Source organism: Amblyomma mixtum, chromosome 10 (assembly GCF_055824585.1).
Source record: "Amblyomma mixtum isolate Tamu chromosome 10, ASM5582458v1, whole genome shotgun sequence".
Classification (NCBI taxonomy): domain Eukaryota; kingdom Metazoa; phylum Arthropoda; class Arachnida; order Ixodida; family Ixodidae; genus Amblyomma; species Amblyomma mixtum.
The window spans coordinates 159,693,959-159,838,137 of NC_143021.1; the positions used below are offsets into that span (position 1 = coordinate 159,693,959).

Consider the following 144,179-nt stretch of genomic DNA (forward strand, 5'->3'; position numbering starts at 1 on the left):
CGCTGCTGACGACTTTGGGATTGGACTGGATTGGCTTCGGTGTGACTTTTTTTTTTTTTTGCCGCTGCTCGTGGACGGAGTTTCGGTTTCTGTTTCCTTGGGAGAGCCGGTAACTCTGTGGTGCGAAATTCATTCTGTGTGGCAGGACTCATAATTAGAAGTGCTGGCATTTCTACCAACGTGGTTCTAGACGCATCTCCCTCCCTTGAGAAGGCAACGCCTGGTTCAGCGTCCTTGAGTCGAGGATCGACTATCAGACTGCGCGGTAGGCGTCCGCATGAAGCGCGCGCACATCTGCTCGGACTAGAAAAGCCAGCATTGCACCTAACATAGAGTTAATACGCACCTAACGACTAAATACTCAAGGTGGGGCCATGCCAGCATGGTAAAGGAATTTCCATCACACAGTGAAGTTGAATTGTAGGCCTGATAGCTGGTCTGTTGCAAAATGTGGGAAGCGCTTAAAACAAACAATATTTATTAATTTGTGTCTACAGATACTAGCGAAGATAAAAAAAGCACGTTAGGAACATAATCTTGATAATGGGCCTGTTTACTGTAGTGGCTGCCCGTCTCAACTACAGGTTTACTCTTATGCAAAACTCACGAAGTCAGCCTCTCTTTACAGCGGAAGGGGTCTTTACCATTGAGGTCATTTTTTTTTTAAGAGAGAGGGGGGGGGGGTGGCAGAAATCGGGTGCAGCGCTGGAGAAATATATTGTCTGAAAAATGTCGCGCGCCTCTTGTGCACGCTTCTGCCGTGTGTTGTTTTGGCGATAAAGGAATTAGGCGCAACTCTGTCAAGCCGTCAAATGAACCGTCACCACGCTGCAGTCGCGACGGAACGGTGAAACGCAGCTTTGCCAGGCCTCAGTGCTGCACCCAACTCCCGACCCTCGCGAGCCGCAACGCCATGGTAAAAGTTGGTTTGGTTGGTTTATGGGGTTTAACGTCCCAAAGCGACTAAGGCTATGAGAGACGCCGCAGTGGAGGGCTCCGGAAATTTCGACCACCTGGGGTTCTTTAACGTGCACTGACATCGCACAGTACACGGGCCTCTAGAATTTCTCCTCCAAAGAAATTCCAGCCGCCGCGGCCGGGATCGAACCCGCGTCTTTCGGGCCAGTGTTTTGGAGAGGTTCTGCTAATACTGCACCGAATTACTGTCGCACAGTGCGTCGTGTGCTTGGTCGGCAAACATTGCTCGTGGTAGAGCACGTGCGCAGCGTTTATGCTATAGACAGGACGCTACGGGAAGAAGGCCCATTTTTTCGCCAAAAAAAAAAGGAAACAACTGGTGCAGACACAAATCAACAAGAACTCGAAAAAAGGCGAATGCAATGACAACGATGTACAAGGCTACTCCTATTCATGCTCATTAGTCAGTAGTGAGAGCTGATCATATTTTGTCTTTCAATGAGGAAAAAAATATTCGTTACAGGTATTTGTACGCTTTGTTGATCCAGTTTCTGGAGATTTGAAGTGATCGTAACGGCGGTGAGGTTGTTTTTTTACTCAAGAAAGCAAACGAATACATTGCCGCTGTGTTCTGCCAAATTTTTCTTGAGATCGGTCGTCGATTCAGAGGTGCCTTTCGAAAAATTAATGTTATATGCTTGCGTTGAATTATTTCTAGCTTGCTGATGTGCAGTTTGATTTAAAGTTTTACCGCCTTTTAGAGCGAATTGATATAGTGAAAACTGCGAACAATATCTATAAAATTTGGCTTAAGAAGTCTTACGGAGAGAATGCAACAGATTCTGTTTTGACTGCGAAAGGAACGAATTCATTTAGCGAAGGCAAGAAACAAGTTCTAAAAAATTTGACTCATTTTGAAGCGATACCGAGCCATTTCTATAGAAGTTATTTTGACTGCCAACGAAGCGAGTTCATATAGCGAAGGCACAAAACAAGCTCTGTAAAATTCGACTCATTATATAGTCTTACGGAGGAAATTCTATTTAATTTGTTTTGACTGCGAAAAGAGCGAGTTCATATAGCGAAGGCACAAAACAAGATCTATAAAATTCGACTCATTATAAAGTCTTACGGAAGAAATTCTATTGAAGTTGTTTTGAACGCGAACGGTGCGACTTCATATAGGGAAGGCACGAAAGAAGTTCTATAAAATTTGGCTCATTATGACGTCTTACTGAGGAAATTCTATTGAATTTGTTTTGACTGTGAACGGAGCGAGTTCATATAGCGAAGGCACAAAACACGATCTATAAAATTCGACTCATTATAAAGTCTTACGGAGGAAATTCTATTGAATTTGTTTTGACTGCGAACGGAGCGAATTCATATAGTGAAGGCACGAAAGAAATTCTATAAAATTTGACTCATTATAAAGTCTTACGGAGGAAATTCTATTGAATTTGTTTTGACTGCGAACGGAGCGAGTTCATATAGTGAAGGTACGAAAGAAATTCTATAAAATTTGACTCATTATGAACTCTTATAGAACCAATTCTAAAGAATCTCTGTTGACTGCGTACAGAGCAAAATTTTATAGTTAGGTCTCGTTAAAGAGTAAATAGACTACTTAATGAGCTGACTCGATGGACAGCGAGTTTCTATAGAGATCCTTTAGAATCATTAGGCTCTCCATACATGTTCAAAAGAAACTCGACATCCATTTTTGTAAGGGTAGGGCCAACCACGCGTTGTGTAAAAAACACGTTACGCGCTGTACCCAGAAAGTATGTGAGGAGTGTTCTCCCGGGATAGTCTGGGTTGCGTACAAGATCTCGTACTCCTCGCAAGGCGAGCACATTGCACATGGTGCGGATACAAGGTATACCAAACCCACCCATGTACGATGGAAGGCGCATGGACATTCGTGACACAAGTTCGGTTTTGCCCGCCCAAACGAAAGAGCCACAGGCCGAGGTTAGCCTGCGCGCAAAAGTGCGCGGTGGGTTTGCGACGCGGGCGACAAAAAAACATGCGGCTAGGATTGTGGACTTAACTATAGAGCAGCGCTCTGCCATTGAAAGGCGGAAAGTTGACGCCACCGAGAGGCGTTTTTCAGCATTCGTGCGGAGGTTAGTCCAGGTTTCGCGGGCTACTTCTCCGCTGGCGAGGAATACTACTCCCAGGACTTTCACTCCCTGCACCCACACCACCTCGCCCGCAAGGTTCGGTGTGAAGGTGCCAAACCTTAGTGCCTTGCTTTTTACCTGTTCAATAGGGCCCCAGATATCTCGCTGTACTCGAGAAACAGCCGCGAAAAAGCGGCGTAGCTATCCTCGTCCTTGAGGAAAAGCGACACGTCATCTGCGTAGGCCGATACCTTGATTTGGCCCTGGCCAGGCAGAGGGAAGCCGCGTATGGATGGGCTGTCGTTAATGCGCCGGATGAGTGGATCCAGGCATAACACGAAGAATGTTGGGGAGAGAGGGCATCCTTGCCTTATGCCCCTGGTGACTGAGAAGGGAGCGCTCTGGTGGCCGTTTACAGAGAGACGAGCATTCAGGTCTGCGTAAAGTGAGCGCAGCCTGCTGACAATTTGCAGAGGGAATCCGAAGGCTTCAAGGACTCCGAACAGATACGAGTGTTCCACCCGATCGAATGCTTTCGCCTGGTCTAGTGAAACAAAGCACCCGCTGAAGCCCGTCCTGCTGGCAAATGTGAACAGGTCTCTAGTGAGTGCCAATGCATCAAACACAGAGCGGTCAGGCACGCTGCTGGTTTGAGCCCGGTGGATTAGGTGAGGTAGGATCGTCCGCATTCTTGTGTTCAGTAAAGATGTGACTATTTTGTAGTCTGCGTTTAAGAGGCTTATGGGCCGCCATGCTTGCGGGTCGGAGGGGTCACCGCCCGCTTTCGGAATGAGTATGATGCGACATTCGCGGAACCCATCCGCGAGGAAGCCGTTGACCATCTTCAGGAGCGCTCCTTGGATCTCGTAAAAAAAGTTTGAATAAAAAAAATTACCGACGATTACGTTACTTCCTAATGCGAAATTTGAGCGCAGCAAATAAGCTGTTTCACCTTTTCGATAGATTGAGGCAAAGAAATCGAGCAACACATGTATGCGCTATCACAGATTTTTTTTTTATTTTTCACACGTATTCCTTTAACAAAGACTCCACTAACAGTTCTTGACAGTCATGAAGGAAGCTTTGTGGTCGGAGAAATAGACTGATATATGTTCGACTTGGTACACCAATGCTTGATTCTCAAAGACGAGATCTATACAAGTGCCTCGCGAGGTTGTCACAGCCGTGGGACGCGTTACGAGCGAGAGGAACGGGATGTTCTCCCGCATAAGTGTTAGGAAATTGCTGTTTGTCTTTATGTCAACATTAAAGTCCCCCACTACTAACATCGGTGTGGATCGATGGACGGCTAATGCGAGTTGCAGGAAGTGCACGACGTCTTTCGTGAGTGCGGTAGGGGCGAAGTAGGCAGCTAGTACCAGCAAGCCGTTGGGCAACTTTGCGGCGCACAGTTCGGCAACTTCATGTGACGTGCCAAACATTTCGACTGGTATTGCAGAGAGACCTGTGCGCAAGTAGATAGCGACTCCAGCCGCTCTGTTGTGGTCTCTGCGAGCACCACAGCAGTATAGGAAATCTATGATTTCGAGAGGCTCTTCGGGATCCATCCAGGTTTCAGCAAAGCAAAGTACAGAGGAATGGCGCAGAATGTGATCGTGGTGTACGTCCTTGGCATGTGCGGCAAGGGAGCGTACGTTAAGAATGTGGCTGTGGATGATGAATCAAGTGCTGCCAGCGAATGAGGCGTCCATTGGCTGTCTGCGTGTGTTACTGATGTGTGGGTAACATGTTAAGCTTCTCCTTAAGAGTGGAACGCGACAGCGTCTTGCAACGCTGCCAGGGAGTCCACAGAACGCCATCGCCAATTCGGCTGTACGCCTTGCTGGACGGCAAATTTATTTTTTGAGGAAAGGAAATGTATCTCTCTCGCATATCTGGGTGGACACCTGCACCTCGCCGTAAGGGAAAGGGGGAAGATGGGAGTGAACGAAGACGCCGTATTAGCTAGACGCGCCTTTGTTCATTCCAAACCATTCAGCTGGCATTACGGAGTGGCTAGCGTGCTCGTATCGCACTCCGGAGACCCTGGTTCGATTCCCCAACTCGACCAATTTCGTTCTCGGTTTTATTGATTTATGCGGTCTAACTAGAAAGGTTAATTAGGCTATTTCATATTTATATTCTTGAATTTCTATCCATCGTGTTCTGTCATTAACCTGTCAATTGTTGGAACTCTCTAGGATGTTCGACACAACGTATATGAAACGAGCAACGTCTTACTGAGTGGGGAAGTGCACGGTGGTGGAGGGAACGCGGCTTCGTACTTATCTGTTTTTTCAGCAGCGTCTCCTTCCGCGGACGCTGTTGTCGCTGCGGCGCGCGTCTTTCTTTTCCTTTCTTTTCTTCTGACCTCTTCATTCTCCTCTATATTAATTAGGCTAATTGATTAATTAAGTAATTAACTAAACTCAGTCCAACTTAGTTGCAGCATCACTATACGATCCCTTTGATTGGTTGCATGGTTACTAGCCAAAGTACAATTTGCCCCATTTGAAATTCGCGCACTGTGACGTCACGAGCATTTCGACCAATTGAAAAGCGTTACATTGGGGGCGGAGCTGGTTACGAGGCCGACGACGACGCGAAACCCAGGAACGGACGCCAAAGAGCTGCGCTCTAAAACTTGTTGGAATGCCGTCTGGACCCGGGGCAGAGGCTGCATTCATACTCTGCAGGATGGCGTGCAGCTCTTAGCTTGTGGCTGGTGCGCAAAGGTTTTCATGCAACTCTTCAGCTACTCGTGGCAAGTTTCCAAAAAAACTTTGTAGAAGCCCGTCATAACCATCTTGAAGATGTAGCCAACTGTCCGTAGAGAACAGGTTCGAAAAGTGGCTTGCGAAGATCGTGCAGATATCGGCCGTGGTTTTGCTTTGGGTGCCGTTTGGGAGTGTCACGAAAGGCACAGTAGCGGGAGCGAATTCCTCTGCCGTGCCTGCGCGTACGTGTCGTAGCACAGCCGGGTCTGATATCGGCCGCCCGAGCTGGTGTGCACGACTAGCTGCCCGTGATGACTGGCAGAGCAACACGTGGTAACGTGCTTTAAGTAGACTCAGGTAATCGCTCATGGCAAAGGTTAAGGGTGCTCCCCTTTGCACTATACGGATGCGCTTGAGGGTGTCATTCAGTGCATGAGTTACCCGGCGTCTGCGGTCTTGACCGGCCGCCACCAGAGTTGCCTGCCAACGAGCCTTGAGTGTGTCCCATGAATCAGTCACAACGAAGCTCTTGCACGATGCTGCCAACGCCGTACGCAGTGACGCCATTCTTTCCGGGTCCGCCAGTAGGCTCGTGTCCATGCGCCACGTAACAGTACGTGGGGTGTCCTCACCAAAGTCGAGCCTGACTGACAAGGGGTGGTGATCGGAAATCACCGGCGTGCCTGCAGGGAACGCGAGAACTTCGCAGCTAACGACAAAAGAAGCGAGCTCTGGTGGAAAATAGAATTTGTCTATCCGACTCGCTGACTGTGCTCTCTCAAACGTCGCTCCAAAGGCATCCCCGTGAAGCTGCACCCACGCGTCAGACAAGCGGAACTGAGTCACGAGATCGCGGAGCGCGGGGGCACCGCAATAACGGCGACCGTGACCCTGTACGCGGACGTCACGGTCAATGTTAAGTACACAATTGAAGTCACCCACGATGAAAGTGGGGTAGGGATCAAGGAGGAATGAGTCGAGGCGCTCAAAAAAAAATCACAACTACTAGTCTGCCGTGCTGGCGCATATACAACCAACGCACGTACCCGCCGCTGGTTTAGTGTGAAGTCGACCGCAAGAGTGCGGCCGTCCAGCCCGAAAGTGCAATGAGCACCCGCGCGCAGGCAGGGGTTTACAAAAACGACACCAACACCGCACATATGAAAATCAGTCAACGAAAAATAAGCAAGAACAGAAAACCGGGTGGTGAAATTCAGCACATCAAGTGAAGTACGGAAGTTGCATTCCTGTAAAAACAGGATGTCGACGCCCCTAGCCCTGGCCTCCCATGACGTCACGGGCGGCCGACTGGGCTGCTGCTTGAGGGTCTCGAAGTTGCCCGAGCACCGGCAAAGGCACGGCGCCTGGGCTGGGAGGCTGGTTGGTGGTGGTGGTGGTGGTGAAAACATTTATTTCGAATGAACTGGAGGTATGTTTGGATCAGCCCGTAAGGGACCGATCCTTACAAACACTAGGTGGAGGTCCCTAGTATGGGACCCCAGTGGCGGTTGCCGCCGCCCGGGCGCGCCCGACTAAGGCTTGTTGGGCCTGTAAGTCGTGGCAGCCGAGCAGGGTCGCCTCCCAGTCCTCCCGGGTTGGGTTGGGGATGGGGGGAATAGCGGGGTTGGAGGGGCAGGCCCACACCCCTGGTTGCGGAACCTCGGGGTCACAGTGGATCCGAGGCCCGCCTGCACTTGACGAAACTTCTCAGCAAGCCAGCGCCGAAAAAAACTTCGCTGGTTCTGCACGAGCTCGGGCAGCAACAAGCGTGCTCGGCGGTCGTCGAACTACGAATGTCCGCCGCTCGCGGCATCGCTCAATTTAAAGCCGGCAAGGAAACTTCCAGATAACAGGTCAAGATCATCTACGGTAATCTGGAAAAACCTAGATGCAGCCTTTCATGGCTGCGAATAGTCGAGATAAGTCCGGTCGCTTCTCGCGTCACGAACAAAAATGATAACACCCCTTTTCTGCGGCCTTGCGCGAACGAACGGACGCTACAATGATACGTGGCAATACATCCTTCTCTTTGTAATACTAGAAGTAATCTCTCGGGTTGAACGGCAGGATAGGATAGACGGTGCAGGGGAGGGCTCCAGATTAACGGAGACCCGCTGGGGATTTTCGACGTGCGGCAGAGCACGCTGGTTTTTGTATTTTTGGAATCACAGCCGAGCTCCGCAGCCATCGAGCCATTTTTTTTTCTTTATTGCCCTACAGACCTATCGTTAGGGGTTTTATTTAGAACCTGCTGTCTGAGACAATGAGCGTCTACAAAAGCAAATGTTGCACTACCACTGCGGTGGCCCAGTGGTTAGGGCTCTCGGTTACTTATTCGGTGTACCCGGGTTCGAACTCGGCCCCGGTGGCCACGTTTCGTTGGAGGCGAAACGCAAAAGGCACCATGTGATCCGCGATGTCAGCGCACGTTAAAGGGCAACTGCGCCACTTTTGAGAATTTCGCGATACTCAAGGATTGAAATCTATATAGGCTGTAGGTAAAGCATGTAAGTTTTTTGCACTACCATTCAAAATAGCGACGTAATTGACGATTAAATTTTGAACTTCTCCTCAAAGCAACGGAGGATTGCGGGGAAGTTCAGTGTGACGTCACGGAAGGTATATTTTCAAATTACTGCTGTCGTCAGCCACGCCCTGCCGTGCCTCGTTGGACGCTGCCAAACAACGTTCGGCGGGCTTTGCCTTCGGTGGCGTCGATTTCTTTCCTTGAAAGCAGGCGTTTATGCGTTGAAAATGTACCAATACCTTCAATGACGTCACAATGCGTCCCCCCACTTAGCGTTGTGCGCTGCGGAGAAGCTTGAACGCCGTCGCAATTGTAATTGGTGATTACGTCACCGTTTTAAATTCTAAGCCAAAAGGACTTCGCATACTTTGCCTGGAAATTTCACACATTCGACCGTTTTAAGTTCGTCTATTTCTGAAACTTATGCAGTTGCCCTTTAAGGATCCCCAGCTGGTAGAAATTATTCCAGAGCCTCCCCTACTGCGCCTGTTTCTCTTTTTCTTTCATTCCCACCTTCCTCCCTCTCTTAATTACGGCGCTGTTCAGGTGTCCACCTAGAATTGAGACAGTTACTGCGCATTTCCTTTCCTCAAAAACCACCACCGCAACGTTGTTGGGTCCTCGCGCTAATATTTCATACATATGTGGGAAATGACGCAAAAAAAAAAAGGAATGCATTCTCAATCGGTGCTAAAATCACTATAGACACCCAGTTTTATTGCGTGTTTTCTCCTTTCAAATGACGCCATAGATATTAGAATACATGAAACACCGTATGGTATTACTGCCACTAAATAATTTAGAAAATATTTTTTTCTCCCGTGCTGTTTCGGTTCTATCAACCGAATGATGGCTGTGACGTGAGTTCAACATAAGGTCACCTGAGGCACGGAAAAACTAATACAAACGCCGATACGTTGTTTTGACTCACTATAGCACTTAAATCAACACTTAAATAAGCTTCAAGAACTATAATTACAACAAACGACATATAAACAGTTATATTGCCGTTTTATTGCACCTCAGGCGACCTAATTTCCACTACACATCACAGCCATCGTTATGTTGGTGAAACCGGAACAGGGTCAAGAAGAAATTCAAATATAAATTATTTATTATGTTAAGGTGAATACCACGAGGTGCTCCATGTACACCAATGCCTAACGCATCGTTTGAAAGAAGAAAGCACGCAAGCAAAAATTCGGTGTCTATAGTCATTTATTGAGTTAGAGCAGTGCTAACAATTTGATTAACGATTTGCGCAAATATGTAGAAGGGGAGGAGTAATATCTCAAGATTTCACATAAACCTGACGTACAAGTCTTTAGAATTGTCCACATTTCCTGTACGGGGGGTACCCAAAAGAAACCGGACTAATATTTTGAATCGTCACAGCTTCTGTGGTACCGCGTTTTGCCGCTAGGAGCGCATAGACCGAACATTTCAGAGTCAGGAAGCCGAGTGCCGTCGCTGAAGGAGGTCAGACTAGTTTAGGCAGAGTTTTAGAGTGACGACTGTTTTGTGTGAGTGTCGTTTTTGCAATGGCTGATTTTCGTGAACAGCGTGCGCCGGTGAAATTCTGATTTTTTCTCGGAAAAAGTGGAACGGAAACTCTTGAAATATTCAGAAAGACGTTCAAGGACGATGGTATGGGGACAACTCAAGTGTTCCTGAATTAAATCCTGAATCAAAGCAACAGTCATGCCAATGGAAAACTTCACATTCACCTCGCCTCAAGAAAGTTCGTCATGTGAAACCAAACCTCAAAACAATGCTGATTTGTTTTTTCGACGTGAGAGGAGTCGTCCATTCAGAATTTGTTCCGCAGGGTCAGACACTTAGCCAGGCTTTCTGCTTGGATGTTCTGAAAAGGTTGGGCAACAGTGTTCGGTGGAAGCGGCCTGATTTGGGGCAGACGGGTGGCTGGCTTTTCCACCATGGCAATGCCCCTGCTCACGCAGACCTATCTCTACGACAAATTCGGACCAAAAATGGCATGACCTCGGTTCCCCAACCCTCACACTCACCCGACCTTGCCACGTGCTACTTTCTTTGTTTCGTAGAATGAAAAGACAGGTGAATGGAAAGCGTTTCGCTGATGTTGCTGAGGTGAAGAAAAAAACGACGGAGGGACTGTCAAGCATCACAAAAGATGAATTTAAACAATGTTTTGAAAAATGGAATGAAAGATTCGACAAACGTATCATTGTAAGTGGAGAGTACTTTTAAGGATATCGAAGGTCTGTGCTGAAAATGTGAACAAGTAAGTTCAAACAAAAATAAGTCCGGTTTCTTTTGGGTACCCCCTCGTATGTTTGCTGTCGCATATACTGGGTACCATTTTCGCACTTCCCAGCGCAGACAGCTAGTGGTGGGTAAATCTATGCGCTAGATCATCTCATTTTGTCCGAAAACAAGGAGTATGCAGGGATGAAAAAAAACCGGGCCTCGAACCGGTTCGGAACGGTTCCTTTGAATCGTTCCGGTTCGGGTTCAGTTCCAAGATGGCGAAAAAAATATGGGTTCGATTCGGTTCCGGTTCAGCGCAAAAATTCGGGTTCGGTTTCGGGTTCGGTTCCGGTTCGACACCCTGCTTAGCGCTGATCGTCACGCAAACACACGCGGAACGTGAGGCGCCGACACGCAGAGCTTTATTGTAGCGCCTTTCATTCCAGTGCCAGTTCTCTGCTATAAAGCTGTATTATTACAGATACAATACGCAGCTAAATTTATACAGTGCACCCGCTTCTCCTAGGTGGACGTTCAAATGCGCTTTTGTCGAGATTATGCGTGCATTCCTTGCCCGAAGAAAAACCCGGCGGCCGACAGACTACAGTTGAACGAAACGTATCCCGATTCTTTTCTGATTACAGTTTACAGGAAGCAGGTTACGAGAGTAGAAATCGCAACGACCACAGCAGAGTCAATCACCAAGCGGGGTCGATCGTCGGCGGTCATACCAGTCATATATACTTACTGCGTAGTAAGCAAACACGCTATAATCCGAGAGTGCGGCTTGTAGTTTGATAAACAACGCACGGGCAGTTTTTCCGTCCTATGTGGTGTCGACTGAAACACGTTAGATTGCAATTGCTCATCGCATGCTTTTGAGGATTTCTTGAAGCTTACACACTGTGGACCGAAGGCACACGCTCGCGTTGCCGGCGCCGATGTATACGAGTGCGAGCTTGATCAGCTGCTTGTTCTGCAGTCTGCGGCACGCAGCCCTCAATAACTGCAAGTCGTTGTTTCCGATACCAAGCTGCCTATTTCTACCGTACGGGCGCGTAGCAACCCGAAGCTTGAGATAGCTAAGAGAGCATCACGGAGGAAGAATCCATGGAGAGCATCTGCCCTCCGTGATCCGCGACTTGCTTGCCGCCGTGATTGCCGATGGCTGCTGGTTCCGGTGGCCGCCATACCACGTGACCATGATGCGTTTTCCTGTCAGAGACAAACTTGCGGGCCGCCAGCGGGCTGCCTGAGCGCGGTTAATCGAGGAGACCCATTCTTGAGTTCTTTGTTCAATCTTTGGTTTTCATTCTGGCATTCCAGACTCTGCCTATGGACCACTCAGAGCACTTGACGCAGAAACTTGATTTCATTTTTTTTCTCATCAAAGCTCTCGCTGAAGACTCCCATACAATATCTGATAGATATAAGTTCAGCGTTCACAGCATTGTAGGAAGAGGCAAGGCTTCGTACTTCAGCCTTAATTTCGCAGTTTATTCCACAAACATTGATATGAGTTAATTCAGGACCTTGACTACTTCCTTGATACTATTCGGGGACTTCTCCCCCAAAGCTTTGCAATCTCTCCCACAGGGCCTGGACCATCAACTTCCATTTGAGCGAATTGATCACAAGTACAAAAAGGTAACAGAATGTGTAGCACTTCATTATATCCCTGGGAGCAAAAGCATGCAAGCGGTAACTCTGAGCAATCCAGCAGCCGCAACAAATGAGGAGCGAGTAAGAATAAAATTTTGCTGCTTGCCTACCTGCAGCAGGAAGAGGCGTAGATTAGCATGCATGAAGCACGTAGCTGCATGGACCGCTCTGAAGTGCCGCCGGCCGGTTGATCCTGCGTCCGTATACCGTATTGTGCGTTTTTATCGTAAAGACTTTCAAAATGTTTCTTACCTCAACCGCTGGCTCGTTTGCGGTGAAACTGCACACATAGCTTGCGTATTATGGTAACTTTTGTCTCGTAGCAAGTTTTACAACGGTACTTACTTAGTTGAGCCGTGCATGACGCAAAAGCGTATTCGTCTGCGGCGAGATCGGAGTACTGAAACCCAAAACACAGTTTCTTTGCTGAAGGGCGGCAGTATCGCCATCTGTCTTCTGCAGTGGAAAGCGTCACAAGGTGCAAGGAGCGCGGACCCTTTGAATACGCCGTTCCGGCCTTTTCGTCTGCTTCAACTGAAGCGCTTCGAACATTTTCGGCCAACTGAGCGGAAAAAAATGCCAGAATAAACTACGTTAACGAGGCTTTCCCATTAAAAGAATATTGTTTGACGTCTTTTTTTCGTCCAATGATTTTATCCAATTCAGCTTATCGTCTGCTTTCGTGGCTCTCCTAAAGCGTCGGGCCGCACCAGAGGGGACGGAGAACAACCCGGTGCTGTGGCGCCACATGCTCTTGGTGGCTCCGCTCCCGCGTAACATGGACATGGCTTCACATGAAGGCAGACGACAAGCGCGGGTTCGCACGCTTGAGAGGCAATATGGCTATAAAGAGGGCGTCTATTACGTGGACATCACAGGGCCGTCGCCCGCGGGATTCTTCACGGCTGCCGTAGTCCACCGGGGAATGAATGTCGATGGGCTATCTTTTTGGGCCCCAAATTCAACACGAGCGGAGGAAGTCGCAATAGCTCTCGCTGCCGTCGATCCAAAATCGAAAACGGTTATCACAGACTCTCGCCGGGCCTGTGAACACTATCTTGCAGGCGAAATATCACCTCTTGCCTCGCAAATCCTAAGACGCGCTCTCGCCGATCCAACTCGCACAAAAGTGATCTGGGCTCCTGGCCACCAGGGTCTACGAGGCAATGAGGCCGCTGATGCGGCCGCCCGAGCGCTCACACACCGGGCTCCTCATCCTAGCTCTCATGGCTCAGAAGCTCATAATCCGCTTCTGCGGTTTCGCGAAATCCTAATTTATTATTGCGACAGCCACCGTCTCTACCCGGCACCTGCCAAGGGGCTGAGTAAGGCGGAGGAGCGAACTCTGCGGCGCCTGCAGACAGGAACCCTTCTCTGTCCTGCAATAGCAAAACACTTCGATCCGAACATTCCGATCCATTCTTCAAGAAGATCTCGCACGCGTCGAAGAATGGTGTAGTACTTGGCTCATGTCCCTAAATAGCAGTAAAACGTCACTTATTTCTTTCCATCGCCGGCGCAACCACCGTGAAAATACTTATACAATTCTCAACAATCCTATTTCGTCCGTTGACTCATACAAGTATCTTGGTATCCATTTAAGTAAAGATTTAACCTGGTCGCATCATATTCACCACATCACCAATTCAGCTAATCAAGTTCTAGGGTATTTGCGCCGTAACCTATCGTTAGCTCCCCCTCCCATTAAGCTTCTTGCTTACATAACTTTCATACGTCCTAAACTTGATTACGCATGTGCTGCATATGATCCCCACTATACTAACCTAATCACCACGCTCGAAGCAGTCCAAAACCACGCCGCCAGATTCATTTGCTCAGACTACTCTCATTATACTAGCGTTACAGCACTAAAATCTCAGCTTAATCTCCCAACACTGGCCTGTCGGCGTAAAATCACCCGTCTTTCGCTGTATCATAAATTTTATCACACTTCCGATCATGAAACTGCCCCGATAACACGCGCTCATCGCTTTTCTCGTCATAGTCACCCTAACGCCGTCTACCCTGAACGGGCCCGCACCGAAACATATAAAATGTCATTTTTTCTTCGAACAGCCAATGACTGGAATGACCTTCCATCCGAAGTGGCGACCATCATCAATCGTGTTCTATTCAAAACTGCCATTGAAAACCATCTGTGTTCGTATTAACTTTTTTGTTTGCCCACCCCTCATGTAATGTCCCCTGTGGACCCTTGATGAACAATAAATAAATAAATAAATAAATAAATAAATAAATAAATAAATAAATAAATAAATAAATAAATAAATAAACAGATGGGCGCTGCCCGCACTGTGGAGAGATCTGCGATATCTTTCACATGGTGTGGGCATATACTCAGAATCCTCACCTTCCCCCCTCCCCCACCCCCACCCGAGAGGCATGGGAGACTGCCCTCCTCAACTGCTCCACACTGGAGTCCCAAAGGGCTCTGGTCAAGCGGGCGCGAGACGGGGCCTCGTCGTGCGGTGTCCCGGACTAAGGATACCGACCATGCAGCAGGGTTTTTTTTTTCTTTTTACCCTCAAACTCTCTTTGATTAAAGTTTTTCACCACCACCACCGCGGTGGCTCAGTGGCTATGGTGCTCGGCTGCTGACCCAAAAGACGCGGGTTCGATCCCGGCCGCGGCGGCTAGAATTTCTTTGGAGGAGAAATTGTAGAGGCCCGTGTACTGTGTGATGTCAGTGCACGTTAAAGAACCCCAGGTGGTCGAAATTTCCGGAGCCCTTCACTACGGCGTCTCTCATAGCCTTAGTCGCTTTGGGACGTTAAACCCCACAAAACCAAAACCAAACCTAAAGCGTCGGAGGACGACGTCGCGAAGTCCAGAGCTGTGTTTTTCTTGTTTAATTTCGTTGTGGAAGACAGATGGCGCTACTGCCGCCCTTCAGCAAAAAATCGGTGTTTTGGGTATCAGTACGCCGATCTCGACGCAGACGATTACTCTTTTGCATCATGCACGGCTCAACTAAGTAAGTACCGTTGTAAAACTTGCTACGATACAAAAGTTACCATAATACGCAAGCTCTGTGTGCAGGTTCACCGCAAACGAGTCAGTGGTTGAGGTAAGAAACATTTTGAAAGTCTTTACGATAAAAAGGCACAATACGGTATATAGCTGCTAGTCAAACCGTCTATAGCAGTTCCGCAGAAACGGTAGACGCGCTTAGAGATGACGCAGATTGCAGAGTGGTCTAGCGCTTCGGCTTGACCAGTACATGAGTAGGCAGCACGGAGAGTATTATCTTGGTGACGCATGCCCGAATGCCTGCAGGAGGGAGAGGCGTAGATCAGCATGCATGAAGCACGCAACTGCATCGACCGCTCCGAAGTGGTCCCGGGCAGCGAGCTAAGACAGTGGGAGAGTGTGCGCCGCTCGCTCCACTACCGTTTTTTTTGCGCTGTATATTACTTTCCTTAACACATTTTTCCCTTTGGGAGACGCAAACAGTGCAAACTTAGTTTTATCAGCGTCGATCTGTAACATATGCCGAGAACACCACGAATATAGATAGATTGTTTAAGTCCCTATTAAGTATGGATGCAAGGGTTGTTATGCTTTTATCAGAGTTGTATATTGTGGTGTCATCAGCATATAGTATGCATTCGGAAGAGGTGAGACAGTTAGGTAAACTCTTAAGATGAAGCATTTCTGTTTAGAAAGGCATTAACAATATCAGATTTTTTTATTCGTATTACTAGGAGTACTGAAAATGCGGTGCTCAAAATATATTTTTCTGATCCTGCTTAGTTTTGCAGATAAATTATTGGAAATTTTTTTTGTATCGGTTCAATAATTTAGAGTTAAAAGTTTGTCGCTTTGTTTTCTTATAGAGGTTGTCTTTTTTCTCTCATTTCGCTAAGGAGAGAATCCATGATACACGGGTTTTGGGGCGAGGATTATTTTTTTTTTCATCTGTGATTTCGTGAATGGGAATAAATAGAAGATAAGTAGCTTTAGAAATTGCGAAAATGCCTGCTGAGGATCATGGATCGACATTACCGAGGACCAGTGAGTGTGGGCAACTGTTCTTTTCAAAGCTCTCCTTTTCAAGAACTGCTTTGGCACAAGATATTTAATTTTGCCTTTGTTTGCTGCTAAACCTGAATGAATATGGTAGTTATCGGTGATGTCAGTGTTTAGCACACCAGCATGCGGAGGAGAAAATGCATTAAAAAGAGCGTGATCGATTACATTGTTGCTGTTGTCAGCAATGCAGAAAGTTGGAATAGAGATTAAGGATTCGAAACCTACAGCATGAAAACAACTAGCGCAATTTAACATCTTGAAATTTGGCAAAAAAATGTAAATTTGTTTTTTGCGCCAAGGTGTTTTTTTGGCCAAGTTTCAAGATGCCTAGTCAAATAGCCCGGGAAGATACCTTACTGAATGGAATTTTTGATTTCCAGAAGAGCTTGAATGCAGAAGGTTTTTGTTTATATCACCAACAATGATGACGTTGCTGCTTCGACAGGACAGGGTACTCAGTTTTCGTTGAAGAACTGCGCAGAAGTCAGCTATAGACGATGATGGAGAGTGATATATGCATCCAAATATCATTTTTTGTTATCGGTACTAAGAAAATGATCATCAAATTCTATCCACACGGATCCGCAGTCTATTATCTTTAAGTTTAGGTCAAATCTTCGCTTGTACGCAGGAAGTTTTCATACATATGTAGCTGCTTCGCCATAATTTGATGTCCCCCTATGTCAATATTCCGGGGCATATGATGCAATAGAGGATAAGCCTTTGTAACAGTCATTCAACGAAGTTTCTGTGAAGGCGATAATCGAAAATGAGTTTGAAAAGGAAAAGAGTAAATTATGGATGCCATCGTAATTTTTGCGCATGCTTTTTGCATTAAGATGGATGGCCGGTCTTGAAGCGGTTACTAAAAAGTTATTTAACTCGCAAGTCGAAAATTACGCTGGCATTGTTGTTGGTTCCAAAGCATTTCATGGAATGATGGAAAGGTTGGCTTCCGCGGAAATTCTGTCGACCGTGCTGACAGTCATTTTGCGAGTTTGGTCTGGCAGTTGCCAGTGCACAAAAACTTACAGTCGTTCGCTTTTTTTTAGTTCGCATGCTTTAGAAAGCAATTATTTGTTAGCAGCTCTCAGGTGATCATTGAAATACACTGGGCTGTCAGTCGGGCTTGTTATGTGAGATAAAGTGAGTGGGGTATTGCGAGCTTTTGCTGATGAAATACGCCTTCTTTATTCTTGCATGCAACCTGGCAACGACGTTCTTTGTGTCGTTAGTCATAGTGGAAAACCGGTTCTAGACCAGCAGGTGATAGAGAGCATTCAATCTTTTCACCGACGGTTCCCAAGGCTGCCCACGCAATCTTCACCTTGTGTAACCAGGATGCCTTTTATCTCGACATTGCTTATCCGTGAGTATTGCTCCATCCCTGAAATGCTGTTCGAGAGTGCAGAATTTTGTTCTTTCGGTGCCTTGTTAGCAGCTAGAGTGGCATTTTCGCTTTTGAATTTCCCGACCATGTCTTTCGAAAATGATACTTTCTTCACTACTTGGTGAAGGTCAGTTTTGTTCGCAGCAATGTTAACACCCGAAGAGTGTATCTTTGCCATGTATTTGCCTAGAACGTTGTCGGAAACTTGGTCGGCTTGATTACTAAGCCTCGACTCAATGCTATCGATCCGTTTGGCTATTTTAGCACAAGAAGCCATGATCAGTACGAAGAAGCAGCCAGAGCAGCAACGGCGAGAGTAAAGAAAAAATGTCAAGGAAAACTGCATCGCGGTGTCAGGAGTAACCTGCACGAAAATAAGTGGCGGCTTAGATGCTGCACGCTCCGCTGTCGCTGCTGCTGTTGAGACCCAGGTTGCTATCCCCGAGCGACCTCTCGCGAATAATCGTTAATTGAACTGCCACCTGCCACGGTGGACACTTTGCCCACAATCCGGTGAGCAAGTTGTGGCGACGTCACCAGGTCACGTGACATAGGTGGTGGTGGTGAAATCTTTTTAATAAGCAAAAGGAGAGTTTGCATACCAAAAATGGCCCTTTACATAGGTAGAGTCCTTAGTCCGGGACCCCGCTGGACAAAGCCGCTACTCGTGCCCGTTGGACTAGAGCCCTTTGAGACTCCAGCCCCGAGCAGTTGAGCAGGGCTGCCTCCCATGCCTCTCGGGAAGGGGAAGGATTGGGGGGAAGGGAAGGATTCATTTGACAGGCCCAAACCATGTGGAAGGTATCGGATACTTCCCCACAGTGAGGGCAGCGCCCATCAATTTTGTGGTCGAAATGTTTCACTATTGCATAGCGGCCCATACGCCCCCTGGGCGGGTGACACCCAGCCACCCAGCTCTTAGAGGACGCTGGAGTACCAGACAAATATTGACGAAATCGGCGAGTGGAGAGCCTACTTTATTTATTTATCACAATACCCACAGAGCCCGTAGGCACTACAGCCAGCGCGGTAAAATGTGTCAATTTCTGACCTCTTTTCTAGTCCAGTTTATTTTCTAGATGATGTGTACTGGTAAACGGTCGCTATGATACATAAAAAACAACGCAACTCTGTGTTACGCAACGCTGGGTAATAAACATGTGAATAAAACTAACAGGTTCTGCTTTAATACGTATTGGCTCAGTAATGCCACTTAGAAGTCATTCGATTCAAGTAAACAAAGATATCACTATATGAACACGCCTTCGATGCAGCATATTAATGTTTATCTCCTATAAAAAGTGCAAGCTTGTTATCATTAGCGTAAATTAAAGTTTTTTTTCATGAATTGAAAAAGTCACGTTTGTTTCCATTTGGAGGACGATAGAGAATAATCAACTATTTCGACAGCTAACCGACGAGATTACATAGCTCAAATAGGAAATACTAAAAACTGGGAATATGCTGTCTCAATCGGAATCTGCAACTAGCATCGCCAGACCGCCAGTACGCATATCCTGTCTGTTTTGGAAAGAAACTGGAATACCCTGAAAGCTCAGCACATATCATCTTAGCCCCGCTGCGGTGGCTCAGTGGTTACGGCGCTCGGCTGCTGACACGACAGACGCGGGTTCGATCCCGGCCGCGGCGGCTGAATTTCGATGAAGGCGAAATTGTAGAGGCCGGTGTACTGAGCGATGTCAGTGCACGTATAAGAACCCAAGGGGGTCGAAATTTCCGGAGCCCTTCACTACGGCGTCCCTCAAAGCCTGAGTTGCTTTGGGACGTTAAACCCCAACAAATCAACCAAACATCTCATCTTACTTGGATGTGTATCATCATACCATCAACATTATGACATGGAACTTCGTGATAAAGTGGTAAAGATTACCAAAGGATTCTTAAAGCTACCCGTCACCAGTTTTACAGTGACGACTTGCCCAATATCCTAATAACCCATGAAGACTTAGAACCGTAATTAACCCGGATCCACGTCCTCATTTCTTCCCGACAAATTCTAATACTGACCAGCTGAACGATATCCATCCTTCTCAACTTTTTAACAGTTTTCTCATCTGTTTTCACTCGGGAAGTCATTACCTGTTCTACATTTATCAATTCATTTCATGACGATTCTATGTCCCGAACAGATATCAGTGATGACGGCATTCTCTCCTTGCTAACTAACTTTAAAGTTCCTACAAGCATGGATCCACTCGGCTTTAACAACAAAATACGTAGAAGCATACCTGAAAGTTTTTTTTTTCCAAGTTGTATTCGCACTTATTTCTCAGTCCTTATCATCCGGCTCTCTCCTTTACGACTGTACGAAGTTGTATTCGCACTTCTTTCTCAGTCCTTATCATCCGGCATGGATCCACTCGCCTTTAACAACAAAATACGTAGAAGCATACCTGAAAGTTTTTTTTCTTCAAGTTGTATTCGCACTTCTTTCTCAGTCCTTATTATCCGGCTCTCTCCTTTACGACTGGCGTGTGGCTAGTCTTAAACATTTTCAAATCTGGCCTCTCCGCGGTTGCTCTAAACTATAGACCCATTTCATTGACTTCCACATTCTCCGAGCTCCTTGAACACGTCATACAGACTAAAAACATCAATATCTCGAAAATCACCCCATTATATTTAAATACCAGCACGGTTCCCGCAAGGGATTGTCTTGCGACGCTCAGCTTGCTGGATTTACTGAAAACTTATTACTTTAATCTACACCGGAATTCAGGTCGACGCTTTAACGATTTTTCTAAGGCATTTGGCCGTGTCTCTACCATAGGCTACTTCTCAAGTTATCACATCTTAACATTCACCCACAGCTTTTAGCATGGATTAAAGTCTTCCTCACATGTCACGTTCAGTTCATCTGTGTGAATGGTTGTAAATCTTTAATGACTCATGTCCTATATGGTGTACCACAGAGGAATGTGCTTGGTCTCCTGCTGTTTCTAATATTTAATGACCTACCAAATTGAGTTTCGTTCCAAATTAGACTGTTTGTGGACTTCAGGATTTCAGGATTTATTTTCTTTACCATTGAGGTACGAGGAGAGGCTGGGACTAAAGGCATTTGAGTGCCTGATGGAGGTCCCAGCCCCCTCGCGTACAGAATCGATAGCAAACACAGAAAAATACAAAATGATTACAATCAAAGTTGAGCAACCAGTTGTACAAAAAAATGCACTGAGGTAGCGCTCTCACGTAATGAGTAATCATCTATACAAAGAAGAAATCTTATGCAGAATAAGGGGATACCGCTAAAATTGAAAATATGTGCTCTTGGTATATGCAAATCAGTTAGTATACCTGTGCTAAAAGAAAAACAAAGAAAATTACTGTCAGTCGGTAAAGCGGAATGAAACAAAGGAGATCAAGCACTAAGAAACAAACTTCACAAGAAGGTTGAAGGTCTAGTCGTACGAGAGCGATTGCTCCAAGTAAATGACAATTACATAGAGGTTAAAAATATATAAAATATTTAAAAAATATGTCTCTAATAATATATAACTTCTGCGTGGCGTATATTAAAACCCCCACTGACTGCCAACCTTTGCAGACTGAATTAACCCTTGGTGTTCATCCTAGCTAATGACCCTGAACCACTCCAAGACAAAGCTCGTCTGCTTTACAAAGAATTCTTGCCGCATCCAAAGCACATACACTTTTAATGACATTACTGTGGAACAGCTTACATATAAGTATTTAGGAGTTAACCTACAGACCGATATAACCTGGGGCTATCACACTGACTTGATTGTAGGAGCTGCTAACCGTTCTTTTGGGCTAAAACGTAACCTTCGACATGCTACTGCGCAACTGCGAAAACTTGCCTATACAACCTTAATTCGACCTAAAATTGAGTACGCTTCATCAATATGGAACGCGGACCAAGGCTACCTCATCCGTGCGTAACCGTGCTGTTCGTTTCATTTTTTCAGATTACTCAAGTTTTACTGATATCGCGGCGCTGAAAGCTCGTGCTGGACTTCATAACCTTTCCCATGGTCGCAGACTTGCTCGCTTAACACTTTTTCACAAAATCTACCGTCATCCGTTCACCATTAGCAATCTTCTCACGCCGTGACCATCCTTTCAAAAGCTAACGTACCACATGCCATACTTCCGGTTTTTGTAAATCTTTCATTACCAAATTACTATTGACTGGAAATGGCTGCCTTCTGCAATCGTAAGTGAAATTAATCCTACAGTGTTCCATGAACAAGTGAGAGCAATGTGTAATTGATCGAGTTCTGTTCCCTCTAAGCATTTGATTTTTTATGTTTCGCGCTATTTATTTGTCACTTTACGTTCTTTTTGCGTGTTGTTGTTCCGCCACATTTTGATACTTGTTACCTGTTCCACAATTCTGCTTTTCTAGTTTTGTTAACTGGCCAGTTTTTATATTTTTACTTTTGCCAGCCCCCTAACTAATACCTTCATAGTGAGGGCATTTATGGGTAGCTGGAAGTAAAGCTGAGAGAAAGGCTATGTTCTCGTCATGCTTGTGTAATAATCGAAAAGTCTCGAACATTGTACCTAAAATGGGTTGTGCGCAGTGATTTGTGTTCATTCGATGGGCCGGCGATCAGAGAGTCCGCTGTCACCAAAACAAGCAGTAAGAACACACTAATACATGTGGCCTTCATAAGTTTCGTAGTTTCTCATCATGGGCAGCGGAGCCATTGTTTTAAGATGTGTCATGGTTTGTTAAGACGTGACAGGTAAAAAGAAAACCGGATCATGCTGAAAATCGCACGCAGTTTGAGGAGGAGGAGATTTAACGTTCGCGCTGACTGCTTGGAAAAGTCAGCAGAAATAGTGCTGAAATTGCAGATGCAAGCCAATCGGGCATGCTAAGCCAAGCTAACAGTAACCAAATGAGAGAGGAGTATTTATAAAGAACAAATAAACATCAACATTACTAACAAAGTGGAAGCACACGTTAAAGGCATGAAGCGTGTCACACTGGGGCATTTTGCAGATGCTGAAGGTGTTCACGGTGACAGTACGTTGGACAGCATTTTTGACGCTCCTAACAATAAAGATTACAATCATATGACAGTGATAGAGCACTAAAAAAGAGGCAAATTAGTACGAGCTATCACACGCATAAAAAAGTTTCTGAACTAATTGCTGAAGTTCCTCATAATTACTAAATTTTTTAGCGTACTTAATTCTTAATAGTTTCTAAAGGGTTCCCGAAATGAGTTCGCGTGAGTGGACGCGCCGCAAGTATACAGACCAGAACCGCAGCAGCAAAAGCGTTGGGGCCGTTGCTAAACAAACTGTTCATGCGCCGTAGGTGTAAGCATGCCCACACATTGTTTTTCCGATCATTGGAGAGTCAAGCGGGCAGCTGAAGGCTTTCGCAAACGGAGGGAAGTACTTGACGACCCTGTTGCACAAGTCGGACGACTGGTTTCCTGAGGAGTAGAAATCGCAGGTGGTGTGGCAAAAGGTGATGAAAAATATTTGTTCGGCGGAGTACTTCTTCAAACGCGCTAAGGGGAGGTCATCATGCGCGTACCGGTAGCGAACGTAAGCCGCGTGAGCTATGTATAGGCCTCCCAGGAGAGGCTCGAGCTCCAGCGTTTCCAAGCAGCTCGAAAGCGCCCACAGCACTTTGCGCAGTTTCTCCGCTGTTGGGAGGCCAGAAACGACGTGACTGAGGACCTTCGTCATTGACTGCAATGCGCGTGATACTTCCGCGCCGAGGACGGTGCCCAGACCACCGTACACCATGGCGCTCGTGCCGTTTGTGTAGTACAGCGGCGGTGTCAGAGCTGCAGCCGCTACCAGCAGCGCGTTGTCGACCGGGTCGTAGGCGGTCAGTCGGTTGGAAGACAGCCGGAACACCTTGGTCGCCACGTCGCGGTCTCCGTCCCCCACGAAACGCTGCAGCTGGACCCGGACCGAGAGCCACTCCGCGAACGCAGAGAGGGGGCCGAGGTCCACTGGCCCGTAGTACTGCTCTAGACTCTTGAGCGCCGACAGTTCGCCTCCTGGCCACACGGTGGCCGCGGTTTTCTCAAGCACGGATGCCATTGCGAGAAAAGCCTGGTCGCCTGCCTGAAAAGCGGACCGCATTTGGTCCACCGCTGTTCTGAGCACACTCCACTGCAGGTTTATGACGGCCAGTCTTTGAGGAGCCGAGAAGCGCATTTTGTTTGCGGCGGCCAGAGCTGCGTGATACACTGCCTCCACGTGGAGCCCGCAGGAGATCTTGGTGAAGACGGTGCCCTTCTCTGAAATGGCCACGATGGAGTAGAGCGTCCTACTCGCCAATGGACCGACCGCCTGCAGGAACCACCAGGTCGTATGGAACTGTATGTCACGTGCGGAGAGCCCCTGCAGGATTCGCGACATCGCGGTTATGATGTGCACGTTGTTGGCCAAGAAGAAGTCGTCGACCGTAATCTGGGGCTTGGCACCATACGCCCATTGGATGACACGTGCCCAGTCCTCGGCGTGAAGCTGTGGAATATAGGCTGTTAGGCTGAGATTGCGCAGCGGTACCAGCAAGGGGTCTGGGTTAAAGGCACTGATGGCATCAGAGAGGTTTCCGAGCACGTAGCCCTCCACCTCGGAGCTGCGATTCCGTAAGAAGGCGAGAAAGGACGACGCTGCACCCCGCTTGGCGACGAGCGTAGATATGAACGTCTCCACGTACACTGGGTGCACTCCGAACTTCAAGACCTCCCGGTGAAACTCCAGCCACGGAAGGGCAGTGATGGCGGAGCTCTGTACCACGGTTCGTCCCCGTGAGAAGTTGGACGGGCGCAGGTCAACACGGAACCAGAGGTGCAGTGCCCATTTGGCACTGAGCTCCACCAGAGCCTGCGGAAAACGTCGGCCATCCCCGAACTTGTTAGTAGTACCTCCTTTTGCATCTTTATTGCTGTCGCAAAGCTAGCCCTCGATAGGATGGCTACGGCACTCCTCTCACGGTTGCCAAATTAGACTCATAGGAAAATTTAGCATGTCAGGTATTTGTGCCTGCGAATTCAGTGTGGCAGAACTAATATGTATATTAAGAACATTCATTGTGGGCACTCAACTTTACTAATACTGCAGCAGTCAATCAGAAGGGGATCTTTCAGTAGATCAATCAATCAATTATACGAGCTGATCGGGTTTCTCGTAATAGTGACCCTAATGCCGTATATCCCGTGGAAATCCGCACCGAAACATATTGTCAATCTTTTTTCCTCTAAACAGCCCGAAACTGTAAACTAGAATGACCGTCCATCCGAAGAGGCTACCATCACCAACTTGGGTCATTTCAAAACCGCCATCGAAGATCATCTGTATTCATCTCAATACTTCCTTATTAGCTCACCACTCATGTGATGTCTTGAGTGGACGTTTGAGGAGTCAATGAATAAGCAAATAAATAAACAAATCGTTCTTGCTTTGTTCACGTGGTCGTTGTTCTGCCCTTAGTAACCGTCCGGTAGTTCGCATTTGTAGCATGCTTTGGTTTGGTTTATGGGGTCTAACGTCCCAAAGCGACTCAGGCTGAGAGAAGCCGTAGTCAAAGGCTCCGGAAATTTAGACCACCTGGGGTTCTTTAACGTGCTCTGATATGGAACAGTACACGGGCCTCTAGAATTTCTCCTCCAATGAAATTCAACCGCCGCGGCCAGGATCGAACCCGCGTCTTTCGGGTCAGCAGCTGTGCACTATAACCATTGAGCCACCGCGGCGGCTTGTAGCATGCTAACTAAACAGAACAAAATCACTGTTTGCTTTGAAGGCTTTTTTTACCATTAGTAGCTTAACCCTGCTTGTTTTCCGACTTCATCTGGGGAAAGTGGCGCCAAGTGTATGATCATACCTTCGACTTAGCATTAAATTAAATTTAGACACGACGCAGTTCCGATGCAATCTTTCAGCGCGCTCTCAATGTAAGCAATGTTTGAGGAAAATTTCCCAAGGTCGAGTAGGTTTCTAATCAGGTAATCACTGTTCGTTGCCCAGGCGGAGCTATGCGGCTGCAAAGGAAAGCTATACAATTTCAAATAAATGTCGTAGTGCCGTGGACCAGGGCAATTTTCGTTAACTGCGAAGTTTGTATGGAAGCTCTATAGCTTTCTTTTGTAGCCTTCGGTAGATGCTATTGAGTAATTATTCCCTTATTATACTCTTAGTGTACGCTGTGGTGCTGAAGGCGGTAATGTGTCAGTGAACTGGGCATGGAAGGTAGGATGCACGAGCTGTGCAGTGTAATGGTTTGGAACAACAGTAATTACGCGGCAGAATGTCTACATTTACGAGCCTTTGCGCCAGCTACCGCAGCAGCGGACAGGTTTTGTATGAAACCAGCCTAGGCAACACGGCTGCGTACCTTACAGGCACTTGACAGCAAAGCGGCCAGTTTTTCATGCGCTGAAGACGAATAAAGCAGCAAAGCGTACGGAACCGAGGAATTTAAGCTCGAATTTTGGTAGTGGGGAAGTTCCAAGCAAAGCAAAGGAGCAGTAACACATGTTCGACGGAAATTTTATTTGAAGGAAGAAATTCGAGGCACGCAGGCGCCTAGGTCCCCAAACGACCCGACTGCAGTCAAGTGATTACGTTCCTAAGCTACATTACACTCGCGGCCAGGCCACTGGAGATTGTCTGCATGGCCGGGTCCTCCGAGCGCAGCAGGATCTCGCAGTCCTTCAAGACCTTTAGGTGCTCCAGGCCCCGCGGGGGAGGGGTCCGCCGGGCAGAGGGAGAAGATGTGGAAGGAAGACGCGAAGAGTTCTGGGTATAGGGCCTAGGCAGGAATGGAAAAAGATAGATGATAGTAGAATAGGGTAATAGGTGAGGGGCGAGTGTCTGTAGTCTGCACCATAGTGCTGCATGTTATTTAGGGAGGGGGGGAGGGGGGGTAGCTTTGGCGCAAGGCTATACAGGCCTGCGTCAGCTCGCTGAATGAGTGCATGCCCGATCCGAGGCCCCCTGAGCCAGGTTTATAGAACCTCGTGATGAAAGGTTAGCGGCTGCGTTTCCAGGATTCCTGGAGTGCACAGGCATCTACTTAAAATTCCCATGGGGGGAGGGGGGGTGCAACGGCAGAGCCCAGTATGCCAAAAACAGGGACAAGGACTCGGCTTTATTCAAAATTTAGAATCACAGTATTGAAGTATGCTAAAATATGTGTCCGTGCGAGTGCTGGCAGTTGCAATGGCGGATTCCTCTGCATTCTCTGGGGAGCTGTCGTGGGGGGGGGGGGGGGGGGGGTGGTAGAGGTAGTTTGATGAAGGGGAATGAGGAGGAGCTTACTACGGCTGCAGTAACTTCGCCCGTGCAAGCGGCGTGGACCCATATGGTGTCCCGCTAGGAGCCGTATTCTCGGCGGAGTGCCTTCGCACGGGCTCTGCGGCGCTGATCATGGTGGGACGGGTGCATATTTCTTGGGAGCAGCTTGATGAGCCGCTACCGGTAAAGAAGTGGAGGGAGGGTGAGGAAGGCTGGGTCGTTGGCCGGTATTCTGATTCCAAGGAAGACCAGGATATACCAGCCTGTGGAGGTTTGTGTGTCTGATGCAATGGGCCTGCCGGTCGGTCTTTATGAGCTCCCCGGTCCTGTTGTTGAGGCCTAGTAATCTGTATCTAGGAGTTTTGAGGGTAAGGGGAAGTGAGACCTTGTTTGCCTTGCGGATCAAAGCATCCAATGGGTTTATGTCGTGTTTCGAAAGTTGCAGCACAGAAAACGGTTGAGGACGAAGGCGTGCATTAGGCGATAGAGGTCACGCTCCCTCATGCCCCTATGCTGGCCCGAAACTCTGCGGTTAAGGTACGATATCGCGCCTGCAACCTGCTTGAGTTTCTTGAGGGTGGTGATGTTTTTACCATCGCTCTGGATGCGTTGACGCAATCTGCTCCGGGTTTCAAACCTACGGTACCGGGTCTCCATTCAGTTCAATGGTAATGGGGGAAGCGGTGGTTTTTGAGGCGGATGAGGAGCAGCTCGGACTTCTCTGGGGAGGAATACAGTCCGATGCGGGATTCGTAATTTTGGGTGAGGGTGGCTGCTTCGTCTAGGTGTTGTCTATGCCGCCGTCACTGCCGTGCGTGGCCCGCAGCCTGATGTCGGGATGGAGGGCGTGCTCGTGGTAGGGAATATTTGTCAGTTTTCGGGCGAGGGCGATTGGGATGATGTTAAACACGAAGGGGGAGAGGACGGACCCTTGAGGAGTGCAGACGCTCTAAAGCGTGTCGGAGAAGGAAGAGAGAGGGCCGAAGTCTATCTCAGCCGTACGGTCGGTGAGGAATGTTTTGATGTTGTTCTACGTGCGCGAACCCACACCGAGCCGCGTTCTGGAGGGAAGAAAGATGCAGTAGCGAGAATTTGTCGCCTCAGCGAAGGGTTGGGGGGGAAGTTTCAATTACGGGATGTTCTTAACCGTGCGGTCGCATCGTAAAGGACTTCAGCATTTTGGAAAATCCCTACCCCAGCGGGCCGGGTTTGGCCCAGTGACCTGGCGTTGAGCAGCTCAACTTCCCAAGAACTGAGCTATTGCGGCAGGTGCGCTGTTGAGTCAAGTTTGACAGGGATGCCCCACTGACTCGAGAAGACTGGCTGCCGGTAGTCTGCAGCCACGCTTCTGAGAAAGTTCTTTTTTTTTTTCTGAAAACAGAAGCGCGAAATGTGGAGTAACACAGGCGAGCGCAAAAAAAAAGGAGCTATAAGTTTTTGCCAGCAAGAATTACTTCCGAAACCATTATATATTCAAAATTTTAAGGCACTCACACTCAAAGAAAAACAAGGTAAAATGACACGCCTGACAACCTGCACCAAATACACGGCTACAAGGGACTTCAAACGTCCTTTCAGGAACGCTAAAATTAGTTACGGACACAGGGAGACAGACACGCACGTTTGAGCATCGACCCTCTCGACCTACCATCATTGTGGTCAAGGAGCCAACAGCAAAGCCTAAGACGCCGAAAATAAGACAGCTCCTTTTGAGGCATCCAAGCCAAAAGGTACCGCAGCACCAGTGATTCCCTTGTGTCTGCATCTAGACTGAAAACACCTTACAAGCACTGAACATATCCACGTACACGAACACGGGGCTCAGAGCGAGCCAGGAATACAAGCGTGGGCATAAGGCCAGTTGGAAGGGAGTAAAGCAGACAAGGAACACTACAGCCTCAAGAGAACCGCTGGGGCCCATCGGTGGGAATATATTTCATGCCGTAGTTGTAGCGAACGTTTCGCGTGTGTACTGACTTTTTTTTGACCACCGTGTTTTTCATGCAGTTTGTCTCTGGTGTCTTGTCCCGGGTATAGTTTTTACTCTCTTTAAATCCTACTTTACTTCCAAAGCTTGCGTGTTCTGCGCTGTTTCCCAAGCTAAAGCCATGGGGAGAAAAGCAGCAATCCTTTTGTACTCGTCTGGGTTACTGCATATTTTGCTCAACCGCTTCCTATGGTTAAGCCTAGTTGCGTCATGTGTTACGGTTGCGTTATTATTAGTGCAGTGCATTTTAAGGGAATCCTGTGTGGGGCAGCATATTTTAAACTAAGGTGTAGTTATTCTTTAGCAACCACCCAGCGAGCTATACGATGAAAAACTAGAAAGCACGCAGAGGAGCTACAGCTTTCTTTTGCAGCCGTGCGGCTGCGCTTGGGCGGATGGCAACGAATAATCACTATCTTAAAGTCGGAATACGTGGAGCGATTCTATGGCTGCAGGCAGGTGGTTTTTGGCCGACGGCGCGCAATCTACGTCTGATGAGAAAAAAAAAAAATGCGGCTGGCGCCGTTCTGGACCGGCCAGATATTTACGTGCGGCGTACGGTGATAGCGGATGCGCTATATTAAAAGCAGAGCGTCCTCGCTCAGTGGTATTTGCCACTTGTTGATGCCATTTGCTTTCGCGTCGAAAGCAAATGCATCTCCAATTGGGCGTCGCGCCGCCGCGCTTTCTGCTACCTGAATTACGTAGAATATATCGTAGCATGTATCCCAGTGTACTTCACAAATTTTCCCCCTTTCAGGATGCTGCCAAAGAACGCCTATAGAAGAAAGAAATCATTGTCACAAATTTCACTAATTTGCTGAAGGTTACCTAAGTAAGTACACGCTCTCTACAGGGGTTCAATTTCAATTACTCGTCAAAACAAAAACAAAAACTGCGGCCCTGAGCAGGATCAAAACAAGGCAATTTCAGGAAGGAAGACCGACGCGATGCCTTTTGAGCACCGCTCATGTGTTAAAAAGGACATGTATTTTTACAATCCTCCCTACCACTCTGAAGAACGGTTTTGCTTTTAAATAGGCACATACGTAAGCAGCACTCTCAGTATCGTGCTTTTATAAGTTCTTCGAAGATAGATGTCAGTCGCGTTAGACCTCGCATCTTTATTTAAACGGTGCAACAATGAGGACGACAGCTGTACAACACAGAAAAACTTCATGCGAAAGCTATTCATGGAGAATTTTGAAGATTCTTCCGTCATGAATAGAAACCTCTCGTGTCCTGTTAGACAATTCATTGTAATAAAAAGCCAACTTAGCTTCACTTACACTAACCACAGGAATTCAAATGGGAAAACTGCATCACACGAGACATCGTTGTCCGTTGCCGATTATGGACTACAAATGTTCGCTTACCAGCTACCGAAACACCTAAATACTATATACAATAAAAATATTAATTCAATTAGTACACCGATTCATGACCTTTTCAAGTATTTCCTGCATTTCAATGATTAGCCAGACTGTACATTCTTCTCCTACTATATTATTATTATTGCAACGTGTGCGTCACAATTTGCTTGAAACAGTCTTTGATGTTACTGAGATTTCGTCGCCTGAAAGGTGCCCGATTTCAGCGTGATGCCCCTGTACATGTAAGGGCCGAGGACTCGGCAAGCGAGTGAGGGAGTGATAACTTTTTTGGGTGTCGGGCAGTGTTTAGCGCGATCAGGCCTAGGCCTCCCGCGTGGGGACGTCGAGATCTTGTGTCGTGCCCTCGAAGCTCTTTTCCTAGTCCTCTTCCTCCTTGCGATGAATATATTTCTGGTATTATTACTGTAATAGCACCGCAATATGGAACATTTAAAGGGCATTTAGAGGGACAAACCATATGTATGCCTTAAGAGACAAAGAGGGCAGTGCCCTTAGCAACATGGATCAGACAGCTAAAGTAAAGTAGCCGAAGAGGTCTCCACAGGTCTATATAGCCGCCAACGTAATCAGAACGTAAATGAGAGGGACAGTAGCGCACAGAACTGGTTTCTTGGGGCTTAACGTCCCAAAGCGACTCAGGCTATGACGGACGCCGCAGTGAAGAGCTCCGGAAATTTCGACCACCTGGGGTTCTTAAACGTGCACGGACGTCGCACAGTACACGGGCCTCTAGAATTTCGCCTCCATCGAAATTCGACCGCCGCGGCCGGGATCGAACCCGCGTGTTTCGGGTCAGCAGCCGGGAGCCATAACCACTGAGCCACTGCGGTGGCCCTAAGTCTGAAGGGTAACAGGTTGGATTCCAAGGGAAGGGATGCGCAGTAGAGAGCGGCAGAAACGTAGGTGGGCGGATGAAATTAAGAAGTTTGCGATAGTGTGCCCGTAGATGGTATAGGGCAAGGTTAACTGAGAGATATGGGAGAAGCCATTGTCTTGCATTGGGCGTAGTCACGCTGATGATGATGAAAATTGAAATGAATAAGCTTTGTTATTCCGCGCGTAGCTGGTTTAATTTTCGTGTATTTTGTTAGTATATGAAGCCTGTATATTGCATTTCCTGTAAAGAAAAAAAACATTTGAAATTGAGCGATAATGTTTTATACGTTGCTTTTTTGCGATGCGTAAACAGAGATCCTTGTAATGCATTATTTTTACATAGCTTAAGTCGATCTGATTAGAAACTTCTCGTTAAAAACCTTTGTGCCTTATACTTATACAACTTATACTGCCTAGATCGGAAGCCCAAGGCGGTGCCGGTTGCAGTGACTAAAATGATCGAGTGCTCATTCCCCGCAGCAGAATCTTCGATTCGCCCGTTGTTGCCCGAGTGTGCTGCTCGCAGATTTTGTCAGCAGCAGTCGCAATCACTATATTCAGCACACGCGACGTCCCGCTGAGCACCTTGAGCGGAGCGGAATAGTCGGAGGGGTCCGGCAGGCTGTCCTCGTCTGTGGGCCAGTCGAAGCTGCGGCCCTCCATGAACCTCAGCAAGCGCTCCACGTCGCCGTCCCCTCGGCTCGAGGCGTCCAGGCAAGCGCGCATCGCCCGGTTTGGCTTGGCCAGGACGGGCACCGAGGGCGTCTCGCGGCCCAGCCTGCCAGCGTAGTCCAGGAGCAGCTGTGTGCTGAGCGCTGGCGGTGCCGTCCCCGGGTAGCGCCGGTAGGCCGCTGAGCACACGAACAGGCCGAAGTCGTGGCACGGGTCCGGGACATCCGTCTGGGCGTCGTAAGCCCCCACGCCGAGGGCCGCCGCGTGCTCGTCGCAGTCCTTGGTCGAGCAGAACCGGGGACTCTGGGCCACGATCGGCCGTCTGAGCCACACGGCCGCGGACACGAGCGCAGCCGCGACGAGGAGAGCCGCCAAGGCGATGAGTCTCCGCCACCAGGGGGAGGCGCATGCCTGCGCAGAAGACGTCAACACTGAACGGAGCCACCCCGAAGGCGGTGAGGAACCATGCTGCGCACGTAAGGTACGCGGGGCTTGCGAGCAGCAAGGATAAAATTGCCCCGACCTATACATGCGACCTTAAATGAAGATAGCGGTTTAGTTGGGAACGCGCAAGACAAAAACAGCCTACTTGGTAGGACGACAGCGCAAAAACGACAACCACAGGGGAGGACAAGACAAAAAGGTTGGTTGGTTGGTTTATGGGGTTTAACGTCCCAAAGCGACTAAGGCTATGAGAGACGCCGTAGTGGAGGGCTCCAGAAATTTCGACCACCCGCTACTATCAACTGATTTATTTTGTCATCAAGACACATTTATATAACCAGCCAGTCACATCACAGATCACACTTTGCGGCGCCAGCTATCTTAGACTAACAGATAAGAAAGGTTTGATCACCTCTCGAGCTGTAAATGTAGCTATGTCAGAGACAGATTGCAAAAAAGGAAAAAGAAAAAGACAGCCGTTCTTCAGTGACTTACGTGCCCCGTAAAATATTTGACGTTGCTGTACGTTCTACTTTTTATTTAAATAAGTCAATCCTGCTTAAGTGATAAAAAAAATTGCTGATTGAGTGAAGGGCTCGACTCAAATGATGGAGAAATTAATTAATTCTCAAATGTCGCCCGCATGAGCCGCTGCATTCTATGACGGCCTACTTCATGACAAAGATAGCGCTCGAAAGAAAAAAAAAAGGAACGTCGTTACGAGCGCTACATTAGTCGTCATGAGCTACCAGCTATACCAAACCACTGCATGTTTGTATTGAAAGCTCCTGTGGATAACAGGGATCCTTCGTGTAGCGAAGAATATGTTTTGAGGCAAGCTCACTGTTCCACTGAGGACCGTACTAATGTAAAACATGTCATACTCTGTGCCGTACGCTATTTGTCCGGCAAAAGCTATCAGGGTGAGCTCAGGGGCTAGTTGGTTATTCATAATAATTTTTTCAACAGCGCATGCTACACAAGGACACAAGACGAGGAAAGACAGTTGAGCGCTCGTGTGTGTCGTTCCTCGTCTTGTGTCCTTGTGTAGCATGCGCTGTTGAAAAAATTATTATTAAAAGCTATCATTATCAGTTAACACACTTGAGAATGAACAGGACATGGCAGCTAATTACTAATATTATCAATTAACACCCTTCAAAATGGACAGGACATAGCAGCTCATTACCAGATAACAAGTACTCATCGGAAACATCTGTCTGATCACCAACCATGTAACCACCGAGAGCTAGTGGACCATAGTGGCGTGTTTAGCAGAAATCCGTAAACTCCATTGGCTATTAGGGCAAGAGTACTGGTAGCTAGCACTAAGGCTTCCAATGTCGAAAAAATAGGTTCCCTGAGTGTCCGACACCAGCTGAATCTGCAGAAATAAAATAAATATGGCCGCACTGCAGGGTTTCGAGCCCACGACGGCGCGAACAGATTCGATTCGCTGGCACACAGCACGAGAGCACTACGCTATCGCCGCTTTTTTTTTCAGACTGGTATTTATTACAGTTATGAAATGGTTTATGTACATGATCTCTGTACAAACATTAGGCAAACAGTGGCAAATCAACACGATGCATAGCACGACACAATGAAGCCATCAACCGCGAGAAAAGAGGCAATGCAGAGCACATACCTAATCCATCATGATACGACACACCTAAGCAACAAAGCACTAGAAAAAAATGCAATGAAGGGCACAACAGTTGTAGATAGCTCCTCCGGCATCACTGCCACTCACTAGCGCTGTGCATTGCATGTCGTCGCCTTCATCAACTTCCAACCATGCGCAATAGACAGAGAACACACTGCTATCGCAGTGCCCAGTTAAGGTGCGTTAAGGGGGCCGAAAATTTTATGATGAGCGACCACTAAGGACCCATATCACCGATATGGCCTTGCATTAAAACTCTTTCCGCGAAACGAAAGAATGACTCGTGACGTAATAGCGCACATACTTTGCATTTGGCCAAGTAAGCTGAATCGGCTGTAATACTTGCACCACAGCGGGAGCCGTCGCATTCAAGTCTTTCGGCGTATAGAACAAAAATTGGCTGTGGCTTAGCTAAGGTTAAGCCTGGATATCTCGAAGCGAATAGCTCTCGCTGCGTTTCAGCCAACTCCCAAGCTGCCACTTTTGGATCGGTGTTTCTGCGCCGTTCGACTGTTACTTCTTCTACTTCCATGGCGAGTGTCTGCGTCTGTTCTATGGGCAAGCGCGCCTTATATACCCCTCCTTTCAAATGCGCACTGCGCACGGCTGCGGCGAAAGGTCAAACGGTGGCGAGGAGGAGAAGCGACTGCGCACATGCGCAGTAGCGCGCGGCGGCGGCGAGAGGTCAGGCGACGGAATCAGCGGCGGCGGCGTCCACCTGCGCCGTGCGTGACGTCGCTCGGTTTCGCGCATTCGCAGAAGCGGCAAATCTGGCCTCCGGCTCGCGCGAAGCGCGGTGTTGGCTTGCCTAGTGAAGCTTTTCGCTTCGAAATGATTGCGGTATGAATGGGCCTTTGCGGTAAAAGTGTCTCCCAGCGCAAGGAAAGGGGAAGGCAAATGTCGAACTCATGATTTTGCACGCGAACGTTTCTGAGGCCCACCGGTCGTCTTGAGCCACGATGAGCCACAGCGTGGCGTCTCGGTCCCTTGGGCAGGCACGGGAGGGACGCCGCACGCCGGGAACTGAGCGATGGTTTTGAGTGAGCCGTGTCGCGAGGCATCAGTGGTGCCTGGCCCACAGGGTCGCTGCTTCCTTCCGTGCCGGTCCAGAACTCGTCGGGAGAGGCCAGGGCAGCCAGAGGATTATCCCACTTGGCTGCGGGAAAGGGCGAGACTGGTGGATGGATTTCGCAAAGGCAATCGATCAAAATTTTGGTATGGGCTAGTCGGTCGCTCATCTTAAGGAAAGTAATATACAGCGCAAAAAACAGGGACTTCAGAGAAGACACACAACAGGACTGGCGCTGAACTGTTCAGCGCCAGTCCTGTTGTTTGTGTCTTCTCTGCTGTCCTGTTTTTTGCGCTGTATATTACTTTTCTCTAAGGTAGCCTACAACAACAAAGCCTGGAGAGGTGGACTTAAAGGGAATGGGAAGCCGACCTCAGGAGGAGTCAAAGAGGACAGAAAAGAAAGCGAGGGGAGGACGCCATGTGTACCGTCTTCCTTTCCAGCTACAGTCGTGACCAGTATGTGAGGGAACAATGCCTGAGCATTCATACGTTGATGATATCGCAGTTATGAGCGAGAAACACACTTTTGTTTACGGAGTAGTTTTCATCTTGGCGCATGATATCCAAAAGTCGTTCTCAATTTTAGTGCAGAACTAAAGAGAAAATTTGCTGTTTTTTGCAAAAAGCTTGTTACCTCTGATCTTGCTCACGACCATACCTTTGTGCACTTTCTCCAGCGTTCTCTCACTTGATGCAGGAGATGAGCATAAGGTATTAGCCAGCAGACATTCGTACAGGAGAGCCGCGTGCATGCCTGATAGGCAAGCAGTAAGTTAAAGCGCTGAGCTCGATGCACAACAACCCCTCCGCTCGACCCAACGCTGATTCGAACCAGAGAATACAATTCGTTATTAACATGGGCAAACGAGGCAAAAGGCGGTAGCCTGACTGGACCTCTTTGCCAAACGGTTTAGTTGCTCATGGAGGCTGCATTAAAATGTATTTAATGTGCGTAACATGTGGTCAATGTGACAATGTATAAAATTTACAATGTATCGGAAAAATATGAGGCAACCCAGGAAAGAACAGAGCACATGTAGTTATTGGAGGTTTAGCCGGTTCTAGTGCATTGACAGGTGTGTAGTGTTGAGTGAATTTTTTTTAGTTTTAAAGCCGGAAAGGGCATGCAAGTTTAGCGCAAATGTTTTCAGCCGTCTTAGCCTGTTGCTTCGGATCGCAGTCACACGCGGATCATATGCTTATATGTCTGGGCCACATGGGACAAATGTGGGAACCTAGAGAGAACGGTCGCTGGCATTTGCGAAGGCAAGAAAGGAAAGGGAAAAGTGCAGAGTGGAGACTAATGCTGACTGATGCGAGGGTGCGACCTGGTTTTCCAAAAAAATGACAAGACAGTTGCACTATAAGAGCCAGCAGTTACAATGGGACAATACGCCGCATTAGGGAAAACGGGCAACGCACGGCGTTGCTTAAGCGATGCCGGGCCGTCGATATGCATCCCCACGCGGGCGAATCTCGGAAATTCTCTTTTCGCTGGCCGGCTAACGACGGCATCATTAAAAGAAAACTGTGTGGAAAATTTTATTTAAAGAGCTGGGCTTTAAAACCTGCAAGGAGTAACGAGAGCGACACTTAAGAACTGCAAGTACAGCATAATATTCGTAACTGAAGCGCACACCTTCTAGCGGATACGATCGCTTCAAGCTTACATTGCCCCCGAGAAGGCTGCTCGACATCTGATTGTGGTTAATGGGTCCTATTCAAGATTTTTAACGAAATTTGGGGGCTGTGCATGCACTCTGGACCACGCATCACCTCATTTATGCAAATTCGAAGTGTTGTTAGCGGACGAATGCCATTACTGAACGAAGAATGCAAACATTATGAGGCACAACGCTTGATCCTATTGGTAATATTGATTTACTGTTCCATTTTGAGCATTAAAGCATTTAGAATAGTTAATGCTGTCTTGTAGTCATGATGAGACTGTTCAAATATCCTTTAAACCATTAATTTTGCATGACGGTTAGATTAAACGTTAAACACACACACGCGCACACACACACACACGCGCACGCACACACGCGCACGCACACACACGCACGCGCACGCACACACGCACACACACGCACGCACACACACGCATGCACACACACACGCACGCGCACACACACACACACACACATATTGTGAGACGGGAAACAGAGCGCAGAATGGAGCGAGCTTTAATGTCACCCGCAAATATGGCGACCAACCCTTCGAAGAAGAAGATGGATATGTACAGGTTTGGGACTCAGCATTGGGACTCAGTGACGCAACTTCTCAAAGTGTCCTTCTACATCACTGCCGTGGCCAAGACTTGGTTCGTGACCCACCAAGATGCCATCCCGGACTGGGCTCACTTCTCGTCATAGATTCGACAAATTTTTGGCACATTTGGTGCAAGCCCCGCCTTCTACCAAAAAAGCTAGATACGCGTGTCCAGCTACCCGGTCAGTCCTACACGTCCTACATTGAAGACGTACTTGCCCTGTGTCGACGTGTCAACAGCGCTATGTCAGAGTACGATCGGGTACGTCATCTTCTGAAAGGGCTTGGGTCATTTGCTTTTAATACGCTTGCTGCCCAGAATCGAACGTCAGTCCAAGGCATCCGAACAACTTGCCATCGTCTTGACGACCTTCAGTCACTACGCTTAAGACACCTGGTACACCCGAATTTCAACCGACGTGGACTTACGCTCCCTCATTCGCTCAATTATCCGGGAGGAACTGCACGGCTCCAATTTACCGCCAGTAGACTCCTATCCGTACCCAGCACCTCCACCACTTGTGAGACGGGAAACAGAGCGCAGGATGGAGCGAACTTTAATGGCAGCGGCAAATATGGCGACGAACCCTTCGGAGAAGATGAGCGATGATGATGGATATGTACAGATGAAGACGAAGGTCGCAAGTTGTGCTTACAATATATATATATATATATATATATATATATATATGCCCCGCCGTGGTGGCTCAGTGGTTACGGCGCTGGGCTGCTGACCCGAAAGACACGGGTTCAATCCCGGCCGCGGCGGCTGAATTTCGATGAAGGCGAAATTATAGAGGCCCGTGTACTGTGCGATGTCAGTGCACGTTAAAGAACCCAAGGAGGTTGAAATTTCCGGAGCCCTTCACTACGGCGTCCCTCATAGTCTGAGTTGCTTTGGGACGTTAAACCCCAATAAACCAAACCACATATATATATATCAAAAATTATTTCTTGGCAACTGATTGATTAATATAAGATAAAGTCACCAGAAATTGAAAAACATAAGATTTAATCCACGACGTTTCGGCTGGAGGGCCAGCCTCGGAAAAGGATGGTCCTCCAGCCGAAACGTCGTGAATTAAATCTTGTTATGTTTTTCAATTTCTGGTGACTTTATCTTTTATATATATATATATATATATATATATATATATATATATATATAAAAGATAAAGTCACATATATATATATATATATATATATATATATATATATTGTAACGGCATACGACCTACACTAACCAAGAGCGCGCTGCGGTATGCAAATAAAGAAGAGGCGCGGGGCGAGCGCGAAGGGAGAGCGCGTGGCGCTAGCGCGAGAGGTAGAGAACGAAAGAGAACCGCCGCGGCCGGTTGTGTCTGGGTCTCCTGCGCCTCTCTGTGCCCTTCCTCTGCGCGGGCCCGCCGTCCCGTAACATTTGGTGGCAGCGGTGGGATCATGCCGCTCATCCGCTCCCAGAATCAAGAACCCGACGTGCCAGTCGACAGGACTTCGCCACCAGCCGACGTCGCCGACGACGCAGCGGCCGGCACCGCTAGACCTGGGCGCTCGGAGGGGCTCGGTTCTCCGCAGCAGCTGGACGCCGGTATTGAGCGCCTCCTCGATATTGTTACTCAGCGGATGGACACATGGGAGGCCCGTCTGACTGCCCAGGCTAGGGAGATGGAGGCGATCCGGCGCGACTTCCGTCGCCTTCTGCCAGTCGAGCCGAACACGTGTCCGGTGCCTCTGGACGTCCCCGCCGCAGCTGTACCCGGCTCTGCCGTCGCTGTACCTGCGGTCGTAGCCGCCAATAGCGTGCTCGGCGCGGGCGCATCATTGGACGTCGTGGAGTTGCCCACGTTCGACGGCACCATTTCGTGGGATGCTTACCGCATCCAGCTGGACAGTATTGCGGCGACGAGAGGCTGGGACGAGCAGAGAGAGGCCGCGCGACTGAGAGGCCGCGCGACTGAGCTGCTGCAGAACGTGCCGCCCGACCAGCTGGGCTCTTATACTGTCCTGGCGGGCCTCCTCGCCGACCACTACAGTGCCTCAGGTCACCCTCGTGTGCAGTACCACCGCCTGCGAGTCCGCCGTCAAGAGCCCGGGGAGACATACCAGGACCTCGCCGCCGCCATTGAACGCCTGGCTCTGCAGTCGTTGCCGGGGGCGCCTCAGAACGCCGTGGCCCTGGTCGGCACCGAGGCATTCGTCGACGCCATCCGACTCCCTGAGGTGCAGCGCTTGGTCCGCTCTGGGCGTCCTGAGTCCGTCCGCGCCGCCATGGCGCTCGCCGTCGAGGCGGAATCGACTTTGCTGGCCACGCGGGGGTCGCCACCGTCTTCCGAGCACAGCGTCCCGGTGCAGGCTCCTCGGTTCTCAGTCCCCACAGCGGCCTCTACCCGACGCAGGCGTGATGACACCCGCACGACCTGCTTCCGCTGCGGCCTGAGGGGACACTACGCGAGGGACTGTGCTGGCCCTCCGAAGTCGGAAAACGATTCGGTGGAACGGTGCCCCCGGATAAAGTCCGTCCCCGCACTCCTTAGTTCGCCGCGTCCCCTTGTTTCGTCGGCTTCGATGACAACGGAAGCTCCCTACGTGCTCGTTGACGTCGCCCTGCTTGATCGGCACGTAGCGGCCTTGGTCGACACCGGAGCGGCTGTCAGTGTGCTCGACAAATCGCTTATTGTCAACGCGCCCCACCTGCTTCTTCCAGCCGCCAAAACCCGGCTCGTAGCTTTTAACGGCGCCCCGGTGGAGCAAGTCGGACGTGTTACCATCAACGTGACAGCACTCGGAAAGACCATCTCCACCGAGTTTGTTGTCGCGGACAGCCCTATTTGGCCAGTGGTCCTCGGGTGCGGGTGGTGCCAGCAAGCCGGAGTCGTTCTCAATTTTACCACCACAGAACCACGTACGAGCCAAACTCTGTGTGGGCCGGGTTGGCTTAGCTGGATTTCCAGCGTCGGTGTCACCCTGTGGCAGTCCCTGGTGTCGGCGACCAAGCGTGCTTCAGGATCTGTGCGCTACCTCGGAACGAAGTGGCCACGTCGAGTCAAGCCAGTCGACGTCACTACCGTGACTGTGGCGACCGCCGTGACTCTGCCACCGGGTGCGGCAACTTGGGTGCATGCCAAGTCTGACAATCCGATCACAGCGGATGTGATTTTCGAACCTACCTGGTGTTCGGCTCCAGCCCGAGAGATGACCTCCTCTCGAAGCCTTCTTTCCGTGCTCAATGGAGAGGCCCACGTGTTAATGCTTAATATCAGCCGCGCACCGCTCGTGCTGACTCCCGGCACGCAATTGGGTGTAGCGTCAGTCTTGGACTCAGAATCACCGGTTGCGTCTTTGCAGCATGAAAAACCATCTCACCACACTCCAGCGCCGGCGGTCCTATCATGGGACGCATTTAACTTTGGGCCCACCCTGACCTGCGCGGAGCTCGCCTCTCTGAAGGCCTTGCTGCTCGAGCATCGCAGTTGCCTTGCTCTAGGCGCCAGTGAACTCGGGTGCACTTCCTGGGCCCAACACCGGATCAACACCGAAAACCGGGGGCCTATTCATCACCAACCTCGCCGTGTCGCGCCAGCTGAACGGAGAGTCATCCAGCAGCACGTTTGCGACATGCTTGACCAGGGAATCATCGCCCCTTCTTGTAGTCCTTGGTCCTCCCCTGTCGTCCTTGTGCGCAAGAAGGCTGGAACACTCCGCTTCTGCGTTGATTACCGCAAGTTGATTGCTATCACTCGTCTCGACGTGTACCCGCTGCCCCGCCTCAACGATGCACTTGACCGCCTGAAGGGGGCCCGTTATTTTTCCACCCTAGATCTCCTCTCGGGCTACTGGCAGGTGCCTGTTCACCCCGATGACGTGGAAAAGACGGTATTCGTGACTCCCGACGGCCTCTACTAATTCAAACGTATGCCCTTCGGTCTCTCAAATGCTCCAGCCACCTTTCAGCGCCTCATGGACCGCGTCTTAGGCCATATGAAGTGGACTATGGCGCTGGTCTACCTGGACGACGTCATTGTCTATGCGGCCACGTTTGATGAACACCAAAGGCGACTCAAACTCGTCCTCGAAGCCCTTGCCTCTGCTGGGCTTCGCTTAAAACCAAAGAAATGTTTCTTCGGTTTCGCAGAGGTCACGTACTTGGGCCACGTTGTGAGCCGGCATGCCATCCGTCCCGACCCGGAGAAGCTAAAAGCGCTTACGGCTTACGAACTCCCACCACTGCCAAGGAGCTCAAAAGTTTCCTCGGATTTGCTTCATACTTCCGTCGTTTTATACCCAACTTTGCCAAGCGAAGCGCTCCGTTGACCGCCCTACTGAAGAAGAATGCAGCGTGGAGTTGGACACCGGCCCAACAGCTTGCGTTCCTTGACGTCAAGCACGCGCTCCTCGAGCCTCCTACGTTGGCCCATTACAACGAATCGGCCCCCATCGTCCTCCACACGGATGCCAGCCAAGATGGGCTCGGCGCTGTCGTTCTGCAGGAAGACGAGTCTGGTGACCATAAAGTCCTAGCTTATGCCAGCCGCCAGCTTTCCGACGTTGAGCGCCGCCGCCACTCTTCAGAACTCGAGTGCCTCGCCGTTGTCTGGGCTGTCGAGAAGTTCCGTCCCTACTTGTACGGCCGTCACTTTACCATCGTCACGGACAATAGCGCTCTGACTTGGCTGCAGTCTGCCAAACACTTAAATGCCAAGATTGCACGCTGGTCCCCGCAACTTCAAGAGCATGATTTCACCATAGTGCATCGGCGCGGCTCTGCACATCAGGATGCCGATTTCCTTTCTCGCCACCCTTGTTCCGTGACGGCTTTGACGGACCTCAGGACTGCGCAAGCGCAAGATCCCGACGTTGCTGCCATAATCCACTCCCTTGGCACCGGCGTCGGCGCAGGTCTCCGCAAACTGCGCCGGGTCTATCAATTGAAGGATAACCTCTTGTGTCATGTGAAGTGGTTCCGTGGTCGACCACCCGTGTGGTTGCCAGTGGTGCCGGCAACACTGCGGTCGGAAATCTTGTGCGGCCTACACGACGCTCCCACGGCTGGTCACCTTGGTCGCAGCAAAACCTACGCACGAGTGTCGGAGTGCTTTTGGTGGCCTAATAAGTCCAGAGACGTCAAGGAACACGTGGCATCCTGCCAGACGTGCCAGTTCAGGAAGTCATCCACACGAGTAACCAAGCCACCCCCGCAGGCGTTTTCGCCGCCGAGTTCACCTTTCGAACTGGTTGGACTGGATCATTTGGGCCCGTTCCCGAAGACACGCGCCGGCAACCGGTATATTCTGGTTGCGGTCGACTACTTCTCCAAGTGGGTCGAAGCACTGCCCGTTCCCGACACGTCGTCCGCTCATGCCGTCTTGTTTGTGGAACAACATCTTGTTCTTCGGCATGATGTGCCACAACGCCTCATCACGGACCGCGGGAGCTGCTTTATGTCCCAAGAATTTGAGCGTGCCCTCCGCTCCTTCGGCATTGCGCATTCCACTACATCCGTCAATCATCCCCAGTGCAATGGCCTCGTGGAGCGTGTCAACCGCACCCTTACGGATATACTCGCCTCCTACGTCGCTCCGTCCCACACAAACTCGGATCGTTTTGTTTCTACTGCAGCTTTTGCACTCAACACTGCGGCTCAAGAAACAACGCATGTCACGCCGTTCTCAGTCGTCTATGGCAGAACGCCCTCCATCCCTCTCGACGCGCAGTTGGGCCTTCGCCGTCCTACTGCGTCACCGACTGACTGCGCCCAACGACTTCGTTCCGCCCGCCTCGACGCTCAGCGCAACCTTCTCACGGCCCATGCGCGTGCGCAAGTGGCCAATGCTGCAGCACCACCACTTCCCTCCTTCCGGGCCGGTGACTTGGTCCTCATTCGCCGCACTATCCGCGCGACTGGCCGTGCCGCGAAGCTCTTGCCCCGATACCGCGGCCCTTGCCGTGTCGTTGCACGGCTCGGCCCCGTTACGTACCGCCTAGAAGACGTCCCCGAGCTTCGACCACGCGGTGTGCACCACATTTTTCCCGAACATGTCTCCAACATGAAGCGCTATGTCTCCGGCACCCACCGTGATCCCGACTTGGCTCCCACGTCCTCCCTAGTGCCGCCCTCCCGTACCAGCACCAGGCCTCCCTACCGAAATGCCGCCCCATAAGTGGAGCGCTGTGCCGTGAACGCAATCCCAAGTCCCGCGGTGTGCCCGTCCCGACTGGGCACATCGAAGCCACCCCATCGCCTACAGGACGCCTACACGAGGGCAAGCGCGGCGCTGCGCTTCCACGGGCTGACACGAAGCCGCAAACGCGAATACAAATGCCGTCGCCCGACTGTGCCGTAGGAACTAAACGTCGTACTAAGTTCGAGTTTAACGGCTTACTGGAACCACTTTCCGAAGGCGGGCAGAAACCCTCGCAGTTTTCGTACGGCGAGGAGTTGCCTACAAGCAGCCCCGGGATCTACCGGGACCGTTTGGTGTCAGACGACACTGTCATCACAACGTGACGATGCCTCCTGCGCACCAAGCTGCGCCGGTGCGAAGAACCTGAGCCCGGGCTCACCGGGACGAGTTCGATGCCGCCTGCAAAGCGAAGCACGCGCTAGGGGACACCAGCGGTGTCTTCCCCCTCTTATCCCCCCCCCCCCCCCCCCGGTGGAAAGATGTAACGGCATACGACTGCAAAGCGAAGCACGCGCTAGGGGACACCAGCGGTGTCTTCCCCCTCTTATCCCCCCCCCCCGGTGGAAAGATGTAACGGCATACGACCTACACTAACCAAGAGCGCTCTGCGGTATGCAAATAAAGAAGCGCGGGGCGAGCGCGAGGGGAGAGCGCGCGGCGCTAGCGCGAGAGGTAGAGAACGAAAGAGAACCGCCGCGGCCGGTTGTGTCTGGGTCTCCTGCGCCTCTCTGTGCCCTTCCTCTGCGCGGGCCCGCCGTCCCGTAACAATATATATATATATATATATATATATATATATGACAGAAGCCAACAGCCACAGAAACCAAGGGGCACAGGGGATTTTTTTCTTTATTTATTTTGTGGTGTTGATCAATTTAGAATATTGCTGAATATGTTGCCGCTTAAAGAAAATTGATTAGAAAAGCAGAAGAAAAAACAACCACATGCCGCCGGTGGGATCCCACCGGCGGCATGTGGTTGTTTTTTCTTCTGCTTTTCTAATCAATTTTGTTTAAGCGGCAACATATTCAGCAATATTCTAAATTGATCAACACCACAAAATAAATAAAGAAAAAAATCCCCTGTGCCCCTTGGTTTCTGTGGCTGTTGGCTTCTGTCATATTTATAACGAGCCCCTCATCCCCTTCCCTTGTTTGCTTATATATATATATATATATATATATATATATATATATATATATATATATATATATATATATATAATAGGGGTGCTCCGTTCTTGCACCCGTATTGTTTTTAATATACCGGGTGTCCCAGCTAAATGTAACCAAGCTTTTAAACAAGGCGAAGTGTCCTAGTCGAGTGAAACCAACTGAGGGTTGTGCATAGTCGCGTGGCCTAGTCTTGAGTATTTTTTTCGCTCTTCAAAGTTAATTGATTAGTTAAGTTAAATTAGCTAACTTCTTAATTATTGACTTCAGGAAGAAAGTGTCAAAGAAAAAAGTTTTTGATCGCCTCGAAAAACCGCTAGTAGTGCTGTTTACGTCAAGTTACGATTTACGTAGCTTCATTTATTGGCCTTAAAATAAAGTTATCACGTGACCAGCTGCTCGCTCACTTCTCTGCCCCAATCCGCATGCAAAGTCTCATCGAGGAGAGTACTTCAGAATAAACGGATTTTATTCTTTAGGGCGCGTCTTGGGACTTTGAAGCGGCACAGTTGTCATGTGGAAGCTTTTTCTTATTGTGCGGGTTATGGTTAAAGGCCGGTAAAAAAAACTACTTTACGTAAATATTACTTTGCTGAAAATGCCTCAGTAAGCTCTTTCTCAAAGCGATCTACAACTTTTCCATTGACACTTTGTTCCTCAAATCAAGAATTAAAAAGTTAGTTAATTAAGTTTAACTAATTAGTCAACCTTGAAGAACGAAAAAAATACTGCAGACTAAGTCACGCGACTCTAAACAACCCTCATTCTGTTTCAGACGGCTAGGACATCCCGTGTTATTTAAAAGCTTGGTTACATTTAGCTGGGACACCTGATATATATATATATATATATATATATATATATATATATATATATATATATATATATATATGCAAAACAGAGCACCATTTGCTTAACATATATAGTATAAAGTCGTAATGTAACATAACAGGTTCCAGGCACTTAAAGGGACAGTGAGGAGAGGTCTATTAATATTTTTTTAAAGCGAAATCCGATAGTTCGGCATTTCATGGCTTTGTTGCCACTTGGCCGGCAGCGAAAAATGCATTTATTTCTAAGAAGTTTGGATTCGAAGTTGAAAAAGTTTTTCCCGCCGGTCTGATACAAACTTGAGATTCTCTTATGACGACACAGGACTAAGTGACGTGAAAAATGACGTGCACATGACGTAACGCAAACTCCGTGATTTCTGATCGCCAGCAGTGTGGCCTAGCAGCAGCCGAAAAGAAAGCTACCGCCGGCCGCGCGTTGAAGGCATCTATCGGCTATTGCGGCCATCGCTACCGTCGCTTCATTTACGTTTGCACCGGCGTTTTGCCAGCGTTACGATGGATCCCGTTCTCGAAGTCGTCAACGAAGTTCTCGCAAATAGACACCTTTAGCATACCGTGTACCTTGTTACCGTTAGCGGAATACCGGGAGTCCGCCTATCGCTGGTGAGCAGACGCTGATTGGTCCCGATTCTGCAGGCGCGCGCGTAGCTGCCGGGTACGTGGCGCCATCTGGCGACGTCAAGGAGATTTGCGCATGCACTGCCTGCGCCTCAGTGATTCGTGACTTCTCGTGTCCCAGTTTTGCTAGAACCATTGGCTCGAGCAACAGTTTTGTCCTATGACGTCATCACGCTTGTACTTGCGAGTTTGGCCTGTGGCGGCGATACCTGTATTTTGGTTCTTGCTCTTTTCTACGTTACAAGAGCTTTGTTGTCAGTATGAATGGCGTTTTTGTAATCAGGAGCTGGTATTCTGTCGATACAAGCCAACTTCAATTTCGCCTCAGTGTCCCTTTAACAAGTTTATATTGCTGTTATAATGCTCTGTGCTAACTGGGAAGCAGGGGCTGATGGAAAAAAACGTTCGTTTCGCTTGCAAGCGATGGCTTGCCTGCCTTTGGTGTCGAGCGGAACAATCCTGTTCACAGTTGGGACTCTCAAAAGCTTCCAATACCTGCTGCTGTTTACAATGCCGTAGTATATTTCGCATTATTTTAATCTCACATTCAGGGTCCAAGCTCCGACTCAGGTAAAATAGTATTAAGAACAAACTTTTTGTGCTGCAAAAACTGTTGTCAAAACTGCCTGCAGTATGGCCTTCCAGCCACCTATATTCCAAATGTTGCACAATGAAAACACCCTCTTCCTACTATGTCCGTACCCTCCTGCCGCAAGGCTGTGACCGAAGGCAGAGTGCTGTATGATACCAGTGCCCTTGGGTGCCACGTGACAGCTTGCCACCCAAATGCTCAAATGCTCAACATGGCTTCAGGCCTGGACTGTCGTGCACAACTCAACTGGTAGAATTTTCCCATGATCTCTTTTATAATTTTGATCTTGGTTTTCAGGTAGACTGCATCTTTTTGGATTTTCGTAAAGCCTTTGATACAGTTCCTCATGCTTTGTTGTTATATAAATTATCTTCTCTCTGTATACACCCTGCAATAGTAGACTGGATTAGAGATTACTTATCTGGGCGAACTCAAAATGTTTTAATCAATGGCACTAATTCATCGAATGTCACCGTAACCTCCGGCGTGCCCCAAGGGTCTGTTTTGGGGCCTTTGTTATTTCTAGTGTTTATAAATGACATTGTTGAAGGGCTTGAATGTAAGGTGAGATTATATGCCGACGACTGTGCCATTTAGAGGAATATAAGAAACTACCATGATGTAAACAGTATACAGAGTGATCTGAACAAAATTCATTGTTGGTGTACTAAATGGGGCATGTCTTTAAACAGCTCTAAATGTCAGTATGTGTCATTTTCCCGTAAACGACTTCCTGTGAGATCAGTTTATAATTTGGACGGGCTACCGCTTGAAAAGGTTCAACATTACAAGTATCTAGGGGTCTATTTTTCAGAAAATTTGACATGGAACCGACACATAGAATATTTAACCTTAAAGTCATCTAGAACGCTAAACCTCATTCGACGAAATTTTCATAAAGCCCCCCCAAAAGTAAAAGAATAGCTATACGTCACTAATGTTCGTCCAATACTTGAGTATGCTTGTGCGGCATGGGACCCTCAAAGCTCTTATCTCGTGGAAAATCTTGAACGCATCCAAAACCGCGCTGCCAGGTTTGTTTCTGGCAACTATAATTTCCGTAGTTAAAGAAAACCTTAAGTGGGAAACACTGGCTCACCGGAGACTAACCGCAAAATTAGAACTTTTTTTCCAGATATACTCTGATCTCACGGGAATAAACAAGAGCTCGTACATTCTACCTCCGCATTTCATCTCTGAACGCCGCGATCATAACTTGAAAGTTCTTGTACCGCGATGTCGAACTGATGTGTTCCGTAATTCTTTTTTTCCTCATATTTCTTCACATTGGAATAGGCTTCCCAAGAGCATAGAACTTTGCAAAACAGATAAACATTTTCACTCTTTCCTGGCGGCCAATCTGTCGTAGAAGCTTTCCACCTTTTCAGAACTTGTTTTCTCAGACCGCCATTTTAGTGATGCGTTACTATTTTATTTTAGACAATTCTGCCTTATTGTTTATTTTTAATATTTGTGACATGCTCATTTTTTGTATATGTTTACTGTTATTGTCCCCCCCTGCTATAATGCCCCTGGGCGCTGCAGGTATTTGTATAAATAAATAAATAAATAAAACGAATGGTCGTACCGGTCACGGCACAAGCCCCATTCGCGTGGCCGGCTTCCCACGACGAGCCTGGTGTGGGCTGAGGCCCGGCAGTCCTTGGAGTCGCTGCCTCGGCCGTCCTCTGCACGGGCATCGCCCTCTTCACGGGAGCTGTGGGGGCAGGCGCAGGGCTGAGCGGACGCAATGACTGAGAGGCTACGGATGGCCAAGCGTCGCTCAGTGCCTGCACCGGACAGTCAACACGCCCGATATCCTCAGTGTTGTGAGCTTACTTGCAACACGTGCCTCGGCGCCTAGGAGCTAATTAACCGGCGTAGCCTCACAAAGAGAGGGTACACCAGTATTGGAAGTACCACCCCCTCCCCTTTCGTCCCCGCCCGCTGCGGTGGCTCAGTGGTTACGGCGCTCGGCTGCTAAACCGAAAGACGCGGGTTCGATCCCCACCGCGGCGGTCGAATTTTGATGGAGGAGGCGAAATTCTAGAGGCTCGTGTACTGTGCGATGTCAGTGCACGTTAAAGAACCAAAGGTGGTCGAAATTTGCGGAGCCATTCACTATGGCGTCCCTCATAGCCTGAGCCGCTTTGGGATGTTAAACCCCAGAAACCAAACCAAGCATAGACGCTAATTAACCGCCATACGCCATAGCCTCACAAAGAGCGGGTACACCAGTCTTGGAAGTACCCCCCTCCCCCTTTCCTCCCCATCTGTGGCCTGCGTCCCTTCGAGCCTGCGCATCATCTTCGTAGAACATGTTACAAGTTTGGGCCAACCAGCTACCGGGACTCTCACAAAGATAGCGTCCAATAAGACAGTCCTTCATGATTGGACGAAAAGGGCGGGAATTTGTGCTCATGACTGTATTTAAGAGCTCCCGCCTCCTTGTTCGCGGGGGGGAGCGATCGCGGCTTCGGCCGCTTATCTGTTTTATTCAGCAGCGTCCACTTCGGCGGACGCGGTTGTTGCTGCGACGCACGTCTTTTCTTCTCTTTTCTTTTTCTCTTTCCTCTGATCTTTTAATTCTTGTCCATCTGCACGTGGCAGCGGTGGTAGCTCGGCTCGAGCCAGTAGGCTGGCCCGTGCAATTTTCTTTTTCATTCTTCTCCCAGCAACAGCAACAGCAACAACAAGTTGTTCACGGCATTCGCTATTTTGATGTCTCTTGGCATGTGACGTGTATTTCGCTGCTGCACGATGTAAATATGTGAATATATTTTGTTGCGAAAGCAACACTATGCTAGTCGCCGAGCCATTTCACGGAGCTCTTGAAAGGCCAAGCTGCGCATGCGCGAGGAGCGGTTGACGTCACATGGCGCACAGCTGGCGCTCCGGGCCGCCGACGAAGCCGCCACCGCGCTCTCCATCGCCTCGCCGACAGTCTCTCTCTACCCCTCTCTGATGCGTAGTAGCGATTACGCATCGCCATCTGCGTGGTTCGTGGATATACACCAGGAACCACGCAGATGGCGTTGCGCAGTCGCTACTACGCATCAGAGCTCTGCTATGCAAGGATATACATAGCGTGAGGTGAGGGCGAGCTGTCATCTCGATGGACACCTGAACCAGAGGGAAAGTGCATAACTGCCCTCTTGGAACGGGGGAACCTCAGCCATGCTTTAAGCTGTGGCGGTAGTGATAGGTGTGCGCTGCATGCGTTGGCATTGACAATGTTGTGCCAGAAACGCGGTGCTGAAGACGCGGTGGCTCAGTGGTAAGGCGCTCGTCTACCGAGTCGGAGTACCCGGGTTCGAGAGATGGTGAAACATGCGCGCGATGTGCTACTCAGAATTGAGAGCCGTTGATGTCCACGGCTAGAATGAATTTCACATGGGAAAGAGTTGGCATTGACTTGTGCGTTATCACTAATCGACACTTTTTAGTGCTGGTCGATTATCTGTCTCGCTACCCGGAAATTGCGCTGCTGCCTTCTACCACAGCTCTAACCGTTATAGAAAGGATGAAGAGCATTTTTGCCCATCATGGCATTCCGGAAACGGTAGTGACAGATAATGGACCGCAATTTTCATGCTCTGAGTTTGAAACTTTTGCTGTTGAGTATGGTTTCAGTCACATGACTGTGAGCCTAAGGCACCCGCAAGCTAATGGGGAAGTGGAAAGAATGGCGCAAACAATCAAGCGTCTTATACTTAAAACGAAAGACCCCTACTTCGCACTTCTCGCATACAGGGCGACACCAGGAGTTCTGGGCTACAGTCCTGCAGAAATCCTAACGGGTCGACGCCTAAGGACTCGCGTTTCGATGGCACCTCTGCTGCGGGGCCCAACACAGAGTACAATGACTGATGTAACAGCTAAGGATCATTCGAATCGAAAATTGCAAGCGTGTTATTACAACAAACGTCACCGTGCTAGAGATCTCGTTCGGTTGGAGGTCGGTGATCCTGTGCGAGTTGAAGACTTGAAAACCAGGGCCACTGTAGTTTGTGCTGCAGGTACCCCGCGGTCTTTCGTTGTACGCACAGAGCAAGGTGCTCTGTTGCGCCGTAATCGACGAATGTTAAACCGCTTGCCAATTGTTGGGAAAGCAAAAGGAAGTGATGAGTTCCCCATTGAGCATGGTCAGGAGGAGCCAGGTGAGTCAGGGACGCGCCTGCCAGTGTAAACAGCTGTCCGGCCGAGGCAAAAGCCGAACGCCAGGTGCCTTCGGTTCCAGTTACGGTGACCAGGTCGGGAAGAGAAGTTCGCCCTCCCGTTCGCTGGGGATATGAGTAATCTTGTGTGTGTGCGCGTTCTCGGTCTGAGCCATGCGGAGTGTTTCTTTTTTTTTTTTTTGAACAGCACAAAGCTGTTGTTACTTGGTTGTGAAGTTCGCACATTTGCCTGTGAAGTAGTTAGGGCCTCAACTGTGATAACGGGATTTTTGATGTTGTCCAAAAAGGGGGATGTGCTGACATGCATCTGCGTTCGAGTCACGTGAGAACCGTGACGTCATTGGGCCTGTATATATTTGGCTGCAATAAACAGACGGGCGGATTTCGCTATGGGCTTGGACACGGACCTCGCTGCTTCTCGATGCGTCTCCGCTCGGTTGGAACGCTCACCCCGGTAATGACTGGACGCCGCTGCGACACTATACTCCGTCTCACAAGCTGTTTGCAGCACTACAAAAGGTACAGCTCTCTCGTCCAATCAGGATGGCGCGCACTACATTAGTGTGTTCCTACGCGCCTGTGGTTCGATCCACATGATGTCCAGGTGGCTTCTTTCTACCTATAGCAGGTGGCGCTTGATGTCTTTTTATTCTTTTTTTGGTTTGTTTTTGGACAGGCGGACGCCCGTTCCAAAGGGACTAGCCCCACTTTTTTTTTTGTCGCAACCTGTTCTCATCAGTTCCTCTGTTGTCGCGTCGCAGTAAATTTCAGTAATCGTGTCATGTGCATATAAATTTATTTACTCCAGCGTGCCGAGGCAGCCGAGTGTCGATGGTGGCGAAATGCAAAACAAGCCCATGTGCTGCGCGAGAGGCAACGCACGTTAAACGGCCCGCGTTCAACAACACTCGGCCCGCGTTCAACGTCTCCGTTGTCCACTTGTAAAGCGTTCGCTCGCTCACCTGCGTGAGTTTTGCCGTCCTCTTGATGAGCGCATTTGTACTCCAACTGCCCCCGCACTCGACGCGAAGCGCTTCAAGAACATTTAAAGCCACCTGCTTCGCCTGCTTGGGGAAACAGCGCACTGTCGGTGTAGAGCACACAGGAGACACAACAGACTCGACCGACGCCATGTTGGAAAGTGGCGAGGCAGCACTACCTCGCAGCAGGCCTCCGCAGAGCTGTGTCCGTACGGGCTTTCTCCGGTAATTTCGCCAGTGATTGAAACACTCCCTACCATTTAAATATACCTGTCCAAATCATGTTTTTAGTTGCAATGCTTATTGTTTTGATTAATAGTCATACACTCCTCAAATATTCGAGGGACTATTTTCTCCGTTTCTGCAGCCCTGATTGGACTGGAGAGCTCTACCTTCCGTAGTGCTGCAAACATCTTATGAGACGAAGTATAGCTATGGCTATGGGCCAAACAGATTCTGAGGTATGATTTATGTGTTTTGTTGAATAAATGACAGACTGATGAGTTACTAGCGTAAGCTCATGAATGTCATCAGGCATGCCAATCTGAGCCGTATTCAGTGTCTGAAAGGATTATAGTAAAGAACTGCCGTGAACAAAGCGAGAAGAAACCAAAAAAATTGGCAGAGGCTTAGCTTGGTTAAGCCTGGTAAGTTGCGAAAGCAATAGCCCGGGCTGCGCCTGGTTTGGCTAGTGATGTGTCTTGGTAGTGCTCTTAGTAAAACTTATATGTTTATCAAAGTTTTGCCCATTTGTTTTACATGGCATTATACTCACCACACGAGGGCCCCCACGTGCTGCGAGATTTATGCGTGCCTCGGTCGCCAAAACGAGCGGCTGACGCTAACGGATGATCGTCTAGAAGCTCTGAGCTACGCGGCCAAAGCCGGCGGCCGAGGTTGCGGATAAACGCTGGAGGGATGGATGGATGGATAGGAGCGCCCCCTTTGAAACGGGGTGCTGGCAATGGCCACCATGCTCAGCTTTTTTTTACTTTTTTAAAATCTTTTTTCTTCTATTCTTAAAATTCTTTTTCATTTCTTTTGTTTTACTTTTTCTATTTTTTATTTTTTTCACTTCCTTTTTTTTAATTCGCGGCACCTGCGTGCAGCTGCTGCGCGGCGCGCCGTAGATCCGCTGGGACAGCAGCGGCGAGCTGAGTTGGGCCCGAGTTTTCTCTACGTCTGGCGTGACGTCACAGCAGAGGTCAAGCTAAATGTCAAACGTGGATCCGCCGGGACGACGCTGAAGGCTCAAAACCTAGCGCAGTATTGCTTTCGCAATAAAACTCGCATAAGATGCCACCGCGGTGGCTCAGTGGGTAAGGCTCTCGTCTACCGAGCCAGAGTACCCGGGTTCGAACCCGACCACGGCGGCCGCGTTTCGATGGAGGCGAAACGCAAAAGGGGCCCGTGTGTTGTGCGATGTCAGTGCACGTTAAAGATGCCCAGGTGGTCGAAATTATTCGGATTGGATTGGATTGTAAAATATTTATTGCGTCGAGAGCAGGTTGCGGAGGCACGTACTATATGGCCGCTAGCCCATGGCTAGCGGCGACCTCGTTGGCCCGCTCGATTGCCCGCACTTGGATCTTGGGGTCCGAGCTGACCAGCACGGCCTCCCACCGCTCGGGAGAAGGGAGCTGTATCAACTCCGCCGGAGGCGGATCATCTGCGCAATTCCACAGAATGTTCGGAGACCTCCACTACGACACCTCTTTCTCTCTTTCTTCTTTCACTCCCACTTTCCTCCCTTCCCTTACGGCGCGATTAAGGTGTCCACCGAGATATGTGAGAGAGATACTGCGCCATTTTCGTTCCTGAAAAACCAATTTATGCGTTTCGTGTCATTATAGTTTCTGTTTTTCGCCCGTGGCATCAGTGGCCCTCCCCGTCAAATAGATGCGGGCCTTCGTTTCTGAATTTTTCCCCTCATCCATTCGCTTTTCTTGGGGAAGTACTTTTCCCAACCTAAAGACCACCATGCCAAAGCGTCGCCATTCTTTTGGCTCACCTGTCAGCCAGAATAGCGTATAGGCAACAAACTAACCGTGGCGGTGGTCTGGAGCATGGCTGGCGTCTCTTTTGGGCTGGGCGGGACGCTGCGGCCGTGCACCTTCTGGCGGCTTCGTTGCGCCGTGATCTCCAGTTCACGGGCGGCCTGCACCGAGCGTTCCTTGTGCCCCTGAGCGCCATCGCACCCGGCCGAAGACGTGCTCGAAGAACGGCGGCTGCCGCGGAGACGTTGCGTGGATGCCGGTGTACCCGCCACTCCGGTAGAGGCGGGGGCAAGCGCGTGAAAAGAGGGCTCCGCTGCGCCTGGGGGCTCGATCGCCTGACACACACTCAGGCGCCGAACAGGAGGTCGGAGAGGGCGCCCCTGAGAGACCGATGCGCCTGGTTCCTTCGGCGGTGGCTTCTCGGTCATGGCGTCAGCAGTATTTTGGGCAGTTAAGATTCCGTAGAACGACAAACGTCAGGGGATCTTCTTCTTCTAGCTCGTGTCCTTGCTTGGCACGTGTCATGAGCGGTAGCTGACTGCAGTTCGGTGCGCCGGCACGGGTGCAAACAGCATTCCTCGCTGTTCAGCTTGGCCGTTTGACTGGGGTGCTGTCATCAAGCACGTCTGTTGCAAAAAGAAACGTGCAGTCTATCTCATCACCGACAATAGTTGCCAGTGTGAAATGCTTTGAAGGAACTATGACGTACGCTGGGCTAGTCGGTAACTACTTATGAGGTGCAAAAAAAAAAGAACAGTGGTTACACCCGTGGGAATGCGGATGACCAGCGCTGTTTTGTTAGCATTGTGACTATGCAATTGCTGCATCTGTTTGAATGTTGCTGCAATGCATGAGTGGCAATTATTTCTTTTCTGGTTTGTGTGGAGTACAAGTGATACATGGTGTAGGATTTGTGCATTGTTTCGTGGAGGGGCTTTGTAGGCAGCATCCCGGAGTGTTCGTCCTCCGGTCGACCCACCGTGCGTTTGTGGCTCTGAACTCAAGGAGCCGCAGGTTCCTTGACGCTGCGCCTCGGCACAATCCTTGGCTTTCCCGCAAAGCGACGGATGTGACACGTCGCTGCTGCGGCGCTGCCATAACTGAGTTGGCTGCTGGTCCGCCCAGTCATTGCAGGATGTTTCGTGAGACACGTTTCAAGACAAGTCTTATTCGACCCGCCGCCCCATCTGATGACGGAGTTGTTGCGAGGCGCGAGACGTGGGCTGTTTGAAGGACTGGTCACGTGACTGCATACGCTGTAGACAAGATGCTCCCACATGACCCACTTCAGCTCACTGTCCGCGGCATTATGCGTACAATTGTAAGACGAAAGCGGAAAATTCAAATAAGGTCTAAATAATTAATGCGTGGCACAGCATGTTCATCGCGGATTTAAAGTTCTATTAGCATTTCATCTTTCTTAGCTTTATCTGTCATCCGTCATACTTTCATGCAAAAAAAGATTTCGAGAACAATCCGGTCCGAATAATACATATATTAAAATATTAATTAGTAATGTAGACTGTAAATCGGAAGGAGGGGTGTTGGGGATGTGGTCATTTGAAAGGGTTTTCACCTCAGTTATAGCTGCATGTCAGTAGTCATGAAAAGTGTTGTCTCGAAAAGTGCATAATAACGATATTCAAATATACATAGAATCATTTGATAATTTAGACTTAGTTGAAATAGAAATTTGCGGAACGGAGCAGTAATTAACGTAAATAGACTCCCTTACAAAAATTTTAGTAACATTGAATAGAAAGTCGTTTAAATGTCTTTATACTTTGTAGTAACAACCTATCAACCGTCTTACGACAATTGGCCACAGTTGCCCAAAAGGCTCAAGTGCATATTATTAATAATAATATTGTTACGTTGCCCGAAAGGCTAGTCACAAGCAAGGGCGACCGGAGCGCAGAGCGAACAACACAGGAGGCACCGAACAATAGCGCGCGCACACCAGTCAGGCACTTCCTTCTCATCGTCTTCTGTGAATATCCGTTGCATGGCCCCCCGTCCGGAAAAACACCGTCACGGTGTACAGGATGACGTCGAGCGGCAGGGCGAGAGGTAGGGTTTCAGGCGAGAGACGTGGACGATATCACGTTGAAGGTGGCGGGAGGAAGCGGGCTGGAAGGCTGGAGCGATCTCGTAAGTGACAGCAGTTACCTGGCGCAGGACACGGTACGGGCCAACATAACGGGACAGAAGTTTTTCGGACAGGCCGACGCGGCGAGATGGGGACCAAAGCAAGACGAGGGAGCCAGGAGAGAAATAGACTGTGCGGTGACGGCGGTTGTAGAACTCCTGCTGGGAGGCCTGCGAGGCGAGAAGTCGGGAGCGTGCAAGTTGACGGGCGTAGTCAGCACGGGCAATGGCGTCTTGGGCGTATTCAGAGGACGGAGCAGCAGGAGTAGGCAGCAGCGTGTCCAAAGGCAATTGGGGCTCGCGGCCGTATAAAAGGTAAAAAGGGGAGTAACCGGCTGTATCATGGCGGGAGGAGTTGTATGCGAAGGTAACATACGGGAGAGCGAGGTCCCAGTCGCGGTGGTCGGGGGAAACGTACATAGCGAGCATATCGGTCAGAGTGCGGTTGAGACGCTCAGTAAGTCCGTTTGTCTGCGGGTGATAGGCGGTGGTGAGCTTGTGCTTAGTAGAGCAGGATTGAAGAATGTCGTAGACAACCTTGGACAGAAAGCAGCGGCCGCGGTCGGTAAGAAGCTGGCGGGGAACACCATGGTGCAATATGAGGTCGTATAGCAAAAAGTCCGCAACATCTGTAGCTGTACTGGTTGGCAGTGCCCGCGTGATCGCATAACGGGTGGCGTAGTCCGTGGCAACTGCAACCCATCTGTTGCCGGAGGTGGACTCTGGAAACGGACCCAGACGATCCAAGCCGACGCGATGAAACGGTTCTGGGGGCACATCAATAGGTTGAAGTGTGCCAGCTGGGAGAGTAGCAGGGCGTTTCCGGCGCTGACACTCATCGCAGGCTGCAACATAGCGGCGTACGGAGCGGAACAGGCCGGGCCAAAAGAAGCGACGTCGCGCACGGTCGTATGTACGCGATACACCCAAGTGGCCAGCAGTGGGGAGATCATGGAGTTCATGAAGGATAGCAGGACGAAGGTGCTTGGGGACAACGAGTAGAAGGTTGGGGCCATCCGGATTGAGGCTGCGGCGATACAAGATTCCGTCAGAGAGCACAAAGCGCCGCATCGAGGGATCAGACGGGGTGGAATTGAGGCGGTCGATAATTGATCTCAAATCGTCATCGCGGCGCTGTTCTTCGCCCATGTTGGCAAGGACAGAGATAGAAAACAGGTCGGCTTCGGTGGCAGTGCCAAACAAGTCACACTGGCCAATGGGGTAACGTGAGAGGCAGTCGGCATCTTGGTGTAACCTGCCAGACTTGTAAGTCACGGTGTAATCATACTCTTGCAGACGCAATGCCCATCTCCCAAGCCGCCCTGTAGGGTCCTTCAGAGAGGAGAGCCAGCATAGCGCATGGTGGTCGGTTTTAACCGTAAAAGGGCGGCCGTATAAATAAGGACGGAATTTGCCAACTGCCCAGACAAGGGCTAAGCACTCACGTTCGGTTATGGAGTAATTGCGCTCGGGCGGAGAAAGAAGGCGGCTGGCGTAGGCGATGACACGGTCCTGACCGGATTGTCGCTGAGAGAGCACAGCGCCGATGCCGTATCCACTGGCGTCAGTACGGACTTCGGTGGGGGCCGCAACATCAAAGTGCGCCAAAATTGGTGTGGTGGTCAGCTTGGCGATCAAAGTGGAGAAGGCTCGTTCTTGGTCAGGTCCCCAGACGAAGGTGGCGTCTTTCTTCAATAGGTCGGTAAGGGGACGGGCGAGGTCGGCGAAGCCCTGAATGAATCGACGGAAGTACGAGCAGAGCCCCAAGAAGCTTCGGACGTCGTGGCAAGATCGGGGAAGGGGAAAGTCTTTCACGGCCCGGATCTTATCGGCATCAGGGTGAACCCCCTGGAAATCAACGATATGGCCCAAAATAGTGATCTGACGTCTCGCGAAACGGCACTTCGAGGAGTTAAGCTGTAGGCCGGCACGACGAAAGAGGGAAAGAATCTGGGAAAGGTCTTCTAGGTGGGATGAAAATGTAGGCGAAAATACAACGACGTCGTCCAGATAACAGAGACAAGTGGTCCACTTAAATCCCTGCAAAAGGGCGTCCATCATGCGCTCAAATGTGGCTGGCGCGTTGCATAGGCCAAAAGGCATTACTTTGAACTGATATAGCCCATCAGGGGTCACAAAAGCGGTTTTCTCACGGTCCTTCTCATCGACGGCAATTTGCCAGTAGCCGGAACGAAGATCTATGGAGGAGAAGAATTTGGCTCCGTGTAGGCAGTCAAGGGCGTCGTCAATACGCGGCAGGGGGTAGACGTCTTTTTTAGTGATCTTATTGAGATGTCGATAATCTATGCAAAACCGCCATGAGCCGTCCTTTTTCTTCACTAGTACCACTGGAGAGGCCCAGGGACTGTGGGATGGTTCGATTATGTTCTTGGAAAGCATTTTTGAGACCTCGTTGTTTATGACCTTGCGCTCGGCGTGGGAGACACGGTATGGCCTGCGGCGAATGGGAGGGGCATCGCCGGTGTCAGTGCGGTGCGTCACAGCGAGACTTTGACCCAGTGAGGTGTTGTAGACGTCAAAAATGTCGGAGAACGACTGGAGAAGGTCACGAAGCTGAGAAGTTTGGGCGGGGCGGAGATCGGTGGGCATCACGGTCGTGAATGCGTCCGAGGACAGCGGAGTGGACCGCGGTGGGTCGGGTGGGTCGCGATTAGGAGAGGCATCTAATGGAGCCACATGGCACTGGGCGAGTGGGGACAATGTAGCGACGCACATGCCGGCTGGAAGCAGCTGTGAGGAGAAGCCGAAGTTCAAGAAAGGTAGAGACAGGTTGTTGGCTGTGACGGTGGCGATGGTATGGGGCAGGACAACACTGCGGGTCAGTGCGAGGTCAAGGACTGGCGCAACGATGTAGTCACCCTCGGGAACAGGGCGAGAAGGTGTGAGGGAAACGAAAGATAAGGCTTGAGGGGGCAGGTGGGCATAGTCGGGGCAGGTCAACCGGAGCGACGAGTCGATGGGGTCAGGATTGAGTTGGGGAAGCTCGAGGTGAAGGACACCCTGCGAGCAGTCAATGAGGGCAGAATGATCCGACAAAAAGTCTAAACCGAGAATGAGGTCATGGGCGCATGTGGTAAGGACGGTGAACTGAACCGGCGTACTGTGGTCACCGATTGTCAGGCGAGCGGTGCACAGTCCCTCGACAGCAGGCATAGCACCATCCGCGACGCGCACACAGGACGTTGCAGGCGTAAGGACTTTGCGTAGGCGACGGCGGAGGGCAGCACTCATCACGGAAATATGGGCACCGGTGTCAATAAGGGCTTGCACAGGAACACCGTCAACTGTAACGTCTAGCAGATTGGGTCGAGTCGTCAGTAGAGGGTTTGAGGTCCGGGTCGTTGATGCAGCGTCACCTCCGGGAGCTGCATCACTTAGTTTTCCCGATGAGAGGGGCGGTAGGACGCAGCAGTTGAAACACGAGGCGACTGCGGTGAGCGTGAGCGGCGGGCCAGCGGCGAAGGCGAACGGGAGGACTGTCGTGGAGGTTGATCGGCGGCCTCAGACGTCTCGGATGGGCGGCGGGGTGAAAAGCGGCGTGTGTAGTTTGGACGGTAGTAGGAGGTGTCTCGCGGGGGTGACGACCAGGGGCTGCGGCAGTGGCGGGCAATGTGGCCGACCCGAGAGCATTGAAAACAGATTGGGCGGTCGTCTGGCGTGCGCCACTCATTCGGATCGCGGTAACGCCGTGGTGAATAATAGGGGGGACGGAAAGGGACTGGAGGTGGTGGCTGTGGGGACGAGTTTCCGATTGCGCACAAAGCCGGAGGCAGGTTGAGATGGGCGAGTTCTTGCCGCACGACAGCCTGAATAAGCGACACGGAAGGCAGTGTGTCATTAGGTGTGGTCGATGATGTTACCACAGGGGCTAGGGCTTCGAGTTCACGGCGAACAATTCTTGTCACAGTGTCGGTGACAGGAGGAGACTCTGAGGGCACTTGAGTTTGAAGTCGTTGGTCCTGGCAAGAAGATGTAGCGGCCGTGTTTGGAAGTCGGGAAAACTGCTGAGAAATGCGACGGCTTTTGACTTGTTCGAAGCGACGGCACTCCTTGATAATGCTGTCAACAGTTGTGCAGTCTTTGCAAACGAGCAGATGAAAGGCATCGTCAGCAATGCCTTTCAGCACGTGGCTCACCTTGTCGGACTCGCTCATGGTGGCATCGACTTTGTGGCAAAGTGCCAATACGTCCTGTATATAGGCCACGTAACTTTCCGTCGACGACTGCGCACGAGAAGCAAGCTGTTTTTTTCGCAGTGATCTGCCTATCGTCAGGTCTTCCGAAGAGTGCTCGCAATTTCTCTTTGAATATATCCCAACTGGTAAGTTCTTCTTCGTTGGTTTCAAACCACACCCTCGCCGTTCCATTCAGATAGAAAATTACGTTAGCAAGCATTAACGTTTGATCCCACCGGTTATATGCGCTTACTCTTTCGTAAAGGCTTAACCAGTCGTCGACATCGGTGCCGTCGTTTCCCGAAAATGTACCGGGGTCACGGGACGAAGCCATGACCACGAAAGGAGCAGCAGAAGTTGTCGGCGACTCGCTGGGTGGGGCCATGATGGTAGTAGCACCGGTTTGACGACCGCTTCGGAGCTCCGTGGTACTGGGAACGATACCCGGCACGCTCCACCAAAGATGTTACGTTGCCCGAAAGGCTAGTCACAAGCAAGGGCGACCGGAGCGCAGAGCGAACAACACAGGAGGCACCGAACAATAGCGCGCGCACACCAGTCAGGCACTTCCTTCTCATCGTCTTCTGTGAATATCCGTTGCAATATTAATAATAATAATAATAATAAAGAATACTTTATTGCGCAAAATATTAAAAATGGCTGAGGCTTAGCTCAGATTAAGCCTAGTCAGATGCGAAGCATATTGATGGCTAGGCTTGGTAAAGTTCCTCGCTTTGTTCTTCAGTTGTTGTAGAACGTTGTCGCCGAGTCGCATATTGAGCACGCCGCTTAGCCAGACGTTCATCCCGCTCTTCATCGGTCTCTGTGGCACGCTGAAGCTTTCGCTTCTCGTTAAAATCAGCCCTGCTTCTAAGCGGCATCCCAACACCTGGCCGCCTCGTAAGTGCCCGGAGAGCGAGGCAAGCTCAGCTTTATACCGCTGCTGTAGCGTCACGTGGTCAGCTGCAGCGCCTCTGATGTGGAGCCTCCACCGCCGTGGCCGACCGCGCGAGCCGGCAGCCCATCATCATCATCATCATCAAAACGTTTATTTCCACCGAAATGAGACTCCTTTTTGGACCCCCCGGCACGCAGGCCTAAGGGAGCCCTGCTTAGGAGCCTCGCAAACTGAGGTCTGGTGAAGACACATTGTCGCTTCACGGCCTCAGCCGCCAGGCGGATGGCTTGTTGCTGCTTAGCGGGGTCCTCGCTCCGCAGCAAGGTCTCCCAGGCTTCTCTATCTTCTATATTTTGCTCGGCGCCCGGGCTTCCAGCACATTCCCATATGACATGGTCGAGAGTGCCCCTCTCCCCGCACGTTATGCAATATTGGTCTTTCTCCTCTTTGGAGATTGTTATGTATACCCAGAAGGGGCTTATATGATTCCCCCCTTGCAATCTTCTCCACGCAATTGCCTCCTCTTTTGCGAGGGAACGGTCGGGCGGCGGATAGACCCTCCTGCTCAGCTTATAATGTTCCGTGATCTCGTGGTATGAAATTAGGCTATCTTTCATGTCTATGCGGGAGGGCTGCTCTGCGGCCGCCCGGTGATAGAGAGCTCGAGCAAGCTCGTGTGCAGCCTCATTTCCTGCAATAGACTCATGCGCTGGGATCCATATTGTCTCTATGTTACGTTCTATCGGCCTCGCCTCGGGGACGTGTTTGGCCTCTTCCGAGATTCTTCCTTTCGCGAAGTTTCTTACTGCAGTTTTGCTGTCACTTAAAATCGTCGTGGCCTTTGTACCGACGCAAGCGAGCGCTATCGCCAACTCTTCCGCCGCATTGGCATCTCTCGTGCGGCTCGAAGCCGCTACCGTTGGTACTCCTGCCCCATCGACCACAGCGGATACAGCCGCCCCGTGCTGTCCGCACGCCGCGTCTACGTACGCCACTTGGTCTGCCGGTCGCTCCTTCATCTTCCTCTCGTAGGCCTTAGCCCTATGTTCTCGCCTTTCCTTGTTATACACGGGGTGCATGTTCGGCGGCATAGGTGGGACGCATATCTTGGCCCTGATTCCTGCCGGGATGTTTACCATCTTGTGCGTGCTACTTTCTGGCCGGATTCCTACCCATTCGAGTATTGTCCTGCCCGTTTCAGACTGGCCGAGCCGTTATAATTGGGATATTCTCACCCCCTCTGCCAGCTCAACCCATTTGTTGTGTACCCCCATTTTTTCAAGCCGCTCCGTCGACGTAGATATCGGAAGTCCCAGAGCTCGCTTGGCGCATTTCCTCAATATTCTGTCTACCTTCTCTATTTTTGCCTTGTTCATGTTTAGGTACGGCGTCGCGTAGCAGATCCGACTTATTACGTACGCCTGCGACATTCTCAGGAGATTCCTTTCTTTTAGTCCTCGCCCTTTTACCGCTACCCTCCTGAATATGCCTACCACTTGGTCTGCATATGTGGCTAATTTCTTTATGGTATTGGTGTTGTTGCCTTTCTTGTTGATAAACATGTCTAGGATCCTCATTTCCTCGACCCTGGGCACCTCCAGGCCTCCCACCACCACTTTAAATTCTACGTCTCTCTTGTTCCTGCTGTCGCTATTGTACACGAAGAGCTCCGACTTCTGCGGTGAGCACGCCAGGCCTCTTTCGGCCGCGTACTTCACCACTACGTCTGCTGCCCTTTGAAGACTCCCCTTAATTCCCGCGTCGCTTCCGTTATTCATCCATATGTTTATGTCGTCCGCGTACATGCTGAATTTTAGATCAGGGCCGCATGGCCGGGAGACCTCTCATCGCTATGTTGAATAAGAAGGGGGACAGTACGGCGCCTTGCGGGGTACCTTTGCTGCCCAGCCTTATGCCGGGGGACTCTGCGTCGTGGAATTTAATCACCGTCTTCCTCCCTTGGAGAAAGTCCTTGATGTACTCGTATGTTCTCTTGCCCACGTTTACCTCCTCCAGACCTCTGAGCACCGCCTCGTGTCGGACGTTGTCGAAGGCCTTCGTGAGGTCAAGACCTAGGATCACCTTGGCATCTAATCCTTTCTTGTCTACAATGTCATGTTTGAGTCTGAGCATTACATCCTGCGTGCTGAGCTTAGGTCTAAAGCCCACCATCTCGTGCGGCCATAGGTTTCCATCTTCCATGTATCTCGTTAACCTCGTTTGCACTACGTGCTCCATGAGTTTCCCCACGCAAGACGTCAGCGAGATCGGTCTTAGGTTTTCCAATTTTGGTTCTTTTCCCGGCTTGGGGATGAGAACAACCTCTGCCTGCTTCCATTCCTCTGGCAATTTACCTTCCGTCCATACTTTGTTCATGTACAGCGCAATTGCATCTATCGAGTCGTTGTCTAGATTCCTGAGCATGACATTGGATATTTTACCGGGCCAGGGGCCGAGCGAGTTTTTAGCTCAGCGATAGCTGCTCTGATCTCCGCTACCGTAATGTCCGCGTCTAGATCTTCATTTTCCGCTCCTCCATATTCTGCCTGTCGTACTTCTGTCGCGTCCCCTATGTAAATGTCCCTGAGCCTGTCCATCAGCTGTTTGTCCGTCCCCTGGAAAGCGTGTCTCGCTTTCATTTGGTTAGCGCTCGCTGCCTGTTTAGATTTTCCCGGGTCGAGGAGATGCCGCAATATATTCCACGTCTTTGCTAGGCTCATGCCCCTTTCCATTTCGTCGCACCTGCCGTACCAATTTTGCTCGTTTAGTTTAATAGCATACGTTTCCATTTCCTTGGTGTGTCTGGCTAACGAACGACTTAAATTTCTGTTCCATTTTTGAGACTTAAGTCTCTTCTCGAGCCTTTCCTTCTCCATCCACATGCTCATTAGCTTGCTATCCATTATCTCCGGTGCATCTTCCCCTTCAGCTACTGCTTCCGCGTGCCTGGCATCTTCCCTCAGCTGTTTCGTCCAGTCTCCTATGTCTCCAATTTCCTTAGCTTTGTGGCTTCTGCGAATCTCCCTGAATTTGTCCCACTCCACTATTCTCGCCTGTTTGAGTTTATGTAGCTTGATTCCTTCTCCCAGCTTCGTAGCTACGATGAAGTGGTCACTACCCAGATTTTCTCTGGTGTTTGCCCATTCTACCCTGCCTGCATTTTTACTGAAGGTAAGGTCCGGCGCGGTGTCTCTACTTACACTGCTACCTTCTCTAGTGGGCGCACATGGGTCGGTATGCAAGGTAAGTCCGAGATTTTGGGACTCCTCAAGGAGATGTCTGCCCTTCGGATCTTGCCTCGCGTACCCCCATTCCTGGTGTGCCACGCTAAAGTCCCCCACGATCACCAACGGGCTCTGGCCGGCCAGTTTGATGGCTTTTCTAAATATCGTTCCGAATTTCATTTTATTCTGCTTCGGGTTGCTGTAGATGTTAAGCAGAAATATGCTTTTTGCTCTCTTGCGTCCCGTAATCATTTCTAGCATTACCGCTTCTAGTTCCCCCGTACTCACTTCGTGCTCTAGGGTTGCTATATTCCTTTTCACCAGCGTGGCCACTCTGCATTTTTCACCCCCATCGCTATAGAAACTTTGGTATCCGGCCAGTTTTACCTGATTTCCCCCAGTTTCCTGCAGCGCTATAGCAATTGGTTTGTCTTCTACATGTTGCACGTGGTGCTGTAATAGCGCTCGCTTCCGTCGGTACCCTCGGCAATTCTATTGCCAAATGGTGGCGTTCTCTTTCTTACTTTGATTCCTGTCCATTGTTGGAAATACTACACTCTCCATATTCGCCATCCTCTCAGTGAGGCCGTTTAATGCCGCTAGGATCTTGTCCATTGAACCCTTAATGTCCCCTAGAGCGTTTAACCTTACATTCACTTCCTGCATCTGCGTTTCCAGCCTATCAATTTTGCTTCCAGATTTACTCGTTAGCTTCCTCTCCAGCGTCACAAGGGGGTCGGTCTCGGGCGCCTTTCGCTTTATCGAAGTGGGTCTAACCACCTCCGTATCCATTTTCTCGTCTGCTTCTTCTATCTCCGGTTTCGCCTCCGGCAATTTTCGCGCTGCCGCTTGCGTGGGAGGCGCCACCGACCTCGGCTTATTGTTTACTAATTCTTCTATCATTTTCCTCAGCTCCGCAATTTCCGTTCGTTGCCTCTTTAATTCTGCCTCTTGTTTCCCAATCTTCGCTTTGAACTCTGCATTTTCCTTCTTCATCGCTACTGTTTCTGGGTTAGCCTCGGTGACCTTGCTCGCGAAGCTTACCGCTTTCTCGGGCCCCGTCTTGGGGAGTCTCGGGTCCTCCCTGGACGGCAGGCTCGGGAACTCCTTCTTGTCCGTAAGTCTCGCCCCGGACTCGGATCTCGAGGGCGTCCCGGATCTGGACCTTCCCTTGGGCCCGTCCTTGGCCTGCTCTGCTCCGTCTTTCCCATCTTCTCGTCTAGCTGCGTCTTTCGTCGCCACGAACGGCTTCCTATACATCTTCCTACACTTGCTGTCGCCCAGCATGTGGGCTCCCCCGCACAGCTGGCATACGGGGATGCACGTGTGTCCCTGCTCCGGATTCTCCTTGCCGCAGCCTCGGCACTTCAGTTTTTTCGGGTCTGGGCATACATCAGCTCTGTGTCCCAGTAGGCCGCATGTCACGCACACTTCTAGCTTCTTCTTGTACAACCAGCATTTCTTGAAAGATCCCAGACACTTCACCCGCAAAGGCACCTCGCTTCCCTCGAAGAGAATCAGCAGGGAGCCGGAGTCCCCGAGTCTCCGTACGCCCAATATCGGCGGGTTCGCGTCACAGTCCAATGTTTCCCTGATTAGCTCCATATTCATGCTCATAGGAATTCCGTGTATGAATCCCTTGCCCGCGCCGTCCGGCATCGGTGCATGGTTGTTTACTTCCACCGTCTTCCCCCTGATTGTCAGTTTCTTGGCGTCTTGGTACTTCACAGCCCTGTCCTCGCTTGCTGATGCAACGAAGATGGTTTGTTGTGTCATGTTTATTGAGACCACGTCTTCCTTCATAAGCACCTTCGGATCCACCCCTGCTTCTTGCGCTAGTGCGTTCGCAACTTCAAATTCTTCCACGTTCCCCCACTTCGCCGTTATGCCGCCGCTCGGTCTGAGGAGCAGTTTTATAGGGCCTTTTGGTAGGTCTATTATTTTCTTTTCCACCGCTTTCTCCGCCAGCGTTTTCCCTAGTTTGGGCTTGAATTTTCCTAGGCTAGGTTGCTGCTACGCATTTATGTTCCCGCCATCTTCATCCGGTATATACATTTTGCCTTCTCGTTTAAACCAGCCGGTTTGAAAACCTGACTTTTCTGCTTCATCTTCTGGCGCCGTCATCTCGACGCAATCCTCCTCTCGTTCCTTCTCATCAATTGCCACCTCGGCCAGCTCCGGTATCTTGCGTGCGTCGTGAGTTCCCGACCACGTTGCGATGGTTGGTCGAACGCTAGGCTTAGCGCTCGGCTCCTACGAGGCCGCACAGAAATGGCGATAAAATCATGAAAACGGGCCTACCATCAAAACCTTGTATCCCTTCGAAGCTCCGTTGCTCCGGCAAACGGCTCTTGAAGTCTCAGAGTCCTCCGCCTTCAATATCTTCCGTTGTCGATCAAGTTCGCGGGAGCTCATGCGGAGCACCAAAAGACATGCCGGCGCCCCGGCAGCCCATCTCTCCTCTGCTGTGACGTCATGTTGTCACGTGGTCAGCCGCCGCGCCTCTGATGTGGAACCTCCACCGCCGCGGCCGACCGCGCGAGCCGGCAGCCCATCTCTCCTCTGCTGTGACGTCATGTTGTCACGTGTTGTCACGTGGTCACGCTAAAGGTCAATGGTAGCTCCACCGCCGCGCTCGACGGGCTGTAGTGTAGTTCTAGTAATATGCTTCGCATAAAAAGAATGTACAAAAATCCGGCCAGCCAAAGCCTCATAGGGCTTGAGTGGCAGAGCACGAGAGGCAGCGGAACCGCGCAGACATATACACAGGCATAAAAGCACATTAAAAATTACGGAACATCAAATTAGTACAGTGGCGAAATAAAAATACGCAGAAGACTCATGTTACATGTAAAAAAAAACTGATGAGAAAAAATTGCGAGGAAGAAAAACCGAAATGGCATGACATTACCCCCGGTCAGTGCAAAAAATACAGCAGCAACCAATGTAATCACAGGATTTACTTGACAGGTGGTAAATCATATGTGTACGACGTCGTAAACCCACTAATTTGTGTATCGCAGCATCTTGCTTATTATATGTTTGGTGTTTGCCCGGCGAACACTTGGAGGTAGCCTGTTAATGAAACAGGGAACGTAATAATCTCTTACTCGCTTTCCACATCTTGCAGACTGTTGGGGAAAGCAAAATGGTTTCTTCGGTCGAAGAGACCGCGTGGGAACATACGGATACGTATAGTCACTAAACCAAAAATGTTTCAGGACAATCGTTTCCATCAAAAGGCGATCAAAATCAGGTAGCGAAAATACCTTAAAGACATCAGAATTGGAGTGAAGGCCTAAATCATAGCAAATATTTTTTAACAAAGATCGTAGGAGAGAGTTAATCCTGCCCTTCCAGCGAACTGCACATTGACCATAAATCGCTATACCACAATTCATGCAGTACGCTATCACCAAAAGTGTTTACAATAACTTTGCGTATTGAGAGCGGCATGTAGTACCTAATGTTGTAAAATACACAGGGGACGGTTCAGAGCTTTCTACAAATGTGGGACAAGTGATCATTCCATGAAAGAGCACTGTCAAAGTATACTCCTAGGTATTTAACTGTAGTTGTATTGCTCAGGAGTGCACATGGACATTGCGAAAAATCAGAACCGTGCAAGAAGAGCTCATGGTTTAAATCTACCTTCTTCATCGGGCTGTGAAAGCATATAAGTTGAGTCTTAAAGCTGCTAACTTTAATTAGGTTGTGTGAGAACCAGTCTATAGCAATTGTTGCTGCAGCTTAAGGAGAAGAAAGTGAGTCACAGTAGTTCGGCGACTGGGATACGAGGACAGTGTCGTCAGCGTACTGATACAGGCCTAAAGGCAGGGCGTTTGAAAGGTCATTCACGTAGAAGTTAAATAGCATGGGAGTAATTATGGAACCTTGAGAAACACCTGCTTTAATTAGCAAAGAAGCGCTCCTTGCCCGCCCAATCGAGACGTATTGCGTTCTCTGTTGTAAAAAACATTCCAAAAGCGAGAGAAACACTCCACGGAAGCCTAACCTGGACAGTTTACACAATAACACACTCTGACACACGCTGTCAAAAGCCTTGCTGACATCCAGAAACTTTGCACACACCACTTGGTTACGTTCAAAAGATCGATATAACATGTCAGAAATGTCCTCCAAAAGCATTTCCGTTCCTTTACCTTGTACGAAACCGTACTGACGCTCTTACAGGATTTTGTGATTATCTAAAGACTTCTTCTGGTAAAGAGCAGATGTTTCTCTAATATTTGCGTCAAACAGGGCAAGACCGAAATAGGACGATAATTCTCATACCTATTATGTGCAACACCTTTGTGAATAGGGGTAATTATAGCCGCTTTCATGTTCGCCGGCGTCATGCCACTTGAGATAATGCTGTTGAACTGCGACAGCAACACACCTTCAAGTATGTCGAACTATTTCGCAGATCATGAACTGAAATGCCATCTATTCCCACAGATTTATTGCGCTTAAGACAAGAAATAATGTGAAAATTAGCGGCCAAATGTGAAAATTATTTTTGTGTTCCTTGACTGATCTCTACACGAATTCAGGCTACTTCTGTTCTCAAGAGCGGCCGCACAAACACATCGCAATATATTTTGTTCGCCCCGCAGGGGCACCTTGTGTAACGAGGTGTTGGTGCTTGGCGCCACCACGGGCCCTTAGCCCCCATACCGAAGCTGTCACCCGTACCGTGGCGATAGGTTGAGAGGTGGAGGGAAGAAACCATGAACAGTGGCGGTCGAGGAAGTGGACAATCCTCGGCCGATGGGCTCCTCGTCTGTCTAGCAGGCGGGGTGTCCCGGGACCTTCCTCTGTGTATAAGGGTGAATCAGACGCGACAGAATATTTGGAACCCTTAGTTTATACATGCCGTATGGATAAATTTGCAAAAAAATCTGATCGGCCCCCGAAAAGGGGTCGCACCGATGTGAAGAAATTGAATCTACAGAAGCCAGAAACGTTTGCGAAGTTTTTTTATGGTTGACTCAAACACTGATGAACCTGTAGCCAACCTGTCTGCATTTGTCATCGCCAACACCCTAAAAAGCTGCGTAGGCAAAGAGTACAAAGCAAAAAAGTAGCGAACCGGAGATCTCCTTGTAGAAATAAACTCAAAAGAAGAAAGCAGCAAACTGATGTCATTAGAGTCTTGGAGAAATGAGTGTGCAGGTAACCGCGTACCGCACCCTGAACCACTCAAAGGGCGTCATATCTGAATATGAACTCCTACAGAGTACCGATGCTGAAATGGAAGAAGAACTAGCTGAACAAGGAGTAATAGCAGCCCGACGAATAACCATCCGGAGAAACAATGCTGAAATCAAGACAAAACATTGTCTTAACTTTCAATAGCATAACTCTGCCTGATTCCATCCACGCCGCATACCTCCATTGTAAAGTCCGCCCATACATACCGAATCCGAGACGATGTTTCAAATGCTAGCGCTTTGGACACAGCATGTTGGCTTGCCAGGGTAAACCCACTTGTGTCACATGCGCAGAAGACGCACATACCGAGGAAAGATGCGAACGCACACCGAAATGCATCAACTGGAACGGCGCACATGGCGCGTACTCCAGGTCGTGCTTAGTCTGGAAAACAGAAAAACAATATATAACTTTCAAGACCACAGAAAACCTGTACTACCTTGAGGCGAAAAAACTCGTCACTTTCCAACAGAAAGGGACATACTCTGAAGCGGTGACGCGGGGACCGCCGCCGCCTTCAGTTTCTGTCGGCACACAGGTCGATCCGGTGGACCTGGTGTCGACACCCAAGTCCCCACCGCAGAAGCCGGTGGCACAGTTAAGAGGGCTGAAAATTTCGCGAGAAGACCACGCGATCCTCGCCGGAGGCCCTCAGACCCTACTTTCAGCAACGGCATCCTCGGCGACAGACGCCCAGAACAGCTCTGCTGAACTGGACCTGTCGCCCCACCCCTCTAAGAAGGCAACTGCTGGCCCAAGAGACTCTGCCCCTGGAGCAGAGCCTGGTTCAGTGGTGGCAACAAAAAAGACGAATGCGAAGGCCACGGGCCATCGCCAACAAGAAGCATCCTCCACGTCCACCGTGGAGGATATGGATGTCAGCGAAAGTCCGCCGACATCTAAAACACACGCATTCGCGGCGTCTCCGCGGAAATCCAGCGCCACGAAAGTGGCGATGGATTCAACTCCTGGTTCGCCACCGCTGCAGCGGCGGCGAGACTCCCTAGAGAAAAAAGGGAAACCACGAATCACTGCTCCTGAGAATAAATAACTTTCCCCAATCCCCAGCTTATCACAATGGCGTATCTAATACAATGGAACTGTAGAGGTCTACACAGAAACTACACAGACATAACCGATATGCTGAAAATAATGGCACCTACAGTTGTGTGCCTGCAGGGAACAAACCTATGGCCTCAGCACACAAACATCTTAAAAAATATAATATTTTCCGGAAAGAACGAGTCCAAGCTAGCCGACTCTCTGGAGGCGTCGTTATCGTTACGCAAAGCGATGTCCCTGCAAGAGAGGTACTATTAAATACGAAGTTAGAAACGGTCACAGTTAACATCATTAGCCATAAAACGATAACAATATGCTCTGTGTACATTCAGGCCGGAATGAAACGCGAACAGAGCATGTCAAGAAAACAAAATATTTTACCTGCCTACTTGCAGCCGAAGTGTACAAATAGCCTGATTCATGTGTCTGGGTAAAGGGCCTACTGAAATGCATAATCGAAATTAGGTTGTAAAGGAATATCTCGCTGCAAAGCAAAAATGTATGACATATGCGTGTTCGCGTTTCATTCCGGCCTGACTGTACATACCACCACACAACACAATTGCCATGCATGATCTAGAAGAACTTCTAGAACAGTTGCCTGAGCCATATGTGATAATTGGGGATTTTAACGCACACTCCTCATTCTGGGGAAGTGAGCATATTGATTCCAGGGGCCAGCTCATCGAGGATTTTATTTTTTCGAATAACATACGTTTAATGAATGCGGGAAAAGCCACGTACTGCTACCCCAGCTCTGGGAAAATGACCTCCCTCGATTTAGCATTTGCATCTCCATCGGTTTTTAATGATTTTATTTGGGATGTTTTAGACGACCCTCGGGGAAGTGACCACTTACCTACGGTTTTAAAATTAACATCAGCTACATCCATCCTCCCTACGAAGCCACGGCGATGGAAAATCCACCTCGCCGATTGGACACTTTTCAGAACGAAGGTCACACTAGAAAAAGAATATGCCGAAACCCTTACCATAGAAGAAATAAATGAAAAATTTGTCACATGCTTAATATCTGCAGCAATAGAAGCAATCCCACAAACGTCTGAAATTGCACGAAAAACACAAAAAGTTTGGTGGTCAAATGAATGCTCATTGGCTAAAAAGCAGCAAAACAAGGCTTGGGGCAACCTTCGCTGATATCCCACTGCAGGAAAATTGCTCATCTTCAAAAGGGCTAGAGCCAAAGCACGATACATTAGACGCAACGCAGAAAGGGCATCATGACAACAGTACATATCCTCCATAAACAGCTCAATATCATCAAAGAAAATGTGGAAGCAGGTGCGGAAATTCACAGGAAATTTTACTCCGTTCACATTTCCAATGCTAACAGCACCCGGTATTCAAACAACATTAGAAGAGCAGGCCAACGTATTGGGTGAGCATTTTCCCGCGGTTTCAAGCTCATCCAACTACACACACATTTTAAAAGCACAAAACAATAGTAGAAAAACAAAACCTTCCCTGTGGAACATGCATACATGAAGACTACAAACAGCTTATTACAATGCAGGAACTAAAGACAGTACTAATATCCGGTAAAATGACAGCACCAGGCCCAGACAATATACATTATGCCATGCTTGCTCACGTCTCTGAGACTGCCATACAGGCTCTCCTAAAATTTTTCAATAAAATAATGATGAGTGCAGAAATCCCCCAAGCATGGAAAGAAGCAATCCTAGTAACCTTCCTAAAACCTGGGAAACCACCATCTAGTCCCACCAGTTGCAGGCTGTAGTGCCGGAGCTCCCATTTCGCTGGCTGGCCCCCTGGAAACAAGCGCTGCGCGCTCGCCGACGCTCAAAGCAGGCCCAGACTTTCTCGGACAAGTCGCGACATGCAGCGTGACTCATCCCGCCGACGCGGCGCCGACACGGACCCTTCCTCCTGTCCTCCTCTCTCCGTCGGTGCGCACTCCTCCGACGCTCGCCGGTTCTCGACCATTGGTCTAATTTGAACGGTGGCCAGTGATTGGAGGATTTGAACGGCTGGCTGCCGTAACCGTTACCAGCGGCTATAAAAACGGAGCAGCGCTGAACCCGAGCAGCAGACGGGCAGCAGAAGAGCCATCACGCCGGAGCTACGCTCGCCGCCGGGGCCGCCCTTCGTCTTTGTGCTGCCCGTGGTGCTCTTGGCCCTTGTATCATGTAAAAGCCCTTGTACATACTGTACATAAAAGTTCATTTGACTCACCGTCGCCTCGACCGTTTCCTGGCTCGGACACCCAGTCCCAACAGTGGTGGCAGCGGTGGGATGCCCGACAGTCCCAACACTGGTGGCAGCGGTGGGATGCCAAATTCCCAACAGTGGATGGCAGCTGCGGGATCGACCGGCGTCAGCTACCTCGGCGCGGTGAGTGCCTGATGTTTTCCCCTCAATTCGCCAGACTGCTCTAGCACACGTGATTGTAGTTTAGAGTAGGGCTGTGTGTGTAGCACTGTGGAGAGCTTTGCTGTTTCGAGCCAAGTCGGAGCGCTTTGAAACGAAAGCTGGTGCAGAGAGAGTAAACGAGGCGTTGTTGGAAAGAATTACTTGCGCGTGTCGTACTAGTAGCGCTATAGTAGTGAACGGCAAGGGAATTCTAAGAAAAGGGCAAACTACAAGAGGTTATTGTGCGCGATGGAGAACTTCAAAGTGAAGGAACTCATCGAAATTTGTGAAGAGTTGGGCATTGATTTGGGCCCCGCAAAACGAAAGCATGCGATTCTTGAGATCATGCGGAAAGAGGAGGTAACGGCTGAGGAAGCCAATGAGGCCTGGGAAGAGATCACAGAACGCCGTGAGCACGAAGAGGCTGAAAAACAGAAGCAGCTTGAGCGCGAAGAGGCAGAAAAACGGAGGCAGCTTGAGATAAAACGGCATGCTCGCGCTAAGAAACTGATGGACCTGGAGCTTGAAGCACACGAGATCTTTTATGAGAGAGATAGAACATTGTTCGCTCTGCGTGAGACCAACGGTCATCAGCTGAGAGACAGGCCGCAGCCCTTCGTGATCGCCGAAGATATGGCGAAATATTTTGCGGAGTTCGAGCGCGTCTGCGAGAGAAAGCGCATTGAGCGGAATGGTTGGGCACAGAAGTTGGTAGCCCTGCTTTCCAGCGAAGCGTATGACGTTGTCAAGCGCCTGTTGGACGACGGCTTGGCGGACTACGATGAGCTGAAAAGCTTCTTACTGGCGAGATATAACGTGTCACCGCTGGACCTTCGCCAAAGGTACCTGCGAGAGAATAGCACCCCATCGTTTAACGATTTTCCGTACCAGTTTAAAGCCGACATTTTAGAGTGCCTCGAAAATGCTGAAGGGTCGGAAGATCGTGACGCAGATGTAGAGTGCGTAACTGTAGAGCAGAGCTGCCAGTGGGGCACAGAGGAAGGTAGTCCGTACGTGCCAGATGTAACTGCTGCTGTAACAGTGGGAATTGCCCCGTATTCGCCAACTGAGAAAGCCTCTATACCATCGGATAAGGTAGTCACAACATCGGACGATGCACTTACAGAGGTCTCGCCCATTGAAATTGTGGCGGAGTTACCGGAAAGCGGATCTCCTAGCGTGTCGAAAGCAGGAGAAGCTGCCGAACAGGGCAGAGAGGACGTCCGTATAGACATTAATGGAAACGCTTGCGCCGACGCAAGCGAAGTAGATGAGGACGGCACACCGTGTTGTGCAGCGCGTTCGGCAGAGATGCAGAAACCCGAAACTTACGATCAACGGAAGCAGGCGCATGGAGAGTTTGCGGACGCTGAGTTGTGCGTTAGTGTCTCTGGCGAGGAATGCGAAACGAGCCCCGTGCTTTCGCACTGCTCTGAGCTTTGCGATATTCCAGAAAGCAGCTGCAGTAGCGAGAACACCGCGACTGAGAGCAGAGCCGACCCTCATCCGCAATCGGCTGAAACGCGTCATGAGCACGACGCGAGCTGCGTGTCAACACTAATGTCAGGAGTAAACACTGGTTCGTCCGCGCCTGTAGAAGCCAAGGTGCTGGACGACAGTGGAGTACAGAACCTCCCAGACGACATGGGAGCTGTAGACGTCGTTCCTTCCGAGAAAGATGAGGACGAATGCGCACTCAGAGACGCTGAGCAGGAAGAGCGCAGCTTTGAGGAACTTAGTAAAGGCGCCAAAGACAGGCCTGATCTAGGTAGCACATATGAATCAGCTGACAATCAAAGCGACGTTGTCAGAGAGCAGAAACTTAGGCGACGGAAGCAGAATGTGCTTTCACAGGCGAAAGTGAAAGGAAAGCTCACGATAAAAAGCTGCAACCGGAAGGAAAGGCACCGCCAGTTCAGGAATGTGAGCTATCGCCACAAGGTGATAGCGAAACAGGAGAAACAGTGCTGCCGTCGAAAGGAGAGGAAAGGCAAGCTCAAGAGAGAGAGCTGTCACCGAAAGACGATGGAAGGCAGGCAAAAGAAAGAGTGGTGCCGCCGAAAGATGAAAGGCAGGCATAAGAAAGACAGGCGCCGCCGAAAAGAGAGAAAGGGCAAACGCGCGAGAACGGGTTTCCACCATCGGAAGCGCCAGCGTCGCCGGCAAAATGACTTCAGTAAAGTCAGTCACGTTGTCAGCCCTGAAACTAGCGTCAGAACCAGAGCTAAAGAAATGTGCGAGGCATTACTATCGCGCAAAGCGAAGCGCGTAAGTGTGTCGCGGCACATAGGTCTGGGCAGTAGAATAAACTGCAAAAAGAAATCGTGCAAACATTCGCGCGGAAAAGTGCACCAAGGCACCAAACCGAGATTCAAGAGAGCGCTGCCCGGGAGGCGAAAAATTAAGGAGCGGGACAAGTGTGAATCTTGCCGCCAGCACAGAGAGCGAGACGCGCAAAGGCACGTGCTCTCATGCGGGCTCTCGCTTTCCGCTGCATTCACGGGAGAAACCGCGCTCCCACAAAGAGCGGCACGCGCGCGGAAGGAAAGCGCGTGTACGGCTCAAAGAGCGAAAGATTGTATGAGGCCGCAGTGACAGGGGCAAGAAAATTGCCAAGAAGAAACCGTCTAAGCGCCCGGCCAAGCACAGTTATCGCGATGAAAAGCCGCGTGTCAGGATAACGCTATTCGGTAGGCGTGAAATCAAAAGGCCGTGTAGATACGAACCTCACATTCAGCGGAGAGGCAAAACGGCGCGCGAGAAATTGAAGACTCGTGGATCTCACTTGCCACCACGAACAAAGAGAAAGAAAGAGCGGTCCCATCGGAAGCGTTGCGCACTCGCTGTGGGACGTCGCGACTGGCGCGCGAAGCGCAAAGAAAGGGATAAGTCGCAAGTGAGTGAAAGCGAATCGCTCTCGTACTGTACCTCCCCTAGAAACTGGAAAGACAAGTACAGGGAGAGAGAAAAGCGCGTATACCGCGAAAGAGGCAGAGATATTAGCTACCACGGTAGTAGAGAGAGAAAGAAAAGCGCGTCTACCGTGAAAGAGGCAGAGACGTTAGCTACCACGGTAGTAGAGAGAGAGAGAAAAGAGCAGCTACAGCGAAAGATGCAGAGTCATTAGTTTCCGCTGTAGCGGGTGTCGTTTACCGTCCGTTAGAAGCGAGGAAAACGCGAACGTAGACGCACTAAGCCGTGTGTTCTAAGCAAGGCTGGCTTCGCCTCCTCGTGACCTACATTTTGTCTCTTCGCGAACAGCTGTAAGTTCGCTCGTAGATCGGGGGAAAAATTTATGTCCTCATTTGTGGCCTCAGCTGAGAGTTTTCCTGGCCGAGTGATCTCAAGAGAGCGAATTTATTTTGCATTCATTTCATTCCGAATGTTTCATGTGTTTGACACTTTGTTGAGTTTATTACTTTAGAGTTCTCGTATCCCACATGCGTCTCTTGTAGAAGAGGGAACAAAAAGGGGACAGAAATATAGCCAGCAGAGTTTTTGTGACTTCAAGTCTGGTGTATTGACGGGTGACGGAGGGCACTTGCTCGTGTTGGGTGTTGCCTGTTGTCGGTCGGTTCTTCGCAACATGCAGAACGATCAACGACCGATGCTGAGAAGCAAGCTCTTCCGAAGGACCGAGCGAAGCTGATCCAGTCACCTGGGCGACTAAGCTGCGGAGCAGTGATCCTGTCCTGACGAGCGGGACCCGTTCTCGGAAAGGAGCCTGGAGCTACCTGCGGCTGAACACCGGACGAGAACTTGGAGGAGCCTGGCGTACGAGCGCGCCCCGCATCCGAGCCACGCGGAAGTAGCTCGTCTTCGTGGCGCATTGTCTGGCGGCGGTGGTGCTGTAGTGCCGGAGCTCCCATTTCGCTGGCTGGCCCCCTGGAAACAAGCGCTGCGCGCTCGCCGACGCTCAAAGCAGGCCCAGACTTTCTCGGACAAGTCGCGACATGCAGCGTGACTCATCCCGGCGGCGCGGCGCCGACACGGACCCTTCCTCCTGTCCTCCTCTCCGTCGGTGCGCACTCCTCCGACGCTCGCCGGTTCTCGACCATTGGTCTAATTTGAACGGTGGCCAGTGATTGGAGGATTTGAACGGCTGGCTGCCGTAACCGTTACCAGCGGCTATAAAAACGGAGCCGCGCTGAACCCGAGCAGCAGACGGGCAGCAGAAGAGCCATCACGCCGGAGCTACGCTCGCCGCCGGGGCCGCCCTTCGTCTTTGTGCTGCCCGTGGTGCTCTTGGCCCTTGTATCATGTAAAAGCCCTTGTACATACTGTACATAAAAGTTCATTTGACTCACCGTCGCCTCGACTGTTTCCTGGCTCGGACACCCAGTCCCAACAGTGGTGGCAGCGGTGGGATGCCCCAGACCCAACAAGGCCAATAGCACTCACTAACTGTATAGCAAAACCATTCGAAAGCATTCTAAACATCAGACTAACCTTCATACTTCAGTCCCGGCAACTTTTAGATATACACCAGTGCGGGTTTAAAAAGACATGTTCCACAACCGATCACCTTGTTCGCTTTGAGAACACAGTCCGGGAAGCGTTCATCCACAACCAACACTGTATCGGGGTCTTCTTCGACCTGGAGAAGGCTTGCGATACCACGTGGAGGTTCGGTATCCTCCGTTACAATAGCGGTCCTAGGTATCCGCGGCAGGATGCTGGGCTGTTTGAGCGACTTCCTAACCAACCGCACATTCAGAGCCCGCCTAGGCGCAACCTTCTCTAACACTTTTATTCAAGAAACTGGCGTACCCCAGGGGTGCATCCTCAGCACGACCTTATTCATCATCGAAATGAACTCCATAGGAAAAGTAATCCCAAGATCCATAGTGTACTCAGTTTATGTAGACGACCTCCAAATAGCATGCACATCTTCCAGCATACCTACCTGTGAGCGACATATACAAATAACAATAAATAAACTGGCTACCTGGGCAGATAGAAACGGATTTAGATTTTCCCCTCAGAAAACAGTAGCGGTTCTGTTCTCTTTGAGACGAGGCCTACAGGCCGACCCCACACTATATTTAAACCAAGCCCCATTACCTGTCAAAGAAGGGCATAAATTTCTAGGGATAACTTTCGATAAAAAACTCACTTTCTTGCCACATATAAACAGCTTAAAGAATAATGCTTCCCAGGCCCTCAGTGTGCTGAAACTACTGTCAAGAAAACGCTGGGGGTCTGATAGGGCTTCCCTGTTACATATATATCGTTCTCTGGTTCGCTCTAAGTTAGACTATGGGTGCATACTGTATGGCTCAGCACGACCGTCCTACATAAAACGACTGGATCCTGTCCACAATCTTGGTTTAATGTTGTCTTCCGGTGCCTACAGAACTTCCCCAATAGCAAGCCTGTATGTGGAAACTAATGAACCTTCCTTAGAAGACCGAAGAACTGCACTAACTTGTATATACATCCTCAAAATCTTTTCTCAGCCCAAACATCTCTGTTACCCAATTGTCGCGAAATGCCCATCCCGAATACTCTTCAACAACAAGCCTCACGTGATTAAGCCGTTGCTCTTGCGCTTCAAAGAAAAATGCCAAGCTCTGAACATACTTGAATTAAAAATATTGCCCCAAGACACGAAGCGCTACCACCGTGGTACACTCTCCCCACAGTGAGTGACGTCACACTAACGCGCCGCAGGAAAACCTGTACTCCACAAGACCATACAATACAAGAATATCTAGCACTACAAGAAAAATACATAAAGTACACTGCATTTTATACTGATGGGTCAAAAACTCATGCTCATGTAGGAAGCGCAGTAATACAAGGAAAAAATAAAAATGCAGTACGACTGCCCTCATGTGCTACAGTTTTCACCGCTGAGTGTTATGCCATCTGTGTTGCGGTACAGAAAATAACAAATGAAAACATCAAAAACTGCATCATTTATACAGATTCACTCGGCGTCCTTACAGCATTAAACTCAAAAAATGCCACCGAGCCACTGATAGGAAGCAACATACCCAATATAGTAAAGGTCACAACACAAAAACATGTTATAAAATTCTGTTGGGTTCCCAGTCACATTGGCATTAGGGACAATGAGAGAGCCGACATGTGTGCTGCTCAAGCCAGAACCATGGAAATAAAACACGGGAATTTGCCTCCTAAGGATTACATGAGGTTAGTGCGTAGCACACTAAGAGCCAAATGACAAGCTTCCTGGGAAAATAAAGGAAACAACAAGCTGCATACTGTAAAGCCCATCTTAAAAGAATGGAAATCAAGCCGCCATAAAGCGCGTTTTATCGAAGTAATGTTATGTCGTTTACGCATAGGTCACACACACTTCACCCATAGCTTCTTATTAACAAAAAAAGACAAACCTGTGTGTGAAATGTGTGGTGAGGAGCTCACAGTTAATCACATTTAATTTCATGTTCGCATCTCGAAGAACTTAGAAAAAAAAATGTTTTACTGTATTCTACAATGAAGACATCCCATTTCATCCCGCATTGCTTTTAGGCGAGGAAACACTCGTCAAGGTTTCACTTGTTTGCAAGTTCTAAAGAAAGCCAATGTTTTAAATTTAATATAAAGTAACATCTATACACTTAATATAACATCATCTAACCTTGTGTTTGGCGCATGATAGCCACAGTCACTTATGCGCCATAAAACCCCACATAACTAACTAAATATTTTGTTCGCGTTTGTTTCTCTTGCAGCAGGTAGGAGAAAGTAACAACTTTACTTGCTGTTCATTTTTGCTATCTCTTTGTAGATAATGTAGCACCATTTTTAGCTATAACAGTTGTATGGTTAAAATGTGCGAACAAATACTACAGAGGTGATCATGATTGTCAGAGTGCTCGAGTGGCCCTCTCTAAAGCAAATGAATCAAAATGTGCGTGCAAGCGGGGACACAGCAATTCAGCAAGCGGGAACACAGCAACATTCGACACCATCTTCGTGGGGTATCCTGCTGCAGATAGCCTGTTCACCTGTGCGTAGAAACTGCCTTTTGTCTGATGCAGACATGATCTTTGTAGTCTGCGCAAGATCAAGGGCACCGATGCGGGTCAGGCAGAAAGAAAAAGAACAGTGTGCATCCCGTATGTGCACGAAGTTTCGCACAATATAAAGAAGATAGTGAGCAAAGAGGCATTAGGCTGTTTTTTTCAGCCAGGAACAAACTTAGCGGATTGTGCACGCGTGTTAATGAGGATGGAAGCAAAAAAGGCTGCCAGAAGAAGCATAATCGGAAGTTTATTTAGTGTCGTGTTGGTGTCGTTTACAAGATCCCGACCTCTTGTGGCAGTTTCTACATCGGTGAGACGGGACGATGCATCAACGATAGACTGCGTGAACATGCAAAAGATACAGAGAACAAGTCTCGCAGAAACCATCTTGCTGTGCACTGTGCTGAGTGTGAAGATTGCGAAGCGCACCTCAATCGGACCACTATCATCGCCCGTTATAAAGATAAGACCAGAAGGATCATTTCGGAGGCTTGCCATATCAAAAAGCTTGGTAACACCTGTATCAGCAGCCCATCGATAAATCTACTATCAAAGGAACTTGCGTATCTTAATCAGTGAGGTGCCTTTTTTTAGTCAAGTTGTGTGGTTGTGCGGTATCTTTCTCTCATGCTTATTTTGTGTTTTTCCTCTTGCCATTTCATTTATATGCTGCCTCACCTGTAGCAATAAACCATTTGGTTGTTAGTCAGCGCTGGTGTTTTGTCCTTCTTCTGTCTCGTCTTTGATTGCGCTGTTTTTCGAATTCGTAAAACATGTACCAACCAGCCCGTATTTGCCCTCTTCTGGAAGTTACAGAGCTCTCTTCAATGACAAAGGAAAACGCGCTTTGCTTAAGAACTAAAGATATTGCTACGGACGCTGGAAGGACGACGAAGTGGTTTTGTTACGAAGACGACGCTGAGGTGCGAGCTTGTGTGCTGTGAGACTACTCCAAGCCGTCGGTCCCTTGCGTAGCAGATTACCTCTGCTGTTTCTATTGCTGCTTCTAGCCGCCACGTAACATTTGGTGTGAGGTGCGGGGTACATCGTCATCCTGGTCCCTGGAGCATCGCCACCTTCTGCTCGCCTTCGTCGTTGGCCGAGGGGACCTGGACTCCGCCGCCAGCTCAACCCGAGCCCGACCAGACCAGAACCGGCCAGCCGCTTTCCCCCGCCCCGTCCCCAGCCCCGACCACAAGACACGACGACCAGGACCAGACCCACAGTGTGACCCGACGACGACCCGAATCAAGACGGCACCCCCGCCCAAGCTGTCCGGCCAGTCCTTAATCCCTGACCTTCGGCTGTGGCGACCGACCGCTGGACCTGATGCTCCGGGGACAACCGTTCACCAGATCATCTCGTTCATCTTGGTGGCAAGCCTTTCATCTTGTTCTATCCTTTATGATCACGGTCATCGCCACCTCATCACTGAAAATTTAAGCAATCGATCGGGACGATCGCTCAGAGGACATGATACGTGGCGGCTAGAAGCAGCAATAGAAACAGCAGAGGTAATCTGCTACGCAAGGGATCGACGGCTTGGAGTAGTCTCACAGCACACAAGCTCGCACCTCAGCGTCGTCTTCGTAACAAAACCACTTCGTCGTCCTCCCAGCGTCCGTAGCATGACCCCCTCGCGGCAAAAGCACCGTCCCGGTGCGCACTACACAGGCCAGCTAGACGGCGAGTTGTAAGGTTTGAGGCGGGACACATGGACGATGTCGGTGCGGGGTGCTGCGGCCGGGGATGGCGGATGTAGCGGGGTGATCTCGTAAGTCACCGCGGTCACCGGACGTACGACCCGATAAGGGCCTGTATATCGGGGAAGCAGTTTTTCACAAAGGCCCACACGGAGGGGAAGGGACCCAGAGTAAAACAAGAGAGCCAGGAGAGTAGGTGACTTCACGACGGTGACAATCATGACGTCGTTTCTGATTGACTTGGGAGGTTGACAGCCGCTGGCGGGCGACAGGACGGGCAGCGTCGGCGCGAGCGATGGCGTCCCGAGCGTAAGGACTCGTGGGGGCGGTGGCGGGCAGCACACTGTCGAAGGGCAGCAAAGGATCGCGGCCAAAGAGAAGATAAAAAGGGGAGAAACCGGCTGTATCGTGACGCGTAGAATTGTAGGCGAATGTAACAAATGGGAGGCTAATATCCCAGTCGCGGTGATGGTCGGAGACGTACATGGAAATCATGTTGGTGAGGGTACGGTTCAGACGTTCAGTGAGCCCGTTCGTCTGCGGATGGTAGGCCGTGGCGAATTGATGACGGACGGAGCAGAAGCGGAGCAGTTCGGCGACCACTTTGGAAAGAATTCAACGGCCGCGATCGGTGAGCAGGTGACGGGGAGCACCGTGGTGGAGTATGACGTCGTGCAGGAGAAAGTCAGCGACATCAGTTGCGCAGCTGGTTGGGATCGCTCGCGTAATAGCGTAGCGCGTGGAGTAGTCCGTCGCGACCGCGATCCATTTGTTTCCCATAGCAGACACCGGAAAAGGGCCGAGCAGGTCGAGGCCGACACGGAAAAACGGGTCTTCGGGGATGGGAATCGGCTGAAGGTGTCCGGGAGGGAGAACCGAGGGCGTCTTCCGTCGTTGGCACAGCTCGCAAGCGGCCACATAACGGCGGACAGAACGGTATAGACCGGGCCAAAAGAAGCGGCGGCGCACGCTGTCGTAGGTGCGGGAGACTCCAAGATGACCGGCCGTGGGAACGTCATGAAGCTGCTCAAGGACGCTGCGGCGCAGGTGTTGCGGACCACGAGCAAGAGGTCAGCGCTGTCAGGCCGCATATTGCGCCGGTAGAGGACGTTCTCATGGAGCACAAACGGGGCGAGGGACGCATCACAGCGGTTGGCAGTGAGGCGGTCGATGAGAGAACGTAGCGAAGAATCCAAGCGCTGTTCTTGCGCAATGTTGCGGAAGGCCGAGATGGATAAGACGCAGGCGTCAGCCTCGCATTCGTTGGAGGAAGGCGCATCGACAGTGTAACGGGACAAGCAATCCGCGTCCTGGTGCAAGCGGCCGGACTTGTGGACGACACAGAATGTGTACTCTTGAAGGCGAAGAGCCCAGCGCCCCAGCCGGCCTGTAGGGTCTTTGAGCGAAGAAAGCCAGCATAAGGCGTGGTTATCCGTGATAACAGAGAAAGGGTGCCCAAACAAGTAAGGGCGGAATTTTGCAATAGCCCAAACCAGGGCGAGGCATTCCCGCTCGGTGATAGAATAGTTGCGCTCTGACACAGAAAGAAGACGGGTGGCGTACGCAATAACGCGAAGCTTGTTGCGTTGCCGCTGAGCAAGTAGGGTACCAATGCCATGGCCGCTCGCATCGGTCCGAAGTTCCGCAGGGGCTGAAGGATCAAAGTGAGCCAACACAGGTGGAGCAGTGAGGACATTGATAAGGGCTCTGAAGGCGTCAGCTTGGGGAGGTCCCCAAGAGAACGGGATATCCTTCTTGAGGAGCGTGGTAAGAGGTCGGGCTATTGGCGCAAAGTTCTGGATGAACCGGCGGAAATAGGAACATAGGCCGAGAAAGCTGCGCACATCACCGGAGGAGCGCGGAGTAGGAAATGAACGCACGGCGCGGACCTTGTCGGGGTCGGGTTGGATCCCAGCAGAATCGACCAAGTGGCCAAGGACCTTGAGCTGTCGGCGGCCGAAGGTACATTTCTCCGAGTTCAGCTGAAGACTAGCAAGGCGGAAGACGGCAAGGATGGCTGAAAGGCGATGAAGATGGCTTTGGAATGTGGACGAAAAAACAATCACGTCATCTAAGTAGCAGAGGCATGTCGTCCACTTAAAACCGCGCAGGAGGGAGTCCATCATGCGCTCGAAGGTGGCAGGGGCATTGCACAGGCCAAAAGGCATGACTTTAAACTGGTACAGGCCGTCCGGGGTGACAAAGGCGGTTTTCTCCCGATCCCGTTCATCGACAGCGATCTGCCAGTACCCTGAGCGAAGATCGATGGAGGAAAAGTAACTGGCGCCGTGCAAGCAGTCGAGAGCGTCGTCAATTCGGGGCAAAGGGTAGACGTCTTTCTTTGTGACGGCATTCAGATGGCGGTAGTCGACGCAGAATCGCCAAGTTTGATCTTTCTTTTTAACAAGCACGACAGGGGACGCCCAAGGACTACTCGAAGGCTCGATGATGTTGCGGGCCAGCATCTTGTCCACTTCTGCCTGAATAACACGGCGCTCTGCGAGGGAGACCCTATAGGGCCGTCTGTGAATAGGGCGGGCCTCGCCGGTGTCAATGTGGTGGGTGACAACAGAGGTTTGACCCAAGGGACGGTCCCCAAAGTCAAAAATATCACTGTAGGAGGACAAGAGGCTGTGAAGAGCTGTAGAATCAGCAGAGGGTAGATCGGCCGCTATCATCCGGGAAATAGAATCCTCACCGGAGGGCTGCGATGTAGGGACATTGGATACGGCAGTCGTTGGGTCAGGAGCCAGGACAGAGACTGTGCAATCGGTCAATGGGGACAGATCAGCAAGTGAAATGCCGGTGGGAAGTACCTGAGGGGACAGGCTGAAGTTGAGGACAGGGAGGCAGGTGCAGTTGTTGGTGATGTGGACAATGGTGTGGGGAAAGAGGACGTTACGATTCAGAATCACAGCGGTGATAGGGCAGGCGACGTAGTCTCCATCAGGGACGGGAGGAGAAGGCGACATAGGGATGTAGACAGCAGCTTGTGGCGGGAGACGAGCAAACTCGGTGGATTGAAGGCGAGGTGAGCTGGTGGAGTCGTCATTGCACAGGGGCAGATCCAATCGGAGAAGGCCTGAGGAACAGTCAATAAGAGCTGAATGGGCAGTTGAAAAGTCAAGGCCAAGGATTATGTCCTGAGGGCACCTGGTCAGGACGGTGAACAGAACGGGTATATGACGTCCGGCAATGCTGACTCTCGCAGTGCACATTCCAATCACGGCAGCGGGGCTGCCATCGGCGACGCGAACCGTGGACATGGCGGCAGGCGTTAAAACTTTCTTCAAACGGCGGCGCAAAGAAGAGCTCAGGACAGACACTTGGGCGCCAGTATCAATGAGGGCAAGGACCGGGACACCATCCACGAGAACATTCAAAAGATTACGTTGGGAAGCGGGGGTCAAGAGAGGATTTTCAGGCCGGGTCAATGATGCAGCGTCACCTCCGGGGGCTGCATCGGCTAGTTTTCCGAGAAGTGGCGGGAGGTCGAAGGAGAAGGGCTGCGGCGTGTGGTAGGAGAACGGGAGCGGCGGCCTAATGGGGAAGGTGAGCGGCTGGACCCACGAGCGTGCGGAGCGGGCTCGTCACGGAGCGGATCGGGACGTGGGGTGAAGCGGCGCGGGCCGTAGTCGTTGCGGCGGTCGACGAAGGAGTAGGGGCGAGGTGGCCGGGCTCAACGGCTGCGGCAGTGACGGGAGATGTGTCCGACGCGAGAGCAGGTAAAACAGATCGGCCTGTCATCAGAGGTACGCCATTCGGCAGGATTGCGATATCGGTATCGAGGCGAGAAGCTGCGACTGTAAGTGGCAGCTGCGATCACTGGAGGGTCCGGGCTGGCATGAGCGTTGTCCACGACGCGAGAAGGGACGGCCATGTTCGCAACCTCCTGTCGAACGACGGCTTGGATGAGGGCCAAGGTGTTGTCCGGCAGTGGCAAGGAAGAAACAGCGGGCGTCATCGCCTCCAGTTCGCGGCGCACGATACGGGTTAAGTTAGCCGGGTCGGAAGGCTGCCGCAATGTTGGCAGATCTTCACATGAGGAGCTTGCAGCAGTGTTCGGCAGCCGGTCAAAACGGTGAGAAATGCGCCGGTGTTTGGCTTGCTCGAAACGCCGGCACACCTCAAGAACAGACGCGACCGTGGAACAGTCTTTGCATAGAAGCAGGTTAAAGGCATCGTCGGCAATGCCTTTCAGTATGTGGCCAACTCGATCTGCCTCGGACATGTCTTTATCCACTTTACGGCACAAGGCGAGGACGTCTTGTATGTACGCTATGTATGGCTCGGAGGAAGTTTGGGCGCGTGACGCGAGGGCCTTCTTGGCGGCGAGTTGGCGGCCGATGGGTTTTCCGAAGAGGTCGCGGAGCTTCTGTTTACAGATGTCCCATGAGGTCAAGTCCTCTTCGTGGGTTTCGAACCACACTCTCGCGGTGCCGGTCAGATAAAATATGACATTAGCGAGCATCAGCGTTGGATCCCACCTGTTGTGCGTGCTGACGCGTTCGTAAAGGGCCAGCCAGTCGTCAACATCAACGTCGTCGGTACCGCAGAACGTGCCCGGTTCGCGGTGGTGGGCGACGACGACCGCTGGCGGTGTTGACGGAGAGGGAGATGGCTCAGACTCGTTAGACATGGTGGCGAGACGGCGGCCACGGCGGAGAGCCAGCTTGAGGTCGGGGATCGAATTCAGCAACCTCCACCAAATGTTACGAGGTGGCAAGCCTAGAAAAAGGACGGCATGATGACAGATGATATGATTTAATGGCTGTGGGCCTAGCACAATATCGTAACAATATCTTCGTAACAATATCTTAACAAAAACAAAAGAATTGCAGATATGCACAAAAATGTGACACATATACAGTCAGAAAATAGGCGATTAAGAAGTCTAGAACATGTTTTTTGCTCTCCTGCATGATAAACCAGCGTTCTAAATTAACAGACATCTTGCTTCTGAACTTTGCGATCAGTAAAAAATAATTGCTCTCGCCAAGTCCTTTGGGCTACTCTACAGCACAGTGCCGAATTCGGTCCCAGACTCTTTTGGCAAAGACTGGATCAGCCGCTAACCGGTTGCAAAGAACAATTCATAACATGCCAGGTACCTTAAGAGAGGCCCACAAAAAAGTGGGCTCCTGGACAACGGCGAAATCGAAAGTTGCAGACGGCCACTTGTTAATCGGGCCACTGCAGAGCACTCACCACTGTGCTAATTAATTAAACCAGACGAATCAATGTCATCTTTCGCACAAACCTCTCGCTTGCATCTATAAAGTATAGTCACAATGCTACAGAATCGGGAAGAAAACCGCCACTGCTGACCAAAAGCCGGTGCGAGCTCACTGACAACGAATTTCGGACAGCTCGCATTAACGCGGTATGCATCAAATGAACAGATGCATGCAGTTCATTTCAGAACACGGCATAATATTCAAGCGATTCTGTACAAAATGAGTTTTCTCACTCAAGTCACGCGAAATTCAAGTTGCAATGAAAAAAAAATGTGCGAAAAAAAGTTTCACCATGCGGGATTTGAACCCACGCACTCCCGTTGCCTGCCGACTCTCCGGAGCAACGCACGGTCACAGAACAGAGCGGAGAGATACACCTCTCTTTATTTTTTTTGCGGACTACTTCCGTAGCCTTCAGAGTGTGTATGAAAAGGAGTATACCTCATCGCCATTGGCAGTCAGCTGATGACGGGACCGTAGCGTTGGTAGCGTTCCCTCGCGGTACAAAGCAAAATTTAATAATGCATGAATCACTCTAAAGCGCTTTAAATCCAAATCTTGCACACTATAAAATGCTTATAAAGGTGTGCTAAGTGCATTATAAAATTCAGCAAACCTCTTTTGTCTAATTGCTCACGCAATGCACTTGGTGGAGCGACAAACAAATGAAAAGTGCACCGGCGGTTGGCTCACGTGACCCGTTCTTTGTAGACCGCCCAAGGAGCCGATGAGGTGGCGCCGAATATATCCAGATTACCCAATGAACCTGGAGGCGTGACGAGGGTGGGATTTTGTCTTGCAGTTGCTACCATTAGTTCACTCATCTGAGGGCGTCGCCAGAGCTCGGGAAGATTCCGAGTTTCAGCAAACTCGGGCCTTCCAGCATAGCGCCCCAGTGCTTAAGTTCGATACGCTGCACTTAAACGGAAAACGTTATCAGTATGATAGTGAGTCAGGGTGTGTAGTCGAGCTGTGACCACTGGGCCACTGATCTGAAAACAAGGCCGCTGAGTTGGCTGCTCAAAAACTGCCAGAGCATTAAAAATAGAATTGATGAATTCTGTCTTCTCGTTCAATCTATAAATCCATCAAAAATTCAGGGGGCACTTTGACTGTCTAAAGTGGGTAGAGGCGGAAGCGTTTTCCGCACCACTTTTGCTGTTTCTGTGGTACTGGTGGCGTCACATATATTTGAGTACTAATTACTAAGTGATGGCAAATAACTAATTATTTGCTAATTGCTGATTAATGCCTGAATACTAATTAACTGCTAATTAATGACGCTTAAGCTTCGCCTTTAGGAGTGGAACGCGACAGCGCGTTGTAGCGCTGCCAGGGAGTCCACGGAGAGAGAGAGAGAGAAAACTTTTATTGCTCTTTCAAGAGATTCGCGGAGATGAAGACTTCTTGGTCGTCCTGCTTGGGCGCTGGCGACTTGAGTCTTCGAGCAAGGGTGGGCCCTCAGTCCAGGGCTCCACTGAGTCGTGCCGCTTCAACAGCGTGCTGTACCAAGGCCCTCTGGACCTCGAGCTCGCTGCTGGAGAGACAGCTCTCCCATTGCTCCTCACTCGGTGTTTGATAATTGTGGAATGCTATGTTTCTTTCGCACTCCCAGGTAATGTGATAGAGTGTAGGTGTACCGCCGCACCAGGGACAGTCTGATCTGAATTGCGTTGGTGACATTTTGCTGTATATGTACAGGTTAGGAAAAGTGTTCGTCTGTAGCCTACGCCATCCTACAGCCTCTTCCCTAGTCAGTGCTCTGTGTGGTGGTGGATACCTCAATCTAGTTCCCCTATAAAGTTGTAGGGTCTCTGCGTAGCCTCCCTCGCACGTGAGTAGCCGTAACTCCGGGGCGTCCGATAAGCCTGCTCGGTAAGTGAGCCCTCGAGCCAGGCTGTCCGCCCTTTCGTTTCCTGCTACGCCTGCGTGAGCTGGCACCCAGATGATATGCTGTATAGGCGTTTTTCCAGCGGAAGCTGCCGCCTCGCCGATGATCCTAAGGGCGATGCCGCTAATGTTGCCCTTCGTATAACTCTTGCATGTTTCTTTCGAGTCCGTTAGAATGTTCAGGGAGCGGCCTTTCTATAGCCTTCGGCTACCGCCAGCGCGACGGCAATCTCTTCGGCCTCCGCTATCCCCGACACTCCCACTGAAGCGCAGGAGGTCATTTCCCCTGTACCATTGACTACCACTACAGCGGCTGTGCGCTTCTCTACGCTTGCGTACATAGAAGCGTCCGTATATAGTGTGTTTTCGGATCGGCCTAGCCTTTTGTCCATCTGCTCGGCCCTAGCCCTCCGCCTCTCCTCGTGTAAGTTGGGATCCATGTTTTTAGGCAATGGCCCTACATTGAAAGTCCTTCTGAGGTCGTCTGGTACTTCTGTGTATCTGTCAGCCAGACTACCAGTGTTCCGACCCAACCTCTTCAGGAGCGCCCTTCCTGTGGGGGAGCCTCTGAGTCTAACCAGTTGTGCACCCGTTTGAGCCTCTGCGAGCTCGTCGAAGGTGTTCGGCGCGATGCCTTGCCCTTTGAACGCAACGCTTTTTGAGGAAAGGAAATGGCGCAGTAATTCTCTGTCATCTCGGTGGACACCTGAACCGCACCGTAGAGGAAGGGAGGTGGGAGTGAAAGAAGATAGATAAAGAGGAGCCGTAATGAAGAAAATGAAAATTGTATTTGAGGAAAGGAAATTACGCAGTAACTGTCTCACATATCTCGGTGGACACCCGTCACAATTCAGGGGGGGGGGGGCACTTTTTTGACCTAAAGTGTGGTCACTAATGTGTGGTTAAGATGTTAAGCTTCGCCCCTAAGAGTGGAACGCGACAGCGTCTTACAACGCTGCCAAGGAGTCCATAGAACGCTATCGCCCATTCGGTTCTACGCCTCGCTCGTCGGTAAATTGGTTTTTGAGGAAAGGAAATGTATCTCGCTCTCATTTGTCGGTGGACACCTAAACCTCGCCGGAAGGGAATGGAGGAGGATGAGAGTGAGTGAAGACACCGTATTCACTAGACGCGCCTTTGTTCATTCCAAACCATCGAGCTGGCATGGCGGAGTGGATAGCGTGCTCGTCTCTCACGCCGAAGACCGGGGTTCGATTCCTGAGCTCGACCAATTTCTTAATCGCTTTTATTTATTTATATGGCCTGACTAGTAAAGCTAATTGGGTAATTAAGGAATTAACTAAGCTCAGTCCCACTTGGAGCATCACTATACGATCCCTTCAATTGGTTGTATGGTTACTAGCCAAAGTGCAATTGGCCCCGTTTGAAATTCGCGCACTGTGACGTCACAACCGTTTCCACCAATTGAAAAGCGTGACATTTTCTGTCGACAACTGCTGCTTACAATGATGAGACATTAAAGGCTTCCGCCTTAATAGTTCTTGGTACTGAGTCATGGCTGGATTCCTCTGTCCTGAATTCTGAGGTTTTCCCTTCCGGATATCAGTTTTTTTTCGTCGCGATCGTTGCACAAGAGGCGGGGGTGTGTTCATTACCGTTGCTACGGGAACACCATGTGCAATGGTGGAATATTCTGCTGTTACGGGCACTGTGTTTAGTAAATTAATAATATCAAATGGAAAACGCCTGAAAGTTGGGGCATTATACCACCCAGTAGGTTCGTCGCGAGCAAATTTCAGCACCTATCAGATATCCTCGACACTCTTGAAGATGACCCTATCTTGTTGGGCGGTGACTTCAACCTCCCTGGCATAGATTGGTCAACCAGTTCCCCGAGAGACAGTGCTCAAGGTTCCTTGTACGCGACATTTTTTTATTTAATTGATTCATTTAGGTTCCATCAGTATATTCATGACACGTCTCGCAGTGATGACTCCGGGAATATTCTTGATTTACTGCTGTGTAATACCCCAAACGTTATAAGAGATGCTAGAGTACTGCCGGGAATAAGTGATCACAATATAGAGATAGATAACATTTCTATTGGCAATGTGTCAGTCTCATGTGTCAGTCTCAAAGAAAGTCGCGCGAGCAGTCGATGTATTTAGTAGGGGAAATTATGATAGCATTAACATTGAGTTCGAATCATATTTTTCGGTTTTGATACTTTGGCTGATGAACTTTGTACTGAGCAGTTATGGACCATTCTATAAGAAAAACTCCTACAGCTGCAATACACGCTCATCCCCGCGCGAACTGTACCTCATAGAAGAGCTAAACACAAACCATGGTTCAAGAGCCAGTTACACGCTCTAACGAAAAGAATAAAGCGAGTCTATCTGAAACTTAGAAAAGGCGTTCCCCTGGGAATCTAGCTGAACTAAAAAGGTTGAAATTTGAGTTTAAATCGCTAGCAGGAACAGGGAAACTTTCTTACTTTTCTTTACTTGGAAACAGGTTGGCACAGGATTCGATGTAATTCTGGAAACATGTTCACAGTCGCGCCAAAGATGACTGCTCGGTACCAACGACAAAAAAAAAAAAAAGATGCCCAGGCTTAGCTTGGTTAAGCCAAGAATGCGTTGCATATTGCGCGGTATTTTTGCGCAAGGTATTGCTTGGCGGCACTCGATTTTCTCAGCAGCTTTTCCTGCGTGACGTATGGATGGATGGATGGATGGATAGGAGCGCCCCCTTTGAAACGGGGCGGTGGCATTCCTTTTTTTTCCCTTTTTTGTTTTTGTTTTTATTTTTTTCTTCCTGTTTACTGAGTTTGCAGTTGTCACCAAGAGTCGCCATCATCTTTACCTACGGTTTTTCCTCCGGCTGTCGTGACGTCACGTCACGTGGTTTGGTGGCTGCCCGGCCGCGCCCTAGGGCTGAACTGAGTGATTGCAATATGCGTAGCATATTGCAATCAGGTATTCGCAAGCTATTGCGCAATGTGAACTGTTATGAACTCTAATTTCGAACACCGGGACGCTCCCAAGGATGGCGTTCAGGCCTACGTCTCTCCGAGCCTGCGTCTTTCATGCTCGTGGAGCGTGTTGCGCGCTCGGGCCGCTCAGCTACCGAGACGCTCCCAGGGATGGCGTCTAGGCCTGCGTCTCTCCGAGACTGCACGTCGTCGTCGTCGTGGAGCGCGTTGTGCGTTCGAGCTGGACAGCTACCGGGACGCTACCAAGGATGGCGCTAAAGCTTGTCAGGCCAATCAGCCTCCAGGACTCTCCTGAATGGACGAAAAAGGGCGGGAGTCTGTGCCGACTCTATTTAAGGGCTCCCGTCTCCTTTGTTCGTGTCATTTCGTGTTGTGATACATCTTGGCATGTAGCGTGCTTCTCGCTGCTGCTTGTAAATATGTCAATACATTTATATTTTTCATGCTGCTGCTAATCATTTCCCCGTCTCGTCATTGCTCCCGCCGGTCGGCGACAGCGGACCCGCGTGCCGACGACAACTGAGGACACGCGTCTCAGCAGAACCCATCGGTTTCAAGTGGCCCAGATGATTTACCAGCAGAAGTGATCAAAAATTGCGCTGATACATTGTCATTGTATTTTACTCGATTATTTGAAAAGGGTTTGCAAGAAGGAACTCTGCCAAAAGTCTGGAAATTGGCTCGGGTTGTGCCCATCCATAAAAGTGGACCGAGAAATTTGGTAGAAAACTGTAGGCCAGTGTCCCTAACAATTATAGCTTGCAAGACAATGGAGCATGTAATATACAGCTCTATCATGTGGCACCTCGCTAAACATAATTTACTTAATTATGTTAAATTAACCCTGCTCAGCACGGATTTCGCTAAGGTTTGTCCTGCTCTCATCCAGCTACGGCAGGCCCGCGAAAGCCTGCAAAACCGTTGGAAAAAACAGCGCCACAATAGAACGCTTCGGCGTAGAGTAGCTCAGGTAGACAAACAGATTGAGGCGCACACTATCGCACTGACTACCCAGCAATGGGGTCAAGTTTGTGACAACCTGCGTGGACAACCCGCACCTGGCACCTTCTCCGTTACCGTTTAGACCCAGACGGTTGCAAAACATCCCAACGAGACAGCATTTCCCGCATAGTCTATCAACACACCGGCTCAGACCAGAATCTTCTCGATGAGCTTCGTGTACGCTATCTCAATACTACTTCCCCGGACCCTCTCCCCCCCCCCCCCCCCCTACATGGGCGGTGCCAACCCTGCCCTCGATCAGGAGATTTCGGAAGCTGAGGTAAGATTCGCTCTCACTCAGCTCCGTCCTAACTCTGCCCCGGGACCGGACGGCATTTCCAACAAAACTCTCCGTAATTTAGATGACCCGTCCATTGAGGCCCTCACTGCCTTTATGAATGATTGCTGGAGAGAGGGTAAAATCCCCGCAGCATGGAAACATGCACGCGTGACTTTCATACCGAAGCCAGGCAAACAACTAGCTCTCGAAAACCTCCGCCCCATCTCCCTCACTTCCTGTGCTGGGAAACTGATGGAGCACGCCATTCTCAACCGTCTCAATAATTACGTTGAAGATAACCATCTCCTACCTCGCACCATGATTGGCTTCCGCTCATATCTCTCTATGCAAGACATTATGCTCCAGCTCTCACGAGAGATACTGTGCCCCTCTACCAGAGCGGGCACAAAGGCTATTCTAGGGCTTGATTTAACTAAAGCATTTGACAGCGTCTCGCACGGAGCTATTCTCAATAACCTTTCCCAACTAAATCCTGGTCACCGTACCTACGAGTATATACGTACTTTCCTCCCTGGTCGTACAGCTGAACTTAGCTTTGGCTCTCTCCTCTCAGACCCTATAAACCTCGGTAGCAATGGCACCCCCCAGGGATCCGTTCTCTTCCCATTTCTTTTCAATGTCGCCTTGCTCACGCTACCTTCTAAATTAGACGCTATCCCCCGGCTATCCCATACCTTATACGCAGACGACATTACCCTCTGGGTTTCAACAGGCAACGATGCTGAGGTTGAATCCGCACTTCAACAAGCGGTCGATGTCATTGAGCGCCATGTAGCCGCAGCCGACCTCTCGTGCTCCCCTCAGAAGTCCGAGCTGCTGCTCATCCGAGGTCAACCCGGCCTCCACGGCCATCCTCCCATCTGCATTACTGCTAGTGGCCAGCCCATACGCGAAGTATCCACCATTAGGGTATTGTGGCTTCTCATCCAGAACAATCGAAAAAACACCGACACTCTAGCTAAACTTACAGTCTCTGTATCGCAGACCATTCGTCTAATTCGTCGCATTGCTAAAAACATAGAGGCATGCGAGAGGCTGACCTCCGACGTCTTCTTCAGGCGTTTGTTATCAGTCGCCTCACATATACCCTCCCTTACCTCTACCTTAGCTGCCAGGAACAGGACCGCGTAGACTGCCTTATTCGACAGGCATACACGGCGGCTCTTCATCTCCCCCACCGGACCCCCACGTATAAACTACTGGCATTAGGGGTCTACAACACTGTGGCGGAGCTCTCGGAAGCTCATCTCACTGCTCAGTACGAGCTTCTCACTCACACCTCCACGGGACATCACATACTCGACAAGCTTGGAATACGCTTCGAAACAACCGCACCCGACAGGGTCCAGCTTCCACACCATATCCGCAGTAACCTTATCGTTACCCCTCTTCCTAAAAATATGCACCCAGAGTATCATGTCGCTCTCCGCAAGCACAGGGCTAAGTCTCTGCACAAAAAGTATTTAACAGATCGGACAGCAGTCTATGTCGACGCCGCCGAATACCCCGACCGCGAAGCTTTTTCGCTCGCGGTTGTAAACTACTGTGGACGGCCGCTAGTTGCGTGCTCCATTCCCGTCAGATCGCTTGAAGAGGCCGAAGAGGCGGCCATAGCCTTGGCGAGGGTCTCCACCTCTGCAGAAACCATCTTCAGCGACTCTAAATCTGCGATTCGTAATTTTGCCAAAGGCCGGGTCTCTCCTGTTACCCTCTCTCTCCTCCCCTCCACCAAACTTCAACTCCGCCCGATCCAATTGATCTGGGTCCCTGCGCACTCATCGCATCCAGGGAACGAGGCGGCCCACAATTATACCCGAGGATTCGTCGACCGGGATGTTATGTCGCCCGTCCTGCGGACGGCGAGGGATCGTATGGTTACATTTCATGACATAAACATGCACTACCGCTTAGGTACACTTCTATATCCCCCCGCACATTGTTCTCTCACCAAACCCCAAGAAGTTGCGTGGAGGCAACTCCAAAGGAACACCTTCCCCACCCCCCCAATATATGCCCGCATATACCCTGGGGTCTACTCCCCTTCCTGTCAACTGTGTGGTCAACATGCCACTCTATCCCACATACTCTGGGCTTGCCCTCGGGACTCCCCCCCCCCCCCCCCCCCCCCCCTCGAGGCTTGCAGCTCTCGAATCCAGACCAGTGGGAGGCCGCATTGCTCAGTTCCGACTCGGACACACAGATCCGGGTTGTGACAAGAGCCCTAGAAGTCGCGGAACGCCACGGGCTCATGGCCACTTGATGGGGCTGTAACCCCACACCGTCAGAGACATTTGTCGACGAAAATAAAGTTTATCCTCCTGTCCTGCTCTCACAGTTGGTTGAGTTTACATGTGATATGGCAGTTGCTATTGATAAACAGAAATTTATACATTGTATCTTTTGGACTTCTAGAAGGCATTTGATGTTGTTGCACATGATCTCCTGGTTTCTAAATTGCGCAGCTACAATTTGAATTAAAGAGTCATTGCATGGATTTCTGAATACCTATCCCTACGGCAGCAGTGTGTAGTTGTTGGTGGTCGCTCCTCGGGCTATGGTTCTGTCACTTCGGGCGTCCCCCAGGGCTCTGTTCTGGGACGGCTTCTTTTTTTTTGTTATACAGGGTGTTTCACGTAACTTGAACCAAGGATTTAAAAAAAGCGGTAAACCGCAGCCCGCTGAAACCCACGATACATTGTTCGCCATCACGTGGCGCTCCTCAGAACATTTTTTTATTGAGATTAATTATTTAATTATCTAAGATGAGTGCTGCAAATTTGGAAATACTCATTTTAGTACCAAGACCGTTACGTTCGGTGGAAGAGTAGGATTATAAACAACCGATCCATTTTATTGTACCATCGTGTCTCCTACGGGGTCCTATTTTCCGGCATCTTAAGGAAGCCCACGAAAAAAAAATACCTGACTATGCTCGTGCGCTACCAAATTGTAGCGCTTTTAACGGCGCTTCGAGCAAACGGAGCGTGCCCGCTGACCGTGGTGAAGTGAACAGCCGCCGCTCTTAGCAGCTGCTTGACAGTGCGCCAGCACATTCCACAACGGCGCGGCGGCCGTTCACTTTATGCTGATAGCGAACTTTTGAGATAAAGCTTGAAAAGATACTAGAACATTCTGGCGCAAAGTAGAATCGGCTCCGCCTGGATGCGATCAATCGAGATAAATCTAAGCGCGTCTTGCGTCACAAACGAAGCGATAAAGCGGCTATAGCACCACCATTCAGGACGCGGAAGGAAAAGGAAGCGGCGAGCACGCGCTACAGAAGACTCGGGACCTCGGAACAGTCACTGAAGTAGCTGATAGCCTGGCCAAGGCATCCCTCAATGGCCCCGTGCTTTTCTCCCGGCTACAGCGTACATCACAGCAGCGAGGTTTCGGAGAAGTATTTTGTTAAGAATGGTATCTAGATAAATTTTAAGATCTGATGATTTCCTGCACCTTAAGTATTGGTGGAGCAGAAAATCGTGTCATTCAAGACAGCTTGTGGTCTCTGTAACTAGGCTGCGCTGCCGAATCCCACCCTTAAATTTTTATTTGCACAGCTCTGGTTTGGCGCTTTCTCCCGTCTGCTCATTCTGTGGTGAACAAGAATCCACAGAGCATTTCTTGTTGTTTTGTCGACGCTTCACCATGATGTGACGACGGTTTTGAGAGCAACCACTGCAACAGCTTGGCCTTAGTTTGAGCAGCCCGAACATATTGTCGTTTGCCGCCACTGTTATTGGATACAGCCACAGCTCTGTCGTTACCGCCAGTTAGAATTTTTTTACTGGTATGTAATCAGTTACGTTGCTAACATTTTTTAAAATTATCATTGCAATTTTTTCCTGTGATTACTATTATTATTATTATTTAATCCCTAGGCTACAAATCTCACAGAATTCACCTCCTGCGTGCGTTATGCTCTTCCCGTTTTTTTGGTTCTGTTGCTTTCTGTTGACCTTTCTTTTCCCCAGCATTCTTTGTTTATTTTTATTTATTTTTTTCAAAAAAAAATTATCTCAAGAACTCTCTATGCTCCCCACTTCTTGGCCAATCCCCCCCGTGTGGGTATGCGCCATTCTACAACGTGAACAGCAACAACCTCGGCCTCGGTCGGACGCTGCCACCGCCGCTCTGCCGCTATAATCTCTTCGGCAGCCTTCAAATAAACGTAGCCGCGCTTGCCTGGTGGGCGACCTCCACATCGGCCTCTACAAATCAATAACCGAGCAACTGAGGAACGGGAGGCGGCGCTATCCAGCTGACATTCGGAAGACCAGATTTAGCTGGTGAAGCGAGCAACAGAGGCGGCAAAAGCCAATGGCCTTCTGAAATGAGTGCCCACCCAACCATACTATGCATTAAGCGTTTTTCTCTCTGCCTTGTCGTCTCCGTGGACTACATGTCACAGGCACCTGTGACAAGGTTTTGAGCATGAAATGCTTTTAGCTCCCGTTGTCGGCAGTGTGGCGACGTCACGCCGAGACCGAGAGCCACTGAATTCCACTCATCCGGGCACTGAATTCCACACATCCGGGAGCTGAAACGAGAGCATCCGGGCACCGTACGAGATTTAACGAGACTCATACGTGATCTGCTAGCGGCTTTGAGAGAGGGCCGCTTAGAGCAAGAGGGGAGCTCCAGGGCGAGAAGGGCTTTGGGGGGAAAGACTGCTTCCGCGCCGTCCGAAAGGATGGCGCCGCGGTCCCACACTCACGCATGTAAAAGACCGGCCGCTCGGCCTTCAGCTCATGACGTTTCGCCCTTTGGCGGGCAGATGTATACACGCTCGCGGAGTATTCGAACGCGCTGCATATACATTCTTGTCAGGCCTGCGTCTCGTCGTGCCCGCGTACGCTTCCGCATCGTCCTGCATTTCAATGCCGCCACCATTACAGCTGCTTAAGCCGAGCAATGGAGCCTGATGAAAGGAGAGGTAGGAAGCGTCTTGCGGAAAGCAATCGCTTTGCGAGTGATACGCCACAGCAGAAGATTGCTCGACCCTGCCGACAACGCCATTATTATAAAGACGCTCCCGTAAGCGACAAGGCCGCCACGGTTCGCGGCTGCCTACCTAAGCCCGCACTATTGCAGGCGATCGCTTCGACGCAACAAGAAGAGTGTGGTGTGGTGTGTTGAACACTAGACCCATTTCAAGATTTTGACTAGTACCATCTACAACCAATGTGTTATGCCCGTAAACATTTCATGCTTACTCTACTGTCGGTTACGGGAGCGGCAGAGTTTTTTTCTTCACCGCTGCTAGGTGGCAGCGCTTTCTTTGTTGTCTACGTTCCATCAAGAAGATGGTTTATTCGAGACAGCAAAAATGAGCCTGGGCTGGCTATCGTAAATAGGCAGTCAGCAGCCACACCCCCGCTCTGCGGAATTCCTTCCAAATGAGCCTGATACATCACAACGCCCACGCCAAGGCGCTGCCGGCAGTAGGGGGCGCTAGCATTCATGTACCCACGGTGCACGTGCTTCGTCTTCCTCTTCACGCACGAGACACTGCCACAGGAGAACGCTTTTTCTGCTTCCAGCGCAACACCGCCCGCAACCGTTCCCATGGCCGTGTCCAAGGTGTCCAGCAGCTTCTTCGAGTGGACGAGGCCGGTGCCTCGCGAGCACTGGGATCCCCAGAACCCGGCGCTGCTGGAGGCGGCCGAGCCACTGCGGGAGGTCGAGGAGACCCTCAACTACACCTTCCGAGACAAGGCAAGCCGAGATCCACACTACACGCCATCCCGCAATAACGCGCAGGGCCAGAGTGCGACTCGGTGCAGGTTCGCTTACTGTGCCGGTCGGACGGCACCGTTGAAGGCGCAATCATTAGGCATCTGGCTGTACGATTCCTTGCTCTATTCTATGTGGTTTGGTTTTCTTGCTGTTAGTAGCCACAGATAGCCAGCCGCGATGGTTCGCCGTTCAGCTGCTGTTCCCAAAGATGCCGGGTCGAATCTTTGTCGCGGCGGCCGCGTTTTGATGGAGGCCAACTGCAAAAACGTCTGTTCTTTGTGCACTGTCAGCACCTTTAAAGGAACTTCAAACAGTGTAAATTAACGCGGCGCCCCTCAGAGCCCATGGGTCGCTTCAGAGCATCGAACCCCACATACAGCGTACCATGGTAACTCAATAATGTATCACCGTGTCCACCACGGTGGTGACCTGGAGTCTGTAAGCGGCACAGCTAAAGGGCCCCATCCTCACGTTCGTCCTGGGTCGCATTTTTACTTTGTCAGGACTTGGTACTAAGGCCCGCGCTCTCTTACTTCATGTGTCGCATCTTGTCGTTTTTGTTGCAAGACGTTGCACGCCGACTTTGTTTCCATTGCAAAATGCTTTCCAGGACTCGTCTCTGAGGCCCATCCTCCGCAGCCTTTGAAGGAAATTTTCAAAAGAATGCATTTAAATTTTGCATGAAAAGCATGTTTGCGATCGCATTTGGTGTTTCCGCAAAGAGTAGTGCAACCCTTGTTTGCTAAAAATGAAAGTTGAATGTATCTACTTGCACTTGCTTCACTTTTGCTGGCAAATGAACGTGAGGATGTAACAAGCACCCACGTTTTGAGGTAGCACTGAGTCACGCCTGCAAGTGTCGAAACACTCATGTCGGATGTTACAAAACGGAAAAGAGCGATATGAAAAAAAAAGATAGAAAAAGCCTTCGTCGAAAACATAAAAAGAGATACTCTGTGATACGTACGGCACACCGCTGTGATATGTTCTGGAAATTCAATGAATTTGCTTTGGAAATTGCGAAGGTCCCTTCAAACAAACTTTTAAAAGTGGTCTGGTAAAGTTTATTACCATTCGCACAGATTAGTAGCATTTTTATATTCACTCTTGTATGTTGTTTTCCTTTCAGCATAGGTAGTTGTTGGGGCTAGTGGGCATTGCAGATTGAAGGTCATAGTTCTCCGGCGCAGCGGTTTCTTCCTCCTGCTTATCCTTCTTCTCTTCTTTGGCCGTGCTCTGCTCAGCTGGAAAACTATGAACTTAAATGTGTCACCCTGCTTCTTGGTTTCGGACGTCTTGTTCACGTGTGATACTGTGTGGGGTTAATCTCCCTACAATAATGCTCATGAGTGTTCTAACCTGGAGCTAATAAATCATGAGATACAGCCGCCGCGGTGGCTTAGTGGTTATGGCGCTTGGCTGCTGACCTGAAAGACGCGGGTTCGATCCCGGCCGTGGTGGTCGAATTTCGATGGAGGCGAAATTCTAGAGGCCCGTGTGCTGTGCGATGTCAGTGCACGTTAAAAAGCCCCAGGTGGTCGAAATTTCCGGAGCCCTTCACCACGGCGTCGCTCATATATCCTGGGTCGCTTTGGGAAGTTAAACCCCATAAAGAACAATAAATGACAGACGCAGCATCTGTCGCCCGCAGATTTCCCTTCGCGCACCATACTCGTCCATTAGTACACGTGGCTTGCCTCTCTTAAAAAGTCACCGGAAATTTATTCAGTGTGTCACGTTCCGTTTCTTCATGCATTTTATTACCCTTGCCCAACGTAAGCAGAAATCTGGCAATAGCTGCAACGTTCATGAGGAAATGAAAGATTGGAGGAGGCACTTCAGCTCCGCCCTAAAGTATGAAGCGATAGCGAAAAGGGTTAACTCCCCATTTATGGAGCAGTGATCTTTCTATACTTTATATTACTAGTTTCCCGGGAGTCCTCACACCACTCCTGGCGTAGCGGCGCAGCGGTAAAGCGATAAGCCAGTGCCCCTCGAAGGCAGGAGCTGCCACCTACCGTTAGCATGCCGTCCCAGTTAGCTGAATTGGTAGGGCGACTGCTCCGGGGAAGCGGTGGTTCCGGCTTCGAACCCCTGACCAGGACAAATTTTTTGTTCAACGGCGATGTTTCTGAGAGAGCTGTAATGCTTTCCTTTGAAGCCGTATGGCTTTGCTCGGGTGGATTTCAATCAGCAATTACTCCCGTATTACAAATCTACTCCACCTTGTGGGATTCCCCTAAAACATTTGACCAACACAGCTCCCACTTCGAGTTATTGATCTATTCGCTCCCGCCCTACCATAAGTTTCGCGTCCCGGTTAGCTGAATTGGTTTAGGCACTGCTCCGGTGAAGCGGTGGTCCCGGATTCGAACCTCGGACCAGGACGAATTTTTCTTTAACTACGAAGTTTCTAAGAGAGCTGTATAGCTTTTCCCTGTAGCCGTATGGCTCTGCTCGGGTGAATGTCAATAAGTAATTACTCCCTTATTGCAAGTCTACTCCACCTTGTAGGATTCCCCTAAAACATTTGACAAACACAGCTCCCACTTCGAGTTATTGATCAATTAGCTCTCGCCTTACCATAAGTTTGCCGTCCCGGTTAGCTGAATTGGTTCAGCCACTGCTCCGGTGAAGCGGTGGTCTCGGGTTCGAATCCTGGACCAGGACGAATTTTTCTTTAACTACAAAGTTTCTGAGAAAGCTGAGTATGGCTGCGCTCGGGTGAAGCCAATGAGTAATTACTCCATATTACGAATCTACTGCATATTGGGGTTGTCCTCCAAAACATTTGACCAGAAAATTTGCATAAAACATCAACACAAAAGCCACAGCGTCTCAAGAACAACCTGGAAAAAAAAGAGGCCCATAACCAAAAACGCGGAAAAATAACGCAGTACTTGAAATGCGCAGTTACGAACTCCATGAATTTATTTGGTTCTCTTTCAGTGACAGTGGAATCGGGTAGTTCATTCCATAATTGAATGAAGCCGGTAGTAAAGATTTATTCAACGAGTTTGTGGAGCCGTGTATGCGTTGTAAACGTAAAGGGTTAACAAGTCGGCGCAAAGTGCGGAGCGGCGGGGGGAGGACGAGTTTTTTATCTGTGGAAAGTTGTAATAAAATTTGCGAAGCAAACAAAGCTGTGAAGTTTTGTGCCGATGTGCCATGGGCTGTAGATCAGGAGATGCCTTGATAATAGTTACGCTATATCGCCTGTCATAATGCGATGTGATAAAATAAGCCACGCGATTTTGAATGGCTGCGAGCTGATTGATTATATAGGTCTGATAGGGATTCCAGATCGCTAAGGCATATTCGTGGATGGAATGAATGAATGTTTCATAGGCGAGTTTACGGATCTAAGGGAGGGGGATACGAGATAATTACAACAAAACAACAGGTAAGTACACAATCAAGAAAATATTAGATTACATCTCACTACATTGGGATTGGGAAACGAGCGCGCATCCGACAAGGCTATCGCAGCAGAGAGTCGAGTTTAAGAAAAGGTAGCCTTGAACACGAAGCTGAAATGGCGGTCGGGAATACCAGCGGCATTTGTATGATAAGTATATGTTTTGAGACTAAATCATGGTGAATTTGCTGCCCCGTGCGCTTGTAACTGGCAGTGGGAAAGCCTTGATATTTATGGATGACTGTTGAAAACTCGTTTTTCCTCAACTGAGAGGTGCTGAATAGCGTGTACTTAACAAGCAGTACATACGAGCGTGGATGGTCAGCATGCAGGGCCACCAGGCATGACGATAATCGCAACGGGCTGGGCAAATTGTTTCGATGCAGTGACGGCACTGCATGGTGTCATGGCAACGTACGGCACTTTGTGCTGAAAACTCATTAACCGCATAGGGATATTACGCGCACTTTTCCAGAGAAGAGACGAATAATCACGGATAAAGGTTATTAATTTCACCGCAACAAAGAGGTCAATCTTAAACTTGTGCTACGCAGAAGTAACAATCGCGTATTTTCTTTTACTGTCGTAATGTTCATTTCTTGCCGGTGGTTCTTCTTGAAGACAGCTTTTATTTTAGATGTTAGCTTGCGCTGATATTCACGATAAGTGCGTCTTGTCCCTTTAGTTCGTTTTTACAGTGCACTGCATGCATTCCTTACAGTTTCATAGATGAGATGCCTATTCATCATTTATTCATCATTGTTAGCTTTCCCTGTGTTCTGCTCAATCTGCTCATTGTTCATTTAAGATTGTGTCTGTTCATATTAGATAATTCAATTTTTTTTCTAAAAAATGGATTTAAAATGCTCCTGCCAGGCACATTCTAACCAGAAAGGAGCCAAAAGGGACGTCGTCTAGCGCTCCGGCTTTCATAAAATGTAGTGCACTAGAGGAAAGCTCGCTCCTTTTTACCCCCTTATAGGCGTATGTGTTTAGAGAGCAGGTGCATTGACTTGGTCAAGATGTATCTCAACAGCTTTTTGTCCAGGCAACAATTCCGGACTCGTTGATGCATGGGCCCGCCGCGGTGGCTCAGTGGTTACGGCGCTCAGCTGCTGGCCCGAAGGACGCGCGTTCGATCCCGGCCGCGGCGGCCGAATTTCGATGGAGGCGAAATTCTAGAGCCCGTGTACTGTGCGATGTCAGTGCACGTTAAAGAACCCCGGGTGGTCGAAATTTCCGGAGCCCTTCACCACGGTGTCCCTAATAGCCTGAGTCGCTTTGGGACGTTGAACCCTAATAAACCAAACCAAACCAATCGTTGATGCATGGGAAAAAGAGATTAAATTGCATTAAATTGAAATTGCAACGGGCCCCGCCGGAATGGCGTGCCCCATCGCAGGGCTTCATGCTGCAGGCGTTCACGCACCACACGTGTCCGGCGGCGGCGCGCCTTGTTCCGGGCTGCATGCGGCCCATGGACTTCTTGGGCGACGCGGCGTTGAAGGCGCTGCTGTCGGCACACCTGTACGGATGCCTGCACCCGCTCAGCTCTGGCGCTCTGACGCAGACGCGCGCCCGCGTCGAGTGCAACCGCGTGTACGGCTTCGTGGCGGCGCGCCGCGGCTGGCAGCGCCACTTCCGCAGCGGGTCGCCCGCGCTCAGCGAGGCCATCGTGGAGTACGTGAACAGCGTCGGCGACGGCGTGAGTGGGCGCTTTTCCGTTTGTCACTAATTTATAATCACATACATGCGAAGGCAAGATAACCGCTGGTCCTTATAAGGGTAACGGAGTGGATCCCAAGAGAAGGCAAGCGCAGCAGGGGGCGGCAGAAAGTTAGGTGGGCAGGTGAGATTAAGAAGTTTGCGGGGATACTGTGGCCGCAACTGGCAAAGGACAGGGTTAATTGGAGAGGCATGGAAGAGGCCTTTGCCCTGCAGTGGGCGTAGTCAGGCTGATGATGATGATTCACATGCTGTCAATAGCCGTAGCTCTGCAGAGGGGAGTGGATGAAATCAAGAAAACAGATTCTAATAAAAGCGGCATGTATAACGCTGACATAGAAAGCAGAGCGCAAAAATTGAAACCAAAATGCGATCATAATAAGGCTCAACTGTACAAGAAAAGAAGCAGCCTGTTTGATAACCACTCCAATCGTTATCAGTAGAAAAATTGCAGAAAAAAAAAACTGTAGAGGGACACTTAGGGTCCGCCTGAAGGGTTTGGCGCGATAGAGTTAATGAGTTCATGCCCGTATATGTGGAGTTCGTCGTTCTCTACTCGTCATTCATAGTCCCTTGGAGGAAGTTCTCATGAAGTACTTTTGTTTGGGGCTATTCGGCTTATAGCTGTAGTGGATGTCAAGATGGCGCGAAAGGAATAAGGATGAGAGAGGCACAAGAACACAGCAGGACTTACGCGTCTGTCCTATTGTTTTTTTGTGCCTTTCTCGTCCTTTTTCCTTTCGCGCCGTCCTGACATCAAGTTCTCATGCCACTCCTGGCGTAGGGGTGCCGAGGTTAAGCGAAGCCCCACTGCTCTGCGATGGCAGGTGGGGCCACTTGTGTGGCTTGTGGGATCCAGGCTGCTCTTCCCGGGCAACGTCTCGCGACAAATCATTAATTTAACAGGCACCTGGCGCGGTGGGCAGTTTGCTCACAATCAGGTGGGCAGGCTGTGATGACACCGCAAGGTCACGTGACCTAGGTGTCCCACCTTGGTTGCCACTGCGGGTACTTAGATGGGGCTTCCAATGGACTGTCATGCGCCTGCGCTACTTTTTGTCACTCATGGTAAACATCTTACCTCGTTAGTGCTCAGAGTTTCATGATACCGTACTTGCGGACATGAACCTAACCTCGCCTTTCCTCGAGTTCTCAGAAGGTTTCAAACAGTTCTTAACCGCCGATTTCCTCCAACAATGTAGCACTGGTTTCAACAACGCTGATGCGAGGTTTTTAGTCGCATGCCCTCACCGCTCCCATTCAAGGAAATCCTCACCTTCCCCCTTCCCCCACCCCCACCCGAGAGGCATGGAAGACTGCCCTTCTCAACTGCTCCGCACTGGAGTCCCAAAGGGCTCTAGTAAATCGGGCGCGAGACGGGGTCTCGTCGTGCGGTGTCCCGTACTAAGGATACCGACCATGCAGCGGGGTTTTCTGACCCCCAAACTGTCTTTGGGTATTAGTTTTTCACCACCACCACCGCATTCATGGGATTGAATGCCGAGATATGCCGGATAACGACGTGACAGGAGCGGCGTCGCCGCGTACTAAAAGACAAGCGCGGAACGCGAGATGTTCCATCCGCGTGCGAGTGGTTGGAACTCCAACCAATTTCTTCTTTTATTCTGCAACGCATCGGGCTGGGGTAGATATAGCCAAAAGAATTACCACGACGTTATAAGGGTCCGCCATGACTTGCTGCCCACAGCGCACTGCTCGTTTACGCAGTGCCACTCGGTCCTCCCACTGGGTTTCCACGTCAGACTTTCTTTCCATTCACGCACACGCGTACACAGAGAAAAAGCAAACAATCATGCACACGCTTTCTCGCTTCATTGCCATGAGGGGTGCCGCGCTTGCTCGTGAGGTTTCTTAATAGCCTGAATCCGCAATGCTTGAAACCGAGCCTGGGTGCAGAATGCACGTTCCACTGAGAGCTTCGGCTCAGCGTTTGGAAAACGAAACGCTGTCATGTATGTCGCAATTTTGTTGGACGTCGGAGGCGACTGGATTAGATACGCAAAGTGTAGCCGCTTTCTTTTGTCTTTTCAGACGCTTATTGCTCGTGATCCGTCTGTACCACTTACTGTCAGTGCACATCGGTATGGCGTTACCCTTCTGACACTTGTTTCGTTCAATAAAACATTTTCTTACTCTTTTTACAATGTAATTCATCGTGTGCAGACATCATACGGCATAAGCCGGGCTAAGGAGCCTCAAAAACACGCGGCAGATGCAAGCGCAGAAAATTCGAAGTAATCAAACAATATATTGTTACCCTTAACACTCTCATGTCAAAACTTCGCGCTCTTAGACGTATGGCCTAGGCAACGAGTATTGCGATTATAATGCGCTTTACGAGATAGGTATCAACTTCATCCGGAGGCCATAATCCGCAAGGGATAGACGGCGGCTATGTGGCTTTTACTGCGCTGGCATGAATGCTCTGGTGGGCCTGAGTGCTGACTTTGGCCCTTACCCTCCAGCGGTGCATCTTACCCTTCTCCACCCTCACCTCGCCACTTTTACCCTCCCTCACTGTCGTCATCGTGAACTTTTGTTCGTGAATCCTCCATCAACCTCATCGAGTCAAGGCCCCATGAGGGCTCGCCGACCATGAGGGTGGCCGTGTTCGTTGTACTTTATCGAAACGCGGCAGTCGAGTACGGCAGCTTAGTTCCCTAAGGGCTGGGGCACAGTGCTGCTTGATTACAACACACATTTTTATTTGGGTGTACGCATCGCTCACAGCGTTGCGAGTGCTGTGAATGACGCAGACATGAAACTTTTATTTTGCCGTACTGTAGCATTCATGGTAGCTTCCCTCAAGTGAAAGCACAAACAGTACCGCCATCTAGTGACAAAAAGTCAAAGCCCATCCACGCTGGGCTGAAGAAATTTTTATACCTAATTAAGGACGACAAAAATGGGTGCATTACGAGCGTTTTTTTGTTTCCGGGAGCAAAACTATGCAAAAGCAGATAGTTTCAAAGCTGACAAAAAGTTGGGTGATGATGATGAAAAACTTTATTGGGCTCATGGGTTCACAACACCTGGTCTGGTCGCTGCCCCCAGCTTGTCCAGGGCACCGTTGGGCTCTCCGATTGCTCTCGCCTATTGGATCAGCCAAAGTCGTTCCTTTGGGTTCTAGCTGGTAAGGGCGGCATCCCGTTGGTGTGGGTTGGGCTGGGGATGGGTGGTTATGCGCCCTGGGCTGTAAGCACTCCCAATACGGCGATATGCTCTGTGTTTGGGATTTTCGTAGCCAAGACACGAGCGCGGGCATAGGGTGGGGACCAGATTTGCCAGGAGTCATTGCTATCACGAAAACGAACACTGCACATAGTTGGACTGAAGAGCTTGAAAATCACCGAATTATCTGAAAAACAAGGGTAGCTGCCGCTCCTACATCGACGTATGGGGGAGAGTGGGAAAAATTAGAGGCGAACGATGACAAGTAGCTATCTTATTCAAGCATGCAACGGCGACGTATATTTGTTCCGAAGCGGGCGAACAGAGCGGCGCCATCTTGACAGCGCATCCAGTACCGTGCCCCTACCACGCGCACGCTATATGGTTTGTAGCGTGCGTACACCCGCGAGACCAGGTGAGCAACGTAACGGTCTGCGCATGCGCATTCGTCACCCACTGAGTCGCTGCGTACGACTATGCGTAAATGAAAGAATGCATGAATGAATCACCAAATGAATGAATGTTCACTCTTCCCAGTGCCATACCAGAAATGGGCCTGAGACGAAAAACTATGAGGGTAGCTTGAGAAGTGCCTCAAGGCCAGGAAAGCAAGAAAAAATGGCTGGGCAACGAAGCACGCGCATTCTTAGAGGCAAAATATACACAGAACGCCAATTGGGAAAATAAGGAAACGCGAAATTTGCGCTCATCAACCGAGGAAATAAAAACGAACACAGTATTAAGCGACCACAGTATAGAAGGCTAGAAGTATAGAAGTATCGATGTTCTCTCAGATCATGAGTGGCAGTTTACCAATATCGCTCAAGAGAAAAGTATACACCAGCTGTATCGCACCGGTACTCACCTATGGGGCAGAAACGTGCAGGCTAACAAAGAGGGTTCAGCTTAGGTTGAGGAAACGCAGCGAGCTATGTTAAGAGAAATGATAGGTGCAACATTAAGAGACCGGAAGCGGGTGGAGTGGATGAGGGAATAAACGCGGGTTAATGACATCATAGTCGAAATCAAGAAGAAGAAGTGGGCTTGGGCAGGGCATGTAATGCGAAGGCAGGATAACCGCTGGTCCTATAGGGTAACGGAGTGGATTCCAAAAGAAGGCAAGCGTAGCAGGGGGCGGCAGAAAGTTAGATGGGCGAATGAGATTAAGAAGTTTACGGGGATACACTGGCCGCAACTGGCAAAGAACAGGGTTAATTGGAGAGGCATGGGAGAGACTTTGCCCGGCAGTGGGTGTAGGCGGGCTGCCATTGATGATGATAATAACAAGGATGCTTAGAGTTGCAGAAATTGTGCACTAACAAGTTTCTCTTAGAATTGCTTCGACTATTTCATTGGTATATCGGCTAAAGGTGAGGTCAACGCTTGGGGCTCACAGTATTTTTTCGCAGCCTCAGGCAGATCGGAAGGCGGAGCGATGGAGAGTTCGAAGGAACTTGCTTATTTGCTTGGGGACCTTCGTCCATAAAAGTAAAGGATTCAAGCTGAAGCAGGATCCATTTTTAAAGGACGCTCAAATGTGCCCAATGTACACGTCCTTATCGTGGCGTAAACGAAAACGAATTCAGCATACGTGCTCGCTTCTGTCATATTTACATGTTCATTGTATTAAAGAGTGCTTTAATATTATTATACGCTAAGAGGATGATAACCAGAATTTTTTTTCCGATTTGATGAACATCACAAGTAGGATTTTTCTCTTGAATTCTCATGTATCGAAGAATTGTGCATATGCGGAGAGTCTAGCCATCTCTTGTTTGTAGATCGTAACAGCGTGAACGTTGACCCGCTTCAAGCGCTTCTCCAGTTCTTTAGAGACATATCCCAAATAACAGTAAAACCTCAACTCCTGGCTTCAGCCAGAGTGTCTTTACTCCGCTTTCTAGATGCCTGCACTTCCTTTTTTTTTCAAGCGCTCCCACTCTGTCATAAATAGGTCAAGCGATGTTGGCGATCCGCACCCGCCTTTCTTTATGGATGTTAAGTTGTGTGTATAATGCGCTGGAACTTCGACCGTTGCTATCGATACCATTTTATGACCGTGGTCAGTTGGTAACAAATCGAAAGTACGAATGAAAAAGGCTTCCTATGCGATGCTTAGACATGTGGAGAACCGTTTGGGATGGGCAGGTAGCGGAGAAAGGTGCTGATGTAGTGCAGCAGAGCATCCATTTCCTCGTACATTCTGTTGGTGTGAACCATGTAAACATTTTCAGAGCTAAGAACTTCGTCCATACCGAATGAAAAGAATATGCCGCGTTTCGAATGACTGCAGTATAATTAACGCTCGTACCATCTATTAGCGCAGATTTGCGTGCAGGGCAGGTGTAAATTATCCCGAATATTGCAGATCGCAAGTCTACAAAAGCTTCCTATTCCCCTTTGTTCGCACCGCAGGAGTATCCAGGAGAGAGGGGCGCCTGCCCTCCCAAACCCCTGGCTGACCTGTTCGAGTCCCTGGCGTGTGCCATCTACCTGGACTCCAACCAGGACATGGCCACCCTCTGGCGGTGCCTGTACCCGCTGCTGCGGCCACACGTCGAGTCAGAGGTGGCGCGCACAGCATCCACCGCCGCGTTGAACTTCTTCTGAAATAAATTCGCGCTTAAGTCCCCGAGAATCACCTTTTCATGTGATTTTAACTGTCGTCTGGTAAGGAGGCAGGGGGACGGAGAATGACGGCTTTTCAGAAGATCGTTTGCGGAAAAATAGATTAGAAAAGTTGCCACCGAGGTAAGCTTACTTAATGTAGTTATATTATTTATGCCGGCGACAGCCGCCATGGTTCTTCATTGATTATGGTGCTCAGCTGCTGACCCGGAAGACGGCGGTTCAATACAGGCCCGGGTGGTCGCATTTCGATAAAGGATAAAGGCTATAAGCTCGTAAGGGAGCATAAGCGGTCGTTGAAGGTTGGAGGGACGCATTTATCGAAGCGTTGCGCCGTCTGTAGATGGTGGGAGCCAGAGTTACACAAAATAGATTCTAGGCAGAAGCTTTGACGCACGGGCACAGTAGCTGTTGGAAGCCTTTCTTATAAAAAAGTAAGTGTATTATTGATACGTCTTTGGTGTACTTTAGGATCCGGACTGTTGTATTTTGAACGGTGTGCTTGAGCGGGCGTCGTTTACTGTGACTCTCGTACCCTCCGTACATTTCTTTGGCAGCCTTTAGCAGAAAAGGGCAGAAGGGCACACCAGTACTTGCACAGCCGGCACACTCAGCCAACGCACGCTCGAGCAGAGGAAGACGATGAAGATTAGCGCGTGCTGCCGCAGCGCACGGCGGCGCCAGTAAATGGCTAGCAGTGTAGCTTGGGGGAAAAACACAGCGCACTCCTGAGACACGGACAAAGAAAGGCAATACGATACAGCGCTGTATCGTCTCGCCTTTCTTTGTCCGTGTCTCAGGAGTGCGCTGTGTTTTTCCCCCAAGATGAACTACCAACTAGCCCGCTCTTCCACCCTTGCAGCAGTGTAGCATTGCTCATCCTATTTGAAAGAGCATCGACTCGATGCCGCAGGGAGAGGCAAGGAGATGCGGAATCATGGGGTGTGGAACAGAGTCGATGACGCCGGAGTCGGCCGAATAAATCCTCGCGGGAGTGGTACGGCTTCATCCTGGCAACCTGGACGATTTCGGATGCTGCCTGCCGCCTGGAGGAGTGAACAGGCTCTTGCAGGAGCACTTCGTAGGTAACGTGGTAACATCACTGGTAACATCAGAAAAGGGCAGGAGGGCACACCAGGACTTGCACAGCCGGCACACTCAGCCAACCCACGCTTCTGCGTGCCGAGTGAATTGTGCAGCTCCAGTGACGGAGGGATGGGCAACATCTGGCAGTAACATGGCGTCCAGCAAAATCGTGGCATCGCGAACCTGCACCAAATGGAACGGCATGAAGGGCGTCGTCTCTTGAAGAGCAGTGTCCTTGGCGAACGTGACGTAAGGAAATATCTTTTCCCAGTTCTTATTGTAAGCGTCGACGCACTCATAAAGCATGTCGGCAATGGTCTTATTGAGCCGCTCAGTAATCGGCTCAATAAGCCCATTTGCTTGAGGATGGTATGCAGTAGTTTGGCGGTGACAGGTGCCACTCAGCAGCCCACCTTCCTGAGTAAGGGCTGAAGTAAATGCCATGCCTCCATAAGTTAAAGCGACTGCAGGGGCACCGTGAAAGAGGGCTGTGCAAAAGATGAAAAAGTTCGCAATTTTCGCAGCGGTGCCACAGGGAAGGGCTTTCGTCTCACAATACCGGATGATGTAGTCGGTTACAAATATAATGTACAGGTTGCCCAATGATGATGCCAGACATGGTCCCAGCAAGTCCATGCCGACCTGGTGGAAAGTGGTTCGAGGCAGATCAATGGGCTTCAGTGGGCCGGCCGGCTTCACAGGCTGTGTCTTCCGACGTTGGCACTGGCGGCAAGTCTTAACATAGCGCTGTAAAACTGTAGCAAGTCTCGGCCAGTAATACTTCTGACGTATCCACGCCAACGTACTAGAAAAGCCGAGGTGGCCGGAAGAGAGTTCGTCTTGGCACGCGTGCATAACTTCGTCTACAAGCACCGTTGGAACCATGAGCAGGTGCAGTGTGCCCGTGGAGCCGTAGATTCTCTTGCAGAGGATGCCACCACGCAAGCAGAATGACGACAGCCCGTGCGTGAGCTTGAAGAGACGGGGCGGCGACGAGGCGCGGCCTTCGAGGTAGTCTAGGAGGGGTCGCAGCTCGGCGTCGTCTCGATATTGTTGAGCAAGGACTGACGTGGTTAAAGCACCAAGAAAAGCGGGATCGTCTTCTAAGTCAGCATGGGTATACGGGATAGGAGCACGGCACAAGCAGTCGGCATCGCTGCGTTTGGTGCAAGACTTGTACAGGATGGCAACGTCGAATTAGTGCAACCGGGGGCTCCAACGCACTACCCTCCCCGAGGGGTCTTTTAAGATTCGCAAGCCAAAAAAGAGTGATGATCACTCCCTACTTGAAATAGGCGACCATAATTTGGTCACCGCCCGAACGACAGCCAGGTACTCATTTACCGTGGTAGGGTAATTCGCCTCAGATCGGGACAATGTGCGGCTTGCATAAGCAATCACGCGCTCCGCACCATCCTGCCACTGAACAAGGACGGCATCGGTGTGCAGTTTCGTGTCCGCCTCCTCGTCAAAGTGGCCAAGGATGGGGGTAGTTTGGAGGCGGTTTCTGAGGTCGTCGAAGGCCTCCTGTTGTTCTTGGGCCAGATGAAAGGTTGCTCGTCCTTTATTAAGCGAGTTAGAGGCTCGGCTAGTCGTGAGAAGTCGCGCACAAAACGTCTGTAATGGGCGCAAAGACCTCAAAAACGCCGCACAGCCCGCTTGTCAGTGGGGGTCGGAAACGCAGCGACGGCAGCCGTCTTGTCGGGGTCAGGACGAACACCCTCAACGCTCAAGACATGACCCAGAAACTTGAGCCCCTGGAAAGCAAAGTGGCATTTTTCTGAGCGAGAGGCCGGCCGATCATATGGCCGCCAGTACTGCACTGAAGAGCTTAAGAGGCTCGTCGTAGGGAGCAGAAAAAATGACGTCGTCAAGGTAGGCGAGGCAGGACTGCCACTTTAGGCTAACGAGGGCAGTGTCCATCATTCTTTTAAAGGTGGCAGGAGCGGAACACAAGCCGAAGGATAGCACCTTGAACTGATGCAACCCGTCGGGAGTTACGAACGCTGTCTTCTCGCGGTCCCGTTCATCCACCTCAATCCTCCCGTACCCACTGCGAAGGTCAAGAGAGGAGAAGTATCGGGCCTTGCGAAGCCGGTATAAAGAGTAATCTATTCGTGGTAACGGGTAAACGACCTTTTTGGTAATTTTGTTAAGTCTTCGATAATCAACAGACAATCTAAGTGTACTGTTCTTTTGGCGACCAGAACAACGGACGAAGCCCATCCGTCAACACCCCTATCGAGTGTCGGCGAAGGAACGTGAGGCGATACGGCTGCAGGTTGACGAAATGCACCGGGATGATGTTATCCCGCCGTCTACAAGCCCATAGGCTTGTAGACAGCAGTATAACGTCATCCCGTACTTGTAGACGGCTGTATAACATCATCCTGGCGCATTTAGTCAACCTGCAGCCCTATCGCCTCACGTTCTTTCACCGACACTAGATAGGGGTGTTGACGGAGAGGCCGTCAATTGTCATCAACTATGATGCGATGTTTCGTTATGGACGTCTGCCTGACCTTACAGGTGGTCGGAAAACAGTCATGAAAAGGGTCAAAGATGGATTGCAGGTGGCGTTGCTGAGAAATGTTCAAATAAGGGCTCAAGTCAGCCTTAACTGTTCGACTAGGTCGTCCTGCAGGGCTGTCGCTGGACGTTGACAGCTAGCAGTGGACGGCAGGCACGCTGGCGATACTTTTCGCCAAGTGGCGGTATTCGGCACTAAACTTCGTAATTAGAAGCTGAGTTCGCTGTTTCTCCATGGCAACGACGCTCCGAGTGATGCAGAGTTGCTGGCTCAGCAGTAAAGACAGGTTTGCTTCTGCGATGTCGTTGAACGCGCGGGGGTTGTCGCATTGCACCGTTACAAACAAGCTGGCACGTGGTGGTAGAGGGATGTGGTCGTCTGACACCCGAAAAGCTGGCCTGCCTGGCGCACTGTCGTCACCTATGGTTCTCGGTGCGGAGAATGTCACCATGAGTTCGCGGAGGTCGATGCCAGCACCATTTTCGCGAAGAAATCGACGCTGAGGATTAGCAGATGATACCACAAATCTCTATCCGAGTGGTGCAGACAGCGAGCGACCTAACCACATGGTCACCAGCCGTCCGAATTTGTGGTCGGTGCCAGGGTGTCAGCAAGTTTCTCAAGGGAGTGGCAAGACCACGACTCATCACGGAGAAATCGCCGCCGGTACCTATAAGAGGAGTCACACGGCGGCTATCAGTGACGACTAGTTTTTCAGCGGAAACGAGTCAATTTCTGCAATGTGCGTCGTGGAAGGATCCGGAGACGTTGGTTAATAGGATCCGGAAGCGCTGGTTAATGTCTCTTAATGTTTCCAAAACATGCTTGATTTCGTTCCATCGTCGGCAGATGCATACTCCTTCTAAATACGGTCTTTCTGGTTCAGAAGTGTCGTCTGTCTCTCCCGGTAAGTACTTGGTATTACTGTAACGCAAAGCCTCATGAACGTCGCTGACGAGGCTAATCGTACCCTTGGTTTCATACGGCGCAATCTACGATTTGCTACCCCACTCATGAAATTATTAGCATACCTAACTTTTGACCGCCTTAACCTATAATACGCTTCAGCAATATGGGATCCTTACCAGCCTAACCTATGGCAGAAGGAAAAGCGGGGTCGCACAGCTGGCTGCTAAGCTAGGCAAGATGCCACTGGGAACCGTGGCCTACACTGATGCCGCGGTAGGCACGCTAGGAGACACCGTCTCCGTAGCCGTCGGGGACACAGGCAGAACGTTAGGCGCTGTAAGACACCTTGAGCAATAGCGATTGCTCTAACTCAGCCAGGTACCAAATACGTAGTAAGCGACTGCAAAGCCTCAATTTATTTGCCTCAACTTTATTTGTACCTGCAGTTGGGCGCTCGCGCGCCCCGACGAGGGCCTACGTCGTCTACGAGGCTGCCGTTACTCGGCGCGGGTCTCCGCTCGCCGTTGCCGGCTCGCTGGGTCCCTGCCTTTCGAGCGCCCCGAGGACCTGCTGGACGGCCCATAGCTGTTGGTCATGGTCGTTGCTCTTCGCTGCTGCCTCCAGCCGGGGCGGGATTGTTCCTGATCTTGCTTCCTTTGGATTTCTGATGCAGTCCTACAAGATGTGCGTCTGATCTGCCGGAGGCCGCCCACAGGCTCGCCCGCTCCGCTTTACCCAGGGGAGCCGTGGACATCTCATACGAATTCAGCACTAAAGAGGAATCCAATACCTTTGTTGAGGTATTAGGCGGGGTCGCAGCGGAGCACCACAGAAAGACGACCAGCGTGGCAGGCTTCTAGTTCCGGACTGCGCGTACCGGGCGTGCGCTCCGAGCACGCGCTGTCGTTCTTTATTTTCTTTTGTCGCGGGAACGCCGATCTCAGCGCCTGCGCTTTATAGCGTCGCCGGGCGCTACAGGGCCCCCCGCCTAGACGGAACGTCGGAATGTACGTGCCGACGGGGCAGAGATGGAGTAGCCACGGCAGGCAAGCAGGCAGCTAGAGTAACAGTGTCCCCACGGGGTCGCTACAAGGTCCGGTAAGTTCAGGTCAGAGGCCGGGAAGAGCAGTCGGGTGGAGTGCGGCGGCTCAGGGGGACGAGCCTGGCTGCTGCGCAAGGGGCGAATGATGCAGGGTGCCGAGCTGACAATGGACATGAGGGCAGGGAAGACCATGGTCGGGCCGTCACCGTTTGCAGTGCTGCCCGCGGACACAAGCGTCATCGGTGCTGGAACATTGCAGCTGATGTCGATGGGGATCCGACGCGCCGTGTACGCGGTCACAAGCACAGGAGCGGCCGAAACGGCTCCATGGACTGACAGCAGATGTGGGACCGTCGACACAACGGTGACAGCTGTGACGATGCCGGAGCAAGTTGCTGGGCTCAATCCCAGGTGCTTGGCGGAAACGGGAGTGACAGTCCGGAGCACCTCGCCAGTGTCGATGCGCGTGTGGGCATGGTCGGCTGTTGGTGTCTGCAAGAAGGTTGTGGCAGTGACAGGCCGTGTAATTGAGACTACTACGTGAGACGGCTGGCTGACAGCAACAGGCACAGCTGGTGGGTGGACAGTTGCTGCACTACTCGGTGTGGGTAGCTGGACCATTCGCTGTTGAAGGTGACTCAAGTCAGGCACCAAAACAGACGCTTGCTGCGACAGTGTCGAGCTGCCAGGGTCAGACTCCGAGAAGCGAGTGACAGTACTCAGGGCTTGGGGTGGGGCCTCTTGGGCAGGCGGCGTGGCAGCCGGGGTAGTGGGGCTGGTATCTGACAGATGCTGCGGTGGCGGCTTCAACCTCACAGCAGAGGCCTGCAGAGCTGGTGACGGTAGTGACGAGGTAGGTGGAGATGCCGGAAGCCTCGGCACGGCTGCTGTTGCAGAGTCGTCTTTGGCTGCAGGAGGCTCTGGCGACAACGCCACTGAAGCGCAAGGAGGCAGAGCCAGAGACGCGGGTAGGAGAGTAGTGGGAGCAGGACGCGAGGCGGAGCTCGTGCGGATCCCACCTGGTATGGCGTCGAGAGAGACAGCCGGGCTGGAGACGCTGGACGGGAGTGGCGGCGATGCGGCGCGGGGCTGCTGAGGCGGGCCGGGTTCTGATGAAGGCTGAGTGGGCGCGAGCGAGGCCGGTGCAGGGCCAGAGGCTGGCGGCGGCGAAAACGGGTCCGCTGCGTCGTAGAGCGGCGGCGGAACGTAGTAGGCGCCGAAGTCGGCCAAGACGGCCGCACGCAGCGCATCGTATGGCCGGCCGCCGAAGACAGAGTAGGTGAGCCGACGCAGGAGGTCGGGCGGGAGGATGTCGCAAAGGACTTCGTGTTTGAACGGCTGGATGGTGATGCCGTTCAGGTACATCGCAGCCTCCAGTTGGGCGAACCACCCGCCGACGCCTGCAGGCCGGAACGCCGGGAGCGGCGGGTCGAAACTTGGGTGCTGCCAGTACGCCATGCTGGAACGCCGCTGAGATAGAAGGCACGGTTCGCCAGGTCACCACTGTTGAAGATTTGCGGGGTCGCAGCGGAGCACCACAGAAAGACGACCAGCGTGGCAGGCTTCTAGTTGTTGTTGTTGTTGTTGTTGTTGCCTTGGTGGCATGGCACATACCCAGGACGGGGGATTGGCCAGGGTTCAGTGAGGAGAGCCCAAAGAAGGCAAATTGGTACCAAGCTAATGGATAACCTTTTGGGGCCAAGCTAATGATTAACTTTGGGTACGTATTGCGAGGAATTAAAGATGGAATTATGGATAAAAAGAAATTACAGGAAGAAATGAATGAAAAAAAACCGGCATAAAGATTAGAGAACTGAATACCAGAAAAATTCTGAAGGATTTTGCAATGCGGACATTTTGGGTACCATTAGCAAGGGAACCTGCCGGTAGCAATTATGTAATTGTGGAGTGCGCGTGCCGGGCGTGCGCTCCGAGCACGCGCTGTCGTTCTTTATTTTCTTTTGTCGCGGGAACGCCGATCTCAGCGCCTGCGCTTTATAGCGTCGCCGGGCGCTACACCTTTAATAGCATCACAGACAATCGGAAAAAGAACAAAAGGATCTATCCTCCTCCGGATAGGTCGCTTACCTCGGCTGAGGCCTATGACTGGAGAAGACTCCAAGCTAGAAACTTCAGATCCCCGCTCTGGAGGAGCTGGACAGGAGGTGACACGAGGGAGGATGCGGAGGTGTGCGAGTTCTGCGGGCATACCGCTACACTCGAACAGATATTATGGAGATGCCCCAGTGCCCCAGGATATGGCATAATTAATAATGCAGAGGAATGGGAGACCATACTCAGAATTGCCGACCTTAGCATGCAACGATACGCTACCCGCCTGGCAGCAGAAGCTGCGCGACTATATCGTTGCTAGTCCGCCATCTGCGACGCTGCCCCTCCCCGGACGCCTGCGTGCGGACCCGGAGGGGCACGAGTCTTCTTCTGGCGGAAATAAAGTTTCATCATCATCATCTTCGAAACAATACAAAATCATGCTATCCGCTTTATTTTGTCCGATTATTCATTCTGCATAAGTGTGCTCGCTTTAAAATCTATAGCCAACTTACCCACCCTTGAAACACGACGAAATATTTCTCGATTGTGCCTCTTTCGTATGTTTTATCATTCATATTTAGGAGAATCAGTCATATCACATGCTTATCGCCTCTCAAGCTGTAGTAGTCGCCATAAGGCCGCCTACGCCCCCACCGCAAGAACTACAGCTCATTCTCGATCTTTTCCGTCAGGTCTTCTCGGGACTGGAATGATCAACCACAGGACGCCGTGCATCATATCAATGCCATCTGTTTTCAGAACGCTCAAGACGGCCGAGTCACAAGCTCCATTTTGGTTTCTTCGAGAACACGCCCACTCGAAGGCTGAATTTTTCTCAGCCAACTTGCGAAGCTTCTCATCTGGGGTCCCATCCAGCTTACCTGCGACGGAATCCAGAACACGAAACTAGGCCTCTAAATCGAGACCCACCATTTCCTCTTTTGCCATAGACCTCGGAATAAATCAGTACTCAAAGCTGTACAGAGCACAGGGAAGTGCGTCCGCTGGCCCCAGATTTTTTCAGCAACTTTGCCCCAGCAGATTTCGCCTTTAATTGTTTTACAGAGTATTTTACCTTCGCAGTTTTCAGCATAATACAGGGATGCTCTAAGGAACGTACCTAATGGAGTCACCACTGGTTCAGGAGGGAAGGGAAGATTTTTATGGTAGGATACAACTTAAAAAAAAGAATGTCGACAGAGACATCTAAGACTGCTTACGTGTGAGAAGGCGTCAGCCCGCCCGCTTGCATTGTGAACGCAGTCGCCACGCGCTGCCGCGTAATGTAACCCGTTGCCACGCAGCTGGCATTTCTACCTCCGCATGGCTCTACGTAGCCGCAACCGTGACCCCGTTGCACCCCTTCTGATCTGCACTCTGATCCGTGGTAAGGGTATCACGGGATATAATGCGCGCCTATGCAGAATTGATATTTCCTTACTTATAGCTCCCTCATAGCTCCGTGGGGGGTGGTGGGCGCTACAACCAGTGTAATTTGTGCGATCCAGGTTGCTCTTCGCGAGAAACCACACACATGCACGCACGCACACACATAGGCAGACGCGCATGGATTTTCGCTGAATGGTGCAAGTAAGACTTACGCCTTAAAAACCGCATTTGTTAACACAGGGCATCGTGCTCAGCATACTGTTTTGCTCCGCTAGCCAGTAATAGAAGTAAATAAAGCAGCTTTTTAATGTTTTAGTTGATTAATGCGAAAGCATTTCTAGGCTAGGTCAGCGGGGTTGTGTCACCAATACGTCTTCGCTAAACGTGTCCGCAGCAGTTGTGACGTTCTCTGAAGCGGTAGCATCAAGCGAGTGGTTGTTATCGAAACAGGATGATGTGAGGATGCTCTGCAAAAAAATATGTCTATAGAATGATTAGTTAATTAATTTGAGCTAAAAATGTCGAAAAACATCGAAATAGCGCGGGCGTCGATAAAGTGAGTGGACGGGAAAAATGCCGTGGGCGGCAAAATAGTGCAAAAATTGTCAAAAGAGGGATGAGAAAGGTTGAAAAGAAGCGAAATTTATCTGATATGTGATAAGTAATGGAACAAAAACTTTCCTTGACTTAGAATAATTAGTTAATTATCGACAAAAACCATTCGATCGTTGAATAGGCTGGACGGGGATATAGTAAGTGGACAGGAAAGCAAACACAGCGCCAAATTTGAAAAACCAAAATGGTTGATTGAGATAAAAGAAGGTATAATAAGAGTAAAAAAAATCTATCTTTGAATAAAGCAAAATATAATTACGTTAATTCGGTAGATAAATTAATTAAAACACAAAAAAAAACGATAAGGAGAGGCAGCGAGTGCCGAGGAGGCGTCAATGCTTTCGAATTCTCCCAATGCGTGTCGCAGGAGTGAACTCTAATTTGTTATTAGAAACGCCAAGTGACAAAACTTCCAGAGCTTTAAACTCTTTTCTTATGTTTCGCTTCTTGTTTAGGTGACAAGAGAAGTTTTAACAACGGACTTCGTTTTTTTTTTTTTTGCGGAGGAATTCTGTGCGGTAGTCCTGAATGTGGGCAGAGGTTCACTGCAGACTTAGGCTGTATCCGACTATAGTGGATTCGAAAAATTAACACTGGTTCGCAGATTTCGGCCGCATTCTCTTTATTTTATATACAAATGTACTTACCGTAGAGTGTACGCCCCGCATTTTTTTTGGGGTGCGGTGCAGAGCGCGTGCAATGCAAGTGATATGGTTTCTGTTAGCAAACATAGACTTGGAATTCTGGAATGCGGCTTTCATATATGAAGCTTGGTCAGTTGTTACGGCAGTCAGTCTTTCAAACTTTACCCCGCGGGCCACTATCTGTGGCAAGCATTCAGAAATTCACGCTGAATCATCCGACTTTTCCTTACTCTCAGCTGACACTCAGGATCGGAGGCCGACAAAATAATCCGTTCAGGTGAGACACAAGTACAGTAACAGCAAAACGGTGGTAGGGATCAGTTATTTTGTCCATTTGGAAGTGAGCGTCCGAGTCAGTCACTTTCGCTCGAGCGCTCTCAGTATTTTCTGGTAAATTCCTTTGCGGTTCGACTTTATCAGAGTCGCCTTGTCAGAGAGGTTCTGTCCAATCTGCTAAGGAATGAAGTCCTTGACCGATGAATCAAACAGCTTGTGGAATGGAATGTCGCGAGGTCGTCGCTGAGTGCACGCCGGCAGAGACAGCGGCTTTGCTCCTTACGGAAAAAGTCCTGAATGATAACCTGTTTCCGGTATTATTGTCTTCTTGTTTCTTCCTCTATTGATGTTGTGTTCACGTATGCTATTGGGTCTTGTTTTAATCGCACCGTCCTTCGATGAGATGATTTAGATGCTTCATGGATTTTCCGCTTACCACCGTGTGTCCTTCTTTTGTTCCGATAACTTCTTTTTCCCATTCTTTCAATTGTGCTTACAGAGATGCGATACCAACCGCTGTAACACGCAGTAGATTTGGAAGCACAGAATCAAAACACTGTATACCTTTGGGATCGAGCACAGGAAGCAACTTTATCTTGCATGAGAGGGACTTTCCGCCACTGTTCCCTACGGTTTTGGCTCACTTGTATTATCGCTCGGGGAAATCAAGAACAGAGATAGAGCTGCTGGAAGCATTTTCAGTCAGAAAGAACAAGCAGACAGGCTTAAGAGACCCTTCAGTTTTTTCACTAAAAAGGAGTGTCAATTTTTATCATCCTAAATACCTTTCCACCGCCTTGTACCGAGCAGCACGCCAGAAGAAATGCAGATGTTGCTTTCTTCGTCTAAATGAGTCGATTATAAGTCCTATTTCTTGTACTGCACCAGTGTTCACTGCTTGCACTTCCTGTGCATTATGAATCAATTAGCTCAGCAATTTGCGGTCTTGAACCATGCATATTTCAAAATATTATTTACAACGTGTTGAAAGGGTTGGACAGAAACATTTGCTATCCGGGTGACATTATGGTCTTAGGCAAGGCCAAGAAAGAGCTCTTCAGCAATTTAGAAGCCGTGTTGTCAAGGTTGCTAGAACGTGGTGTAAGCATCAGATGTGATAAGAGCTCGTTTTTTCAATGACAGCTCCGTCATCTGGGCACCTGGTGTTCGCACCATTGGTGTTTGCGCACTTTCTGAAACGATATCGGCACTATTTATGCGCCTGCTTCAAAGGCCCAGCAGCAATGGTAGTCTTTCCTCTGGTGGTCAACTATTATGGCAAGTTTGTTCAATGTTTTTTGACTTTGGCCTAACCGTTCTGCAAGCTCCTATACACAAACAACTGAGTGGACGTGGGATGAGCCCTGCTAGCTTGTTTTCAAGGATATAAAAACCGCTACGCTTTGCCCTCTTTTCTCCCCCGTTATAATCCGAGACGACCCCTTAAAAATGCCTGCGATTCGTCACAGTACAGCATAGGCGCGGTTCTTTTTGCAGGAATAGACGAATGGATCTGTTCGGACCGCTGCGTACGCATCCCGCATATTACCAAGCGCCGAGAAAAACAACACTGACATAGAGAAAGTAGCCCATGCCCTCGAATTCGTCGTAAAAAGGTTTCATTTCTACGTCTACTAAAGGTTCTTCAAACTTGTAACCGACTATAAACCAATCCAAGCGATTTTCGGCCCGAAAACGGGGATTCCCGGGATGGAAGCTGCGCGCATGCGGCGGTGGGCAATAAGGTTGTCAGCTTACAACTACCCCTTTATATTTTAAAAATCTAACGATAACGCAGAAGAAAACCGCCTGTCGTGGTTTCCGCCTGAAAGCAGGGAACAGGAACCGCCAGAAGAAACCGCGACTATTCACTGCGCTTTAATAGATGCCGTCGCAGACCAACACGCAGCTCGTGAAGCAAGGGGTGGCCCTTTACTAAGCAAAGTGATGGACTTCACAAGTGCTGGTTGGCCGTAGCACTTCGCTCAAAAGGACTGAAAATCTTTCTTGGACAAGCGTTTGGAGCTCACCGTACAACAAGGGCATTTGATGTACGGCATGAGGGTAGTCGTGCCGCCAAAACCCTGCGACTTCTTGCTTACAGAACTGCATCGGGATCTCCCGGTATCATGAGAAGCAAAAAACTCGCGAGGAGCTACGTCTGATGGCCGGCAAAGGAGGCGGACCTGCAGCATCACGCAAAGAGATCCCAGTAGTGTCAGCAGCAGTGAAAAGAACCACCAACGGCAGCTTCACCTCATCCTTGGTCATGGCAAAATTCGCCCTGGTTCGCGAACAACAATACGTCATCGTTGCTGTCGATGCACACTCACAATCGTCGGAAGTCTGCGTTCTGCAGAATAGTACGTCGCATATCACACAATCCAGTGTCTTCAATACATGTCGTCCCGTTTTGGCATACCCGATGTCATCGTGACCGATGACGGAGCTTCATCGAAGGCTTCGGTGGTTGTCATATAATAAGTGCCGCGTACCACCCACGGCCTTGCCGGAAGATTTACACAGTAAATGAAATCTACGTTGTTGAAAGACCAACCCGATAACTCATTGCACGCACCTTACAGAGGTTCCTGCTGACATACCGCGACACGCCGCGTACGACTGCGAGAGAGACGCCAGCGAACACTCGTGCCATTCGGACGTTTTCTTACTTATGTTTGCCTGCCATGTTTCCGTGTCTGCCTTAATCGCGCTATTTTGTTCCCACGTTTGGTGAACACATTATCCTTTATTGTAGTGATTTATTTTGTGTCACGTATTCTTTTTCTCTCTTTTCCTGTTGTTATTTCCGCGTCGTTTGTTCTTCTCTACTAATTTGTTGATACATTGTTTATCATGACTGCACGTTTCTCTTTTGTTTCCTTTGGTTATTAATGCACTGTATAGATTTATTTTTTTTCATGATCGTATGTTTCCTTTTGTTTCCTTTGGTTATTAATGCACTGTATTATATTTTTTTTCGCCCCCCTTACACAATGCCTAATGGGCCTGTAAGGTATTTCAAATAAAAAAATAAATAAAACTTTTCATACGTTGACGACTTTGCACAGTGCTCAGCGCAGTCAAGTCTTTGGTCGGGGGAACAGCGGCTTAGCAACAGATTTCAGATAAGCTGTAAAGAAGGGCGCGTGAGCGACTTTTTAGCATCCACAATCAGGCCCTCCTAATGAACTACAGGCGTCCTAACAAATGGGTTCCTGGCACAATCGTGAAGCAATGTAGCCCTGTGTCATTAAATATTCGAATTAAGACGAATTGTGAGGTTGTACATTTGGCGCCGTCATCTAGACCAGCTCCTTCAGAGCCTCGAAAGCTCAAAGCAGAGCGCGATGGATGACTTTGTACCAGATTTCGGGGATCTTGAAAGCGACATCGGGCAGCCCATGCGGTAATATACGGCCCTCCAAAGGAGCGGTGCTACCCAGAGAAGGACCGGCGACCCCCATGCACATATCACTCACAGCGTCATAACATTTTATAGCGTAGCAAAGGGCACTGTCCTCATCAGGAGGAAGATGATGTGTGTGCGTGAAACTACGTACACGTGTTACCGCGTACTCTATGCGCATGCGTGCTGTTCGCCTATGTCTCATCTGATAGCCAGTGCTTGGTTTAAAAAAGCAGGTTGTAGGGGCACATCACGCTCAGTAACGTAACCGGCTTGCAGCATGCCACGCAGCAGGAATAAACGTTCTTCGATGATTCGTCCACGCCGCCCAGTTCCCAGTTGCCAAAACTAACAAACTCTAACATTGTTTTATTACATAGTAAAAGGCGGCGTGAAGGACTTGAATAATTACAGACCGATCAGATTGCAGTGCGTAACCTGCAAGGTTTTTTTTTCCTGAGGTAATCGCTAATGAATGACAGCCACCTTAGATTCCGTCAATCGAAGGACCAGACTGACTTTCGTAAAGGCTACTTGAAAACAGATCATATTCACACCGTCATTAAGATTGTAGAAAAATCGCATAGTTTAACTAACCCTTAGATATATTTTGTTTGTTTGTTTATTGGGGTTTAACGTCCCAAAGCGACTGAGACTGAGAGACGCCGTAGTGAAGGGCTCCGGAAATTTCGACCACCCGGGGTTTTTTAACGTGCACTGACATCGCACAGTACACGGGCCTCCAAAATTTCGCCTCCATCGAAATTCAGCCGCCGCGGCCAGGATGGAACCCGCGTCTTTCGGGTCAGCAGCCGAGCGCCGTAACCACTGAGCCACCGCGGCGGGCAACCCTTATATATAGCCACCGTTGATCACGAGACAGCGTATGACGTAGTCGTAACCTCAGCTGCCACGATAGTGTTACGTACCTAAGATGCATTAGAGGGATATGAAAAGTTACCGAAAAAAATGTCAGGGTTTTAACTTGGTCAAACATATTAGTGCGAAAGCATTGCCAAATCACCACGTAAAATTTTGGCAACTACCCGGGTGAAACCTGCAGATTGTCATGGCGTCGGCCGCGCTCAATTATGGTTATACATCGATATTGGTCCAAATCAGGCTAGATCGAAATTTCACGGGTGGGCTAAATTTTCAGGGTGGCCCGGGCCAAGTTTGGTGTTTTCCATCATGCTGGGCGCGATCAAATTCGAGGACGGCCGGGCCAGATGCGGATGTAAATACAGTTATGCTTTTTTCAACTTTTAATTGACATGGAATTGATGTCGCTTGGCACGGCACACGAACAGCCCAAATGACAAGATTCCTGGTCGTGCTGGTGAGCGTATGAGTGCTTTCGCTATAATAGCTGGCATATGAGATTTAACGTCCCAGAGCGAGTCTGGATATGAGCGAGAACTCTGTAGTTGAAGGCTCCTGATACTTTTCAACACCTAGAGTTCTTTACCGTACACTGATATCACACTGCGCACGGGTCTGTAGCATTTCGCCTCCATCTTAATGCGACCGCCGCGGCCAAGAATGAGCTCTAATATCTGAAGTCGAAAGTTTGACGAAAACTCGTTTGCTCGGGTAGAATCATAAACAAAAAAATTAAAAATGGACGATGACCCAAAGATGACAAAGATGGCACCGCTTCCTGTACAAGAGCCTTGTTCACAATGATATGACAGAGGTAGTGGAACGGGATTAAACACCTTTGAAAAGAGGGCGCAGGGAGCGTTCATATAAAGGGGTTAGGTGGTTTCCAGTGTTGCGATTGAGGGTGTGATTAGTCGTTTCAATGAATAATGATTCCAGGTGTAGGCGACGGAACAGATTCTGTTCACTTGCCAGCACGTGTGCCCTGTCCCGTAGATGTCGTCGCTGGTTGATACGGAGCGTTGGGCGACAGCATTAGAGTTCACGTTTTCGTTTTCTACATTGTTACGATGTCATTTTGGGCGTCTTTTAATGTCAGCAGTCTCGCCGACGTAGACGCTCTCATAACCAGAACACGGGACGTTGAAAACAACGCCAGGGTACTTTACCTTGGGAGCAACGTTTGTGACGTTAACCAGCGAACGTCGCCGTTTTTCGTGTCGGGACATGGGCACCGTGAATCTTTAATGCACGCAGAATGCGAACCAAGGCCACGCTTATTCCGGTGGTGTCAGAAAAAAAGGAAAGGTGTCAGGCAGAGAGACATTATCTCGCCTATGCTATTCACTGCCTGTTTACAGGAGGTATTCCGTGGCCTGAAAGGGGAACAGTTGGCGATAAGAGTTAATGGAGAATACTTAAGTAATTTTGCGGTTTTCTGATGACATTGCTTTGCCACGTAACTCAGGACATGAAATGGAAAGCATGATCAATGAGTTAGACAGGCAGAGCAGAACGGTGGGGCTAAAAATCAACATGCAAAAAACCAAAGTAATATTAAACAGTCCACCAAGAGAACAGCACGTCGCAATTGGTGGCGAGGTGCTGGATGTAGTAAGAGAATATGTCTACTTAGGGCAGGTAGTGACAGCTGATCCGGATGATGAGAGGGAAATAACTAGAAGAATAAAAATTGGTTGGAGCTCATACACCATGAAGGCAGTTTACCAATATCCCTCAAGAGAAAAGTACTGAACCGCTGTAACTTACCGGTAATTATCTATGGGTCAGAAACGTGGAGGCTAACAAAGTGGGTTCAGCTTAAGTTAACGACAACGCAACGAGGTACGGAAAGAGAAAAATGATACGTGTAACCTTAAGAGATCGGAAGAGGGCGGAGTGGGTGAGGAAAGAAACGCGGGTTAATGACATCCTTGTCGAAATCAAGAGGAAGAAATGGGCTTGGGCAGGGCATGTAATGCCAAGGCAAGATGGTTGGTCCTTAAGGGTAACAGAGCGGATTCCAAGAGAAGGCAAGCGTAGCAGGGGGCGGCAGAAAGTTAGGTGAGCGTGTGAGATTAAGAATTTTAGCGGGGATACAGTGGCCGCAACTGGAGAAGGACAGGGTTGATTGGAGAGACACGGTAGAGGCCTGTGCCCTGCAGTGGGCGTAGTCAGGCTGATGGCGATAATGATGATGACACATTTAAACACTTTGCTTAACATAATGCTAACGCATGACCTGGTTCAAATAGTTAAGGATCCAACACGTGTGTAAGGACCTTGTCAATCTATGCTTGAAGTGATGTTTCTGCCCTGAATGCCAATGAATGTACTATTGCGGTTGTAGAAGGTACATCTGATCACCGGCTTATCAGTATTAATGTACATATAGTCGCTTCTACTCCATCTCAGAAACCTGTCAAGCATTCCTTTAAGCACTACTCACATGCAAATTATGCAGCCATAATAGAACATATGGAAACACACCTCACAGACTTTAATGACGATGACGTGATAAATATTTGACATCGTTTTAAAGATATGTGGCAGTTTTTTATTAATAGCTTTGTGCCTGATCAATACAAACTAGCTAACAAAAAAAAACCGTGGATGACACGTGAAATTATCCACATGACACGTAAGATAGAACGGTATAAAAAACGCTTGCAAATCGATCACATTAAAGAAATGAAAGAAAACCTTGCGCGTGCAGTACGGACCTCGAAGGAACGTTACTTCAATACAGTTTTACCAAACTTTATTGTTGAACAGCCCGAAAAGTTTTGGAAATAGTGGGAAAAAAGAAGCCCATACCCCAAATAGGTATCGTCGGATCAATCATTACCGACCACCGGGATATTGCGAGTCATTTCAATGATTATTTGCATAGTGTATTTTCTAATCCTAGCATTTTTTCTTCCAAGGACAAAATGTTTCACCCATCTGAAGCGAAATTTATTTGGGACGCTGCATATTTTCGGTATTATTAAACTTAAAATCTAAATCTTCATGTGGTCCTGACAACCTTGCAAACATTTTTTTGAAACGATGTGCTCAATGTATTGGCAAGTTCCTTGTAATTATATTCCGTGCTTCGCTACTTGCTGGAAAATTACTGGATGACTGGAAGAGAGCCAGAGTTGTGCCGGTGCTCAAGAAGAGGGAACGTTCATTGTTAGAAAACTACCGTCCAGTAACACTGACATCCTCATGTTGTAAACTAATTGAACATATTGTTGCGAATCAGATTAACGAATTTCTGGATAAGCGCTCAACACTGTCTAATGTTAAAAAGGGGTTTAGAAAAGGCTTTTAACAGTAACAGAACTAATCACTGTAATACATTCACTCGCGACATATCTTGATAAAATGTTCAAATTGACGCTGTATTTCTTGATTTTAGCAAAGCTTCTGATGCAGTTCCACATGAAAAGCTAATATTCAAACTTAGACTTCTTCAGCTCATTCTGATCGCATGGATAACAGACTATATAAAAAACCGCCGTCATTTCGTCGCAATTAATGAACAATAGTCTGGGTGTCTTCCGGCCAACTCAGAAGTACCTCAAGGAATTGTCCTAGGACCACTTGCTTTTTTACTTTACATAAATCGTATTACTGCGGCAATTAATTCCACTTTACAAATCAGGTTGTTTGCGGACAATTGTGTACTTTTTCGTAAAATAACTTCAACAAATTACCAAATCGATTTAAAGGCTTCTCTTGCTGCTTACATGGTTCGGGAAAAATCTGGGGAAGGGGGCTTAACACTCAAAAGACGGTCTTTCTTCACTTGTCTCGTCAAAGAGCTCCGCTTTACTTAAATGTTAGGTTCATCACCTCTGCAGGAAGAAACCCAATAAAGGTATTTGGGTGTCAAAATTGCTGCCAATATATCATGGAATTTACACATTGACAATATTTGTTTATCGGCCTTGCGTAAATTATATTTTTTGCGACATGAACTTAAAAACTGTCCACCTAACGTAAAATTGCTTGCTTATTATTCACTGATTCGACCTAAACTTGAATATTCATCTGTTGTTTGGGACCAGTTTACTAAACAAAATATAAAATGTCTTGAATGGGTGCAGAGGAATGCTGTACGATTTATTGCTCAAAGTTCTCTCGCTATGATTCTCCCTCACAAATTTTGAGTTATAATAACATTAAGCTTCTTGAGCAGCGAAGGAAAAATCTTCGATTACGGTTATTTTCCATGCTTTTAACGGAGATTTAGTAACAAACCCTCCATCCTGTCTGTCTCGTTCAACCTCCAGAGTTACTAATTACAAATTCACTAACCCCTTATTTTGCAAGGACGGATGTGTTCAAGTTTTCATTTTTTTCCCTCGAACTATAACAGACTGGAATGATTCATTGTTCCTGTATTCATTGACTAATGCATTGTTTATTGCATTATTCTTTTTGCCACTCTGCTTGGACCGGACAACGTCTGCTGTATGGAATAAATAAAAATATATAAAAAACTTGCACAATAAGAAAAAGTTTCAACGTGACAAAGGTGCCTCTTCAACGTCCCCAAGACGCACCTTAAAGAATAAAATCCTGTTGTTTCTGAAGTCCTCTCCTCGACGAGAGATTGGGTGCTCATTGGGGCAGAGATGTTAGCGAGCAGCTGGTCACGTGATAACTTTCTTTTAAGGCCAGTAAATAAAGCTACCTAAAGCGCACCTTGATGGAAACAGCACTACTAGCGGTTCTTCGAGGCGATCTAAAACTTTTAATTGACAGTTTCTTCCTGAAGTCATCAATTAAAGAGTTGGTTAATTAAGCTTCACTAATTATTTATCTTTGAAGAACAAGAAAGTACTGAAGACAAGGACTCGCACCCTCAATTGGTTTCACTGGTCTAGGACAATTCAACTTTTTTAAAAGGTTTGGACACACACACACACACACACACACACACACACACACACACACACACACACACGCACACGCACACGCACACGCACACGCACACGCACACGCACACGCACATACACACATACACACATACACACATACACACACACACACGCGCACACGCACACACGCACACGCACACACACCTGCTGCTGGCTGTATACGGCAGCTCCCGTGGTCGAGGTCCTTTTTTCCTGTAGATATATGTTTTTTTTCAGCTAGGGTAATTTGGGGGGTGCTGATGCAAAGGCCGACTTTGTGTGGAAGTGCCATGGCGTCCATGATTTTCCTGTCGAGCTTGTCACGCGCCTGTGCATGACGCTGAGTTCCTTCTGTTCAGCCTCGCAGTTGCGCACCTTGTAGTGGGGCGGAAGGGGCCTATGAGTAGTTGTGATTTTCAGGGCTAAGGAATGGTCTCTAGTTCCACAATTGATACGCTGCCTGATCTAGAAGCAGGAGAAGAGCTACGCTGCGTTTCTCACAGAAAGTAAAAGCACTTCTGTGAGCTTTATTCCCAATGCTTGGCGGTTACTCAGGGTTGTTTGTGTGCGGATACCTCCAGTACGCAGAACAGAGGGCGCGCATGGTTTTTCAGCTGGTAGGAATCTTTAAAACGTATGCGCAGTCCTATGAATCCTTTGCACCACCATCATCTTGCCTACTTTCCCGCCCTTCGTTCTTTGCACGGCGCTTTCCCTTCTTGCCTAGGTCACCTGCAATATTCCTGATCGGTGGGCAGAAAGGTTTACAGTTAAACAGTATCTAGCGAGAAGATAATAGAACGAAATGATGTCGCAAATATATTTGAGCACGCATGCGTTGACATTGTTTTGTCTACTTCTAGTCCGCAAGCAGTAGTGTAGAAAGTTCTAAAGTGATCCGTATTACGATCCTCACCTGAAAGTGCACACATTTTATGCACCCCCCCTCCTCCCAGGGACGACTACGCAGTGAGTTTTGCGTAGCAATTGTGCGAGTAGTGCATAGTGTGTCTCATGCGCTAAGGGTTCGTTATATGCACGAATTGCATTACACGAACAGTAAATGCGCGCAAGAAACACATTTATTCCTTAATTTCTACGTAATTCTTTGACAGCTTCAGCACGCGTGCTGTGTATGTATTGCGCCTCTCGAGGATCGCGCGTGTGAGGTAATCCTGCGCCACACCGATAAGGTAGTTCAGGACCAGAATGTGTTGCGTCCCCTGCATTCGGAGCTTTCTCTAAAAGAGACGAATGAACGCTTCCAACCATGATGAGGTTACGCGCTAAGGGATCTTGAAGGTCCTGCTTTCGTTCCCGTCACAGCCGCAGCGCATAAGCATGAACGTTCAGCACTAACTCCTCTCGTATCATCAATATGCTTGTTATATCCGCTGCAAATGGGAAGCCAAGCACTTTCTTGCCCCTTCCTCTTGCCATTTCTCTCTCACTAGCTGGTCTGCTTATCCTCTGCTTAGCCTCTCATTTCGGGGAACGTAACTGGGGCACCCACCAAAGCGAGGCCCCTCGCGGATCATAAATCAATCAAACGTTCACCGTGACCCATTGAAAAGTGAATAATCTGGCAGCTGTGATAATACTGAAGGCGTTAGCAACGCGCTTGGTGCTCGAAGAAACTAAAGTCAAATATTAGAGACGATGTGCTGAAACACCGCTCGGTAGCACGCCACTGTTTGCGACCAGCTGTTCTTTCTTGGACAGCGGACAGTCTACCTCCCGCATCGCAATGCCATCTTATCTTTTTGCGCTTGTTTGCTTCGCCGATAATGCTTCCATGTATTTTCTTTGCTATCAATATATCTGGAACAGATAGTTGTATACACGTATTTCTGCGATACATAGACCTACGTGTTTGCTTACCCCGCTAAAAAAATAGGCGCGAAACTGCCGTCCACAACACCTTGCCTCACTAGAGATATCCAATCTTCCCCCAGATATTGTAAAATGTTTCACCACCGTGCCACTCTGCGCGAAGCGGTTGCTAAGACTGTTCTCTTTTGAACGAATTTCCTCGCAACATTGACCGCAACACAGAGGAAATTCGGCACGCGAAGAATCGTTCGCGGAGTTGTTGTTCATGCCGTGACTCACTTCTACAGCACGAAACAAACAACTCGATGGCGTTCTTGGATATTTACATGCATTGCTATAGAAGGTGTGAACAAAGCGTGGAAAAACACGCGCTGGAAGTTCTATCCGCTTTAGTGGAGCGGCTTATGGCTAAGGCAACGCTAGTGGTTTCTACCCGGTGGTCACACTCGGCGCATGTTCTGGAATGAATGTTCTCGACCGGCGCTTTGGCTGTCTTTTCGTTCATACATAGCGGCTCAAGTGCTGCGACCTGCGAATGCTAAACTTTCTTTCGTGCTGAGAACCCGAAGCTGTTGAAAGCTTTATTAGCTCCCCATCAACGCACCTTGGACTGTGTAATCATCACATAGAAGTTGACAGTTCCTACTGTGTTGATTCTACTCTTCTGACCTGTGGTTAGTTATTGCCTCGAGTAAAGGTTTTTCCCGTGTTGTGGAGTAGTTTAAAAGGGGTTATTCTAGGTAATTTCAACAAACTTCGCCGGTTTTGATTCTCTGAGTGAACAGTGCTGTGTCCGGTAAAACAGTTCACCAGCCTGTTACCTGGCTTCAATGAAAAACTCGAGTTGACCAGTTTAATCAACATGCATTAAGACCTGTCGTCCCTAAAATTTTTCTTTCACTCTCGTCGTGCTGATCAAAGGGAAAGTAACTTGCTAGGAAACGGACGAGAGCTGCAAAAGCCGCGGCATCCCTTAGAAGTCATGAACGAATCTATTCTCGCCAAGCCTGGAACTTTATTTTGCGCGGTACTAGTTTTCAGCCTCGTTCCTGCTACGATCACGCGATTTTCTGCCCTAATGCGCTCGGCTTTTGAGGCCTCACAATCACTAAGTGCCAGCCGCATTATCGTCTATCCACATTCGATGTCACGGGAACTGCACGTTCACATAGTGGATCTGCCCGTTGCGGTGAAGTTTGTGCCTGGAATTGTGAAGGAAATGATTCCCAACTTCCTCTTGTCCAATGAGGAGAGAATGATGCCCACCTTAAAACAACGAATAGCGTTTGTCCCTTGGTACAGGAATCTCAGCGCTGACGCGCGAAATTATCTGATGTTCCTATCGAGAGCAAGCTTTGAGTATCGCCTGCTCATTGGTTCTTCATCTCACGAAGACGTGCTTAATGACTTTCAGCCCGCTCTCTGCCAAGTGACGAGTGTCACGGAGAAGTCCTTCAATGCCCCTGCGGACAGATACAGAGGGTGCGACATCCGTGTAACAGTGGCGGCTTCGCAGCTTTTCTCTCCTCAACAGGAGGAGAATTTTTTTCCAAGAGCACGCCAATACCTCGCCTCTGCTGGTAGGGTTAAGGCGTACGCTTCAAGACATCCAGATACATTGGCGCTTTTGGACGCGTACGAAGCAAATAATAACTCAGTAAAGGTCATCGAGGGCGACACAGACGACGTATTCCTGGTGCTGCAAAAACGTGTTGACTTTTCTCTGTACCCATCTCCAGCCACGTGGCATAGTCAAGGGGCCTATTTTCAGTACGCCCAATTTTCTCCGACACAGATGTGTATCTTCACAAGACGGAGAACGGCTGCACGGCTGACCTTTGCTGATTCCGGGATGTCCTTCTTGTGGCTACTGCTCGCTCTTACCTCTCTCGGCGGCCTTATAGCTTGCATTTTATGCGTCCGCAGTCGGCTTCTCAAGTATCGGGTGCGGTTTTGTGAGGCGTGGCTTCTCCTCTTCCTGGTTTCCACGTTATTCGGTCGAAGCCCACCACGCCCTGTAGGGAGCGGAGCGCTGTGTCGAAGCCTACTTATAGCCTCTTGGGCAGTGGGGATGTTCTTCCTCGGCAACTATGTTCAAACAAGTGTGACAGCGATTGAAATCGTCCCCATCGCTGCAAGCGATGTGGTCAACGTGGAAGAGCTGAAACCTAGAATCAAGAAAGGTTCTGTACTTCCTTGCTTCACGCGTCACTGGGAAGGACTGCTGCATCGCCATGAGCACATTATATACAGGGGTCCCGACATCAGCTTCATAACGGAAGCTCTTGAACGCTGCGGCTATAGGTGCGTTAAAATAAGAAGCCCATCTGATTGCTACAAAAGGAGCCGGCACGGAACTCACGCCGCGCTGTCGGCTTGTAACGAGGAAGAAAACGCGGCTGCTGCCCTCTGGAACCTCGCACCAGGAGACAACTGTGGCCTAGAGCTAAAGACTTCGCTGATGCACAGACTCCATCCGCTGCGGTGAGCCAAATGTCTGCTGTTGTGTAACGATTGTTGCTGCTACTTTAACCATGATTGCCTTTAGCGTAACTTCTCAGCCGACAAAAAGTGGTGAATTTATTCAAAGTGCCAGCCATGAAGATAATACTCAACACGTACAACCACGCACCCAAGTGGTGGCTAAAAGTATGTCGAGAAACGCAACAGATGATCACATAAAGCAAATTTCATGGTGGCTCTCCGGCAGCAAGGGGACTGGAAGTACTAGACTGTGTTATGGCATTGATTTCTGTTTTCTTTTTTTACAGATAGCGTAATGCTACTCTCTACCAGGTCATCTGATTATTGAACACCTTTGCCTCAGCTACGCGATAAAAAACACAGTACAAGCTGCAATAAAAGATATGACGCTCAGTAACGGCCGGTTGCATATGCTTGGCAATTTAAATAACAAATGTTTTATTATTTTTACCCGTAAATCATAGCAGGCGAATACATGAAGGCGGAAGAAATAACCGTTGTGGAAGGGCAGCTTTGTTTACCTTCTCCGTCTCATTGTCAATCGAAAGAATTAGTTGGCGAATTTCTCCGTCGCGAAAACGGAATTGCAATTATGAAATCGAAGGTTTCAAGACATCTCGTCTGGCCGGGTAGTAGCTTCATGTCGACAGGGAAAAGAACGCCAACATCAAAGGCGGTCGTTAAAATTTTTAGAAGTCACGGCTTCCACAGGGAGGTTTGTTGTAAAATATCTCACACGTTTCAGCTTCCGAACGGAAGCCAAAATGTGTAACACGTTTAACAACACACTTGGGTTGACGTGTAAGTTGCTTCTGACATTAATTGCAATTGTCCAGTAAAAGAACACGCATGTTAAAGTAAGCAGTGCTCCATGCCAGAGGGTAAATGAAGTGTTTGCCCTGCTTACATCTACAATTTTGGGTAACCTGTGATCTCGATGCGAGCGGAAAAACTGAATCCCGCATTTAGACTGCGGAGACTGCTAGTAGCAAATAATACAGTAGAATAATCAAGAAAGAGAATTCGTTAATGACGCTCCCAAAGAGGAGAAAATAAAAAAAAAACGTAAAAGCTGCCACCACATGTGCATTGCTGGGATTAACTCCCCATTTTCTCCTAACCTTCACCTTTCCTCGTGGATTGTTTGATTCTTTGAGATTTATTAGGTCACCAAAGGTCCCCAGCTGAGCAAGCGTACCTTTGAACGCAGTCCTAGCACTTGCCTGAAATAAAGCTTCTCCTTCGCATCTAGAAAAAAAAATTGGGGCGGCTTTTTGTTGAAACCGCTCATTTTTTTCAATACGGCGTAATATAAGCCGAGCCTCCACTATGCATATAGATAAGGGGATTTTAGACTATTTATTGTTACGAAGAAGACGACGCTGGCAGTGGCGCTGGACAGAGCGCTCGCGCTAGGCCAGCAGCCGCGTTACGCGCTAGCCGCCACGTAATGCGGCTGGCTAGCGCGAGCGCTCCGTTCAGCTCACCACCAGTTCGTCGTTACGATTCGTTCACTTATTCAGTAACCAGTTCACCGGTAACACTATTATTCATGACAAACGAAACAGTGCTCGTAAAACATCGGCAAAGGAAGAGGGTCGCACACCGCAAGCGCTATAGTGTATGTTCGGGTCCCTTGCACTGTGTTTTCGTGCGCCCTGTTTCGCTAATCCCGAAAGGCAAACAAACCTAAGAAACCATACTGACTACAAGCTTTCGCCGTCCTAAACCTTCAGATTCCTTTATATAATAAAGAGAAAATTAGCGTAATGTTATCTGGCTTGACACAATGACGGATCATCTGCCCATTTCCGACAGTGCATGAATGCTGTCTCGTTTTGCTTGTGGGCTGCATTGAAAATATATCTTGCTAATTTCATGAGGTAAGACGACGAAAATACAACGAAGTGGTCGCACACCGCAAGCGCTATAGTGTATGTTCGGGTCCCTTGCACTGTGTTTTCGTGCGCCCTGTTTCGCTAATCCCGAAAGGCAAACAAACCTAAGAAACCATACTGACTAGAAGCTTTCGCCGTCCTAAACCTTCAGATTCCTTTATATAATAAAGAGAAAATTAGCGTAATGTTATCTCGCTTGACACAATGACGGATCATCTGCCCATTTCCGACAGTGCATGAATGCTGTCTCGTTTTGCTTGTGGGCTGCATTGAAAATATATCTTGCTAATTTCATGAGGTAAGACGACGAAAATACAACGAAGTGGTCGCTATTTTTGGATGATAACAGGAATACCTCCGATAACTTTATATTAGGTCTCGTGCTAGGAGGTTTTGGGCGCCTGGAATGAAATGAGAAATCAAGCATGAAATAATTTTAAGCCCCTCGGCACGGCCACCAGCTAGCGCCGCATCGTGCTGGCTTTTGCATAAACCTTCGGGAGATAATCTTTGATGAGAAATGACACAAAAACGTTTGGGCATGTGTCCGCCCAAATATTCGTGGATCACAGACGAACTTAATGATGATTTCAAACATTGATGGACGAGGTGCGGTGGCGCTGCAGTCGCCGAGAGAGGTTAACATCTGATGGTACGGTCCACAGGAATGCATATAAAAGAAAAAAGTTTTGAGAGTAAGTTTCTCACTTTACAGTGGGCTGTGCCTTGGGCACCAAGATTTAATTGGCTTATTGGTTTATTGGGGCTTAACTTCCCAAAGAACTCAGGATATGAGGGACGTCGTAGTGAAGATCTCCGGAAATTGCGACCACCTGGGGTTCTTTAACGTGCACTGACAGTGCACACTGTTATGTGAAAAATTGAAAGATATCTATAACTACTGCACAGCTACCATGGTCCTTCATAAAGTCGGCACAAAAATTGCAATAAGGAAGGCTGACAGGCAGGAATACACGATCTCGCCAATGCTACTCACGGCCTGTTTACAGTAGGTGTTGCGAGGCGTGAATTGGGAACAGTCAGGTATAAGAGTTAATGGATAATACCTAAGTCATCTGCGATTTGCCGACGACATTGCCCTGCTAAGTCACTCAGGGCACGAACTGCAAAACATGATCAATGTTTTAGACATGCAGAGCGGAACGGTGGGTCTAAAAATAAACATGCAGAAAACCAAAGTAGAGTTCGACAGTCTAGCAAGGAAACAGCAGTTCGCAATTGGTAGAGATCGGCTGGAAGTAGTAAGGGAATATGTCTACTTACGGCACGTAGTGACAGCTGATCCGGATCATGACAGGAAAATAACTAGAAGAATCAGAATGGAGTGGAGTGCATATGATAGGTTCTCTCAGATCATGAATTTCAGTTTACCGATATCCCTCAGGAGAAAAGTATACAACAGCTCTATCTCACCGATGATCAACCATGGGTCAGAAACGTGGAGGCTAACGAAGAGGGTACAGCTTATGTTAAGAGATCGGAAGCGGGCGGAGAGGGCGAGCGAACAAACGCGGGTTATTAACATTTTAGTCGAAATAAAGACGAAGAAATCGACTTGGGCAGGGCATGTAATCCGAAAGCAAGATAACCGCGGTTCCTTAAGCTTAACGGAGGGGATTCCAAGAGGAGGCATACGTATCAGGGGGCGGCAGAAAGTGGGCTAATGACATTAAGAAGTTTGTAGGAATATGATGGCCGCGACTGGTAAAGATCAGAGTTAATTGGAGAGACAAGGGAGAGGCCTTTGCCCTGCACTGGGCGCAGTCAGGCTGATGATGATGATGTCCTTAACATCAGATGTGCATTTTCACAGAAGAATGTCACATGATACCCAAAAATGAATAAAAGCATTTTTCAACGGGAAAGAGTTTATGGCCGCCTTTTTCATATATTGCAAGGTTTAAAAATAACAATTAATATAGTGTTACCGGTGAACTGGTTACTAAATAAGTGAACGAAGAAGGGGCGGTGCGCTGGACGACGACGACGTTGACAGTGGGTTGCTGGGCCCTCGGAGTCTGAGCTGAGTGCTGGCCATCTCAGAGCAGCCGCCAATATAGACTTACCGTAACGGTAGTACCGTAACATCCCCATAACACTATCTTGAGATTTCTCGTCGGAAAGGTTGCCTTTTTTTTGCTACTAACGTTTTTGCTATCGTCAAAAGCGTTCCCATTGGTTTTTGACGGCAGTCTTAAATGCTTGATGCGAGCGATGGCAAATCTTTAAAAGAATGATTTTGCTACACAACGGAGTAATGGACCTTTGATATTCTTTGATATTTCTGTACCAGTACAGTACCTTGCAATTTTCTATTAATCAAAAATTTTGACCGAGAACGTTGGACATGATTCGATTAACATATGTGAGTAACGGACAACGCTCACTTATGTGCCATATCATTCGGTAAATATTTGCTAATCCAACTCAGACACACCATGTAGTGGAAGAAAAAAGCAAAAAGGGTAAGATGCACCAGATCAGGAGCACGCTTCGCGAGTAAAAACATTAGAAATTTGCATGTGGCGTCCAATCTCTTTGCAGCTACCATCACCACCGTGTACTGCTGGCTGTCGCCGAAGCTGGGCTGGCCGCTCGATACCGGAATGTGGTCTTTGCACAGAATGGAGATCACGAGGAGAAGAAGTCGAACATCGTGTACTTGCCACTCGCCGCCTACGCTCTAGGCTGTGGCGTGGCCCTCCTAAGCCTTGGAGGAGAGCTCATCTGGTGCTGGCGCCACGCGCGACGGGATGGAATGGAACTCCGTGCCATTGGATGAGCTCAGAAGCAAACAAACTTGTGTTTCTAAGTCGTTTTACGAGCGCTTAACATATGCTGTTGTCTCTATTGTTGCTACAAATACAGGCTGCTGAGGCAGAGAGAACCGCTCTATACTGCACTTTGAATGCGTGGCAAGTTTTGACTGTATCAGCTCGTGGTATTTTGCAGTTGTTCGCCGATTCTCGTACTGCTCCTCACACAATTCCTTCATGGAACTGGATAAACACAAAGGAGGCATTTCCCGCTTTAGTTCTAGCCAGCCCTCCTCGATATTTCTATTTATTCCTCTGTTCAGCCATTGCGCTTCTTTCACTACTCTTTGCAAAGCAGAAATTGCACTGTGTTTTCACCAAACAGGAATAAAGACTTGGATTGGGCCCTTAATCTGCGCCTTAAATCAAATCAAATCAAATCTTATTTCTGTTCAAAATGAAGGAAGGGGGCGACGCAAAAAAGCTGCACTTGAAAAGCTTGACGTAGCTGGGCCCCCTTCAGTAGAGTTCAGCATCATTAATAAGTATATACGAAAAAAAAAAACACTCAGTGAGGCGTCAATTTTTTGCACACAAATGATACATCGAGATGGCAATATTAGGTTGTCATACATGTGAGGCAGATTAAGTGGTACGCAGTTAACAAAACACAGTGTACATAAAGAACGACATAATCACTTCAAAGTATTTAAGAAGCAAAGTCACCTGAACAATATAAAGAAATGCAAAATGTTATGTATCAGACTGGTGGCCTTAGCACAGGAAGAGATAATGAATGGAAATGGAGGCATTGGTTCGGAATCTACCAGGAAGCGGATGCATTACAATGAAATGTTGTGAAAAGTGACCGCGTGGATTCTGTGTTGGCATCCACACCACCGCGAACAAGAGCGTACAAGAGGGCGGCGAGGCGTTACAATAAAGATTGATTCGCATATGTAGGGCGGCGGAAACGTTCAGACCTCGAATTGCTTTGTCTGGTGTTATGTACATAATTGCGAGTGCCAAGGTTGAATAGTTAAAAAAAATAGTGATTCTGCGTGCTAACAGCGGCCTTATATGGACACACAAGGCGGAGGGAGTATATGGATTAAACAGGAAGTGTGCCATAGGATGCGAAGTATTCGCACGTACGATCCCGGTATGAGTTATTTGCAGTCGCTCTAATTGCGCCTTTCTGATATGCTGTTAATTTATTAACATTTTCGTTGACAGCAATGAGCGCGTATGAAATTATGGTGCTGTATACCATTCTTTTTGCGTATGTTGGTAGTGCACGTCGATTCCTTTTTAATGTTCCCGTAATTCTATTTAGTTTGCAGCAAACGTGTCCAACGTGCTTATCAGAGGTTAGGTCATTCAGAAAAAGACGCCAAGTTATTTAACGTGCGTTTGTAGCCCAATTTCATTTTTTTTGCTAGGAATAGCTTTTCTGTGAGACCGACAGCGATATTTCGTGCGTGAACAAATATTGCTTGCGTCTTTTTAGCATTCCTTCTCACGAGGTTATTTTCGAACCAATGCTTAACCGACTTTAATGCTAGATTTGCGGTACATATAATTCTATTTAGATAATCTCCCTTAAAGGGTAGTGCAGTATCATCTGCAGATCCTATCCAATCAACCCTTTTTATAATGAAAAAAAAAAATTGCTTATATAAAGGACAAATAGAAGGGCAATTGAAATGCTCCCTTGAGGAACTCCGGAAGTAACGTTTTTGGCGCTAGAAGTTTGGTTATTGTGACCAACATGCTGAGATCTGTGTTCAAGGTGTGATGATAGGACAGCATTAGAATTTGCAGGCATGCTGTAGTGTCAAGTTTCTTTAGAAAGGTGTTGTGATGTGCGCTTTTAGGTGCTTTTGAGAAATCTAAATATATGCACAAGCGTCTGTTATCTGTTCTTTTTGCGTTATAAGTGCTTATTCTGTTTGATGTTCGTTTCAGAAAACCATGCTGACAAAGGAAAATGAGCGAATGCTTTTCCCGGAATGAGTAAAAACGAATGCGCATAACCTTTTGTAATCCTTTGGATAAGACTGGGAGGAGTGAGATGGGGCTAAAATTGTTGATATCATTTTTGTCACCATCTTTGGGTATCACACGTACCTTCGCTGTTTGCATTAGCTCTGGAAATGCGTTTTGCTCAAAGGCTAAGTTATACATTTTAGTCAACACTGGAGCTATGAGATCAATGATACACTTAATAAGGACATCTCGCATCTCATTATATATCTGAATTATTGCGTCTGTTATATCCATGAATGACTTCACTTTCATCAGTGGGAAAGAATACTATACTTCTAGAGATACTTTTGAGGCAGACAGTAGCGGGAGACTAAGTTTTACCTGAGCTGCCAGTTTCCCCGATGCACACTAAACGCTTATTGATTGTTATAGATAAGTCAGTGCCACTGATAACTTCATTTTTCATTTCTAAGCTGCTAAAACTAGAATGACTGCTGGGTTTAACTGCATTATTTAGGCACTTCAACATAATTTCAGTGTTTCTGGATGTCTCGTTAAGACAGGTAGAAAACTGTTCTTCTTTGTCTACTTTTAGGCTTTTTTTTAACCTGTTGTTTTTAGATGCATGTAATAAGTTTATGTGTGTGCTTTTCATAAATTTCCAGTAAATGGTTTTTTTAGACTGATTCGGTTAAGTACATCATGTGGTGCTCACGGCTCCGCGATATTTTGTTTCTTCGGCACACTGCATACGCAAAGTGTTTTCGGTAAAAGTTTGTAATTTCAGACTCAAAACCTTCGTACATTGCACAGACATCAGTGCTAGAAGAAACATGGCTCCATCATCAGACTGATCGTCGGCTCGAAAAGATGCCAGTAAAGATTGGGGTATATCTGTCTACAAATACACGTATGGTTTGTGAGTGCAGTGCAATTTTTTCCGTGAATGAAGGCGAATATGGGCAAAAGGTCACTAAAACAAGCTAGCGCGCCCCAGGAAGAAACATATTTATCGACATTAGTGGTGAACAGATCGAATAGAGTAGCTGACAGGAATGTGACAAGTGTTGGTTCATTTGTAATGTTTAGAAACCGATGCGAATCTAAAACTGATACAATATTTTTCGCCTTTGCAGTTTTAATGACATTAATGCTCAGGTCACTAGCAACGACAAGCGAGTATTTCTTAAGAGATATAAAATATTTAAGGGCTTCAAAAAAGCTTGAAATTGTGCAGATCACCCTTCGGAGGACGATAAAGAACAGAGAAAAACTCACTTTCCACGCGTTGTCACTATTGCGTAATCGTGAGTGGTCATTATAAACTATTGAATACGTACGTGTTGAAAGTATTTTAAACAAGCAACATCACATAAACACCACATTTGACGGGCGAAGTAGAGCAAAATTTTGATAGACTTGAAGGGGTTGCTGCTAGGCGAGCTTCTAATTGCGCTGGAGCTTGTCATGCTGATGAAAACACCGGGCCTTGATTTGGTTATCTGGTGCGTGGTGTAGGCTGCAAAACGTAGGGAAATTAGTGTCGGCAGGGGGGCGAAGGTGGTGTAAGGAGATAGCGTCACCCAGCGGCGTTCGTGAGGAGAAGAAGACAAAGCACGAGGAGCGCGTGCGGAGGGGAACGCGGGGCAGGTCGAAGAGGATTACGGTGCAGAGAAGAGAAGAGCGCGGTGGGCGACGGACGTGGACGAGTTCTGCTGGCTCCCCGAGTTCCGGGCTTGGGCCTTAGCCGCAGACGTCCGGGCCACCAGACCTGGACATCCATCGTCGAGAGCCTAAACCACCAGGCTCAGGCGCCACTCTTCTCCGTCCATCCGTCAGTTGCTCCACACAGGCCGCCTCTGGTGCCTACGTGACTTCTCCGGGATACCAGACCTGGAAACCGTGCCGGGAGCCCACAGACGCCGACGCTGCGGTAGCGTCGCATCAACATTGGAACGCCCAGAGACTCCCTGACTGCCCGACACCCAGCCAGTCCTCCCCGCACGTTGCTCGAACAAGAGACAAGTAGTGTGACTTTCCACTTTGACTTTCTTTTTCCTGTGTTTTCCGTAAGCATTTTGTTCTGTTCCCCCGTGTGTTTTTCCCGTGTGTTGTTGCGTTGCTCTCTTGTTCCTTTCCTTTTTTCTCGCTCATGTTGAAATTGGTTTCCTTTCCGATAAAAGCCGCCTCGTTTATTGTTTGTACTTTTGTGTTTGTTTAAAATAAGACCTGCAATCACGCAGATCCTCACAAATTTGGCGTCCACTACGATAGGACGAGGTCGGTTTTTATCTATTCGCCTGTTTTGTTAATTTAGGAACAATATGAGCGCTTCAGATTTGGTTGCTTTAGGCGAGCGCATGGGCTTGTGCGGCGCGGAGTTACGAGCGTGGGTGGAGGACGAGCTTCGTAAGGCACGGGAAGAGAGAGCCGCGGAGCGTGAAGCTGCGAAGCAGAAATTGGAATTAGAGGCACGGAATTTAGAGACGGAGCGTGAAGATGCTAAGCAGAAATTGGAATTAGAGGCTCGGAATTTAGAGACGGAGGAACAGAAATTGGAGTTAGAGGCGCGGAACTTGCAGCTACAAATAAGGCTCATGGAGGGTGGCGCAAATCCTCTAAGTGACCGTGGAGAGCGTATCGTCGCACCGGCCAGCTCCATTAACCCGCACGCACTCATACCACAGTTCAATGAAGCGCGGGATGACCTCGATGCCTACTTAAAGAGGTTTGAGCATGTGGCCACGGGGCAGGGTTGGCCAAAAGAAAAGTGGGCAACGGCGTTGAGCTTGTGCCTTGGTGGCGAAGCACTTAGGGTCTTCGGTCGGCTCTCGCCTGAGGATTCCGTGGATTATGACAAAGCGAAGCTTGCCTTGCTTCAGAGGTTTAGGTTCACCGCGGAAGGATACCGAGAGAAGTTTCGCCAGAGCAAGCCCCAGGATGGAGAAACGGCCTCGCAATATGCTGCCAGGTTGTTTAGCTTCTTTGACCGTTGGGTCGAGATGCGGGGAGAAGGCCGCACTTTTGAGGTGGTTCGCGAGATGGTCGTGAGCGAACAATTTCTGAACAACTGTCATTCTCGTTTAGCCCTTTTCTTACGTGAGCGGGAGGGCAAGACAGTTTCTAAGCTGGCGGAGGCTGCCGATCATTTTCTCGAAGCACAGCTGCAAAATAACTTGTTCTTCTTCAAAGAACAGGGGGAGCATACGATGAATAAAGCCAAGGACGAGGTTTCAGGTTCACAATCTCGCCTGCGGTGTTTTCTTTGCGAGAAGACTGGGCACAAGGCGGCGGATTGTCGGACGAAGCCGAAGCAATCGTATTGCACCTGGTGCCGCGAGGTAGGACATGATGCCCAATCGTGCAAAGCTAAGAGGCCAGGAGACCGTGAGGAGTCCTCCTGTTGCATGACACCTCGATATTCACATCCCGATAACCCTGCAGAGGTAACGCGCGTAGAGGGCCAGTTGGGGGAGATGGTCTGTCCTTCCAACCCGGTGGAAACTGCTGTGCCCGTGGGGCACGGTGAGGTGTTCGGCCAGCCTGGTTCGGTATTACGGGATACGGGCAGCACCGGTATTGTTGTGCGTGAGTCTCTTGTACCGCCAGCGGCACTAACAGGGAAAAAGGCTACATTATTCTTGGCCAATGGGACCCGTGTAGAAGTTCCGGAAGCGGAG

At 49.4% G+C, this 144,179-nt stretch overlaps 1 protein-coding gene and 1 pseudogene across 2 annotated transcripts; one reads left to right on the forward strand and one right to left on the reverse strand.

The window, feature by feature from the left end:
• Window positions 1–31,089: 31,089 nt before the first annotated feature.
• On the reverse strand, window positions 31,090–62,634 carry LOC149327514 (uncharacterized; annotated as a pseudogene). Its single transcript, XR_016286546.1, has 4 exons — window positions 61,311–62,634; window positions 53,888–54,068; window positions 34,864–35,160; window positions 31,090–32,223 (listed from the first exon to the last, which is right to left on the reverse strand). The product of XR_016286546.1 is annotated as an uncharacterized LOC149327514 (transcript).
• Window positions 62,635–98,612: 35,978 nt separating this feature from the next.
• On the forward strand, window positions 98,613–109,766 carry LOC149327515 (uncharacterized). Its single transcript, XM_089562967.1, has 3 exons — window positions 98,613–98,784; window positions 103,626–103,928; window positions 109,556–109,766. The coding sequence occupies exons 1-3, from the start codon at window positions 98,635–98,637 to the stop codon at window positions 109,748–109,750; spliced, it is 648 nt and encodes a 215-aa protein (XP_089419093.1). The 5' UTR covers window positions 98,613–98,634; the 3' UTR covers window positions 109,751–109,766.
• Window positions 109,767–144,179: the final 34,413 nt, after the last annotated feature.

Bases quoted from the DNA above. Each gene is read 5' to 3' on its own strand.
- LOC149327515 (XM_089562967.1), top strand. From the start codon at position 98,635: ATGGCCGTGTCCAAGGTGTCCAGCAGCTTCTTCGAGTGGACGAGGCCG. The intron at 98,785-103,625 runs GCAAGCCGAGAT...GCCCCATCGCAG, and splicing joins ACTACACCTTCCGAGACAAG to GGCTTCATGCTGCAGGCGTT. The intron at 103,929-109,555 runs GTGAGTGGGCGC...TTCGCACCGCAG, and splicing joins TGAACAGCGTCGGCGACGGC to GAGTATCCAGGAGAGAGGGG.